General features: G+C 48.3%; 5 protein-coding genes across 27 annotated transcripts; 1 reads left to right on the top strand and 4 right to left on the bottom strand.

The window, feature by feature from the left end:
• Positions 1-44399: 44399 nt before the first annotated feature.
• On the bottom strand, positions 44400-47246 carry ZBTB9 (zinc finger and BTB domain containing 9). Its single transcript, XM_061397927.1, has 2 exons — positions 47159-47246; positions 44400-46902 (listed from the first exon to the last, which is right to left on the bottom strand). The coding sequence occupies exon 2, from the start codon at positions 46894-46896 to the stop codon at positions 45511-45513; it is 1386 nt and encodes a 461-aa protein (XP_061253911.1). The 5' UTR covers positions 46897-46902; positions 47159-47246; the 3' UTR covers positions 44400-45510.
• A 946-nt stretch (positions 47247-48192) lies between these two features.
• On the bottom strand, positions 48193-79746 carry SYNGAP1 (synaptic Ras GTPase activating protein 1). Of its 18 annotated transcripts, none has more exons than XR_009732732.1 (20): positions 77975-78208; positions 74708-74829; positions 72500-72605; positions 66390-66481; positions 65869-65990; positions 63985-64138; positions 63666-63764; positions 61677-62303; positions 61398-61542; positions 61039-61183; positions 59320-59556; positions 58995-59196; positions 58637-58815; positions 58055-58096; positions 56670-57747; positions 56151-56324; positions 54837-55048; positions 53683-53773; positions 51113-52821; positions 49997-50568 (listed from the first exon to the last, which is right to left on the bottom strand). XR_009732732.1 is itself a non-coding variant. In XM_061397911.1 (19 exons), exons 1-19 carry the CDS (start codon positions 79256-79258, stop codon positions 49941-49943), a joined length of 4002 nt encoding a protein of 1333 aa, XP_061253895.1. In that variant the 5' UTR covers positions 79259-79746; the 3' UTR covers positions 48193-49940. The 18 variants fall into 18 exon arrangements, 13 of the variants coding, with proteins under 13 accessions (XP_061253895.1, XP_061253894.1, XP_061253893.1 ...); XR_009732731.1 differs by having other exon boundaries at positions 49997-51215; positions 52742-52821; XR_009732734.1 differs by having other exon boundaries at positions 49999-50087; positions 52742-52821.
• Positions 79747-80165: 419 nt separating this feature from the next.
• On the top strand, positions 80166-81740 carry CUTA (cutA divalent cation tolerance homolog). Of its 3 annotated transcripts, XM_061397928.1 has the most exons (7): positions 80166-80261; positions 80343-80394; positions 80653-80861; positions 81013-81072; positions 81183-81228; positions 81353-81402; positions 81519-81740. In XM_061397928.1, the coding sequence occupies exons 2-7, from the start codon at positions 80353-80355 to the stop codon at positions 81643-81645; spliced, it is 534 nt and encodes a 177-aa protein (XP_061253912.1). In that variant the 5' UTR covers positions 80166-80261; positions 80343-80352; the 3' UTR covers positions 81646-81740. The 3 variants fall into 3 exon arrangements, with proteins under 3 accessions (XP_061253912.1, XP_061253914.1, XP_061253913.1); XM_061397930.1 differs by lacking the exon at positions 80343-80394 and having other exon boundaries at positions 80172-80261; XM_061397929.1 differs by lacking the exons at positions 80166-80261; positions 80343-80394 and adding an exon at positions 80401-80493.
• A 105-nt stretch (positions 81741-81845) lies between these two features.
• PHF1 (PHD finger protein 1) lies at positions 81846-87605 on the bottom strand. Of its 2 annotated transcripts, none has more exons than XM_061397925.1 (15): positions 87073-87605; positions 86162-86336; positions 85997-86078; positions 85803-85898; positions 84927-85027; positions 84684-84832; positions 84426-84521; positions 84179-84247; positions 83900-84023; positions 83726-83793; positions 83462-83566; positions 83164-83353; positions 82987-83081; positions 82636-82716; positions 81846-82481 (listed from the first exon to the last, which is right to left on the bottom strand). In XM_061397925.1, exons 2-15 carry the CDS (start codon positions 86318-86320, stop codon positions 82193-82195), a joined length of 1704 nt encoding a protein of 567 aa, XP_061253909.1. In that variant the 5' UTR covers positions 86321-86336; positions 87073-87605; the 3' UTR covers positions 81846-82192. The 2 variants fall into 2 exon arrangements, with proteins under 2 accessions (XP_061253909.1, XP_061253910.1); XM_061397926.1 differs by having other exon boundaries at positions 82636-82713; positions 87073-87604.
• A 716-nt stretch (positions 87606-88321) lies between these two features.
• KIFC1 (kinesin family member C1) lies at positions 88322-103232 on the bottom strand. 3 transcript variants are annotated; one of them, XM_061397924.1, is made up of 11 exons: positions 103032-103232; positions 95822-95959; positions 95640-95733; positions 95065-95118; positions 94899-94949; positions 94305-94702; positions 92861-93640; positions 91547-91837; positions 91379-91452; positions 91188-91263; positions 88322-88526 (listed from the first exon to the last, which is right to left on the bottom strand). In XM_061397924.1, exons 1-11 carry the CDS (start codon positions 103041-103043, stop codon positions 88482-88484), a joined length of 2013 nt encoding a protein of 670 aa, XP_061253908.1. In that variant the 5' UTR covers positions 103044-103232; the 3' UTR covers positions 88322-88481. The 3 variants fall into 3 exon arrangements, with proteins under 3 accessions (XP_061253908.1, XP_061253907.1, XP_061253906.1); XM_061397923.1 differs by having other exon boundaries at positions 95822-95962; positions 103032-103170; XM_061397922.1 differs by lacking the exon at positions 103032-103232 and adding an exon at positions 102749-102970.
• Between the last annotated feature and the right edge of the window lie 37946 nt (positions 103233-141178).

Here is a 141178-nt window from a genome sequence, read left to right as displayed (position 1 = left end):
CCTAGAAGAAATAAAAAAAGAGTCAATATATAATGAATAATGCAATAAATGAAATTAAAAACACTCTGGAGGCAACAAATTGTAGAATAACAGAGGCAGAAGATAGGATTAGTGAATTAGAAGATAGAATGGTAGAAATAAATGAATCAGAGAGGATCAAAGAAAAACGAATTAAAAGAAATGAGGACAATCTCAGAGACCTCCAGGACAATATTAAATGCTACAACATTCGAATCATAGGGGTCCCAGAAGAAGAAGACAAAAAGAGAGACCATGAGAAAATACTTGAGGAGATAATAGTTGAAAACTTCCCTAAAATGGGGAAGGAAATAATCACCCAAGTCCAAGAAACCCAGAGAGTCCCAAACAGGATAAACCCAAGGTGAAACACCCCAAGACACATATTAATCAAATTAACAAAGACCAAACACAAAGAACAAATATTAAAAGCAGCAAGGGAAAAACAACAAATAACACACAAGGGAATTCCCATAAGGATAACAGCTGATCTTTCAATAGAAACTCTTCAAGCTAGGAGGGAGTGGCAAGACATACTTAAAATGATGAAAGAAAATAACCTACAGCCCAGATTATTGTACCCAGCAAGGATCTCATTCAAATATGAAGGAGAAATCAAAAGCTTTTCAGACAAGCAAAAGCTGAGAGAATTCTGCACCACCAAACCAGCTCTCCAACAAATACTAAAGGATATTCTCTAGACAGGAAACACAAAAACGGTGTATAAATTTGAACCCAAAACAATAAAGTAAATGGCAACAGGATCATACTTATCAGTAATTACCTTAAACGTAAATGGGTTGAATGCCCCAACCAAAAGACAAAGACTGGCTGAATGGATACAAAAACAAGACCCCTACATATGTTGTCTACAAGAGACCCACCTCAAAACAGGGGACACATACAGACTGAAAGTGAAGGGCTGGAAAAAGATTTTCCATGCAAATAGGGACCAAAAGAAAGCAGGAGTAGCAATACACATATCAGATAAAATAGACTTTAAAACAAAGGCTGTGAAAAGAGACAAAGATGGTCACTACATAATGATCAAAGGATCAATCCAAGAAGAAGATATAACTATTATAAATATATATGTACCCAACACGGGAGCACCGCAATATGTAAGACAAATGCTAACAAGTATGAAAGGAGAAATTAACAATAACACAATAATAGTGGGAGACTTTAATACCCCACTCACACCTATGGATAGATCAACTAAACAGAAAATAACAAGGAAACACAAACTTTAAACGATACAATAGACCATTTAGACCTAATTGATATCTATAGGACATTTCATCCCAAAACAATGAATTTCACCTTTTTCTCAAGCGCACACGGAAACTTCTCCAGGATAGATCACATCCTGGGCCATAAATCTAGCCTGGGTAAATTCAAAAAAATAGAAATCATTCCAAGCATCTTTTCTGACCACAATGCAGTAAGATTAGATCTCAATTACAGGAGAAAAACTATTAAAAATTCCAACATACAGAGGCTGAACAACACGCTGCTGAATAACCAACAAATCACAAAAGAAATCAAAAAAGAAATCAAAATTTGCATAGAAACTAATGAAAATGAAAACACAACAACCCAAAACCTGTGGGACACTGTAAAAGCAGTCCTAAGGGGAAAGTTCATAGCAATACAGGCATACCTCAAGAAACAAGAAAAAAGTCAAATAAATAACCTAACTCTACACCTAAAGCAACTAGAAAAGGAAGAAATGAAGAACCCCAGGGTTAGTAGAAGGAAAGAAATCTTAAAAATTAGAGCAGAAATAAATGCAAAAGAAACAAAAGAGACCATAGCAAAAATCAACAAAGCCAAAAGCTGGTTATTTGAAAGGATAAATAAAATTGACAAACCATTAGCCAGACTCCTCAAGAAACAAAGGGAGAAAAATCAAATCAATAAAATTAGAAATGAAAATGGAGAGATCACAACAGACAACACAGAAATACAAAGGATCATAAGAGACTACTACCAACAATTATATGCCAATAAAATGGACAACGTGGAAGAAATGGACAAATTCTTAGAAAAGTACAACTTTCCAAAACTGGACCAGGAAGAAATAGAAAATCTTAACAGACACATCACAAGCACGGAAATTGAAACTGTAATCAAAAATCTTCCAGCAAACAAAAGCCCAGGTCCAGACGGCTTCAAAGCTGAATTCTACCAAAAATTTAGAGAAGAGCTAACACCTATCCTGCTCAAACTCTTCCAGAAAATTGCAGAGGAAAGTAAACTTCCAAACTCATTCTATGAGGCCACCATCACCCTAATACCAAAACCTGACAAAGATCCCACACAAAAAAGAAAACTACAGGCCAATATCACTGATGAACATAGATGCAAAAACCCTTAACAAAATTCTAGCAATCAGAATCCAACAACACATTAAAAAGATCATACACCATGACCAAGTGGGCTTTATCCCAGGGATGCAAGGATTCTTCAATATCCACAAATCAATCAATGTAATACACCACATTAACAAATTGAAAAATAAAAACCATATGATTATCTCAATAGATGCAGAGAAAGCCTTTGACAAAATTCAACATCCATTTATGATAAAAACTCTCCAGAAAGCAGGAATAGAAGGAACATACCTCAACATAATAAAAGCTATATATGACAAACCCACAGCAAACATTATCCTCAATGGTGAAAAATTGAAAGCATTTCCTCTAAAGTCAGGAACAAGACAAGGGTGCCCACTTTCACCATTACTATTCAACATAGTTTTGGAAGTTTTGGCCACAGCAATCAGAGCAGAAAAAGAAATAAAAGGAATCCAAATTGGAAAAGAAGAAGTAAAACTCTCACTATTTGCAGATGACATGATCCTCTACATAGAAAACCCTAAAGACTCCACCAGAAAATTACTAGAACTAATCAATGATTATAGTAAAGTTGCAGGATATAAAATCAACACACAAAAATCCCTTGCGTTCCTATACACTAATAATGAGAAAACAGAAAGAGAAATTAAGGAAACAATTCCATTCACCATTGCAATGGAAAGAATAAAATACTTAGGAATATATCTACCTAAAGAAACTAAAGACCTATATATAGAAAACTATAAAACACTGGTGAAAGAAATCAAAGAGGACACTAATAGATGGAGAAATATACCATGTTCATGGATTGGAAGAATCAATATAGTGAAAATGAGTATACTACCCAAAGCAATTTATAGATTCAATGCAATCCCTATCAAGCTACCAACGGTATTCTTCACAGAGCTAGAACAAATAATTTCACAATTTGTATGGAAATACAAAAAACCTCGAATAGCCAAAGCTATCTTGAGAAAGAAGAATGGAACTGGAGGAATCAACCTACCTGAGTTCAGGCTCTACTACAAAGCCACAGTTGTCAAGACAGTATGGTACTGGCACAAAGACAGAAATATAGATCAATGGAACAAAATAGAAAGCCCAGAGATAAATCCACGCACATATGGACACATTATCTTTGACAAAGGAGGCAAGAATATACAATGAATTAAAGACAATCTCTTTAACAAGTGGTGCTGGGAAATCTGGTCAACCACTTGTAAAAGAATGGAACTAGAACACTTTCTAACACCATACACAAAAATAAACTCAAAATGGATTAAAGATCTAAACCTAAGACCAGAAACTATAAAACTTTTAGAGGAGAACATAGGCAAAACACTCTCTGACATACATCACAGCAGGATCTTCTATGACCCACCTCCCAGAATATTGGAAATAAAAGCAAAAATAAACAAATGGGACCTAATTAAACTTAAAAGCTTCTGCACATCAAAGGAAACTATTAGCAAGGTGAAAATGAGCAAGCCTTCAGAATGGGAGAAAATAATAGCAAATGAAGCAACCGACAAACAACTAATCTCAAAAATATACAAGCAACTCCTACAGCTCAACTCCAGAAAAATAAACGACCCAATCAAAAAATGGGCCAAAGAACTAAATAGACATTTCTCCAAAGAAGACATCCAGATGGCTAACAAACACATGAAAAGATGCTCAACATCACACATTATCAGAGAAATGCAAATCAAAACCACTATGAGGTACCATTTCACGCCAGTCAGAATGGCTGCGATCCAAAAGTCTACAAGCAATAAATGCTGGAGAGGGTGTGGAGAAAAGGGAACCCTCCTACACTATTGGTGGGAATGCAAACTAGTACAGCCACTATGGAGAACAGTGTGGAGATTCCTTAAAAAACTGGAAATAGAACTGTCTTATGATCCAGCAATCCCACTGCTGGGCGTACACACTGAGGAAACCAGAATTGAAAGAGACACGTGTACCCCAATGTTCATCACAGCACTGTTTATAATAGCCAGGACATGGAAGCAACCTAGATGTCCATCAGCAGATGAATGGATAAGAAAGCTGTGGTACATATACACAATGCAGTATTACTCAGCCATTAAAAAGAATACATTTGAATCAGTTCTAATGAGGTGGATGAAACTGGAGCCTATTATACAGAGTGAAGTAAGCCAGAAAGAAAAACACCAATACAGTATACTAACGCATATATATGGAATTTAGAAAGATGGTAACAATAACCCTGTGTACGAGACAGCAAAAGAGACACTGATGTATAGAACAGGCTTATGGACTCTGTGGGAGAGGGAGAGGGTGGGAAGATTTGGGAGAATGGCATTGAAACATGTATAATATCATGAATGAAATGAGTTGCCAGTCCAGGTTCGATGCACCATACTGGATGCTTGAGGCTGGTGCACTGGGACGACCCAGAGGGATGGTATGGGGAGGGAGGAGGGAGGAGGGTTCAGGATGGGGAACACATGTATACCTGTGGCGGACCCATTTCGATATTTGGCAAAACTAATACAATATTGTAAAGTTTAAAAATAAAATTAAAAAAAAAAAGGAGTATCTTTTGTTAGCTTGAAGGAGCCCCTTTTGAGCACACTGGAGTTTATGCTAATGAGGTGACTTAGGGTGGGGCCCCTAGATGGCCTCAGGATGAGGCTAGACCCCAGAAAGACCAAGTGATTAGGTCACACCGCTGAGAAGGGGGTGGTGCTGGATCTTAGGCTTCATTAAAAACTCTTGGACAGTGAGATGTGATGAGCTCTTCAAAGCTGGTGAACAAGAATACACCCACGTGGCAGGAGGGCTGCTCGCCGAGGTCTACCCGGGGCAGAAGCGCCTGCGCTCTGCCTATGTGTCTTGTCTCTTATCTTTTAACGCCCTTTACTGTTCTTCTGAGTTCCAAGAACTGCTCTAGCAAATTAACCCAACATAAGGAAGGGTTCGTGGGAAGCTCAGGTTTATAGCTATTCAATCAGAAGTGCCGATGACAGACAGCCTGGACTTGAGACTGGTGTCGGAAGAGGAGGAGGTCTTCTGGGACAGAGCCCTTGACCTGTCCCAGGTAGAGGTAGTGTCAGAACTGAGATAACTGTGGGGTGAGAACTGCTTGCCGTAGGAACACCCCACTCCACCCAATCCTTCCCTCCCACACACACCTGGTGACCAGCGGTGTTGAGAATAGAGAAGGAAAACAGAATTTTTGCCTTGACCTTCCTTTGCTGGGACATTTGCTGAGCGCACAGACCTGACCGTGGCCCTCTCTGTGGAAGAGTCTTCCTAGACGTGAGCCCCGGCTTTTTGTAGCAGAGTTCTTGCTCATCAGACACAAACACGAGACTCAGTGCCGCTCCCTACTCTGCTGAATCTGGCTGTGCCCCTCAGGTTCTTCCCCCTGGTGCATTAGAAACCACGTGCTTCAGGATCATTTGAGGAAGTGGGGCCGTGGTTATAACCCTCCACGCATGAGGACGGGCACTGACCCCTCTGAGAAGAACCTCCATTAGGACGTGATGGAGACTCAGGGGAATGTGGTCTGACTCAGCTCATCCCTTGCTAACCAAGTCTTTACTGCCACCCATGTGCCAGTGATGTGGTCTGAAGTGTCCGTTTAGTTGGTTTCGTTTCTGACTCCTTGTAGGCGGCGTGGTCCCTTCTGATGAGGGCTGTTTCTGCTTCTCCCTCATGTTCTGCTCGGATGTTTTCCTCACTGGGGTGGGCAGCTCTCCTGTGCTCTGAGTCTGCCCTCACCTCCCTGGCACTTGCGTCATCAGCCTTTGTACTGAACACCCTGCCCCTGGGAGTCTTACTTCTGTTGGTTCCTCCAGCCACATCAGGTTCCTGTTGACAGAAGGGTTAAGGCTGGTCGTGATCCATTATCTCCCCTTTCTTGTTTCCAGTGCTATGAATGGAATTTCATTTTTTTCCCAACCTAAACTGATCATCCTCCTGGGAGAAGGGGAAGCATCCTGGGTGCTACACCTGCAGGCAGCTGAGGATGGAAAGCCTCACTCACAGGTGAGGGGGGTCTGCTAGACCCCCCACCTTGTGGCAGCTCCTTCCCTTGTGCCATTTACAATGTTGAGGAACCCATCGTAGAGAGCTAATTCAGATGAGTCTCTGTCTCTGCTTGGTCTTTAAGCCAGCAGATGGGAATCTGATGGACACCTCCACAGAAACACCTCACCATGTGTTCCCCTCCTCTGGGTTAGCTGCCTGCACAGAGGGGACAGTGGCCTGATGCCTGGTCAGTCTGCAGGTGGTGAAGACGCCAAGGACCTTTGGCTCCCAGCCAGTCTCCTTTCCTGCTGGCAGTGGACTTGATTTCTGCATATCTGCTAACATCCCTGTTTCTTCCCCATGCGTTTCATCCTGTCCTTTGTCTCCTCCCTCTTATTCTTCATGTAGCACCACTATACACTGTCTGTGGGTTGTTGGAGGTTTCTGTTTTTGGCCCCATCCCTTGTCCTTACTAGTCAGGGTTGTGAAGATACGTGCTGAAGCTGTCATTCTCTCTTGGTTGTACTTGATTATTCTGTTCTTCTCACATTGATTTTTGCTCAGGATCAGGATCAAGTCACGTGTTATTTGTCAGATGGTGAGAGCAGACCAGGAATCAACTTAATAAGGCAGGGTGTTTCTGAGGACACAAGGTCTGGAGGCAAGACATCAGGAGGACCCCTAGAAGCAAGGCCCCAGAGGGCTAATTTTGTAGAATCTCATGGGTCCCAAGAAACCACAAAAGGTCTTAGAAGAAAGGATTCTGCAAATACAGTGTGTACAGTAAGGGATCCACTAGGAAGTCACCACTTGCTGCCTGGCAGAGGAGCTTCACTGGAAAGAGGTTTGTTTGTACCTGTTCCTGCAGCCCAGAGGACTTCCACTGGCAAAGAGTCCTGTAGATGTGAGGGGTGTGAGAAAGTGCTGAGAAACAGACATGTGTTCTCACCATCCGTGTGCTCACGCCAGAGGGAAACCCCACACCAGCAGCCAGTGTGGGGAATGTTTCCAGGCTAGTGCTGTGATCGTCCCCTGCAGAGTGAAGGCCTGACAGTGTGAGTAATGTGGCAGAACTGTAGCCCTGGTCCCCAGCCTAAACCGTGTGGGGACAAGTCTGAGTGCTGAGGGTGTGGAGAAAGCATCAGAAGCCACCACTCAAGCTGCCCTTCCGTGCTTCATAATAGAGAATGCTCACTGGTGTCACAAGTGTGAAAGAACCTTCTGAGACATGAGGCCCTTTCTTCTCATCAACGAGCACACAGGATTATTATTCGGTCACTCAGTTGTGTTTGACTCTTTGCGACCCCATGGACTGCTTGCCAGGCTTCCCTGTCCTTCACTATCTCCCAGAGTTTGTTCAAACGTATATCCATTGAATCAATGATGCCATCCAACCATTTCATCCCCCTCTCCTCCTGCCTTCAATCTTTCCCAGCATCAGAGTCTTTTCCAATGTGTCGGCTCTTCACATCAGGTGGCCAAAGTATTGGAGCTTCAGCTTCAGCATCAGTCTTTCCAATGAAGATTCAGGATTAATTTCCTTTAGGATTGACTGGTTTGATCTAAGGAACTCTCAAGAGTCTTCTCCAGCACCCCAGTTCGAAAGCATCAGTTCTTCAGTGCTCAGCCTTCTGGGAAGGAATATATCTGCCAGGAGGAGGAGGTTACTCTAATTGTTGGTCAAACAGTTCACACAAGAGAGAAGCTGAACAGAACATAAAGACTGTAGGAGAGATTTCAGAGAGAGGGCACATCTCATCACACACCCATGTTCACACCCCAAGTAGGCCATGTGCATATCATAGGTGTGGAAGAGCTGTCATACATATCATATTAACCTCTGGTCACTGCAGAGTTCACAGGAGAGAGAAGCCCCATGAGTACAAAAGCTCCCAATGCTTGGTTTTTCTGAGTGTTCACTCTGAGGAAAGCCTTGCATGCATGGTGAGCAGGGAAAGCCCTTTGGGGATCGACCCCATGGCATTGCCCATCAGAGAATTTATACTATAAGGAAGTCTTAAGAATGGTGTAGAAAAGCCCTTAGCCAAAACTGGACTCTCGGGGCCCATCAAAGAGTCCCCCAGGAGAGAATCCCGGGAGAGCAGACGTGGACGGACACCCACCTGATGGATCATCAAAGATTCCACTCTGGGGAGAGGCATCGGCCAGGAGGGAGGAGGGTGCGAAGGTTGCCAGTAATCATGGAGACCTTCACTGACATGGCAGGATTCATGTCTCCCATGAGTTCAAATCCCACAAGGGTGATGAGCAGGGAAGGGGAAGAACGTTGAACCTTCCTCTAGCCAAGAAATGATGTCGGAGATGGAAGGACAGACAGAACAAGGAGTGGAAAGCCTCCACTGTGGCTCACCTGTCCCAGAGCAGGCCAGTGAGCTCAGTAAAGGGCCAGTGAGCGAGCATGCTAGACCTGTGGGCTCTGCCGTTGGAGCGTGGAAGCCGCCAGATGGTCAGTACACGGATGAGTGTGGCTGCGTTCCAGGAAAACTACAGAAACAGGCAGCCAGCCAGATGGCCCACAGGTCATACTTTGCCAACCCGTGTTGTAGAGAAAGCCTCTTAGAAGCCTTAATGATCCAAAGGTGGAGTCATGCTTGACTGGTTCCTTCTGCGGAGAAATCCTAGAAGAGCCTGATCAGCGGAGCAGAACCTTCCCAGAGGGGGTCCGGGTCAGCAGGCCACATGTGGACGATCCCACCACCTGGGTTCTACCACAAAATCGCTGAAGGGCTGGTGCCCAAGGGCTTGTCAGAGAAGAGAAAGACAGGATATCTAAAAGTGCTTTCAAAGTGAATGTGGTAAACACATAAAAATGGCGATTTATGTGAAAAGACCCAGTCTTCAAGGATTTTTCTTTTTTTTCAGCTTTATTTTTTGGATTTTCTTTATTTGGCTGCAATGTATACAGTCTTGCAGTCTTAGTTCCCTGGGCAGGGACTGAACCTGAGCAATGGTAGTGAAAACCCAGAACCCTAACCACTAAGCCACCAGGGAACCCCTCCAAGTAGTGCCCCTACTGTGTGCCAAGCTCCTGCTGAGGTAAGTTTGGAAGAGTCATCACGCAGATGGTTTAGAGTCAGGAACTGGGTGCTTTTACCAAGGGCATTTAAAAAAAATTATTTACACTATTTATTTGGCTGTACTGGATCTTTGTTGCGGCATGTGGGACCTAATTCCACAACCAAGCATCAAGCCCTGGCCTCCTGCATTGGGAGTAGAGTCTTAGCTACTGCAACACCAGGGAAGTCTCTCACCGAGGGGATGCATGAAAGCTGAGCTGGGGGCCTCCAACATTTAGAAATCAGGATGAGGAAATGAGGGATCCAGCGTGAAAGATTGTGAAAGTGTTCTGTGGAGTCGGGAAGCAGAGTGAAAGGAGTGTCTGAAGGGTGGGGCACTCACCCCCATGTGCTGCCATCGAGTGGCTCAGGGCAGGGCGTGGATTGGGACACCGGGTTTGTCGAAGGGTAGCATATTAGCTCCCTGGGGCCACCGTGACAGATCTCTACCAGCTGGTGTCTTAAAACAACGGGAATTTATCTTCACCATTCTGGAGGCCAGATGTCCAAGACCAAGGTGCCAGCAGGGCCAGGCTCCTGCCGAGGCTCTAGGGGGTCTCATTCTGCCTCCTTCAGCACCTGGAGGCTCCAGATGTCACTTGGTTTGTGGCTGTAGAGCTCCATTCTCCTCCTCCTTCACAAAGCCGTCTATTCTTTCTTTCTTTTTTTTTTAAATTTATTTTTGGCTGCGCTGGGCCTTCGTTTCTGTGTACCAGCTTTCTCTAGTTGGGGTGAGCAGGGGCTCCTCTTTAGTTACGGAACGCGGGCTCTAGGGTACTCAGGCTCAGTAGTTGTGGTGTGCAGGCTTAGTTGCCCTGAGGCACGTGAGATCCTCCCAGACCAGGGATGGAACCTGTGTCCCCTGCGTTGGCAGGGGGATTCGTAGCCACTGGACCCCCAGGGAAGTCCCAACAAGGCCCTTTCTTCTGCTTGTGTCTCTCGGGACACTCACCATTGGATTCAGAGATTACCCAATAATCCAGGACAATCTCAAGATTCTTAATTATATCTGCAAACACCTTTTTACCTCCAGATTAGTTAACATTCATAGGTTTCTGGGGTTGGGATGTGGAGGCATCTTTTGCAGGGCACCATTCAACCCACTCACTACAGGTTGTGTCAGTGCAAGGATGGTAGTGAAGCATGTGAGCTGTTCCAGAGAGAACGGGGGCAGAGGGAGTGCAGACGGTGAGCGTGTGTAGAGCTAGAGGCTAAGACTGAGTCACGCCTGCCTGATGAAAGCAAGGATCCTGTCTCACCCACCTCTCTGTGTCGGATGCGGCGCCCACACACACACACGTTCTCAGAAGGAGGAGAAGGAGGCGGCGGGGAGGCAGTTGTAGCACGGTATTCCTGTTGCACAGCCGTGGCCTTTCTGGAATCAGCCACTGCAGTGGGCGTCAGGTCTCTAGACACCTGGAAGCCACACGAGCTTGGCTGGGGGTTGGGGAGACAGCATTGGCAGGGCAGGTGGGCAGGAGCTAGAAAAGAACAAAGGTAAAATGTGCCGGAGCTCCTGTGAGCATCTCGGGAAGCCCTGAAGACTATGCTGAAGGCTTGCAGAGACTGCACTGCCTTTGGTACTGAGGTGGTCATCCATAAAATAGATTGCATGTCCTCCTGCAGCCAGAGACTTGTCCTCCCAGACTACACCCACTTCCCCAGCTTCCAGGAGAAAGAGATGGTCTTACCTGCAGGACACCTACACTAGGTTTGGCATTCAGGCCCGTGTCCAGATCTCCAATGGTAAAAGCCCACCCCAGGTCTTTGCACAGGATTGCTTAGACAGGGACTCAAACAGGGGTGCCCTTTGGGGAATGGTAGCGTGACTCTCAGCCTTGAACAGAAGAGAACAGCAGGTCTTAAGAAGGGGCCGTGGCCAGAGTAGGCCAGGTTGTGATGTGCAGACAAAGATGTTGATGCCAGGATAAAATGACTCACTGGAAAGGGATAGCACCTGGAGGAAAATGGCTTGTGGGGGAGGATGTATTTCAAGTTGGTTGAAATTTAATTTTTTCAAAAAGATTTTCTGAGGCACACCCCCAAGTAAGCTGCATACCTTGTTCTTTCAATCCACTTGTTTGGGGCCCATCATCAGGCTATGAAGGTAACTCCATGATGGCAAGGATCGGCCACCATCCTGTCTAACACAGCTGATGGAACAAACTGGAGGAGAAAGGAAGGGAGAAACAATCAGTTCTCTTCTGCATCTTTGTTCTGAGCAGTTGCTAGGTAATGTCTAGGAGAACCACTGCCACCAGCTAGCTACAGGAGCTGTCCTGTGAGCTCCGGCCCCTGCACAGCACTGGGCGGGGGTGGGGAGACGCAGACGGAGGGTTTCTGGCCTTATTTGACTCTCTGACAATGGACTGCATGCCACCTTCCTGCCATAGGTTTGTCTTGCCATTTTCTACCATCCCCAGCCATCGCTTGCCACCTCCCAGCTCTTCCCCTTCTCTGTCCTCATTCCCAGCCTGAAGGATGCCAAACTGAAGGGTGTCCTTTGAGTCCCCCTCCCCTCAGTTTTCTCTTCTGTCCCTTTCAGCCAGCCCGAGCTGAAGAAATGCTGCAGGGGCTGGTGGTATGTCACCTCCAGTACCAGCGCCAGCCCCGTGACCTCCTTCCATCCTCCCACCCTCAGATACACTTTAAGCCATGAAATGGATACAAACACTTCTACTTATTAAGAAACGGACTATTTCCTGCCATAGCAGTAAACAGGGATGTCACAGTCATCAGCGCTTCCAGCCCTCCAGGGCACTCAGGAAGGAGAAGAAGACCTGCGTGATCAGCAGCCATTAGCTGCAGCCACTCCCTACGGTGAGCACTGAGGAACTCAGGATGTGAAAAATCACAGGACACTGACCCCAGATAGCTGAGATGCATGTGAAAGGAATGATATCAGTGAGCCCAGACTCTTGCATCTTCCCATATATAGAAAAGTGCTAAATTCCTTAACTTGAGGTATCTGGTTTTCTTTAATTCATAAAAATGCTTTTGACGTTCAGACTACCTGCCCTTTGTAACAAACTTCTATATAACCTGATTCCTTCTCTCGTCTCCTGGGAGCAGTTCTCCCAGGGTTACTTGAAATGCGGTCTCCTGGGCTTGAAGTCATAAAAATCCCCACTGAATAAAATGTAACTCTTAACATTCAGGTTGTGACTATTTTTAAAGTCAACCTCATGTTATATACACTTCTTACTGAGGATAAGATAGGCCGGGGACTCAACTCTAATGTTTGAGCAGAGCATTAGGTCTCTGCTCAGCTGATCTTCCCATAATGAACATCAATTTCTTTTGGAACTGAATGTGACACACAAAGTCCACATGACTGGTAAAGCACAGATTTTTTTTAAACATAACCTATTTTTGGCTAAAGAAAGGTTGTAGAAAAATATCTATTTTTATTAGATAAATATCTAATCAAATAGTTACTTTATAAAGATCAAAGCCTAGCTCTAACCATGCCTTTTGAGAAGAAAAACAATGAGAGGAGAGTTGGCCTAAAGATATCAAGACTTTTCATGAAGCTACAAAATTCAGACAATGTTGAACTGGTACAGAGACAAATGGCCATAGAAACAGATCCACGCATATGAACGCCTGATATAAGAGGTGGTATTGCAGAGAAATTGAGGAAAGGTGAAGTTTTGGTAAACAGTGCAGGGAGGAATGGCATTCACATAAAAATAACTTAAAATGAATCCCTACCCCACACCAAACTCAGAATTAAAAATCTAAGAATTTTTAATCCAAGGATGAAAAGCAAACCTATAAGGGTTTTAGAAGACAATATAGGAGAATATGCTTATGATCTAGGAAGGAGTCATCTAAAAATTCACATAAAAGCATAAACCATACAGGGAAAAACTCATGAATTAGACTATGTTAAAGTAAAGAATTTCTACATGAAACCAAAAAGGAAATGAAAAGAGAAGCCACAAATGAGAAAAGACAATTGCAATTCATGTAATAAAGAACGGGAATCCATAATATGTAAAGAGCTCCAATAAGTTAAAGAGTAAATAATTTGTTGTTATTGTTGTTAAGTCACTAAGTCGCATCTGACTCTTGTGCCACCCCATGGACTGTAGCCCACCAGACTCCTCTGTTGATGGGATTTCCCAGACAAGAATACAGGAGTGGGTTGTCATTTCCTTCTCCAGGGGATCTTCCAGACCCAGGGATCAAACCCAGGTCTCCTGCATTGCAGGCAGATTCTTTACCAGCTGATACCAGGGAAGACTTCTTTACTGCTATTGCAGTAACAACACCTTGTTGTCGTTCAGTAACTTAGTCGTGTCCGACTCTTTGAGACCCACAGACTGCAGCACGCCAGGCTTTCCTGTCCTTCACCATCACCCTGAGCTTGCTCAAACCCATGTCCATTGAGTCAGAGATGCCATCCAACCATCTCATCCTCTGTTGCCCTCTTCTCCTCCTGCCTTCAATCTTTCCCAGCAACAGGGTCTTTTCCAAGGAGTTAGTTCTTTGCATCAAATAGCCAAAGTATTGGAGTTTCAGCTTCAGCATCAGTCCTTCCAATGAATATTCAGGACTGTCTTTAGGATTGACTGTTTGGATCTCCTTGCAGTCCTAGGGACTCTCAAGAGTCTTCTCCAAAACCACAGTTCAAAAGCATCAATTCTTTGGAGCTCAGCCTTCTTTATGGTCCAACTCGAAAAACCATGGCTTTGACTAGATGGACCTTTGTTGGAAAGTAATGTCTCTGCTTTTTAATATGCTGCCCAGGTTTGTCATAGCTTTTCTTTCAAGAAGCAAGTGTCTTTTAATTTCATGGCTCCAGTCACCAACCACAGTGATTTTGGAGCCCAAGAATATAAAATCTGTCACTGTTTCCATTGTTTCCTCATCTATGTGCCATGAAGTGCCAATACTGCCACCTGGGAAGCCCTAAAAAGACTTGATCAGATCTTTATATATAAAAAAGTGGCCAATAAACATAAAAAAGACACATGCTGAACTCTTTAGTAATCAAGGAAATACAAAGTAAAATCATGAGATACAAAAGCACATCCATCATTTAGCAAAAACTAAAAAGCCTTACAATACCTGTTGAATTAAAACTTTTATTATGGCATTTTTTTAAAGAAGGTGTATAGCCTTGGATTATTTGAGAAGTATACATTTCATTGCCAACTGATACACCAATTGCAAAGCTTTTTCTAAGTGATGCTCCTTTGCTAGTTGTGGAGAGAGGAGAAAGGCCCACAGTCACTTTTAGGGACCTATCTCCAGAAGTGGAGTGGACTTCTTTATAACGCAGGGTTTTGTTGGTATGATGTTGCATTCGGCATGGCCTCCAAGTGATGCCCCAGCATCCTGTGACCCTCTCAACACATGGTACCAAATATGTTATCTGAAAATAAAAATGAGGATAGTTCCTGTTTTATATACAACTTAAGAGGAAAACCCTTGAAACGGTACCAGTCCTTTTAAAAATCAAACTTTGCCCCTTAAATTTCTTGGATCCTGATTCTGTTCCTTACTTTATAAATGCTAACATATTTGATTTTTAACATTTTTAATTGAAATATATTTGATTTATAATGTTGCGTTAATTACTGTTGTATAGCAAAGTGACTCAGTTATATATACATTCTTTTTTAAAAAACATTATTATTATTATTTTTTAAATGTTTATTTATTTGGCTGTGTTGGGTCTTCGTAGTGGCATGCAGAATCTTTTGTTACGGTATGTGGGATCCAGTTCCCTGACCAGGGATGGAACCCAGGCCTCTGCATTAGGAATGAGAAGTCTCAGCCACCGGACCACCAAGGAAGTTCCTATATATTCTTTTTAAAAATATTATTTTCCGTTATGGTTTCTCGTGTTAGTCTCTCAGTCTTTGCCACCCCATGGACTGTGGCCCACCAGGCTCTTCTGTCCATGGAACTCTCCAGGCAGGAGTGCTGGAGTGAGTAACCATTCCCTTCTCCAGGGGATCTTCCCAACCCAGGGACAGAACCCACGTCTCCTGCATTGGCAGGCTGAGAAGCCTGTATCCACCACACCAGCTGCTTAAATATTTTGAGGGGCGGCATTAAAGACTGAGTTTTTTTAAAGCAGGGATCCATTCTTAATCACCTTGTATCCTCAGCACTTCATGTGAAGTCCCTGATTGAATGAGGGGCTGAGTTAGGCAGGAGCTTTCACGTGGGCCATAAAGCACCAACCAGGTGCCTGCTCCTGGGAGAAGGTGGGCTTGTAGTCAGACTTTCCTGCCCCGCAGGGCCGGGAGAGGGGTTACCGCTGGGCGCCCTCCAGCGCCCCCAGCCCCATAACAGTGAGGGCGGTGCCTGAATCGAGCTGGGGCGATGGGCTGAGCGCACCTCAGCCCGCCAGCCCGCGCCAGGGGGCTGGGATGCTGGGAGGAGGACAAAGAAGCACCTTGAACCCCAGGAGTCGGGAGAAAGCTTACAAGGATGGGAGGAAGGGCTTCCGTCAGAGGAAAAGGAAGGAGAAAACCTAGGTTTGAAACAAAGCAGTCATCATCACCCCTACCCACGTAACCAGAGGGGCCCCGGAAGGCTGAACTCCAACTGCAGACGGTGGGCCAGGCACGCCGGACCGCCCCTAAAGTGCAGGCGGCGCCAGCCTCGAGCCGCGGAAGAAGCAGGTTTACGAGCCTTGAAACCCTCTGAGATAAGATAACATCCATAAAATCCAGGATTGCTAGAAAGTCGCAGACTTTCTTCTCCAGACTGCCGAAAATAGAAGGTAGGAAGTGAATTAACAGCGCTGGGAATGAGAAACGAACAAGGCCAGGCGCGCTTGTCTTTAAAGCATCTTCTGTACACATTCCATTCCGGGTGCTGAACCAAGCAGTTTTCACTTCTTGTGTCATTTAATCCTCAGAACAACACAAGGAGATGGGTGCCCCAATCTTGTTTGACCGATGAGGAAATTCTGTTAGGTTGAGTAATTTGCCCAGAGTCCCCTGGCTGACTTGAGAGAACCGATTTAATCACTATGCCAGTAACTTTTAAACTTTTGGGGATGACCTTCAGTAAAAGAGATGTATTTTAGATCCAGAACACATAGGTATAACTGAAAGGAAATTTTATAAAACATGTACTCCTGCTAGCTACAGTGCTCTCTGATTCTTTCTATCCTTTGCATTTTATGTAAAAGGAAACACTGGTCCCGACCTGCTTAATGAGTTTCATAATTCATTAAAGGCGCAGGGACACCCCTCCTGCCCCCCACCCCTCCCACTGGAAAAACACTGTATTACTGCCTTCCAGAAGCAGAGAGGCTGGACTGGACTCTGAAGAGGGCTTTACCAGGCTAGTGATTGCTGGTGTGAAGGATAAATACCCTCCTCAGATAAACAGTGAAGGCTGCAAGTCTTCTTGAATCTCCTGGCCCTGATGAATTACATCCCAGCCGAGTGAGAGAACTGCCTCAGAGATCTTGGAGGAATTGCCACCAACAAAACTGGGAGTGGATTATGAACAAATCCTTAATAAGCACTTACAAAGGGGCACTGCATACATTCACAAGGAACAGGTCTCTGTCCCGGTGGAAATACTTCTGCTGTTACTGTAGACACCTGAACTTCAGCAGAGTGTTGGACTAATATCCTAACAGCCCTCAGGAGAACATGAGAAATGTGGGATGGCTGGATTCCTCTGGAGGTCTAGTTGCTAAGACTCTGTGCTCCTAATGCAGGGGCCTCGGGTTGGACCCTGGGTTGGGAAACTAGATCCCCCATGCTGCAACTAAAAGATCCTGAATGCTGCAATGAAGACCCGGCGCAGCCAAGTAAATAAATATATTCTTAAAAAATAAATAAAATCAGGCTTTTCTGGTGGCTCAGTGGTGGAGAATCCGCCTGCAGGAGACACAGCTTAGACTCCTGATCTAGGAAGATTCCACATGCCGCAGAGTAACTAAGCCCGTGCACCACGCCTACTGAGCCTGTCCTCTAGAGCCCGGGAGCCGCAACCACTGCAGCCGGCACGCCCCAGAGCCCGTGCTCCGCACCAAGAGAAGTCACTGTGGTGAGAGGCCCGGGCACAGCAACTAGAGGGTAGCCCCACCCACTGCAACCAGAGAAAAGCCTGTGCAGCAACGAAGACCCAGCACAGCCAGAAATACATGAATAAAGTTATATTTTAAAATAAAACAAAAAATTAAAAAAATAAAATCTTTTCATACATAAAGAAATGTATTCCCAGTTGGCTGCCTATCCTAAACAGGGCTCAAAAGAGATAGTCCTTGCAGGGAGTTCTATGTAAAATCAAAAGTACCAAACAAGTGTGTTAGAATTTATATTTTTTATTTTTTAAAAAAGTTTTATTTATGTATTTATTTCTGACTGTGCTGGGTCTTCGTCGTTACATGGGCTTTTCTCTAGTTGTGGCAAGTGGGGGGTTACTCTTTGTTGTGATGAGTGGGCTTCTCATTCTGGTGGCGTCTCTCTTTGAGGAGCACGGGTTCTAGGTGCGCAGGCTTCAGTAACTGTGGGCCAGTAGTTGCAGCTCCCGGGCTCTAGAGCACAGGCTCAGTAGTTGTGGCCCACAGGCTTAGCTGTTCTGCGGCATGTGGGATCTTCCCAGACCAGGCATCGAACCCAAGCCTCCTGCATTGGCAGGCGGATTCTTTACCACTGAGCCACCAGGGATGCCCAGAATTTATACCATATTTAAATGCATCTGTCTCCTCCACTAGAATGTGAACCCTCTGAGACTGGAGAACTTATTTCATTTGCCACCTTTGTATTCTCAGGGCTTAGCCCAGGCTCAGGCATTCATTTATTCATTTATATTAATTTTTAAAGTATAGTTGATTTACAATGTTGTGTTGGTTTCTGCTAGACAGCAAAGTGAGTTAGTTATACATATATATATATATCCATTCTTTTTTTTAAGAGCAGGCTCAGGCATTGAGATGCTTCTCAGTCATTCTTGGTGGAATGTGACCATCAATTGATCAATAGCTGCCTGAAAGAGAACTCCAGGGACATGGTCCAGGGCTCTGGCCTGAATCCTCTCATGTTCTACATTCTCACCAGTTACTTGGACGTGGGAATGGATGACATATTTATCAAAGTTTCAGGTGGCACAAAACTGGGACAGCCAAAGCACCGGATGACAGAATCAGGGCCCAAAAATAACTCAGCAGCCTGGAATGGTGGGCTGAATCAGGATGAAAAATAATAGAGATCTGTATCCTGCCTGAAGGTCTAAAACTTAACTTCCTAAACCCAGGATCTGGTTTAACAGCAACACATGTGAGGGACATGGGGGGTTTATGGGAAGCTAACAAATGAAGCACCAATGCAGTGAGGCTGCTGACACTGCAGACTCGGCTTGGTCACCACTACAGGGAAGGCAGCGCCCCTCTACATGGTGCAGGTCAAAGGAGGCTGGAAGAACCGGCTTGGTCTAAACAGTCATGAAGGATGAGACCGACACAACTCTAGAGGCGGACAGTACAGAAAATTTGCCCACATCAAAACCCAAGATTTTGTTTAGTGAAGGACACCATCAAGGTACTGACTAGATGGAGGGCAGATTAGAAAAACATATATTAAATGGAATGAATACCTAGAGTATTTAAGGAACACGTGTGAATCAACACGAGAAAGGCAGGAGGCCAAGAGAAAAGAGGGCATTTCACAGAAGAGGAAACTTGAACTGCTACCAGCTTCAGAAGAGATGCTGGGATGCACCACTAATCAAAGAAATGCAAATTAGAGCAACAGGATTTCTCTTTCTGGTAATAGCAGGATAACGCTCTCCAGCCATCTTCCTGCTGAAAACAACTAAGTAAGCTGGACAAGACGTTGAAAACATCCTCTGTAAAGAACTCACAAGGCGGACAGCTTCAGTCTGTAGGTCACCAGTACCAAGGTGGGAGGAGCCCAGAGGCTGCTGTCCTGCTAAGGAAGGGCCTTTGTCCACTAGGGGAGGGCTGACCTTCCCTTCTGATGACATCTGGAGAAGAATGGGTCTCCATCACAGCCCAGGGGCCTGCCCGGTGGGAAGTCAAACAGGAGACCCTTTCCCCCGAATAAGGCAGGATGAGGATAAACTATTTTATTTTATTTTATTTATTTATTTTTTTTTTAGGATAAACTATTTTAAAGTGGACCAACCTGCCAGAAAGACAGCCTGGTTCTGTTTACCTGGGTTACCCAGGATATCCCAAGCCTTGACTTTGTGTGGCTGAGTATGACAAGGTACCCAGGCTCCTGGAAGAAGCAAAAGAAATTCTCTATGGAAGAAATTACCTTCATCCTGGTGCTCAAATTATCCCTACAAACAATTTTTCCAATATAATGACTAGCATATAGTCAAAAATAACTTAGGGCACAAGGAAATCAGGCTCCAGCCTGTTGCCGTAGAAGCCCAAATTCTGCTAGACTCCAAACCAGACACCTCGGGGCACAGGTGGCACAGAGCGCTTGGCCATCAGCAAATGTGCCCAGAACCCAGGGACTGGGGAGGGGGTGACAGTGTGGGTGCGTGTGTATGCCACAGAGTGCAGGAAAGTTCTCCCTGGCAGAGCTGGTCAGGTTTTCTGATAATTTCCTCACTTTTCCAAAAGTGTGCTTGAAGAAACATGAAAGTGTTAGTCACTCAGTCGTGTTTGACTCTTTGCAACCCCATGGACTCTAGCCCACCAGGCTCCACTGTCCATGGAATTCTCCAGGCAAGAATACTGGAGTGGGTAGCCATTTCCTTCTTCAGGGGATCTTCCCGACCCAGGATTTGAGCCAGGGTCTCCTGAACTGCAGGCAGATTCTTTACCATCTGAGCCATGAGGACCACATGCTTGAAGAAGGGCCACTTTTTCTAATTTGCTTAAAGGTATCCTGTGGCCTAGGGGCAGCCCCATGCAAAGACTTTAGACATTGAAACTATCTTATACAGGCTGTAAAATAATGAAGTGTATGATCATAAAGAAATAGGTTGAACACATCTGCGAGAAATAGAAAATTAGAAAAAGAGATATGGTGGGTTTGAAAAAGAACCAAGTGGGACTTCTAGAAATGATAAATGCAGTAAATGAAATGAGAAATCATTCCAGTGAGATAACCACTATACCAATCAGAGAGACAAGTCAGACGGGAAGGAAATATTCAACACTGGCTAGGATTCGGGGAACTCAGATCCTTGGCCAGGGCTTGTGGATATGAGTAGAAAACTATCTTCTGGAGAGGCACCTGGAATACTTTGTGCAGTGGCACACATATGCCCTGTCACCTAACAGTACTAACCCTGGGGTCAGAGCTCAGAGAAACCCTTGCACGGGCCAGTGTGGAAATGACCTTGAGGGCCACCATCCCAGCCTCACACGGGCTGCAAGCAGCTGGGATGTGGCCCTCATGCAACTGGCGGTGGCTTTATTAAGGCAGATGTGGAAAGCAGTTTTCATTTGGGATAACTGATACTATAGCCTGTAGAAATTGAAAAAGGAAGAGGCTTTTTTTTTTTTTTTTTTTTGCCATGCCACATGGCATGTGGGATCTTAGTTCACAGACCAGGGATCAAACCCACACCGCTCGCCTTAGAAATGCGGTCTTAAGCACTGGATCACCAGGAAAGTCCCAAGAAGGCTTGTCTTTAAGGGGTTCCGACTAAATAGGAAGCCAAGGTGATTTTTTAAATTGAGATGATTACAAAATTCAATTTTAAAAATATTTTATTTGTATTGCTGTCATAGTATTAAAATCATCTAATTTGTTTTGTTAAAGTCAGTACACATTTGTTATAGAAAAAATAATCCAGATTATATGGCATGGCTGTTTTAGAAAAATAAAATAATGTCAGTATTTTTTTGGGGGGGAATGGTGGTTGATCTTCTCAGAGTCTGGCAAAAATAAACTCATAGCCAAAAAGGAAATCTGACCAATTAGTTCCAGAGAGTTAACCTCCCAGGACTCTACTTATTTGCATCATCTGTTTTTGCTAAATACGTTAACAAAATCATCTTTCCATTCTTCTGTGTATACTTTTGCAAAGTTAATGATTAACTTTAATTATTTAGTTAATTATTTAACAGCATTAAACATTTTAAAGTCCTTATAATAAAATGTAACCTACAGCCAAATCTGAGATGTGAAGATATTAAATTTTTTTAAACTCTTTTTTTTGGTTGCACAGCATATTGGATCTTAGTTCCTAAACCAGGGATTGAACCTGTGCCCCCTACAATGGAAGCACAGAATCTTAACCACTGGACCACCAGAGAAGTCTTGAATCAAGTTTATACCAAATGACAAGTACCAACTAGTGACAAATAGTCAGTTGGTGGATTGTTGATTAAATCAAGAGACCAAGACTAGTACCTTAAATAAACTCATACCATATATTTTAAATAGTGAATTGAGTCTACCTTATGAAAATCAAATCACCTAACTCCAAATGCTAGGTACAATTTATGTTGACAATATTTAAAACAGTTGGTAATTCCTGAACTTCCTGGCTCTTCCTTGGAAGATGATCCTGGAAAGAGCTTGACAGACAAGACGGGCAGACCCAGAACCTAACATTCCTAGTGGGCACATCCCATCAGCCTGTGTGGGGCTGGGTAACATACACTGAAATACATTGGCACCAGTCGGCTTTAATGCTGCCTGGCTTGTTGATGTAAAATAATATATGTTGAGGCTATGTTGGAAATTCCTTATTCAGGAATTAAATTCACACGTGTTTGCTTGGTTGGTTTTGGAATGCTCAGCTCAGATATCTTTTTATTAGATTCTCAGAGCTGTAGGTATTTCTCATAAGTAAGCTTCTTGTTGCCTTTTTTGTACATAAATGAAATCCCAAATTGGAAAAATGAAAACTAACTTTTTTCTATTTAAAATGCAATTCTTTTCTAGTTTTATGTGTTCTTTTCCCCTTTTCATTAATTATTTAACACATTTAATGATCCATGGGGGTAACTGGCCTGAACTGAAACTGGGGAAAAAAAATACATATGTACTACAAATGATTATTTTTTTCCCTAAAAATTGTTTTGAGAAATAATGGAGTGAATTTAAAAGAGCATGAACTTTACAATCATTCTGACCTGGGTCTTAACTGGGGTTCCCCAATCAGCTATAGATTAATGACCCTGTTGCTGTTTCTGTTCCATAAAATGGAATATCACCGTCCTCACAGTTGTTATAAAGTGTAAAGCTAATGTGAGTAAAGAGCTTGGTGTCTGGGAGAGAGTTTTTGATATTATTCCCTTGTGTGATTCTTGCCAGGGTTTGATGGCTTAAGCATGTAACTCTATTTTATTTTGTTTGTTTATTTTTACACAGCATGACCAGGTGGATCATTCTGGCCCTTCAATCTATTCTTTTCAACATGATTTAATTTTCACCTGTACTTGAGACATACCATCATATGAGTTAATTTATCCAGTCTTCACAATAGCCTATGAAGGTCTGTCTCAAGGCCATCAACATAAGCTCACAATCCAAAATTAGAAAACCCACAAGGAAATAATCCACAGTGAGTAAGAGTTTGCCTACGTAACAAATAGCAGGATTAGACTCCCAAAGCACAGACAATAGTTACAAGATTCAAACTATAAGTGTGATAAAAACGATTAGTCATAAAACAGAGAAATCAAATGCATGAAATAAACAGAATATTATAAAAAGATCAACTAGGTATCAATGATTACAAATAACTAATATAATTCAATATATAAATATAAACTCAATGGATGGGTTAAACAGGTTAGAAGTAGCTGAGGTTAGAATTGGGCACTAGAAGATAAATCTGACAAAAGTATCTAAAATGTAGACAAGAAAGATAAAGAGATGAAAAATGTGTAAAGGAGAGGAAGAGGCATGGTAGATAGAATGAAATGTTCTAACAAATATCTGAAAAAATTTTGAGCAGGAGAGAATAGAGAGAATGAGGGGGAGTGGAGAAAAATGCTCACTTATTTACAAATGCATTCAACAACTATTTATAAGCACCTAATACGTGCCAGCACTATTTTAGGCTCTTAAAACAGATAATGAGATGATGAGAACAGATCATGATTGATCATCATCCAGAACTGGTTTTGCACAAGAATTCTCTCTCAGTCTCAGGAAATAAGTCTCAAGATACACTAAATCCTCACCCAGATACATCAGAAAGAAACTAAAGAACTCAAAGACGGGGGGATGGGGGGATATTTTAAAAGAAACAAGAAAGAAAACGTGTGTTCCACAAGCAATGAATCCAGGACAAATAGCAAATTTCTCAACAGCAACTATAGAAACAAGAAGACAGGGCACTGCTGCCTTCCTAGGTCCTGGAGGGAATATCCGGCAACTTACACCATTACACCCAGGTAAACTATCATCTGAGAATAAAGGTGACTTGAACGAACCCCCAGGATACAGTCGACTCCTGTTCAGGTTTACCTAAATCCTTACTGATCTTTTTAGACAGTTGGAGAAATATGAATATAGATTTAGTATTAGATGGTGCAAAGAATTATTATTTTATTAGTGATAAGGAAGTTGTGGTTAAGTAGGAAATATCTATTTTTATAAGATAAATACTCAAGAATTTAGGGGCAAAATGTCATGATATGTGTAATAACTTAAAAAAAATCACAATGAGATCTTAGTTTACATAATGATATTGGCAAAAGTGAAAAAAAAAAAAAGAAAGAAAAATCTGCAAATACCAAGCACTGAGGAAAACAAATGTCTAGATGCTGGTGGTAGAGGAGTAAATGGGCTAGTTGGAGAGTAACTTGGTATCAAAGAAATTTGATAAAGCTGAAGATACAATTTCCTCCTACCCAGTCAGATTTGTATCATAGAAAAATTCTCCTACCTGTGCAGAAGCCTATTCCAAGTGGTCCCAACTCATGCTAGTTAGAAGTTAAATGTATATGCCCGCCATCTTTAGCATACATTTTTCCAACCCTCTTCACAGTCTCTTATTGTATCCTGACTGAAATCTATCACACAGAATATCTGTCTAGAAAAAGTCTAAAGCAAATTATTAACAACACAATCTTAGCATATAACTATGTACAGGAATACTTATATAACAGATGGCTGCTGCTAAGTCACTTAAGTCGTGTCTGACTCTGTGTGACCCCATAGACGGCAGCCCACCAGGCTCCCCCATCCCTGGGATTCTCCAGGCAAGAACACTGGAGTGGGTTGCCATTTCCTTCTCCAATGCATGAAAGTGAAAAGTGAAAGTGAAGTCGCTCAGTCGTGTCCGACCCTCAGCGACCCCATGGACTGCAGCCTACCAGGCTCCTCCGTCCATGGGATTTTCCAGGCAAGAGTACTGGAGTGGGGTGCCATTGCCTTCTCCACATAACAGATGGATAAGTAAGATATTATTGTTTTCTGATAGGAATATTGCATCACCTGTAATGTGATCTAGTCAATTAAGTTTGATTTAAATCTAAACAAGCCTTTGGATCTAACTTGCAGTTTAAAGGAAATCTAGAGGAAAGAGAAACATGCTAAACACCCCTGTATGGAAGCAATCAGACCCAGGAAGCGGGCTACGTCATAGGAAAGCCAGCCTTGTCAATTCAGTTAATCAGTGTTATGAAAAAAGGGACAGTTCAAAACTTAAAGAGGCTTAAGGGATCCAATAAAGAAACCAATGCAGTATGTGGTTCTCGATTGGATTTGATTGGAAAACCAGATATTATTGGGATAATTGAGAAAATCAGAATATGGAATGGATATTAGATGACACTAAGAAATCACTATTTTGTTAGATATGTTAACATTAATTTGGCTATGTAAGCAAAAGTTTTTAAAAATGTAGATACAAACATTTAAGATTAGAATATCAAGACACCTAAATTATGGATTTTTAAAATATAAAGTAAGTTAATTTTTTATTGAAGTATAGTTGATTTACAATATTTCAGGTGAACTGCAAAGTGATTCGGTTATATTTTTTTTAAATATTTTTCTCCATTATAGATTATTATAAGATTGAATATAGTTCCCTATGCTATATAGTAGGACCTTGTTTTTTATTTTATATACAATTGTGTGTATCGGTTAATCCCCAATTCCTCATTTATCCCTCCCCTTGCTTTTTGCCTTTAGTAACCATAAGTTTGTTTTCTATATTGGTGATTCTGTTTTGTAAATAAGTTCATTTGTATCTTAGATTTCATGGTAAATTAATTTTTTAGGTGAGGGTGAAATAAAGTCACTCTGAGAAAAACTCAATGTTTATCACTTACGCAGTCTCAGTGCAAGATTCCTAAGGGATATATTTCTGGATGAAGGAAACAGAACACTGAAATGCGAGAGAGAAGAGCTTACAAATAAGGACTTTACATTTAAACAGGTTTGACTGCATAAAGCGACAATTATAACATCAATATGGAGGATCTAAAAATAAGCCATATCTGAATGCTGGACATATTAATGTACCATATGGAAGGGAGAGGGTCAGTGTAGTAGCAATCAGAAGCCCCTTTACTGTTATGGAAAAAGGTACATAAATAACCTCCTTTAGACTATCAAGTATGCACATTAAAATAGAAAAGAACTTACTAAAAGAATAGAAGAAATAGGAAGTATAACTTCCAAATCATTACAGAAGTAATAAAGGAAAAAGAAAATACAATCATTTCAAATGCAAGCAGGAAAGCAGAAAGTAGCAATTTAGGAAAATCACAATATAAAATATTCATTATAAGATAGTAACAAATCCAGATATATAACTAATTGCAATAAATATAATTTTCCATTCCCCAAGGATTGTTGTATTTAATGATTTTTAAATATAGAGCTATATGCTATATATTAAAGATATCCTTTTCATCATAGGGGACTGGAATGCAAAAGTAGGAAGTCAAGAGATACCTGGAATAATAGGCAAGTTTGGCCTTGAAGTACAAAATGAAGCAGGACAAAGGCTAACAGAGTTTTGTTCTTTTAAAATTTATTTATCTGGCTGCACTAGATCTTAGTTGCTGTGTGGGATCTAGTTTCCTGATCATGGATTAAACCCAGGCCCCCTGAATTGGGAACATGGAGTCTCAGCCGCTGGATCACTAGGGAAGTCCCGCTAACAGGGTTTTGTCAAGAGAACACGCTGGGCATAGCAAACACCTTTCCACCCACCCAAGAGATGACTCTACACATGGACATCACCAGGTTAATACCAGAATCAGGTTGATTATGTTCTTTGCAGCCAAAGATGGAGAAGCTCTATACAGTCAGCAAAAACAAGACCGGGAGCTGACTGTGGCTCAGATCATGAGCTCCTTATTGCAAAATTCAGGCTTAAATTGAAGAAAGGAGGGAAAACCATTAGGCCATTCAGATATGACCTCCAATACCTTATGATTATACAGTAGAGGTGAAGAATAGATTCAAGAGATTAGATCTGGTAGACAGAGTGCCTAAAGAACTATGGAGAGAGGTTCATAACACTGTACAGGAGGCAGTGACCTAAACCGCCCCAAATAAAAAGAAATGTAAGAAGGCAAAGTGGTTGTCTGAGGAGGCTTTACAAATAGTTAAGAACGAAGAGAAACAAAAGGCAAAGGAGAAACAGAAAGATATACCCAATAGAAGGCAGAGTTCCAGAGAATAGCAGAGAGAGATAAGAAGGCCTTCCTAAAGGAACAATGCAAAGAAACAGAGAAAAACAATAGAATGGGAAAGACTAGAGATCTATTCAAGAAAATTAGAGATACAAAGGGAATATCCATGCAAGGATGGGCATGATAAAGGACAGAAATGGTAAGGACCTAAGAGAAACAGGAGATTAAGAAGAGGTAGCAAGAATACGCAGAAGAACTGTACAAAAAAGTTCTTAAATTTGGGATAACCATGATGGAGTGGTCACTCAACTATAGCTGGACATCCTAGAGTGTGAAGTCAAGTGGGCCTTAGGAAGCATGACTACGAACAAAGCTAGCAGAGGTGATGAAATTACATCTGAGCTATTTAAAATCCTAATGCTGTTAAAGTGCTGCACTCAATATGTCAGCAAATTTGGCAAAGTCAGCAGTGGCCACAGCACTAGAAAACGTCAATTTTCATTCCAATCCCAAAGAAGGATGATGCCAAAGAATGTTCAGACTACTGTACATGTGCACTCATTTCACATGCCAGCAAGGTTATACTCAAAATCCTCCAAGCTAGGCTTCAGAAGTACATGAACTGAGAACTTCCAGGTGTGCAAACTGAGTTTCAAAGAGGTAGAGCAACCAGAGATCAAATTGCCAACATTCACTGGATCAAGGAAAAAGCAAGAGAGTTCCAGAAAAACATCTATTTCTGCTTCATTGACTATGCTAAAGCCTTTGACTATATGGATCATAACAAACTGGAAAACTCTTAAAGAGATGGGAATACCAGACCACCTTACCTGTCTTCTGAGAAACCTGTATGTGGGTCAAGAAGCCACAATTAGAACCAGACACGGACCATCTGACTGGTTCCAAATTGGGAAAGGAATATGACAAGGCTGCATTTAACTTATATGTAGAGTATATCATGTGAAATGCCAGGCTGGACAAATCAAGATTGCTGGAATCAAGATTGCAGAGAGAAATATCAACAATCACAGATATGCAGATGATACCACTCTAATGGCAGAAAGTGAAGAGGAACTAAAGAGCCTCTTGATGAATGTGAAAGAGGAGAGTGAAAAAGGTGGCTTGAAATTCAACATTCAAAAAACTAAGATCATGGCATCTGGTCGGTCTCATCATGTCATGGCAAATAGAAGGGGAAAAAGTGGAAGCAATGACAGATTTTATTTTCTTGGGCTCCAAAATCACTGCAGACAGTGACTGCAGCCATGAAATTGAAAGACGCTTGCTCCTTCAAAGGAAAGTTACGACAAACCTCAATTCTGCTACCGCTAAGTCGCTTCAGTCGTGTCTGACTCTGTGCGACCCCATAGATGGCAGCCCACCAGGCTCCCCCATCCCTGGGATTCTCCAGGCAAGAACACTGGAGTGGGTTGCCATTTCCTTCTCCAATGCAGGAAAATGAAAAGTGAAAGTGAAGTTGCTCAGTTGTGTCCGACTCTTCGCGAACCAGGCTCCTCCGTCCATTGGATTTTCCAGGCAAGAGTACTGGAGTGGGGTACCATCGCCTTCTCCTTCTTCTTCTTCTGAACTGAACCTCAGTTCAGTTCAGTTCAATTGCTCAGTTGTGTCTGACTCTGCAACCCCATGGACTGCAGCACGCCAGGCTTTCCTGTCCATCACCAACTCCTGGAGCTTGCTCAAACTCATGTCCGTCAAGTCAGTGATGCCATCCAGCCACCTCATCCTCTGTCGTCCCCTTCTCCTCCTGCCTTCAATCTTTCCCAGCATCAGGGTCTTTTCCAAGGAGTCATTTTTTTGCATCAGGTGGCTAAAGTATTGAAGCTTCATCATCAGTCCTTCCAATGAATATCAGGACTGATTTCCTTTAGGATTGACTGGTTGGATCTCCTTGCAGTCCAAGGGACTCTCAGGAGTCTTCTCCAACACCACAGTTCAAAAGCATCAATTCTTCAGTGCTCAGCTTTCATTATGGTCCATTGGCTATATTCCTTGTGTTGTATAATATATCCTTTTAGCTTAGTTACTTTAGACATAGTACTTTGTACCACTTAGTCCCCTATCCCCATCTTGACCCTTCCCCCTTCCCCTTTGTCACTGGTAACCACTAGTTTGTCTTTGTATCTGTGAGTCTGTGTCTTTACTATAGTCATTAGTTTTATTTTTCAGATTCCACATTTAAGTGATATCATATAGTATTTGTCTTTACTATGTTGTAAACAAAAGTGCTGTCACCCAGGCTTTGTTATTCCATTCATAGAGCACAGGCAGAATAAATTTAGCACAATACTTAAGGGCCTTATGGTTTTTAGAAGGGCAAATGAGCACTGGCTTCAAATTAAAGTTACCAGTTGCACCAGCCCCTAACAAGAGTCACCCTGTCCTTTGAAACTTTGAAGCCAGGCACTGACTTCTCCTCTCCAGCTATAAAAGTCCTAGATGGATTTCTTCTTCCAGTGTAAGGCTATGCGTCTGCACTGAAAAGGCTATTTGTTTAGCACAGCCATTTCTATGAATTAGCTAGATCTTGTGCAGATCTTCCTTCGGCTTCTACATCAGCACTTGCTGCTTCACCTGGCACTTTTATGTCATGCAGATGGCTTCTTTTCTGAAACCTCATGAACCAACCTCTGCTGGCTTCAAACTTCAGCTTCCTCACCTCTCTCAGCTTTCACAGAACTGAAGAGAGTTAGGGCTTTGCTGATCAAACTATAGCTGATTTGATCTTTTGAGACCACTAAAGCTTTCTCCACATCAGCCATAATGTTTATCATGTCCAGAATTATTGGACTCATAATTGTGCACCAATATGAGATACCTTGAATCTGTATTTAGTTTATCTCTTCACTTCTGGTATACTTGTAACTTATGGCAGCATACAGGGTACTTCTTACTCCCTGGTGTAAGATGTTTTCAATTTAAAGGATCAGTATAATATTCTGGGGAATATCCAGATGATCAAGGTCATGTTAGCCTATATTGTGACAGAGAGAGCAAGAGAGGGTGCAAGGGAGTAGTCCTGGGAAGGACCATGACTGGATACCGAAGTCTATTCTGTGTGAATGTAAACTGTTTCTGATCTTCCTTCCTGATAGAGATAGAAAAAAATATAATTATCAGGTCAAAAGCCATATACCAGGGCTTCCCTGGTGGCTTAGTGGTGAAGAATCTGCCTGCCAGTGCAAGGGACACAGGATCAATCCCTGATTTGGGAAGACCCCCACACACCTCAAAGCAACTAAGCCTGTGTGCCTTAACTGTTGAGCCTGTGCTCTAGCGTCCAGTAGCCACAACTATTGAGCCCACGTGCTGCAACTACTGAAGCCCTTCCCCCCTAGAGCCTGTGCTCTGCAACAAGGGAAATCGCTGCAGTGAGGAGCCCGTGCACCACTAGGGAGTAGCCCCTGCTCTCTGCAACGAGACAAGCTCGCACAGCCAGACCCAGCGGAGTCAGAAGTAAATAAATACTTACAAATAAAGGCAATATACCAAGAGCCAGAGGCTATGTTGGATCATCAAACAGTCCACCACCATCCACCATAATCAATCTGGTTTTTACAGGAGCCATTAAAGTTACAATTCAGTTGCTCAGTCATGTCCAACTCTTTGTGACTCCCCAGACTGCAGCATGCCAGGCTTCCCTGTCCATCACCAACTCCCAGAGCTTGCTCAAACTCATGTCCATCGAGTCAGTGATGGCATCCAACCATCTCATCCTCTGTTGTTCCCGTCTCCTCCTGCCTTCACCCTTTCCCAGCATCAGGGTCTTTTCCAATGAGTCATTTCTTTGCATCAGGTGGCCAAAGTATTGGAATTTCAGCTTCAGCATCAGTGCTTCCTGTGAATAGGAACCATAGTAGTGAAAAAAAATAAAAGGAAATATAACCATATAACCACCACATTCTTTGAAGTATTTGAGGATGATATTAATGTCTGCCATTCTACATAGGATGCAAAACTACTTCTAATTGATCTTGGCTTGGTAGGGGTAGACGATACTGTTTTGGGAGCTTTTACTTGTCTTTTCCTACCATTATGGCTCTTACTCCATAGATCAGGGAACTCCTAGGAGGGTTCTACCAGAGTCTAAATAGATCCTTTCTAACTATGCTTTTGGGAATTACTGATATCATCAGAGGATTTTTCCATAGACCCATGAGACTTACTGTGAGAAATACTTAGGCCAGGACTCCATTTATCGCTCAGCTTCCCTATACCACTTACTACGGGTGCCATGATGTTGCTTTGGTACCCTAATACCACTGTCAGTTCACATTCTAAAACCCACATCTCTTAGAAGATCCTGTGTTCCTCCTTTTTCCTATGTACAGTTCCTTTAATAAATTAGAACAGGTCCCGTTAGGATTAGAGGAACTTCTAGGATGTTGTCATAGAGTTTTTCCTCAAGATAATTCTCTGGGTCTGAGAACTGGCTCTGATCTGTCAGTTGAGTGAGGGATCATGATTCTTCTCTTCAGTAGCAAACATCAGCCTTTGGCTCATTCACTCTTGATCTTTTTGTTTTGGCTATGTAGGTTGCATAATGTCCTACCTGGCTATCTACCTTGCAGCAGGAATACCCTGACCTATTAGCTGTTGACACAGACCTCTATCTGCCTCTTCCCTCTAGTTTCCATTATGCTTTGCTGCCTATCATGGTAATTACGCCTGCCTTGCCCCTGACAATTAAGTCAGGGCCTCTACTCTTTCAAAATTGTATCTCTCTATTGACACTGGGGACTCCAGTTCCACATCAGCCTCCTCTGAGATGAATCCTAGCTTTCAAAGAACAGCTACTACTGATAATCTCAACAATGTCAGTGTTCATCTCTAGCAGACTTATTGCTTTATTGAGGGGAGTTGCCTCTGGCCTCCAGGAAACACAGTCAACTGAGGAGTTTTTTTTTTTTATTTCCATTTCTGATTGTTGATAAAGCAGCGCTTTTTTGTTTAGTTATTTTTGACCATGCTCCATGGCATGCAGGATCAAAGTTCCCTGACCAGGGATCAAACCCTCCCCTGGCACTGGAAGCCCAAAATCTTAACCACTGGACTGCCAGGGAAGTCCTATGTTCTCTGACAGTAAAGCAAATTTAATCTAGCATGTCTACATTTTAACTTTTCCAAGGAAGTTCTAGCATCTCCTCCTCTCTCACTATGGGGTGTTGCCTTCCTGAGCCTTCAAGGAGCTTTCTCAGTGATGTACTAGGTTCAGTTCCAGGTGTCTTTGCCAGGATATTAAATCCTAAGTCAGAAGAGAGTGTCTTTTTATTAACATATGCTTCCTTATCCAGTCTTATATTCCAGTCTTGTTTCAGCACCCTTAAGATCCCCTTCCCTTGGTACATGCTCCCAATTTCTACTGGTACATATTAGCCAGGTTCTGCAACTCTTCTGGTGAATAATTTCCTTTCTTCCAAAGTAGAGTCAGTGTTTCCCCAGCTGGGCCATAATAAAAGATCCAAATTTTTAGCCTAGAAGTCATGTAGGAAGTTGCAGGCAAATCTTGAAGAGGGCAGGTGTCACTTACAAGGCGTCTGTCTCAGATGCTGAAAGTGAAAGCTAAGAAAGAGTTGTAAATGGCCTGGTTAAACACTGAAGTTTTCTCAAGCCAGAGCCAACCTAAAAAGACCTAGAGAGTAATTTTCATTTTCTGTTTTGTTGTTGTTGTTGTTGTTGTTGTTACCCGTAATTATCAAGGTATCCAGTTTTCAGAACTTCCCTGGAAGTCCAGTGGTTAAGACTCTGCACTTCCAAGGCAGGGTGCATGGATCCAGTCCCTGGTTAGGGAACTAAGATCTCGCCTGCCTTGCAGCATGGTCATGTGTCTTTAACGTATTATTTCACTGTTCATTTACATTACTGCAAACATTTGTTACAGTGAAAAGGAAAACATGATTTGTACCCTAAAGGTTACTGCACAAAGTCATTAATGAGTTAATTAAGTGTTGAACAATTAGAGAGCTGGTGTTTTAAAGGCTTTATTTTAAGCAGAAAACCTGGTTGATTGTTATATACATATATGTATTAGAGTGTTTCAAGTACTGAAAGAAATTGGTTGGGGCTTCTAGATGTGCTGGGAATATGTATGTTTTTCTATTTAGAACAATGATGTACAGACTCCCCTTCTTAAAAATTCACTATCTAACATGTTTTTAGGAATGGATTAAATCTCTGAGGGATGCCTGAACTAGAATATGAGATACTAAGAAGAATAAAATCATATTGTTATTATATTGTTGTGAATATTGCAGTCCATTAGAGACACATGCTCAGCCACTAGTGATGCTAACATTGATCATCTGATTACAATTAATGCTTTCCCTCTTGAGATTGGAAAGTTATCTCTGCGGTGGCTCTATATGAATGTTTACAACAATCAATCATCTGGTTTTAATACCAGTTGATAATCCTTAGCTGAATCAACAATTTCATTGGAGTTTGTTAAATTATGTTTTTCTGATTGTTTCCTTACACTGTTTACAAGAATTCTGTGAAGGTTTTCTTCATTAACTGGGACTATGTGGTTTTCCTAAAATAAACTTTTACTAGAAGAGCAAAATAATGCTTAATAGTCTCCCTTTGGACTTCCCACGTGTCTCAGAGGTAGAGAATCCACCTGCCAACCAAAAGATACAGGTTTGATCCCTGGGTTGGGAAGATCCCCAGAGAAGGAAATGGCAACCCACTCCAATATTCCTGCCTGGGAAATCCCATGGACAGAGGAGCCTGGTGATGGGGTTGCAAACAGTCAGACATGACTTAGCGACTAAACAATAACAACAATTTTCCCTTTAATTACCAATTTTCAAAGCAAATGTTTTAAAAGTTACCCCAAAGGGCAATGAGTGAAGAGTTCTTGATTTATTCTCATTTTGAGTATCATCATAAAATAATGAATTTCATTCAACCAATGTGTTCAATTTGATCATTATTCTTTTAGTTACTGAGATTGTGATAACTTTGTTCAGTGGGGACATTTTCATGTAGGCTTCTGGGTTCTTTTGACATGACAAACTTTTATCTTCTAAAGTTTTCTTGCTTCCTAACACAAAAAGGTATCTCAGGTGCACTTTGAAAAATGCCTACTTCTAGATGTGGAATCAGCAATTTCTTCAAGAAGCCATGCCTTCTTTTAGTAGGCACTAGGGTTGCTCATTGTTTCTAGTCCCTTGCAGTGGACAAGACCAGAAAATATATATTTGAAAACTCATAAGTTCCTCCTGATTTTTCGTTTTAAACATTATTTTCAGTGGGTTTCCTTGGTTATACAATTGTATATCTTTTCTCTTATGCTAAAAGCATTGACTCCTCAGGGGCTTCCCTGTGGTCCAGGGATTAAGAATGCACGTGCCAGTGCAGGTGACAGGGGTTCGATCCCTGAAGATTTCACACGTTGCAGGGCAACAAAGCCCAACTTCCCCAGCTACTGTGTGCCCACAGCCTGTGCTCTGCAACAAGAAGCTGCAGCAGTAAGAGTCCTGCACACTGCAAGGAAGAATAGCCCCTGCTTGAAGCAACTAGAGAAAACCCTCACACAGCAATGGAGACCATCATAGCCAAAAACAAACAAATAAAAACACCGATTGCTCCCACTTTTAATATAACCATGTCTTTTGACCTATTTATTGGAAAATACTTTATTTTTTAAATTCCTGTATTGGTAATACTTCAAACAACATAATTTCAGAGACAAGTTTAAAGCTTAAGAAAATTTCACATTTAAGGGCTTAAAAGTTTAAACTTTTAGTCAGGGATTTTTTTGTCCTTAAGAGTACATCCCATTAAGGATGGAAAGTCTTCAGAACTAACTCTCTTTGTGATTATATTGCCAAGTTGATATGGTTCAGTTCATTTGTTCTCAAATTGAAAGAATTTTAAAATTTTTATTTTTTGATTAGGTAATTAAATTACATAATTCAAAAACACACAGGCACTTCCCTGGTGGTCCAGTGGTTAAGACTCCATGTTCCCAAAGCAAGGGGTCCAGGTTCGATCCCTGGTCAGGGAAATAGATCCTGCATGCCAAAACTGAAAAAACAAAAGATCGATCCTGAATGCCACAACTAAAACTCCATACAGCAAAATAAAAGCAAAAAACCCCAAAGTACACCTACAGGAGTCTTAAAGCACATATGGTCATTTCTGTCCTTACCTCAACTTTTTTCCCCATTTTTACTGTTTTCTTATTTATCCTAGGAGTGCTTATTTTTACAAATGTAAGCAAATATTATACCTTTCTTATTTCCTCTCTACCTTTCAGTTCAGTTCAGTTCAGTCGTTCAGTCATGTCTGACTCTTTGCGACCCCATGAATCACAGCACGCCAGGCCTCCCTGTCCATCATCATCTCCCAGAGTTCACTCAAATTCATGTCCATTGAGTCGGGTGATGCCATCCAGCCATCTCATCCTCTGTCATCCCCTTCTCCTCCTGCCCCCAATTCCTCCCAGCATCAGAGTCTTTTCCAATGAGTCAACTCTTCGCACGAGGTAGCCAAAGTACTGGAGTTTCAGCTTTAGCATCAGTCCTTCCAATGAACACCCAGGACTGATCTCCTTTAGAATGCACTGGTTGGATCTCCTTCTCTTGAGAGAAGACTCTCAAGAGTCTTCTCCAACACCACAGTTCAAAAGCATCAATTCTTCGGCACTCAGCTTTCTTCACAGACCAACTCTCACATCCATACATGACCACTGGCAAAACCATAGCCTTGACTAGACGGACCTTTGTTGGCAAAATAATGTCTCTGTTTACTGTCTCTCATACAAAACATAGCATATTATGTATTAATATATCGTCCTGCACTTTGCTTTTTACACTCCGCAATATATGCTGGAGATCACTCTAAATCAATAAAGAGAGCAATGAATTATTTTAAGAGTCAAGTAGAAAGTTTTATTAACTTTGATCAGAACACCAACCAGAATGTGCTTGTAAAACAAGATTCTTGACTCAGTTCAGTTCAGTCACTCAGTCGTGTCCAACTCTTTGCAACCCCATAGACTGCAGCACGCCAGGCTTCCCTGCCCATCACCAACTCCCAGAGCTTGTTCAAACCCATGTCATCAAGTTGGTGATTGATTAGATGCTCTTAATGTGCATTAACTATTTCCAAATTTCTCACTCTTTTTAAAAAGTGACTATATATACAAAAATTATAATTAATACAATTCTCTAGAATGCATATGTGTATTTGGCATTTTTATTCAGTCTACATCTATGGATACACGCATTTTTCTGTAAATAACCAAAGAAAGGGCTCCCTATTTTTCTAAACTCACAATACCATTATCACAACTAAATTTTTAACAATAATTTCTGATATCTTCAAATGTCTAATCAGTTGTCTCATAAAGGTGATAATATATTTTTTTAAATCTTAAAAATAAAAAACTATGATCCAAACAAGGCCCACACATTATGATTACTTAGTCTTTTAAAATCTTTTAAACTGCAGGTTTCCTTCCATCCCTTTTTTCCCCTTACAATTTTTAAAGAATAGTGGTTGTCTAATCCCCAATTTCATACAGTCTCAATTTTGCTGACTGCATCACTGTGGTATGGCTTAACATGTTTCCCTGCCTTCTGCATCATCTGTGAATTGGTAGTTGTATCTTGAGATTTGATCACATTCAGGTTCCATACTTTCGGTTAGACTAATAGGTGGTGACAGTGTTCTCCAAAAGCAACATATTACACAGACATATGGAATTTAGAAAGATGGTAACGATAACCCTATAGGCGAGACAGCAAAAGAGACACAGATGTATAGAACAGTCTTTTGAAAGTGAAAGAGGAGAATAAAAAAGTTGGCTTAAAGCTCAACATTCAGAAAACTAAGATCATGGCATCTGGTCCCTTCACTTCATGGGAAATACAGGGGGAAACAGTGGAAACAGTGTCAGACTTTATTTTGGGGGACTCCAAAATCACTGCAGATGGTGACTGCAGCCATGAAATTAAAAGATGCTTACTCCATGGAAGAAAAGTTATGACCAACCTAGATAGCATATTGAAAAGCAGAGACATTACTTTGCCAACAAAGGTCCATCTAGTCAAGGCTATGGTTTTTCCTGTGGTCATGCATGGATATGAGAGTTGGACTGTGAAGAAAGCTGAGCGCCGAAGAATTGATGCTTTTGAACTGGGGTGTTGGAGAAGACTCTTGAGAGTCCCTTGGACTGCAAGGAGATCCAACCAGTCCATTCTTATGGAGATTAGCCCTGGGTGTTCTTTGGAAGGAATGATGCTAAATCTGAAACTCTGGCACTTTGGCCACCTCATGCGAAGAGTTGACTCATTAGAAAAGAGTCTGATGCTGGGAGGGATTGGGGGCAGGAGGAAAAGGGGACGACAGAGGATGAGATGGCTGGATGGCATCACCAACTCAATGGACGTGAGTTTGAGTGAACTCCGGGAGTTGGTGATGGACAGGGAGGCCTGGCGTGCTGTGATTCATGGGGTCGCAAAGAGTCAGACACAACTGAGTGACTGAACTGAACTTGGACTCTGTGGGAGAGGGCAAGGGCGGGATATGAGAATACCATTGAAACATGTATATTATCATACATGAAACAGATCGCCAGTCCAGGTTTGATGCATGAGACAGTGTGCTCAGGGCTGGTGCACTGGGATGACCCAGAGGGATGGGATGGGAGGGAGGCGGGAGGGGCACTCAGGATGGGGAACACATGTACACCCGTGGCGGATTCACGTCAATGTATGGCAAAACCACTACAATATTGTAAAGTAATTAGCCTCCAACTAAAATAAATTTTTAAAAAAACCAACATATTTTTATTGTCTGGTTGTTTCTTTTTTTATGGTGTTAGCCACCACTGATGCTCAATGTCTAGATCCATTAGCTCACTAAGGGTTCATTTACTTTTTACTGTGGCTAATATACCTAACAAAATTTACAATTTAAGCCATTTTTAAGTGTACAGTGGCATTAAATAATTCATGTTGTTGTGAAACCATCACCACTATCAATCTGAAGAACATTTCTCATCTATCCAAACTGAAACTAGGTACCCATTTAACAATAATTCCCCTTTCCTGCTCTCCCCAGCCTCTAGCAACCACCATTATACTTTCTCTATGAACTTGACTGCTCTAAGTCCCTTATATAAGTGGAATCATAACAGTTTTTTTCGTTTTGTTCCTGGCTTATTTCACTTAGCATAGTGTCTTCAAGGTTCACCTATTTTGGAGCATGTGTCAGAATTTTCTTCCTTTTTTAAGGTCAAGTAACATTCCATTGTATATAAATACCACTTTTTGATCATCCACACATCAATCAGTGGACAGGCTGTAGATGTGGTACCATTTCTTAAAAGGCAAAAAGAGCTTATATGGAAACATATCAATAAACCTCAGCAAAATCATTAAAGTTGTCTGAATTACAGGTAGAGTCAAGAACAAGAAGCAAGATCTCCATCCCCACACAAATTTGCAACAGATACATATTCTGAACTCAAACTGTGGTTCCAGCAATAGTTTTCAGACCTCAGTGCAAGTGCAAAGGAAATTCCTATATTTCATTTAACTGTGCAGTTGGAGAGCCTCCACCTATCCTTCAACTGGATGTGCTTAATTGACAATGTGGAAAACAGTGAAAAATTCTTAAAGAGATGGGAATATCAGACCACCTTACCTGTCTCCTAAGAAATCTGTATGCAGGTCAGGAAGCAACAGTTAGAACTGGACATGGAACAACAGACTGGTTCCAAATTGGGAAAGGAGTATGTCAAGGCTGTATATTGTAACCTTGCTTATTTAACTTACATGCAGAGTACATCATACGAAATGCCAGACTGGATGAAGTACAAGCTGGAATCAAGATTGCTGGGAGAAATATCAATAACCTCAGATATGTAGATGACAGGACCCTTATGGCAGAAAGCAAAGAGGAACTAAAGAGCCTCTTGATGAAAGTGAAAGAGGAGAGTGAAATAGCTGGCTTAAAACTCACCATTCAAAAAACTAAGATCATGGCATCCAGTTCCATCACTTAATGGCAAATATATGAGGAAACAATGGAAACAGTGACAGACTTTATTTTCTTGAGCCCCAAAATCACTTCAGATAGTGACTGCAGCCGTGAAATTAAAAGACGCTTGCTTCTTGGAAGAAAAGCTATGACAAACCTAGATAGCATACTAAAAAACAGACATTACTTTGCCAACAAAGGTCCATATAGTCAAAGTGATGGTTGTTCCAGTAGTCATGTATAGCTGTGAGAGTTGGGCCATAAAGAAGGCTGAGTGCCGAAGAACTGATGCTTTTGAACTGTGCTGTTGGAAAAGACTCGAGTCTCTTGGACTGCAAGGAGGTCCAACCAGTCAATCCTAAAGGAAATCAGTCCTGATTATTCATTGGAAGGACTGATGCTGAAGCTGAAACTCCAATACTTTGGCGACCTGATGAGAAGAACTGACTTACTGGAAAAGACCCTGATGCTGGGAAAGATTGAAGGCAGGAGAAGAGACAACAGAGGAAGAGATGGTTGGATGGCATCACCAACTCAATGGACATGAGTTTGAGCAAGCTCCAGCAGTTAGTTATGGACAGGGAAGCCTGTCGTGCTGCAGTCCATGGGGCTGTAAACAGTTGGACATGACTTGAGTGACTAAACTGAACTGACAATGTAATGATATGATAAAAGGCAAGTTATCAAGAGAATATAAATGATAGAAGTCTATAAATGCCTTTCAAGTGATGAATATGCTCAATTAAAATCACATGCTCTTAGACTGATACCAGTTCTGGCAGTATTACCTGTGTGAAGACATTTTCAAAGATCAAATATAAAAAATCTCACTATAGATCAGCACTAACAGATGAATGCTTGCAGTTGATTATAATGATAGGAAACACTGCTTCTAATTTTTTTTTTTAGCTGCACCATGCAGCACATGGGACCTTAGTTCCCCAACCAGGGGTTGAATCCATGTCCTCTGCACTGGAAGCACAGTCTTAACCACCGGATCACCCCGGAATGTCCTAGGAAACAGTAACTTTGATCCCCAATTAAGCAGCTGACTTGTACAACAAAAATTTGTACTCAATTATTATTTTGAATTTTGTTAATAATACAAAGAAATTGTGGAAATTTGTTTTCCTTAATTTATGTACCTATATATCCTTGATTTTGCTTCTTGGCATGTAAAGCCTGATATTTACTATGTGATCCCTTATAGAATAAGTTTGCCACCCCCTGGTCTAGAAGAACACTTGTCAATACATCCAGCTGCTTGTGATCTCTCCCAAGTTCTATTCCTGTCTCCCACTCATTAAATGGCCTCTAATTCAAGCCAAAACTCTAGAAATCTTGGTATTTTACTTTCCCACAATCTCTACATTAAGCTGTTAAAATGTTGTGTGTCAGTCCTGCCTCGAAAAATTGTAACTTTAATGCATCTCCTTCTCTCCATATCTGCTTTTACTCACTTCTTGTCTGCACTAATGAAATAGTCTAATTGGTCTCCCTGCTCCCGCTCTTGCCCTCTGTATAAAATTTATTTTTGGCTTCATTGAGTCTTTGTTGTTGCGTCCTGGCTTTCTCTGAGGTGCACGGTCTTCTCATCGCCGTGGCTTCTCTTGCTGCCGAGCACGGGCTCTCAAGCGCAGGCTCAGTAGCCGCACACAGGCTTAGCTACCCCAAGGCCTGTGGGATCTTCCTGGACCAGGGGCAGAAGCCACGGCCACTGCATTGGCAGATGGTCTTTACCACTGGACCACCAGGGAAGTCCAGTGAAAGTGTGAAGTTACTCACTCATGTCCAACTCTGCAACCCCATGGACTGAAGCCCACAAGGCTTCTCTGTCCATGGAATTCTCCAGGCAAGAATACTGGAGTGGGTACTCAGTCCCTTCTCCAGGGGATCTTCCTGACCCAGGGATCGAACCCGAGTCTCTTGCATTGCAGGCAGATTCTTTACCATCTGAGCCAACAGGGAAGCCCCGGAATCTCTTTAGAATGTGAAAAGATTATTATTTCCCTAAACCCCTTATTGCTTTCTCAATGCATTTAGGATCAAATCCAAATTCCTTATCATAATCAAGGCTTCATATAGTCCAGTCCACCTCTTCAATCACATCTGCAATGAACTGAATGTTTATGTTCCCCAAAATTCATGTTAAAATCCTATCCCCAAAGTGGTGTTATTAGAAGGCTGGGCATTGGTGAGATTAGGTCATGAAGGTGAAGACCTCATGAATGGGATTAGTGCCCTTATAAAAAAGGGACTTCAGAGAGAGCTCCCTTTCTGTTTCCACTGTGTAAAAATAGAGCAAGATATATAAGTCAGGAAGCAGGTCCTCATGACACCAAATCTTCTGGCACTTGATCTTAGACTCCAGCCTCCAGAAGTGGGAGAAATAATTCTTTTGTTTATAAGTCACCACATCTGTGGTGCTGTTAGAGATGCCACAATGGACTAAGACAACATCTCTTTCCTCTCCAGGTTCCCACTCTCATCAAATACACCTCCTATCTCTTCCTTGGCCTTTACATCTGCTAAATACTTAACTGGAACCACTTTCCTTGCCCTGTTTTGCACGTCTGGTGTAGTGGGAATTCCTAATAATGTACTTTCACAGCCTTCAGAAATTTCACAGAAATAGTACCTGGAAAAACAGCATGTATTAAGAAACTATATTGATGATTATTTTTCATGTCTTTCTTAGAATTACAGCCTTGTTACAAACCCCAGGGTCAGACCCAGAAGGGGTTATGACTGGGATCATGAAAGCGTGGACCTTGGAACACCCAGTCTGTGTCAGGCATGAATGCTGCCCATGCACTTGCTAACAGCTCCCGAGACCAGCCCAGAAGGGAATGGCCTGGGGTAAACACACGGAGATCTGGACTGTGTCAGCGTAGTCCATGATGTTTAGGAGTATGTGATTGATATGGCCTGTGTGTTGAGAAAGATAAGATCTGAGAAAGTCTTGAGGTCTGCAGTTATGAATAAAAGCTGGACTCAGAGTAGACTCTGCACCTCAGTCCAATAGAGGCCACAGGTCCCCTGACCCCTTGCACCAGGTTTCATGTTCTGTCTTTCTTCTTGTCACTCGCTCCCGGACCATTAGAGCAACAGTCTGGGTCTTTCTTTTGCTTTGGATACTAGGTAAATATGTACAGTATACCTTCCTTTCCCGTTACTCTCCATCTTATTGCCTGTTGTATTTTCTTTCCATCTATGAAGTGTGTACATAATGGTTTAAACATCTGTCTCTTAAAGCGAAAATCCAGGCCCAAGTCCTTGTGATACTTTCTGCTTTCTTCATCAGTGCCCGGTATACAGTAGACGCTTATTGTTGAAGGAATAAAGAGGGAAGAATCTAAGTGGTTTGGGGGTTAGGAAAACTGGATATATAAAACTAAGGGTCACCAGTATTTAAGTGCTTTAACTCAGAAAAGTGGATAAAATCATCTAGGAGTGTATCAAGTTAGAAGACAGGGGAAGAGCCCTGAAAAACTAGCATTTATGAGAAAGGCAGTAATTAAAATGGTAACATCTAATCCTTACTGAGTGCTGTATGCTTCATTTCCCTTTTAGTTGAAAACATTTTCCCTTTATGGATGTGAATGCTCCCTGAGAGAACTGATCCCTGAGTGTGGGGAACTGATGCTCTCACTCTATAATAAGAGCTGACATTTATTGAATTTACTGAGTACAAGGCACTGTTTTAAGCATTTTACATGTATTAATTCTCACAATACCATGAACATATTAACTGTTAATGAGAAACTAGAGACAGAAGAGTGAAGATACAGGATAGAGAGGATAATTAAGAGAGCAAAGGCTCTGGCAAGGGGCCTAGCCGTGCACAGTAGAAGGGATATTTCCTCCACTATAAAAAGGAAAAGACAGAGGCAGAGAAGTGCACGTTTACGTGAGTTTAAACCACAACCTTTCATCATGGAACTCGATTTCTCTATAATTCTAATAACTTGATAAAAAAAAAAAACTTCTAACATGGAGTTTTAATGGGCTTCATAGGAAGTAATAAAGAGCTGGGGGGAATAAGGAGCGGAAGGAGGCAATTCTGCTGTATGTCTAGACATCTATCAAGTGCTAGGTATACCTGAAGCTTTACAGATCCCGAGATGGGAAACATGTGGAGACTGTATGGGTGGACCTCTGTTTTTGGATGGGCCTCCTTCCCCACTCTTCTGTCCCAGAACTTCAATTTACCCTTGAGGATTCCAGGACTTGTTGCCTCAGTGAAATGCATGGTCACCGTGCTCTGGCCAGAGGGCGGCCCTGAGGCAGAGTCCACTCCTGGGAAATTTCATCATAAGACGGGAGACACGAGACATAAGACTGACTGGGTCTTCCCAAAACATACGACCTCAAGAAATCCCCAGTTTCTGCTCCCTGAAGCCCTGGAGCTGACCCAGGTCTCATCCTCCCAAAGGCTGGTCTTTTAGCCCTTCCTTCCGTTCCAGGAGCCACCCCACCCTTCAGATTCCTGTTTTGATAAGGCTAGTCAGAGCCAGTGTCCGTTGCTTGCAATCCAAGGATCCTAGCCAACAGATACACTCACTCACAGAATGTGCGCCGAAGAATGACAGGTGGGTGGCATGGCAGTAGATCCAAGGGCGGCAGCCTCCAGCCCTGACCCTGTACCCAGTGTGGTCACAGTCCTTATAGTGGGGATGGTTCTAGAAAGACTGACAGATCCCAGCTAGAACTCACCTTCTCAGCCACGGTCATAGTTTTAGCCCCTTTAGGCTCCATACCTAATAACTTCCGAGGTACCTGCTTTGGCAAAGGCTGTCAGTCTTGGCTCTACAGTTCTCATGCTCACCATTTCCACATCAATTCGGCCACCTATCCCCACTGCCACACTCTGGCAATGTGGTCTTTGTGAAACCTCTGGTGATCTATAATAGGTTCTTTACTCAGCTTCCTTTGTGCCACTACAGTAGCTTGTACTGTCCCCCATCATGGACTTACTATACCACATTGTCATTATGTCTAGCTTTGGTAGTAGCTGCAAACTCTTCAAGGCTAAGAGTGTAAGTCAGGGTTGAATACAGTGCTTTGCAATAAATGTTGAACAAACCAAACAATACACATAATATATGCAGTCAGGAGGCAACATTATAAAATCATGTGAAAAATCCCTAAAGAAACAACAAAAAACCAAAGAATCAGTTAGAAGGAACATAACACCCCACACCTCAAAAAAAAAAAAAAAAAAGGCAGGTGAGGACTGAGAATCTGGCCCACCAATGTTCAGGATTGTGTTCTCTGCATCAGTGTGAAACTATCTGATTCTTCCCACTGACATAACCCAGCTGCATAAGGAATACATCCAGGTCTTTGCAACTGTTTTCACATGTTCTCTCCCATATAAATGACTCAATTCAGTTCACAGTTAGCTTAGATTTCATGGCAAAGTTTATTTGAAGAAATAAAGAGAACTACGACAATCTCCCCATTCCAACATCTACCCTTCTATGTGTGGACCAAGGGGCTGTAATGTGGGTGAGGATGGACAGGGAGGAGGTATGGTCCCACTGTGCAGTTATTTCTCTAGTTTTCAGCATGTGCCACCTCAGCCCTGAGTCCCTCTAACCTTGGCCTCTTGTTCAGAGCAGTGGCACTACCCTGAGAGTATATTAGGTCAGTGGCCATCTCCTGAGTTCACTGATCACATTTCAGTCCCTGTGATCAATGTGAGTGATCAGTGGTGGTCAAAGGTAGACAAGAGGCACAGACTGTGGAGGGAATACCTCTATTAAAGAGGGTTCTAAGTGACTCATGGAATTCTCAATTTGTTAAAGTGCTCAACTACAACATACAAAATAAAGGTGTTGAAAAAGTACCTACTGGTGAGAAAGTAATTTATAGACTGAAGGGTTTCCAGAAAATCATAACAAAAAAAAAGTATACAAGACGACCTTTACTCGTAAAATTTCAGCAATGATGAGAGAAAAGTAAAGCTTAGAGCTTAGTCTCTGGATTACTAGAACTCTGAATCAAACACATCTCTAGATGGAGACCAGCTCCCTTAACTTCTCATACAGACTGAATTAAACATTTATCATAATTTTTCTTGCTCTAACTCCTCTCTCATCAAATACCTTCTAATTGGAAATTTAATCCAGTTTCCTGTACGAAAAGATCTATTACAGGCAACTGATCAGTATATCTACAGCCTGTAAACCAGTTCCCGTAGGACAGTTAGCAAAAACTTGCAAATATGTCAGGTTGAGGCCCACACCCAAGAAGAGATCCGTAATATATCTATCCTTGTGGAATAATTAACAAGATATGGGACGTTGCTGCTAGTCCTGTGGTTAGGACTCTGCACTGTCCACTGCTGGGGTGCAGTTCAATCCCTGGTGGCATGCTACGAGGTATGGCCAAGAAAAACCACCAACACCAACATCAAGATACAGGATCACGGTACTGTGGTAGTGAGGGGTAATAAGTATCCATCAGCAGCAGTGGCTCCCTTGTCCTGAAAGTTAGCATATGGCCTCAGCAATCACTTGTAAGTCCAATGAGCAGTGGCCCAGCCCTGACCCTTGCAGAGGTCCCTATGGCGAAGGAAACAAGCATGGACTCTGAACCGGCGACCACAGTGAGGACAGGCATGTAGGGCTCCAGCATGCGTCTTCATATGCTCTGTCAGATGGTGCTTCAGCTTGAAACGCTTGTTGCAGATGCCACAGCCAAAGGGTCGAAGGCTGAAGGTCAGCATGATGTGTCGGTCGCGCTTTGGCTTCACTGCAAAGCGCTTCCCACACAAACAACCAAAGCGTTTTCCATCTGCAGGGGGTGCGCCACCTAGCTTCACAGGCCCATGCACAGCCTGCCCTGCTCCTCCAGGTCCCCCACCCCCTGACAGGATTTCATTCCCATGAAGATCCACTGGTTTCCAGGATGGACCACCTCCTCCAGATGTTGTCCCTGCTCCTGAGGGCAGTAGGAACCCTAGTTCTCCATTCTCTTCAGTGTTCCCTGCTGGAAACACTTTGGTCTCCTCCTTTGCTCCTACAAACTGACTTCCGCCTCCTGCTATCTCCTCCTTGGACTCAAAGGGTTCCTGCTTGATGTAGAAGACTTTGGGGGGCAATGCAGTATGAGGAGCAGGAGGCTCAGGTGGGGCACTCTCACCCTCTGGAAACCTGCAAGGAGTAGTGGATGTGGGCAGGGGGTGGGATACAGGAGGGCGAGGAAAACTCCCTGATCCTCTCTGAGGCTGAGGAGTCTGAGAGGGTGCTGCTGACCCTTGGTCCTCCTCATCTTCCTCCTCTTCCTCTTCAACCTGAAGCTGTAACACATCTCCCAGTTCACTCCCCTCCCCTCCAATCGGGCTCTGGGTAGAAGGAGAAGACTGTGCCGGGGTCTGGAAAGGGGAAGAGCGGATGCACCAGCCTCCTGTGGTGGAAAGAAGTGTGTGGAAAGGGGTCGCTCCTCGGGATGAAATCCCACCACCGGTGTTTTCCAGTTCTCTAAGGATCTCTGAGCACTGATCTACCACTTGCCACATCTGCAGGCCACTGGCCACAAGAAGGTGCGCAGGGAGAGCATCCAGGGGCAGACGGAGGTGCCCCGAATAAATGAGCTGGAGCAGCCCCTCGAAGGCATCGGCTTCGATAACGTTGGGTAGGGTGAGACGCGGTGCATCCCCCAGAAGTAGTTTGTCGTGGAAGTAAGGAGAAGCGGCAGCCAACACTGCTTTGTGGGCCCTCAGTTCGCGGCCCTGCACCAGGAGAGAGACGTCACAGAACTTTCCCTCCAGCCTGTGGCGGTTCAGGGCCTCCAGCAGCAAAGAGCTGTGCTGAGGGAACTCGATCTGGATCGTCCGTGGGGCTGGGTTGCAGGCTGGGGAGGGGGCTACGGGAGGCAAAGGCGTCGAGGTATCCATGGCCTCCTGAGGAAGAAAAAGACCCCAGAGGGTCGGGTACAGGAGGTGAGGGGGCGGAGGAGAGCCCCTGCGCGACGAGGGCTGTGGAGGAAAGAGGGGGTCACAGAAGCTCTGGATAAGGAAAATCGTATCTCCCCAAGCAACGTCCGCCTCCGCTACACCCCAACGTGTGGGAACTTTTCGGTCGCCGGTGGTTCGGGCAGAACAGTCCCACACACTCCCCCGCCGAGAAAACTAAAACAAACCACAACAAAACACCAACCGGGGCTTGAACTTGCAGGGCCTGTGGCGAGGAGGAGGTCCTTCAGCCGTGAGCCGGATCCCGCCGGCCCGGTCGGCTTCTTCCCGCCGTTCTGCTTCCCAACTCACGTGCCCGCAGAGTCCAACTCCCTGGCAGGCACCCGGGGACCGCAAGAGCCAGCCGCTTGGCCCTTCCTGCCGCCACGCCCCCACGGATACACACGCGGTCCTGCGTCCAGAGCGGCTCTGCAGCAACCGCGCCGCCTCGGCCGGAAGCCACCTCCTCCCCGCCGGAAGCGGGCCCCGGGGAGTTGGGCGGGGCCAGGAAGGCAGCCAATAGGAAGGCGCCGGCCTACAAGCCTCACGTCGATTGGTCACGCCGGCTAGAAGGCGGTGCGGGCGGGAGGCAGTAGACCGGGCCCAGGCCACAGAAGGGATGAGAAGGCGCAGCCGGTACCGAGGGCGCGACCAATGAGCCATGCCAGTGATTAAATGTAACGCCTGCCCCCGATAGGTGCTGAGATTAAGAGGGCACCTAGCATATGGGCTAGGTATTGTTCGCATCTCCTTCTATCCCACGCCCCCTCCCCCGACCTGCCACCCGCGAGGTAGGAGTTCCCATCCTTTCCTCAGGGAAAGCCGAGACGGCAAGTGCTGGCCCAGAGGCCGACTCCACAAGGCTGAGGCACCAAGTTCTTTCCTCCGTTCCGTACGGGAGCACTTTAACCAACAATGAAATAATCTTCACTTCTAGGTAATTATTTTTAAGGGACATGTAGATGTACACTTGTGTTTTATCAGATACTGCTGCTGTTCCTTGACCTCTTTATTCTTGGGGTTAAGTGGCGCAGCGGTGAGACACATGGGGGAAATTTGGCCTGTGCAAAACCCCTACTCTACAGTGCTGGCTGGGAGAGCGATATTCTAGGGCCAAGATTATGGCGGCACACCAGGATACAGAATTTCTCCCAAGCTGTCAGCTTCCTCTCAGAAAGCAGTTCCTGTCACCATGCTGATCCTCCCGGAGGTCCGAGACTAGGAAAGTCAGCACCGCGATAAAAGAACAATCTCCGTTTATTAAACATGATTTTTCTGTTTCACCACACACTCCAGAAAAAAAGGAAATGGGGCTGGGAGTGGAAGAAAAGGGGCAGTGGTGGGGGAAGAGAGTAGGCTGGGGGTGGGGTGGGGTGGGGAGGGAGAACGAGAAAACAAAATAAAACAGGTAGGAAGAACATCTCCCTACCCTTATGAGGGGAGAGAGAATCGTGGTGGGGAGGGGGCCAGGAAGCGCTGTACAGAGGGGTTGCCCCCAGCCCACACACACACACCCCGGATATGTACAGTACAAATCCCAGATAATTACAACAGCCAAAGAACAGAAGAGGAAAGGGGGTCCAGGGGTAGGGTCTGAGGTTGGGAAAGCAAGGAAGGGCACAGGGATAAAATTTCACATATTTACAACTTTTATATAAGTATAAATTTGGCCCCGGCTGGGTGTCTGTGTGTAGGGGGATGGGACTGAAGGGGAACTGTCCATACAAAAGAAAGAAGGGTGGAGTCCGAGAAGTCTCAATACCAAACGCAAGAAGGGATGAGGGGGCAAGGCTGGGTAGAGGACAGCAGTCAGGGAAGAGGGGGTGCCAAGGAGGGCCTTCTCTCCTCCTATGACCGACCCACCCCAAACCCCATCCATCCTACCTCCCCTATCCCGCCAGAGAGCTATGTACAGAGAAACACCGAAAAATTGTGGAGCTGGCGGGAGGGAGAGATGTGGAGGGAGATTGGGGGGGGAGGATGAGAGGGAAGCCCAGCCCTGTCCTACCTCCCCCAGGGGACAGAGTCATGGAAGGGGGCCCCCAACACCCCTCCTCCAACACAGGTCCCCCTTCCCTGGGGGAGAGAGACATGGCTTTTCCTAGAGTAAGTTCCCCCCTCCCCCTGGGAGTAGAGACCAAGGGTGGGGGGCAGGGGGGCTGTGTGTGTCAGGGTAGGGCAGATCAGCTAGTCTGTCCTCCCCAACATACACCCCCCTCCTAAACCCTAATCCCTCCCCTGAACCTCAGTTCCACCCCACCCAACACACTGGGGGAGGGGGGGGCCTGAGCCCCCTCACCCCGCTCTGGGACCAGCCAAGAGCAGATCAGGTATGGGAAGAAAGGGAGACAAGTCCCATTCCCCCTTTGCCGCCCCCTCCCTGCCCCGGTGGCCCCTCCACCCCATCTGGGTTCTGGGTGGGGAGGGAGAGTATTTGAGAGTGGTAGGAGGAGAAGGAGTTTGTGCGTGCTGAGCCCCCCCAGACGCTCCTGAGAAATCAAGGGGTAATAGGACCCCCTCACCTGGGGTCCCCTCCCCATAACAAGGGGGACAGGGGAGGCCAAAATGGGGCGGTGGAGGGGAGTTAGATTGTCAGCTCTGGTTACTGCTAAAAAATCACCCTGAAGTTGAAAGTTTGGAGGTGCCGCACCCCCAGGGTGGGGGTGAGGGTCTGTCCCCCAGTGCTCAGGGGAACGATGAGGCAGAGGATGGGGATAGCACCCCGGAGTGAAGGGGTCTGTGTCCTGGGGCAAGGGTCCTTGGGGTCACAGGGGACAGCACCCCAGCAGGAAGGAAAAGGGGGCAGCTGAGGGTCCCCACTCTCCCTCCCAGAAATGGTGCAGTGGGGGTGGGGGACTGGTGCCCCGCAAGGAGGCGTTCAAGGAGGCGATCCCGCTGTCCCTCGGCGACGTCCAGTCCTGGTGGTTGGTGCCGTTCCAGGGTGGGGTGCACAGGGAGGGAGGAGGAGGTCTGAGATGCTGGGTGGGCTAGTGGTCTGCGGTGTTTCGGAACTCGCCGTTCTCAGTGATCTGCAGCCGGGGTGGGGGAGGTGGGGCTGGGGGGGCCAGGCCGTTCCAAGGTGGGGCCAGCGTCACACGCGGGTTTGTTGGACCCAAGGGGGGAAGCTGCCTCTCCTGCAAGATACCAAAGAGGAGAGCGCGGACTTATTGAGACGCTTCGCGGGGGCCTGGCTGCCAGCCCCCAAGCAGTGGCCTCCCCCAGAGCCGGCCCCCTCCACCAACTGTCCCACCCCCTTCCCCAGGGAGACCCCTCCCACCCACATCCTCCTCGTTTGTTCTCACCTGCAGGAGAAGGTACATCATCTGGAATCAGGGAGAAGAGACTCTCACCCCGACTCCTAACTGGGGCCTTCAACCCCAGGAGTCACACCAGGAACCCATTTCAAAAGAGGTCAGTTTCCTATCTCACCCCCAAGCTAACCCTGGCACCTTCCACTGCCCAGGGCCCCCTCCCAGGCCACCACCAACCTGAGGTGGGAACTTAGTGCAGAGGGAACAAGGAAAGGCAGTACAGCAAAACCTCATTAATCCAAACCCCCATGGACTGGAATTTTTTCATAATTTGAACAAAAACTGGGCTTGAGTTTTCCTTTATCTGTGAAGAAAGAGTGTGCTAAGCAAATTAATAGTAGAAACATGTCTGTGGGAGGGAATATTTAATCTATATCAGAAAATAGGCTTTTCAATCCTATCCATTCATTAACACATGCTCCCTGAGGGCCTCGAGTGGAAAAGCCTCGTTCATGGAGTTCTACTTACTGTATATATTCTGAAGACATGCATTTCATTAAACAGATACTGTCATTCAGTTTTGTCACTTATTCAGAGTGGCCATCTCCTCAAATACAACATTCTAAATTAGAGAGGTTTAACTGTACTGGGGTGAAGGAACAGGATTCAGGGAAGTAATGTGGGAAGGGAAAAATACTGTGGGAGGGCTGCCTCTCTCTCATGCTGATGTCAGAAAGGAAGGACCAGGAGCTCCTGCAGAGACGCAGCATGCCCCAAGCTCTGCGTCCCCAGGAAGCAGAAGGACTTCGTTCCTCTCCACCCCCACGTTCCTTTCGTCCCTCACCCTGGGCTCCCAGGTACAGGGTGAGCGGGACTCCCACCCCTGGTCCTGTTCTGCCGCTTCCTACCCTTCCTGGACCAACTCCTGTCTCCTCCCCTCAGCTCTGGCTTCTGTTCCTCTGCTGGAAGCGGAGAACACCATGTATTCTATGCTTCAGGTCGCTCATTTGGCTTTTAAAAATACAGACATAAAATTAATTTTTATGTTAATGGTTGAGTTGCAGAGGGACCAAAACCTGAAGGGGGTTTATAAAAAGTGTCCAAGTTATTTCCTGGGATATACAGCACTGAAGCCTAGCAACCGAGCTGTGTCTGACCGAATCGCTAAAGACGTTAACAACATTCCAGGCAGAAGCTCCCGGATTAGTCTTCTTCACCTCTCAGAAGGTCACCCAAACCCAAGATTTAAGCAAAGCTGCCCTCTTAGCTACGGAGTATCTCCCACACTTTCCAGGAGTCAGCGAGAGAGGAAGTCACGTGCAGTAGGGCATCCTGAGTGTGGCGGGAGAGCAGGGGAAGGAAACCTCAGACTCCCTTCCCTCTGCTTGTCTGCATGCCCCCTACACCCTCAGGGACCCAAATTTAGAAAGGAGATAAATTAGGGTGCCATTATTCATTTTACAAAAGAATTCGCCACAGGAGTCCTTTAAATGGTGAGGGCCCCTGGTGCCTGGCAGCATCTGTTTTCAGCTCACTAACTACTTTGACAGAGAGGCTGGGCAGGCAGAGAGTTAAAATTACAGAGTGAGGAGCCACTGCCCACTGCAGATCCATCCTGCAGAAAATAAAGCCTCTCAGAAGTGATGTCGCTGGTTGACAGTTCCCATTTACTGGCTTTTCAGGTAGGGTTCTGTGTCTGGCAAGGCCACTGCGGAGCAGGAGACGGGGAGTGGATGGCATCAGCAGCCAACCTAGCATCTCTGCCTGAAATCAGCACGGCTCCCAGCCCATGATTTTATCTAGGAAGACATCTCCTGCCACTGCCAACTCCCACACCACGTGGGCAGGTCCACATCCTAACATCCATCAGGGTCTCCTTTCTTGATCCTTCTCCTTGCTCCACTCACCCTTACTGTCTTGACATCCGAATGGCACCCTTTCCAAGCCCCCCAAAGTCTCCCTGCATTAACTACACAGTCTTAACTCCCACCCAGCAGGGCCGAATAGGAGCCCCAGATGCTGTCTACCTCACAGATGTAGGGAAGGAAAAAGAGAAACAGGTGAGGGGTGGAAGGAGGGCTCTCCACAGAACCAGAGGAAGGGAGAAGGAAGAGGAAACCCCAGGCTACCTGCTGCAGCCTCACAGCCCCTTTAGCCAGCGCCCCCCCAACCCAGCATCACCACCCCTCCTTAACAAACCCTACCCCAACGTCCCAACCCCCAAGAACGCTTTGGTGAAATGGGGGGTGACAGACATACACTGGAGAGGTTAGAGGAGGAGGCAGGGTCGGGGGAGGTGTGGGGAGGCACTGTGATCTAGGGGTGTGCAGGCATCTAGGGTAAAGTGCTTGGTAGGGGGCAGGGATCCCTGAACAGTTGTAGGAGGCGGCAGGGAAGTGCTCTGGGGCAGTGCCTGGGAAGATGGGTCTGTGCAGGTGTCCGGAGGGTCGCATCTGGGGAGGTCCTCAGGTGTGGGGAGCAGCCGTGAACCGGGGAGGGGCTCTGGAGAGTCAGAGGGAGTGGGCTTCACGACCAACCTGTAGTGGTCCGGAGTCACCTCCCCCTGTGTCCTCCGCCCGTGGTCAAAGCGGAACCAGGAGAATTACCTGATGAGGAGCTGCAGGGGGAGAGAGTGGGGTCAAGGGGTCAGGAGCCTTGGTGGTTCTAGGGGGGAGCCTGGAGGTCAGAGCAGAGGAGAGAGAAGCACGGGTGGGCAAGTGAGCCGAACTGGGGGGAGGGAAACAAGGGGTTAGAGGACGGGAGGGAAGTCCTAAAAGCTGGCTGCGGGGAGAGAGGGCGGATGGCGGGAGCTGGGGCAGTTGGGCAGGTATGAGGACCAGAGGGGGTGCAGGGCCGAAGAAGGCGGGCTGGGCTTTAAACACAGGCAGGAGGGGAGGGCTCAGAGTGTGGGGCCGGGGGGTGGGCTTCAAGATCCCAGGAGCTGGGAAGAGGCCTAGCGAGCTGTCAAAGACAAGGAGAACTGAGGGGCCCAGGAAGCAGTGGTGACGAGCACGCCCAGGGCACCGGCTGGAGCCCAGGACACAAGCACCCCTAGCACCTGGGGCTCTGCGCTGGTGAAGCACCGCTTCCGGCCCCCTGGCCTGAGAGGCGCGCGGGGAGACTGTGCCCCCTGACTTTTTCGGGGGCCAGCCCAGAAGGGGCCGGGGCCAGGACTCAGGTCTGGGGGCAGAGAGGCTGAGGTTCTGGCTGGAGGTCCTGAAATGCGGCTGAGTAGGGGAGGCAGGGTGGGGAGGCACAGGGTGGGGTGGGGGCTGACACTGCCGGGAGTGACGAAGGCACAGACGATGGGATGAAGATGGGGTCGCGGGGACGGCCGGGAGCAGCCGCTGGATGAACGGAGGACGACGGGAGAGACGGCGGCAATGGGCCCGGGGTGGCTGGCGCAGTGACCGCACGAAGGACAGTGGGATGGATGGGGATGGGACACGGAGAAGATAAATGACATTGTAATTTCCACCTGAGCGTCGAGCAGCCTCTTCTTGGGTTCGGGCAGCGGCTCAGCCATGGTGGGGTGGTCCCGGCGCAGCTCCTCCTCCACCAGCATCAGCCTGAAGGGACGGGCTTCAGTGGGGTTAGTGGCGGGCACAGGCGGGGAGCCTGCCCAGGGAGATCCCGACCCTGGGAGCCCTGCCACTCTCTCGAGAAGCTTTGGCATTTTTCTCCCCTGCACTTAGAATCCCTCCATTCCTCCGATCCGCTTTCGGGAATGCTTGCATCTCTCTGCTAAGGAGGACCTCTGTGCCCTGGGAGCACCCCCCGGACCAGGCACACAGCACTCAGCACTCTATCCATGAGCAGGCCCTTCCGCAGACACTGCAGCTGAAGATCTGGCTCCTCCATCCCCTACGCCACCTCACGGAACCGAGACTGTCTCCAGAGCAGCCCCTGGACACCGTTGGCCCAACAGGGTCTCTACAATCATCATTCCCAGCTTCTCTCTACCTTCAAAGAAGGTTCTCAAGGTGATTTCTCATAAAGGATATCACAGTAGTGGTTTGCAAAAAAGTTTCAAGTCAAGCTTTTCTAATTAATCTTCCTGAAAAATACACTGAGAATAGATGGCAATGGAACTGGTCCTGGTTGGAGTGGGGTGTGGGGTCCTACCCAGCTCTCAAGCTAACTGACCCCTTATTGAGACACTTCCTCTGGAGCTCAGGGCTTGGCAGAGCGCAAGGGAGAGCGAGCATCGTTCACTCCAGGATGGAACACCTCTCCAGGATGGGAAGGTCAGGGGCCACTGTGGCTAAGGGACCTCTGCTTAGATTTGGGGTGAGCATCATAGGCTGGCTTGAGAATAACCAGTGGGGAGTCCCAGCCTAGGCCAGTCCAGACACACAGAGATGGCTGGACAGTAAGAGGTACATTTCTAAGGGCTTCAGACATTACTCTACTAGGAGAGCGAGCAACGTTTAGTAAAGGGACATTTAATGCACTAAGCATGAGATTTCTCTTGATCTGGTAAATGGTGGAGGAGGTGGCATCCCTAGGAGGGCCCTGGGCTTTCCTCCAGGTGTCCTGAGCTGGGGGAGTGGGTGGGACTGGAGGCGGGGTTCGCTGACCCTCTTCAGCCTCAGGCTTTTCCTTACCAGCCCTCCCCGGGCCGCTCCTCACCTGCCGATGATACTCTTGATCTGGGAGTCCTTCTCCACCTGCTGCTGCCGTAGCCTCTTCTCGCTCTGCTCCAGCCGGGCCTGATACTGCATCAGGATTTTGCTGGTCTGCTCTTCCTGGGACAGCAATCTCCGCTCATACTCCTCCAGCTTCCGGTTGGACATGTGCAGCCGCTCCTTCAGCGAGTGGATCTCCTCCTCATACTCCTTCACCTGCCCGCCGGGCACACGACCCCGCACTGTGAGGGGGGCTGGGCCTGACCGTGCACCCAGCCTCTACCCTGCCTGCTAAGCACAGCACCGTGTGGTGAGGGATCCTCACCAGTCTCCTCCAGCTGTTCCCTGGCTCTTGATCTGCCCCCCTACCTCTCTCTCACACACACACTTTTAAGAAAGTCCTCACATGGGGCTGAGGCTCTGTCAAGACGTAACAAGACCGTGGACTCCCCCATCCTAGAGGTATACACATGCCCTCACGCATGCACCTGGACACAGGAAAACCAACACCGAAGCCTAGACAGACTCACGGACACAGGCGGAAGGCACTTTGCCCTTGGTTTGTTAAATGGTGCTGGAAATAGTTTATAATAGGCCTAAAGATATTCTCTTAGCGCAAGTCTATCTACATCAGTCCCAACGTTTTTCTTTGCTCAGACTACTTCTCCCCAAAAACCTCTCTGCTCCCCAGGTTGGAATCATGTGTCCTGTATGTACAATCTAACCCTGCAGTCACCCTCTTCTTCAGGGTCCTTGAAGCAATGGCTCCCAAGCAGCTTTCTGCTAAGCGAGTAAAGGCCAGAGCTTCGGCTAACTTTTGCTTGGGGCCACCGGCAGCTGAGAGTCTGGACAGTCTTCCCCACGTGCGCCACTTTCCTGCACGAGACCTCTGATGGCTACCCGTCACCAGAGCCTGTGGGACAGTGATGGGGGAAGCCGTGCATGGCTCGTGGTGTAACTGCCCTGCCCTCGCCCAGTGGCTCAGCTCCCACTGCTGCTGCAGTGACTCCGCTCCTGAGAAGTCACAGAACCCAGGGCTTATGCTCTCCCTGGTGAGGAACACAGAGGCGGTCTAATACAGAGCATGCTTCCCCCGACAATCTACCATGTGTGGAACCCACAAAACAGAGCTGAACAGGGCTTTTCAATGGACTGATTGTATCTTGCATCCCCTGAAAGAATGAGGGCTTCTCAGAAGGGATCGGGTCTTTGTCCTTTCTTCTCATAACTACTTGGCCCCAGGTGTTGCCCTTGGAAGGGACTAGAAGCCTGCCCTGTGGGTAATGACAGGGCTCAGGGTGGGGAGGGCCCCCCGTACCCTGTCCAGTCGGCTCTCGTCCATAGACTTGGAATACTCCTTGAGTTTGTACTCTTCCCGCTCGATGTGGGCACTCTCAATGTCAGCCGACAGGTGAGGCATGTTGGAGACCCAGGCCACAGTCCGCTCGGAGGCCGGCATCGTGGGGTTCAGCGTGGACGGCGTCTGGGAATGCTGGGGCAGGGGAGAGGGAAGGCGGAAGGAGGTGGGCGCTTTGAAAGGCAGGGAGCACAGCCCAAGGAAATGGGAGTCCCCCGACTGATCCCCTCATGAATGCTGTTCTCATCAAATCTGCCCTGGGAGCCCCAAGAGGGCAGGGAGGCCTGTCTGTTAACTGACAAGCACACAGTGCCCAGAACAGCACGTGGAGCAAAGCAGGCCCTCTGTGCACTTTGCTTAATGAACGAAAGGAGGTGAGAAAACTGTGACTTCAGACCACAGAATGTTGTGCTCCCCTCGACCCGTCTCCTCCTCCTCCCCTCCCGCTCACTGCCCCGCCAGCCCTCCCGCCCGTCCTACCTGCTTGGTGATGGAGGGCTTGAGCCCCCCGCCGCCTCCACCACCACCGCTGCCCCCGCCGCCCCCGATGCTGCCCTCCTTGCTGAGGCTCTGCTGCCGTGGGCGGGCAGGGCCATAACTCGGCTCTGGCGACTGCAGCAGGTTCCCACTGGACGGCCGAGGTTTCTGGGCAGCGCTGACTGTCAACTGCTGAGACTTGCCCCTCTGCAACGGGGGCGGCTGGCCCCCGCCGCCCCCACCACTGCCCCCACCACCGCTCCCGCCTGCAGGCCCTGAGGGGACAGGCCTCTGGGGACCAATGGTGATCTGGGGAGGGGACAGCATGTGCTGCAGGTTGTCCTGGAGTGAGAGCTGCCGACGGGTGAAGTCAGTGCCAGAGGGTCCAAACTCATCACTGTAGCTGTGGCTGTGAAGGATGGAAGCGGCAGGGGGCTTAGGGACCCCTGAGGAGAGGTCCTCGCTCTTGCTGTAGCCGTGGAATGGGGCAAAGGTGTCCCCTGGGGGCTCTCCGCCTCGGTGGTGGTGGTGGTGGTGGTGGTGGTGGTGGGAGGAGGGTGGGGCGTGGCCGCCGCCCCCTGCGTGGCCCCCTGGGGGGCCTGGCCCATCAGCGGCCATGTGGAAGAGAGGATTCTGGAAGGAGAGGGGGATGCGCAGTTGCTGGGCAGGGACACCGTCTGTGGTGACGCCCATCTGGCTGAGGCGCATGCCGGCCGCGGTGATGGACGAGCCGCTCCCCTGGGAGAGGCGGCCAGCAGGTGCAGGCCGCAGCCCCAAAGCCGCAGTCAGGGAGGCCTGGCTCGAGTGCAGCAGGTCCCCAACAGCTGCCAGGTTGGACACGCTGCTGCTGTTGAGGCGGCCGCCGGGCCCGTCGCCCTGCAGGTCCAGCATGGAGACACTCTTGTTGACACTCAGCATCTTCTGCTCCGGCTCTGTGATGTCCGAGCTGCTCGTGCAGTAGGCGGGGGAGGACCGGGCCAGGGGTGGGCGACTGACATAGAACAGGTCTTTCCCCCCACCAGGCGGTGGTGGCGGGGGCTTCTCCTTTGTTGGGGAGGGGAGGCGAGCCATGTCCATAGAGCTGTGGGAAGGGAAGGGAGCACACGAGTGGGAGGTCAGAGCGGGCCACCGGCAGGTGAGCCTCTGTGGTCAGTGAAGGCCTGGGGTGAAGAGGGGGCCACAGGGCAGGAAGAGAGGGCGGCGGGCGGGGGGCAGAGGTGCGAGAGGAACAGGGTGGGACGGGCCTCCGGCAGCAGGGGCAGATGGGGCAGCAGGAGGAGGGATGAGGCCGGGTCTGGGCAGACGCTGGGGAGATGAGGGATGGAGAAGGCTGGGAGCAGGCGGCAGACAGCAGAGAGAAGAGGGCGGGGGAGCGCAGAGCCCCTCACCTGTTGAGGCCTCGAGCCATGAAGGACTGAAGGTCGATGGAGCTGGAGAAAGATGCAAGAGGGGCGAGCACAGGCAGAGAAGGAGAGAGGGGGCGGAGGTCGGACGCGTGGAGGTGGGCGGGGTGGCGGATGGGAATGGTGTCATGGAGAGGAGGGGCAGGGCGGGCAGTGCCCGGCGGTGCAGGGGAGGCCCTGCGAGGCAGGGCCAGAGCGGGCAGGGTCTGCGGGGTCCCAGAGGGCACTAGGACAGAGCCATCTGCACGTCCTGACACCAGGTGGCTGGTCCCAGTGTCCTGGCTGAGCCCCGACCCGGGGCAGGCCCGGGCAGGCTGAAGGCCCCCAGGCTCCTAGCACGTGGAGCTGGAGGGATGCTTTCGGCAGGGGATGCTCTGTGCTGCTTGCTTCCTCTGACTTAAACAGGCTCTCAACCTAACCACTGGACCTGTCTCCTTACGGTTTTCTCTAAGAAAACGCTTCTCTTTCCTTTCTTTCAAGTCCTTGACAGAGGCACACGGACCCAGGAGTGTATCCAGGACAGACGTGTGGGCTCTTAGGGCACAGCCGGGGGCTCCCGGGGCTCACCTGTTGAGGTCCCGCATCATGTAGCCCTGCATCTCGGCCGAAGGGCCCCGCAGCACCATGGGCTGAGGCCGGGGCCGCTCGCTCTGCCGGCTCGGCTGCCTCTGGATGTTGGGGTTCCTCAGAGCCGTGCTGATGTCATTGAGGAGCCGGGGCAGCGGGCCCAGCTTCAGGAGGGCTTCCTGGAAGAGGGAGGCTGTTACCTGGGGGCCTCAGAGTTCAGAAAGGGAAAGGTGTCTGAGCCCAGAAGTGGCTGTGACGTGTCCGGGATCAGACAGGCAGCAGAATCTGCTCAGGGGATGGTCTCTGGGCCACAGGAGCCTCTGGAGACCTAAGGATCCGCCAAGGGGCCCATGCTGACCTTGCTGAGCTGGGGCAGCACCTCCCACAGCAGGGCGTGCAGCGTGGAGAGCTCTCGGCCCAGGTCGATATAACCCTCAAAGCTACTGCTGTTAGTCAGCGTGTCCAGGTTGGAGATCTCGTACAGGAACTGCTGCATGGAACCCCACTCCAGCTCCAGAAACTCGTTCATGAAGCCCAGAAAGTCCTCCTTTGAGGTAAACCTGGCCAAAGTATCCAGAAGGTACAGGTCACACCCAGAAGGCCCCAACCCACGCCTGACTCTAGGGACTCAGGAGACTCTTCCTGCCAGCCCCACCCGACCCCCAGCCTGAGGCTTCCCTCACTTGGAAAAGTTGGCCAGGTTCTGGATGACCTTGGCGATGAGCGTGAGGGTTCTCGAAGTTTGCTCATCTGGGTACTCCTGCATGAGCCCGAAGAGGCTGGGCGACATGATGGCCGGGCAGAGGAAGCGCAGGAAGAGCGAGGCGCTGATCAGCCGGTCCGCAATGTCCTCTCGGCCCCGCTCTGCACAGCGCAGTCGCCAGGACGCAAACACCTCCTTCAGCTCCCTCGGGAACACGCTGGCGGGGAGGGGCGGGGAGACAGAGAGAAAGAGAGAGAGAGAGAGAGACCGGGACTGAGCCCCAGAGACCCTCAGCTTCCAGGGAACATGCTGAGGGGGGTGTTAGGAGGCGAGGGTGCAGAGGCAGAGGTGAGAGTGACAGGGCGTGAGGGAGGGCGTGGGGGGAGGATGGGGGCTGAGGAGGAAAAGGGCTGCGGCGGGGACAGACGGCGGAAAGCGGGCCGGAGGGGGAGGCGGGGGACAGGGACACACAGGGAGACAGCGCGTGTGCCAGAGAGACGAGGAGAGCAGGAGAAGAGAAGAAGACACCGGGAGAGACAGAGATGGGAGAGAGATGGAGGGTCACTTGAGGTACAGGGAGCTCGGACCCCCCAACTCTTCTGGATTCCAGGGAAATGGGGATGGAGGCACCCCAGGCATGGCCCCAATCCCTGGAACAGCTCAGAGTTCAAACCCCCCCACTCTCAGGCCCTCCTCTGCAATGTCCCATTGACACCTTAAACTTCGAACCATGGAGAGTAGAGCTGAGCATTGCTCCCACACCTCCAACCTCCGCTGAGTTCCCCCTCTTGACTCCCTGGTTCTGTCAGTGAGGCCACTGGTCGCCCAGCCACCAGCCTCACGGCCTCAGGACCCCCACAGACACAGCCCTTCCTTTCCAATTAGCTGAGGACACCCGGTGATCCTCTCTGCAGAGGGTCCTTACAGCGGCCCCTTTCTACTTTTCCTGCCAGATCCTGACTCAGGATCTGATTTCCATGCCTGACACAGTAACAACAGCCCCCAACTAGCCTGGACTTCATCTCCCTATCCAACCGCCTCTGCGCCCATTTCTACTAAAGGCCTAACCTTCACGGTCACGATATTGCACACCGTCACAGGCGTCCCCTGACCTACTGAGAACTCAGGCTCCCTTACTGGGCAGTGAGGCCTTCACACGCTAACTTTCCTCACCCCGTCCCACCACGTGGCCCTCCATTCCCCACTGAAGTGAGCCACACACTCCACTAAACCACTTCTGCCTGCTGCCCCAGGACCTCTCGCCCTCACGCATAGGTCTGCTCCACAGCCTTCTCCGGAGGCAGCTTCTCAACCCACCATGTTCTATAGGTCAGAACCTGGCCCAATCTTCTAAGCCCATCCCAGGAGCACCTCTCCCATGAAGCTGTCTCTGCTCATCTCCAAGCTCTGCCTTCTCTGACCTTATGTGTGGAGACGGGATGGAGGGTCCCCTTCTTGGAACTTAACAATACTACACTGCCCCTTGGCTTTCTGCATCTCTGATATCCCGCCCCCTCTGGTGCAGGGCCTCTGAGGGCAGAGGCCAAGCCTCGCAGCTCTCTGTCTGCTCTATACCACTGAGCACAGCACTCTGCCCACAACTGGTTCTTGGGTCTCTTTGAAGATGGACAGATGGATGAACAGATGAACACACGACTCCCCCAACCCTGGCCCCCCAACCCAGAGTTCCCAGTCTCACCAATGGGAGTTGACCACCTTGCACAGGGCCAACTCACAGCACATCCGCAGGTTGGCCTGGTGCTCAGCCAAACTGGATGCCGTGCACTTGATGGGGTCCACCTCACAGTTCTCCTCAGATTCATACAGAGCACGGATGAATTCCCCTGTGGGGTTGGAGGCACAGTGGGGGTCAGTCACACTTTCAAAGGGCAGAGACAACTGGGGTTTGGGGATTCTCAGAATCAGGCTGGAGGCTGGGGACTCTGGGTCTGGAAGCACCGAGCTGAGGCAAGGTGGACTTGGGGTCTGGAGGAGCTGTGTTTGGGGCTGGACCGGGTGTCTGTAGGTTTGGGGAGAAGGCCTGCAGGAGGGCTGTACCGATGGCATCCTTGAGGTATTTCTGACCAATCAGTCTCATGTACTCTTCTATGGCTTTAGTGGCGAGCGTGTTCTCGCGGAATATGAGGTGTTCTCGTTCCATGAACCGGTCCACCTCGGACATGGCCATGTCTGAAAGGAAGTCCTGGAGTCCAGGAAGAGCCAGGGGTCAGCCTCTGTTCAACCCAAGCTCATGAAGACACACATGCCCTCCCCTTACTGTCCCCACAAGCGAGTGCCCATGCCCAGGTCACCTTGTCCTGAGGGCCCAGCACTCACCTTGGCCTTGCCTGTACTCTGCAGGATGTGAACCAGAGCGCTGGCGACCTCCTCCTTGCCCTTGACGTTCAGGGCGGGCTCCAATACCGCACAGAGCATCCGATAATGGTTGGTGACGTACTCAGCGAACTCCTTATACAGCTCCATGGGCAGGATGCTCATCGTCTGGTAACGCGCTTTCAGCCGCACCGCTGGGCAACCTCCTTTGCCCTTGCCCCCTGAGCCACCCCCAGAGCCCCCTCCCCCACCCGAGCCCCCCATACCCCCAGAGCCCCCGCTGCCCGTCGGCAGGGTCACAGGGTACCACTGCTCTGTGAAGTGGCGCCCGGCCAGGGTGGCCACAGGCACAGTCACCAGGCCGACATAGCCTGCCTTGTCCTTCTTGCGCTTTTTGTCCGAGTCACGGTATAGGTGCAGCCGCAGGGCCCGGACGGCTGGCAGGTTGTTGAACTCGAAGTGCTCACCCCAGAAAACGGTGTCCCCTGAGGCTGAGCGGGGCTTAGAGGTGGTGCGTGCATACAGCATGTCATCCAGGCAGAGCTCACAGTAGTACCGCTTCTTGGGAGGCAGCTCCCGGGCCTCTATGATCCACAGCTTCAATACGTTGTCTACCCGGCGGCTGTTGTCCTGGCAGGGTAGGGTGGGTGAAGGGGAAGGGCCAGAGAGCCAGAGACACCAAAAGAGGAGAGACAGTCAAAAACCCAGTCTCTGAGACCAGCAATCACAGAGTTGAGAAGGTGTGTATGGAACTGGACCTTGTCTCCCTCAAATTCGGTCTACTCGGAACCTGGGAATGTGACCTGTTTTGGAAATATGGTCCTTGCAGATAAAATCACATTGACATGTGGTCAATACTGGATTAGGATGGACCCTAAATCCCATGACTGGGGTCTATGTGGAGAGGGAAATTTTGAGACCAGATACACACGGAAAGGAGAAGACCCAGTGAAGATGGAAGTAAAAATTTTGCAGATAGAGCTATAAGTTAAGGGATGCTGGAGACTGCTGGCAATCCCCAGACAGTATGAAGGGGAAGGGGAGGATTCTTCCTAGAGCTTCCAGAGGAGCAAGGCCTTGCCGACACCTTAATTTTTGACTTCTGGTCTCCTGACTACCAGAGAATAAATTTCTGTTATTTGAAGTAGCCTAGTTAGTGGGAGTTTGTTATAGCAGCCAGAGCAAATAGATATAGACTGAGCTCATACATCAGTTGATAGAATTCGTATTGGGAAAAGATTTTAAGTTATAATAATAAACCCAAAATATTAAGGTGGGATTTGAACAGGAGAACTGAGGAGTCTTTCAAAGACAATCAGAAGTTAATTGGAAAAAAAAAAAAAGGCATAAATGCAAAAGGTGAGAATCTACAGTTAATGCAAAAAGGGCCTGGAGGCTGACAATGACCAGTGAGGTTTCAGTGTGAAAAGAGCCTGGTATCTGGACTCTGCAGCAGGGAAGACTGCAGCATCTTGGGTCTAGGTTTTAAGGAGGACACTGACAAACAAGGGTCTCCAGAGAGGAGCTCACTGGAAGCTGGGACACAGAGAACAGCAGACGGAACTGGGAGCGTTTCTCCTGGGAAGAACACAGACTCACAGAATTTTTGAGCCAGAGGAACTTTAGAGATATTCTACTTCAACCCCACTCCTACCAGTTGTACAGAGAAGAAACCATGGTTTCGAGATTCAGCTATGTGACCAATCTGTGTGTGCTACAGAAACACTGCAAGCGGGGCTGGGCGCCCACCTGTCAGGGTATTAGGGGGACATCCCTGCTTGCAGGGAAGATGCACTGGAGGAAATTCCAGAGCCCTGTCAGCTCTCTATCTATGATTTCTATGGAAAGGAAACATCATAAGGCAGAAGAAAACAAAAAGAAACGGGGGGTCTCCTTCTACTCCTCCACCTGCCCCCCTCCCCTCTCGCCAAGGACCCCGGCCCCCTGGACATCACCCTGCCCATGCCATCTGGAGCCCCAGACACGCAGTACCTTGTTGGGCTTCACTGCCCGCTGCAGGTTCTCGATCCATTTGTCCCTTTCAGCGGCAGAACGACAGGCAAAGCATTTTGTTCCTGATGATGTTGTTACCTGAAGAGGGGTGCAGGGTCAGAGGGGCTCTAGAAGAGAGAGGACTCCCAGGGCTGGGATCACCCCACCATCTCTTCCTCCCGGCCCATTCCACCTTCCTCCCAGCCCCAGAGGCTTCTGTTTGCCTGACATCCCACCTCTGCCACCTTCTCCAGGCCTCTCTGCCTCTCCCTCCTGGACCCCGACCCTTGGGCCTGCCCCAGCCCCACACAGCCAGTACCTCAAAACAGAACTCCTGGCCCAGAATGGAGCTGTGCACTGGCTTGATAATGGAGTCTTCATCCAAGTTGAGCTCCAAGGCCTCGGCCGCGCTACTAGGACTCAGCAGGGACTCGTGAGAGTGCGACTCCTTAAAGCTCTGCATCAGCCGGGCCCTGGCAGGGTGGGGGTCCAGGAGGGGGGATCAGGGCCCAGCCTGCTTACAAACCCAGACGGCTGCATCACCAAGCAGGCTCTAGGAGGGACAGAGACCTGGGGAAAGCGCTCCTACACCCACTTCCCACAGACACAGAAACCCAGCCCGTACAGGGAAGGACACAAGGGGTGTGAGACAAAGCCCCTCCCCTCAGTCCACCACCTAAGGGGTTCTGAATACTGGGGACACCCAGAAGTATCTCAAGCCAGAAATGAAAAAAGTAAACAGGTGGGCTTTGGACAGTTCTAGATGGGACTTCTAGGTGATCACCCCCCTAAAAAACCCCACAGCTATGGGAGTCTTGATTCTTGGGAGTCAACAATTACAAGTACGAAGATGTTGGTCTGGGCCTGCCACATAGGTATGACCTAAAAACCACTTAATAAATCCAAGAATGAATGAGGTAAGAGAACACATTTTAGCAAAACTGAGGGAACGAATGAGGGAAAATAGTAAGAAACGCGAGAAGGCTGTGGGCAGAAAACTGAGAGCAGGAGCATGGGTCTGGAAACGAGGACTAGGGAGGAAGAGATGGGGAAAGGAGAAGACGAAGAGGGAAAGGGAAGAGTGGAGACAGGGCGGCAGGAGGTGAGCAGGGGCCCTGCAGCTCGGGCTGAGGGCACAGAGGGCAAGCAGGGGGGAACTTGGGAGCACCCCTCAGGAGAGCAGAGGCCCACGCGCTGAGGGGAGTGGAGGCCGGAGCCACAGGACCCAAGCTCTGGGAGCCAGCGAGGGGCTGAGGAGTAGAGAGCAGTGGGGAAGGGAGGGGGAGCTCGGGTGTGGGAGCCTCCGTGGAGCTATTTATAGCAGCCCCGTCATCTTGGGCTCCATTGCCGTCAGCGCGACGCTCCCCCGGCCCCCCGCCCCCGCGGCCAGGAATACCAGGCCCTCACCCCCTGCCGGCCCCAAATCCAGCTCCGGGGACACGGAGGGGGAGGGGAAGGTGTGACTCACCTAGCCCAACTCCCTACCTGCCCTGCCTCGGGGGCGGCCAGACGGGGGGAAGGAAGGACAGGTTTCTCCCCTGGGAGGAACCTGGTGAGGGGGGATCCCAAAGAGGGACCCCAAGAAGCAGACCCCAGGAGCCCAGGAGCAAACGACGTTTCCTTCCAGCCCAGCCCTGGCGACGGTGCCCTCTGGCCTGTCTGCGGCCTTCCTCCTCAGGCTCAGTCCGTGATGAACCCTCCAGCCTCCCCCCCCCCCCCCGCCCCCCCCACTCCCCGGGCTGTGGACCTGCACACCTGTGCTGCCTGCCCTCCTCCACACGCTCCACATGCACCTGCCGCCCCGCCCCACCCCGCCCCCCCTTCCCTGGGACCCTCCACCCAGATCCCCCAGTCCCTCCCAGCCCACCACCCCTTCCCTGTCCTCTCCCGGGCTGTCACTCCATCTCTGTCCTTCTGTGCAGCTCCGTCCATCCCAGCCTGGAGACCATCCTTCCCCAGCCAGGAGAGCCCCTCCTTGGCTTCACCTTCATCCCCTTTCGGCCCGCTCCTGTTCCCCGCCCCCACTCCCCACCTCCTGCTGCCCCTCCATTCTGGCTTCTGCCCCATAACACCTCTCAGTCAATCTGAGGCCATCAAGCTCTGCACTCTGATAGCCCCCACAGAATGGGCAGTGGGCACTCCAGAGCCCCTACTCTGCATCCAAATCATCCCACCCTGGTCCAGCCCACTTCAGACCCCATACCGGTCATGGTCAGCACTTCGGAAGCGAGGCAGGATCTGGCGGAAGCTGCTGGTCCGGTCAAGTTTGGGTTGTGACTTCGTGCGTTTGATGGAGCTTTTTAGCCTCCGGCTCAGGAAGCCTTGCTGGGTGGGGGGAAATGGGGATAGGGGTGGGCTGGGGTAGGGTCAGTTCCACCTGCTCAGTGCTCAGCTGGTAAAGAGCCCCTGGATGAAGGCGGGATGGGGGGAAAGGGAAGTCTCCAGGGTGAGAAAAAGGGCACAGGAGCCCTGCTACCAGTTTGTCTTCCTTTGCTCCCACGGGTGCGAGTGCACACACAAACACACACACACACCAGCCTAGAGAAGGTGGGAGGGCTGGTCTGAGAAGCAGGGGGGGCAGAGCCAGGAAGGGGGGAACCAAAGAGGTGGGGGGACACACGCACAGATTCTCTCTCCTGCCCCCTTTCTCACAGTCCAGGGGCTCCAGCTGGGACTGGCGGGGAGGGGACCAGCTGAGCCACATCTGGCAGGGCCTTCACTCACCGAGGGCCGGAAGGGTGCGGCGGGGGCGGCCTCCATGCTGTACTGCTTCCCCCCTGGGACACTCTTCCTCCTCGAGCGACCCAAGTGGTATTCTGGAGGGGAGGAGAGGGCCAGCAGGGACGTGGGAGGGGGTCACTGGAGCCCCGGGTCCACCCTGGCCCCAGCATATCAGCCCCCTCCCTCTGCCCCTCAGCTCCAGCCTCACCTACCCCCCGGGAAGCAGCAGGAAGAGCAGCGGCGGCTGAGAGGCTGGCGGCGGGAAGGAGGGGGCAAGGAACCTGAGCCGGAGCCCCCAGAGGGGGACGGGGTGGGGGGCCTCAGGCCCATGACTGGGGTTGGGGCTGGCAGTCAGCAAAGGGGCATGGCTGAGAGCATCAGTTAAACTCCAGGAATAAAGGACACCGAAGAGCCACAGCACCTAGGTTCTTGGTGCCCACACCCCCAGGAAGGGGTCAGCTGGGGGGGAAGTCGGGTTAAAGGTCATGGGCCAGAGGCAGGCTTTCCTCCTCTTTCAACTGGGCACATCTTCCCCCGCGACCCCACTCATGGAAGCCCTGTCTGTCTGGAGGGCCAGGACTGCCTCCCATGACCCCCTCCCTGGCCTGGAGGGGGAGGTCCTGGAAGGGACCTGTGCGGAGTGGAAGCGGAAGCAGCCTGGGGACAGCAAAGGGCAGGGGGGAGGGGAGAAGGGGCTGGCTCCACGTGCACTGCAGATGCAGGGAGTCAGAAGGGAAGGGGGAAGAGGAAGGGGAAAAACGCAGGGGAGCGGGGAGAATGGGCAGTGGGCACTCGGGAGACTCCCAAGTGAGGGCAGGGCGAAGAGGAGGAGGGGAGGTGAACGCGGAGGAAGCTCGGATGGCTCTGAGTCTGGAGGGGTGGCAGCTCGGAGGAGGGAAGCTGAGGCTCTGCTGCCAGGGAATTGAGAGGGGCTGAGGAGCTAGAGGAGAATGAAAGTGGGGGGATGCCAAGCTCGGGCTCCAGCTCCAGAATGGCTGCCCAGGCCTGGGCTCCCCCCTCAGCCCCACAGTCACCACTGCAGCCAATGGGGGGGCAGGTGCTGCATCAGGGGCGGGGCTACCATCTCCACAGCAACAAGAAGCTACAGGCTGGTGGGGGGGACCGGAAGAGCCGCCTGTTAACCCTCTAGCGTCCAAAACAAGGGAGGGCCAGGGCCACAGCCATAGCTTCACTGTCAGCTTCCTGAACTGCAAATCGCCTGCAAATTGCCCAGCTTCCCTATGCCTCTAAAACCCAGGTGTTAGAAGATCTACACACAAAAATGTGGATCCCATGACATGGAAACCCTTGTCAGTCCCTCAGCAACACATGTGTAGAGCACAGAAACATACACTGAGCTATGTCGGGAGGGGGACATATATACATGATAACCACAATACGAAAAATAAAGAGGAATCTAGGTGCTTATGAGACATGCAGAGAATGGTGAGGTGGCGGTGCCACAGGTCCACATCCTGAGGCCCTGGGGCCCACATACCCCACAGGACACATGCTTAGACATATGTGAGCACTGCAGCAGGGGAGTGCATACTTGACCCTGACACTCATGAGAGCTGCTGGTGTGGACCTGGGGCAGTTATGTAGGCAGCACATTACAGAAAAGGACATTTAACCCAGAGACCCACACAGGGCCCCCACACAGAGGGGGCCACTTTAACCTCTAAGACACATGCTTAAGTAAACCAAAATTCTGACTGCATCAAGGTACCCTCATACCCCCAAAGCACAAGCATCCTTCATTCACAGGAAAAGTACAACCACAACCATTCTATCTCAGGACAACCCCTTCTTCCCCAGCCCTTTCCTGACTCCAACACAGGAGTCCCTGTGTTGCTACCAGAATAAAGAAAAATCAAGGAACAAATGTATTAACTACCCTTCTGTTACACACTCAACAGTGCATCTAAGGGTTCAGGGTATTTCCTTCCTAAGTCTTTGCTTTTCTCAGGTCTGCTCGCCTCATTCTATGCCAAATAATGCAGTTCAGCCATTATGTTCATATAAAAGATCCTGTAATAAAGGCAGAAAGTCTAACTTCAAATCCACTAAAATTCTGCTTTAGAACTAAAGAATTAACAGAAGGAGAATGGATTTGCTAATTGGTTTGCTTGATTCTTGGAAGTAATATAATCTTACACATATAACTAAGTACTAAGAGGCACAAACTCATTTAAGTCAGACGTACACAGAGACCACATACGCATATGCTTACAAAGACCCTCACTGCCACAATGAAAAAAAACCAGAAACACAGGATATACTGTTCTTAGTGCTGCATGCAGTGACATGTTCAGAACACATGCCACAGGCCCATGTCCACGCAGAGAGCAAACCTGAAAAGCACACACCGAGATCCTGGGCCTCCGTGTCCCATCCCTGCACGATGTATACACGCATGCACACGCATAACAGCCACCTACACAGACCCGTAACACAGGCATTGTGCACACACCCACACATGTACACACCCTGTATACACACACAATTGCACTCACTCACACACACAGCAAGGGCTTGCACTCCCACCTCTCCAACCTCTCTAATCTTGCCATCACCCACAGAATCTCCCCATATCCTCCAATCGCCCAAACCGCTAACCTTCCCTTTGGCCTTTCTTCCCCGTCACACCCCGCTGGCAGCTCTCAAGGGGAGCCCCGGAGGAAGGCTGCCAAAGCAGGTGGAGGAACAGAGCTGGAGAGGAACGGGCACCTCTACCAGCAGGTCCTGCTGTGCCAGGCCTCACTGGGAGCCGGCCTCTAGGATGGCCTCTCCTGAGCCAGCCAAGCCCGATCCTACAGGCCCACACAAGCCCCAGGCCTAGCCGCCACTCTCCTCTCAGCGACCGCTTCATGGGAAGGCCTGACTCTCTTGCCCCTGCGCTGCCCCCCCACTCCCAGGCCCCTTCTCCACCAGCTCCAGCCAGTTCCCCACCTTCTCTCTCCTCTCTTCTCAACCTGACACCACCAAGTCCCACCTGCCCAAATCCTCTTCAGCCATTCCCTCTCCTCGCCAAGCCTCTCTCAGTCCTCCTCTCCCCCAACTCCCCGCTTTTCGTCTTTACCCCACTCTTTCCCTTTTCAGCTAGCTTTCCTGTCCTCACTCCCTAACGGAGCAGGGGCTCACACCTGCTAGCCCAAAGGTGTTTCATACATGGTAGGATTCCAAAGAATACACTCACACACACTTACTCTCTCCCCCCACTTGCATACCACCCACATCCAGACACACCCTGGACACCCATGCTGGGACTGACACAGATCCCCAGGCCAATGATGGAACACACATGCAAAGACACACACCTGCCACCAGGGACACACAAATCCTCCTCATGCAGCCACACATCCCCACACACAGGAGACTGACAGAAGGCGAGCCCCAGCCAGGGACATGCATTCTCAGGGTCAGAGGTGACAGGGACCAGTACGGCCAAGGGCTGCCCCCCAAGCCGGGGCAGCCAGCAAAGCCTGAGGTGGGAAGCAAGCCGAGGGCAGGACAGGTTGCAAAAGGCTGGCTGCACATGTGCACGCGAGGAATGGGCCCCGTGTGCACATGGCACTAACACACAGGAGACACAAGCCTGGACACCGACACACACGCGGACACCAGGGCTACCGCCTCCACCGAGGGGCTCCAAGACCACCCTACACCGGCCGCCCCCGCGCGCTCCGGAGACTGGTCCTACGAGGCCAGTTTCCGACCCCCCGCCTCCGCTGCCCCCCGCCAGTTACCATAACTCCCCCCACTCGGCAGATGCAGCGAGAACATGCGGAGGGAGCAGCCGCCGCCGCCGCCGCCGCGGCCTCCCCACCCCCGCCCCGCGCCCACGCACACGCGCGCCCCCTCGAGCGCGGCGCCCCCCCACGCGCTCCTCGTCCGCCCGGCCCCGCCCTTACCTCGCACCGCCCCCCGGAGGGTCGGGAGGGGGGCTCCCCGGCGGGGGAGGGGCGGGTGCGGCAGGAGAGGGGGCGGCGCGGCCCGGCTCGCGCCGCCCGGCGCGGTGGGGGCGGCGGCGGGGCCCGGGACGGCCGGGACGGCCGCGCGGTGACGGCCGCGGGAACGGCTCCCTCCGCCGCCGCTCCCGCCGCTGCCGCCGTTGCCCGGGCCCCGCCGCCGTTGCTAGGCGACCGCTGCTGCCGTGGCCGCCTCTGTCACGAGCCCCGTCGCCCGGAGACAGAGCGAGAGAGATGCGGGAGGGGGGCGAAGGGACCCCCAAAACCAACCGGGCCTCCCACCATCCCTTCCTGAGCTGGACCCCCCATCGAAACCACGGAGGGAATGAGGGGCGGCGGCTCCACCCAGGAGAGGAGGAGCCCTGAATGCCGATGCCCCTTGAAGGTCCGGCGACCTCTCCTGGGCTCGAGAGTCCACAGCCTCTACACAGACCTTCTCCTCGGACCCAGGCCCCCAGGGTCCCAAAACTTCTAGGTTCCTTGCACATTCTCCACTCCCTTTACACACTCCACGTCCCCCTGAGAACCCCAAACGTTCACCAGCCAGAAACTCTTTCACTAAGCACTCCCCCCAAATATATATATCCCTGGACCCCCTCCCAGCCCTTACTGAACTTCAAACACAAACTCCTCCACACACCATCCCCAGTTCCAAACATACATGAGTGCCCTCCTCCCTAACACACAAGAGACCCACACGAGAGACCCCAGACCCTGAGGAGTGACAGTAAGAAGATAGAAGGGGAATATGTGGGCAGAGACGCCCACCACCAGATATATAACAAACATGCTCCATGAGCATGTGACCATTCTGGCCTGGACACACAGGTATGCACACATGGACACAAACCTTTCCCAGGCATGGACATGACTGACTCTCTCTTTCACACACACACACACAGATGTGACAGACATCACACACATTCTCTATACACATTCCACCACCACCAGCAGCACCACCTGGCTTTGCCTCACAGAAATGTGCTACCCACACGCCCCCATGGTCACAAGTTTCCATGACAATGACACACACCCCTGGCCAGCGATCCACCCAGGGTCCCAGAACTGGCCCCCAAGAGCAGTAAGGCCTGAGCCTATCAGAGAGGGCTGAAGGGAGCCAAAGGACAGGCCACTAGCTCTACGGAAGAGAAACTGGAAGCCTGGATCCCTGAGGGGAGGGGGGATGCTGGTAGAATAAAGGGGTCACCAGGGATTGAGGGGATGAAGGACCTGGACCCTTGGTCCTGGAAGGGGGACACAGTGGTAGGGGGCAGTGACAAGGGGGTTTCTGGGGGCTGAGGGCGTCTCTCTGCACCTTGGCTGCAGATCTCTGTTCTCTGCCTTCATCTCCCCTCACTGTTCCCATGGAAACCTTTTAAGCGAACTTCTCAGGAAGACAAAAATCTTTTTTTAAATGACTAAAGAGGGGGGTGGATGGGGGGGGGGCAGAAAGAGGGAGGGAGGGGAAGAGACAGATGGAGAGAGGGAGAGTTGGAGAGACAGACTGAGCACATAGCTCCACAGACAGACAGAAAGGAGATGAGATGGGGGTCTGACGGAGTTCCACCGAGAACACAGGGGAGAGGCAGACGACCCAAGAGCGACAGAGAAAATAAGAGAAATCAGGGAGGAAAGCAGAAGAGGGTGACAGAATTGCCGAAAAATAAAAACAGCTGATGAGAAAAAGAAAAGGGGGCAAGAGGGAGGGTCCCCAGGCCAGAAGGTCTGGGAGAAGAATCAGGAGCGTGGGGGGTGGGGCAGAGGTCTGGGGGCAGGGCGGGAACTAGGTCATTCTCTCCAAGATCCCAGACCCAGGCCAGGGAGGGGCAGGGGCAGCCACACTCGGACAGGAAGCGAAAGATCTAAGCAGACTATTTTTACAAGCACCGGGGAAACAGTCAAACTTCGCTGCTGGAGAGGAAAAAGAGAGCGAAACAGCGAGGACCGCTGAGGCCTCTCACCCACAGCCTGCGTCCCGCTCAGACCCCAGACGAGGGCGCCGGCTCTGCCCGGGCTCCCACACGGTGCGAGACTTCGTCTCCGCCCCCTCCCGGCCCCGGACGCCCCCTCCCCTGCACCCAGGCCCCCGCAGCCCCCTCCCCGCGCCTGTTCGGGGTACGAGAGCCTGCTCGGCCGCCGTACCATGCTCGCCGTGGGGCCGCCCCTCCACCGGCACGGAGACCGTGCGTCTCAGCAGTTTGTTGCGACTGGATTCGCTCCTCCGGTCCCGGATCAGAAGGGGGTGTATCTAGGGGATGCGGTGGAGGGGGGGCGTCAGACCTCGCGGGCCCAGGCCGTCCCTCTTCTTTCTCTTCCCCACCAGAGGAGGCTGAGCCTCCCTTCCCACCAGTCTGACCACCTGCCCCCGCCCCTCCGTACTCTTTTTAGGTGTCTCGGGGTGAGTGGATTTCTCATTGCTTTCTCTCTCCGAGTCTGCTTATCCCCTCCCGTCCCACCCTCCTCTTTTCTTCCACCATGTCTTTTGAAACACCCTCCAGGGAATCCCCGCAACCACTCTGGTCTTTGCTGCTCCCCAAATCCACTTTCCCCTTGACCTTCAGTTCCTCCATTCTCCCTGTTCTCCTCCCAACCTCCCACCGCCCTCACCCCCTTCCCTCCCTCCGTGGCTGTCACGGGGGTAGCAGAAGCTGCATTTATAATCAGGATCCACAGCTTGTCTCCCTCCCACGGCCAGGCTTGCGGCCAGAATGGGACCCAATCTCCCCACCCCCTTGAGGGCCTGGTCACCTCCCCCCCACCTTTCATCGCCTTCCATGGCCACCCCTTCAGCCTAGCTCACCTCACTTTAGCCATTACCTCTCCCTAAGCCTCATCCCCAAGTCTCCCTGGCCACCTCCTTCCTAACCTTCCCCTCTCCACCCCGCCAATCTCCACCCCTTCAAGAACCACCCACCCCACTAGTCCCAGCCTGGGCTCCACAACCCAGCCAATTCCAGTTCCCTGTGGCCCTGCACACTGCCATTCCAGGCCCCCCTCCACACCCTTCCTACCTCAGTTTCTAGCCACCAGTCCTCTGGACCTGTCTGTCCCCATCTCTCTCATTCCTTCATTCTCCCACCCACTGTCCAACCTCTTCATTCTCACACAGTCTCCAGTTTCCCCCATTCATCCTACAGACCCCAAACGCTTGGCCACGACTAGTGACCATTCAAATTGGCCCCCAGTGCCTAACACTTGGACTCCCCAAAGCACCCTTCCCTTGAGTCACCATGTCCTCCCTGGACGAGGCTTCAACTTGACTCTGTGCCTGGGAAGCTCTCTACCCAGGCCTCTCTCCACACTCACTTGCCCCCCAGATTCCTCGAAACTCTGGTAAACCTCAACTCCAGTTCTAACCCTGCCTGACTACACCCTTCCCGACAGCTTTTGGGACATATCTCTCACCACCTCTCTGGTGTTGCAGGTTATCCTATCACTCTCTAAAGCTTACCTAAGTCACCCCCACCGCCTGAATCACACCTCTGGGGATCCATTCTTCAGAGTCACATCTTCTGTTTCCTCCGATGGATGCTCTACTGCTGACCTGACTCCAAAACCAGAACCCACACTCCCCTGGATCTCTAATCATACTGCATGGCTGCCACCTCCAAGGATGCTCTGTTCATTTCACATCTTCCAATTGGGCTGGTCCTTGCCTCTATCCCACTCTGACTCCTTTAGACAACTTCCCATATTCCCAGTTCCCCTCACCCCCCAGGTATCTCTTCCCTCATATTCCTTCCCCGTGTCCCTGGCGAAAGCCCTCTCAGCATCTCTCTAAACCCTGATCTCAGGCTTCCCTGTCTTCACCACCATCGAGGCCCAGACCTACTGCTCTCCATCATCTCTCCTTGTACCCTGCAGCCCCTTCCCAGTTCCCTCAGAGACCCCACTCTGAGTCCATGCACTCTGCCCCATGCCAGGGAAAGGATGGGGAGTGGTCAGTGATGAGGCTTGCTCAGTATGGAGAGAGGAGAGGGAGCTGTTCCCTCCAAAGTGATCCGTGTCTTCACCCTCCTCCAAGCCCTTTTGTTTCCATTTCTTAGCCTAACCTATCCCACAATAGGAGCAGGGTGAAAACAGAAGGCACCCCCAAATCTTTAGAACCATAGCTCCTCCCCATCACTGCACATGGCCCTCAAAGACCCCCCTGGCCAAGGGAAAGAACCCCTGCCCCTTCTGACGTCTCAACCAAGTCTCAAGGCCACCCTCCTCCCACCACTTGCCAGTATCTTTCCCTTTGCCATCTCTGTGTCTCACGTCCCTTTGCAAATGAGGATTCTCCCATCCTTCTCTCACATTTTCCCATGCGACCCAGAGGTCTCTTCCCAGCCTTCCCACCCTGCTCACCTCGTCCTCATCCAGCATGAGAAGCTGGTTCCCCGAGATGATGCAGAACCGAGGGTTCCAACCAGGACGATCATACGGGGAGTGAACGTATTGGGTTCGGTGCATAGGGGGTCCCCGTACATCTAGGGGGCAGAGATACACAGAAACCGTAAGGGAAGCTCTATGCGTTCAGGGGACAGAAGAGTCCATAAAGGGGAACAAGGGGCCCCCACCCACCTTAAGGAGATCATAGAAGGGGGTGAGGCCCCTGAAAACTATAGAGGAACAGAAGATAAGCTTCTCTGGCTGGGGCGGTGGGAGCTGAGGGGCTCAGTAGACTTGGCAGAAGAAAATACAGAGGAGTGGTTCAGAGGGGAATGATATCCTGACAGAGTGTGAGTTTGGAGGCAGAGAAAGGGGAAGGAGCTCTCCATCCACTTCTGAAAAATCAAAAGGCTGAGGGTCCAGCAAAACTGGTGGAAGAAAAACACAAGAGGGTTGGTGGCAAGTGTCTGGGAAGAGGAAGGGCAACCACATAGCTGCAGAAGACGAGGATTTGGAAGGTGGCCCCACCCATCTGCAAGAGAGTAAGGAAGCCTACAGAGCTGTGGGAAGAAGGATGGGGATGTAGGAACATTTGGGTCATGAGACTAAAAGCTAAATGTCTAGAAAAGAAAGGGAGTGAGGAACTGACTTATTCCCAGGGTCAGAATCCTGAGAAGGCCTCCTCTCCTGCCTCTCTGCTTTCCTTCACTCCCTCCTCCCCAGCCCAACTCTGCTTTATCCTTCAGGGAAAGAGCTGCTTCTGCTGGTGGGAGAGGAAGGATGGGTCTTGTTGGTATCTGGCTGTGGAAGGGTTGGGGACTGAGGAGGCAGGAAATATGCCCTTGTTTGCATGAATACTGAGTTGATCTCTTCCCCTACTCCATGCCCAGAGGTCAAAGATTCAATACTGTCCCCTATCCCACCTCCCCAGTCTCCATGGACAGGATGGAAGCCAACTCCTCAAGTAGGAACCTCCCCAAGGCACCGTGAGAAGCCTGAGGAAGGAAGAGGGGAGGGAAGAATGAAAGACCCAGGCCTGTGACATAGAGGCTGGGGATGGGGACAAAACTTCCACAAGTAGTAGACTAAGGGTCGCCCCTCCCCTGATTCTGCTGTTCTTCCACACCCCTGTGCGTGCAAAGTGCCTCTCCTTTAAACCCCAGTGCTACACACCATCACGGCGGCATAGTGGGCAGGCCCTCTAGATGTCAGAGAGATCAAATTGATGACATCAGCGTGATAGAAAAGAAGCTTAAGGAATGAGGGTGACAGAGAGTTTAGAGGAAAAAAGATCAAATCCCCTTACCTTTCCAGGATAATTAATCATGGGAATATTGCAGGAAAAGAACTGGCCAGTGAACTTCATTCCAACTAAAAGCTATGAGTAGCAGAGTGTTAAAAAATCTAGCCCCTGTCTGTAAACATGGTTCAAATTTACCCAATCTGCAGGTCAGAGACAGAGGTGAACTCCCTGAACACAGGTATGTAAAAACCCCAATCCTCTTGAAACTCTGTCAGTGCCACCTCAGAGACATACCCTTTAGATAAAGAGATCACCAAAACTCTGAGACTCTGAGACTGCAGATACTGCAGGAAACATGCCCACTGCAGTCAGACCCCGAGGACTCCCAGAGGGGACATCTGTTGATTCACATCATCATTATAGGAGGGACTGGGTCAGACAGCAGCCACAGGGAGGACAGTTAGACTTCAGGGGACACCCTCCTCCTGGGAGTGGGGAAGGACACGGGGAACTTCACTTAGGAGCAACTCTGGAATACACACATACACAAACACTGCCTGGACGCAGGATGATTCTGGGAGGCAGATGCAAGAGACAGAAGGACGCAGTTAAGAAAGGGGAAAGGTTTGCTAGGATGAACACTTCCATGGGGCTCAGATGGGGATCTCTTGTAGGTCCTGTTCCAACTGTCAAAACTGGTGTCTTTGCTCCCCCAAATCTCCAACAGCCCAGGAAGGAGAGGAGACGAGAGAAGAGGAATGGGTGATAAGAGATGGGGTCTTAGGGGAAAGTAAGTAGGCACAGACTTGTGATAAGATAGGGAATGGGGTGGGGAAGAAGGGATGGGGTGGAGAAGAAATAACAAGAATGGATCTAAGGGAGTAAGAGTCAGAGATGATGGTAAATCTTTAGGGACAAGGGAATACACCAGAAGGGCCCAAAGGAAGTGAGGGGGACATAATAGGGACATTAAGACGAGGGGGCCAAGAAGGAGGGGGTGGAGAGGTGGTAGAGATATAAAGGACTACCAGGCGGAAGAGAGGGAGAGAGAGAAGGGGCACCAGAGCAGGGACTGATACAGGGGAAGGACAGAAGGGGGACTCATATAAGGAACGGACACCATATGTGGGGAAAGATATAGGTGGTGGACACCAGAGGGAGGGGGAATGGAAATAAGGACTGGAGGTGGGGGAGGGGTGAAAGTGGTGAAGTGAAGGAAGTGGATAAGCCCCCAGGGATTACGTTTCAATGCTCAAGGGCCTTAATGAGGGCCTGAGTCTGGGGCCGGGTCTTAATCTGCCCCTACTACCAGCACTCAGTTTTACTTGTATTGCCCCCCTCCCCACCAATAAACACATACCTAATTTGGCCCTCCCCCTGCCCTGGTCTCTCCTCCCCCAAACCCATTCCCCATTCTCTCTCCTCTCTTCCCTCCATCTGGACCCTCCATTCCCCGCCACCCCCCCTACTGCCTCCCTCTCTCTCCATCTGGCCCCCTCTCTTCTCCCTCCATCTCCTGTCTTTTTCTACCCCCTACCATACTCTGAGACCCCACCAGATCCTAGCCCTCATCTTCTTGGCTGCTATTTTCACCCCTATGTTTTAATTTTCTTCATTTTCCCCTCCTAGTCCCTCTCCTAAGACTCTGTCATTCTATTTCCTTGATATTTTCCTCATCTCTCAGCTCCCACCTCCAAATTATTTCTGCAGCTCTTCCCCCAACCCTACCCTTCTATCTTCCCACCTTCTCTGGCGATCTCTTTTCCCTTCATCGTTTCCCCCTCAGCCCCCTTCAAGGCCTGTTTCTTGGCCCCTCCGGTCCCTATTTACCCCTATCCTCCAATCCCTCCTTCCCCATTGCTCCCATCCCTGCCTTCCGAGTCCTCCTCTCTCCTTCCATTTCAGCTGCTCCCCTCCCTGGCCCCAGTTCTGCCCAGCCCCCCCCGCCCCTCCCCCCTTCTCCCCCCCAAGTGGTCCTCCCCCTCCCCTCACCACCGTACCTCTGAAGGGGGCATAGGACATCGCGGGGATGCTCCCCCGATGGATGGAGGCGCGAGACCTGCTCATCAGGCCTGGGGGGGAGGGGGCGGGGGGGCCGGGGGAGAAAGAGAAGAGAGAAAGAGGGGGAGAGAGAGGGGGAGAAGGAGGAGGAGGTGGAGGAGGAGGAGGAGAGAGGAGGAGAGAGGAGCGGAGAGAGGCAGAGAGGTGGAGAGAGAGGAGGAGGAGGAGAAGAGGAGCCAACGGCAGCAGCGGCAGCCGGGAGAGAGAGAGAGAGAGAGGGGGGCGGGGGAGCGAGCGAGAGGAGAGCAGGAGGAGGAGGAGAGAGAGTCCCTGCAGCCCCCACCCCTACTCAGTGAGAGCCAAGGAGGGAGAGACCCCGACTCAAAAACTCTCCCGACAGAAAGAGAACGGTTCTAAAGATGCAGACCCCAGACCCTGATATAGGGAGGCTCCAGACCCACAAAGATACCTTGCCACCTGGGGGTGGGGGGGGGGGTGGCGCAGGGGATAATCTGAGGCACAAACCCTAAGCCTAGAGGAAAAGAGGCCCCAATCTCAGAAAACAGACCCCAGACCACCCCCCCAGATGGGTCAAAGGTCAAAATCTGAGCATTCAGTCTCAAAAAGCTTCTTCATAGCTACAGAAATCTTAAGACACCAGACTTAAACAGTGATTTCAGGGATTGAGATCTAAGACCTAGACTCAAAGGAAAAGATGAGACCAGATTCAGAAAGAATCCAGACCTGAAATTAGGTCTTTGAGAACTCAGACCCACTGAGAGATATCAGAGACCCCAGACTTAGATCTCAGAGAAAAGAAACTGCAGACTCAGAGGCTGATAACTCAAAGACACAGAAACTCCAGACCTTGGTTGGCGGGGTGGGGGGCAAAAGAGACACTCTGCTAGCCCAGAGATGAACTCAGAGACCCCAAACACATAAAAAAGAAATTTTAATACTTCAGAGAGAGGGTGATTGCAGACCCAGAAACCTCCCCCCGCAAACAAAAAACAAGGACATTCAGTCCCATAAAAGATACGGATACTAAAAGACCCCATAGAGATCCCTCAGAGACAAACTCCAGAGACAGAGATCTCAGGGAGACCTCCAACCCAGAGTGGTAGGTATGAGAGAACTCAGCCTGGGAAATGCCCAGTTATACCCATCCAGCAGGCCAGAGACCCCAGACCCAGGAAGGAGGGGGAATACTAGGTAGGGAAAGTGGCAGAGCCTTTTTCTCCCTGCCTCCTCTCACCTATTTCTCCTCTCATTGGCCCCTCCATTTTTGGGTCACAGGATGTGCTTGGGCCCCAGGGAGGTTATGTAGGGCAGGTCCTGGCTCCTAGGGGGATGGGTTAAGCGAAGGAGACCCAAGGCTGAGAGGTAGACCAGACCCAGAGAGTGAAATAGGAAGGGGTAAGGGATAAAAGGACCATCACTACTTCCTGGTGTCTTCTTCATACCCGCAACCTGCAACCCTCCTCTCCCCCACCCCCTCTATCGATTCACAAGTCTGCCTTCAGTTTTGGGGCTTCAGTTAAGGCTGAGGCGCCCCATTTTAATCACTGTCTATCCCACTTACAGGGTCCTACTCCGTTCTTTTAAAATGCATCTTTCCACCTAGCCGTGGTCTTGCCATGCCCTGCCTGCCTAATCACTTCCTCCTATAACCAGAGACAGATGGTTTCTCAGATTATACTTGTGCATTCCCCAACTCAAGAATCTGTCAGTCCTAACCAAAATGGCAGGGGGCGCTCTCTTCACCACCCACCCCCCCGGCCCTGAGGTTCAATCTAAGACCCTGGCATTCCTTAAGGCCTCAGGAACAGGGCTGTTACTAGGCACATTCCGGGGTTTAAGGATGAGCCCCGACTCCACAACCTGACGCATAGATTCTGCGGGGTCTCCAGCCCCCCTTTCCCAGCGCTAGGGCTCTCATCATGTGGCCTGCGGGGCTGCCCCGCGATTGGTCTCTTCGCGTAGTTCATTGAGGTACCGCTGCCTGAGGCGACCCGCCCCCTCACGTGACAGTGGAACGCCGCTGCGGCTCGCCTCAGCCTGCAATTGGCCGTTTCCGGTTTACACGGAAATGGGCGCTCCATTTCCGTGCACGTCTGCAGATCCAGGTGTTGATTGGTTGGATCCTTCTTCGCCCCTCCCGCCCCCGGAGGCGGGACAAACCGGGCCACGTGGGAGCAAGGATTGGCTGGCTTTGGAGGTTAGGGTTGTCCGGCTTCTACTGTCACGTGGTCTGCGCTGTTTTCTTATCACGTGGCTGCTGCCCAGGTAAGAAGAGGCCGCTCTTCCTGGCTTTGGGGTTCTTTCTCCGCGTAACGTGTGGTCTCTGATATTCAACCCTCCTCCCAGCATAGGCTGCATGAGGCGGGGGCGGGCTCCCACATTACTGCTCGGCGGAGGGGTGAGTGACCGGCCCCGCCCCTTCCGGTCCTCGAAGCTTTGCCCATGACCCGTACCCCAAAACCCAGATGTTGGCCTCCGAGGAGAGAGTGAAAACTGAGTATTTTGCCTTAAATTTTCCAAGCTTCTCTTGGTTTCAGGAATATTTTCCTTCGGGATGCAGAAGAGGGAGGGCCTGAGTGTTTATGCAAGCTAAGTGTTCCGGGGTGCAGTTTTGCTGGGGTGTTTATACGACCCCGAATCCACCCCCTGCCCTTAGGCCGCTCTGCTCCTGTCGCTGTTTTGGATGCCGACACTGCTGCCTGCAGCCTCTCGCCTTCTGTTGCTACCCCGAGCCCTGCTGTCCATGGCTTCAGGAAGTCCCCCGGCCCAGCCCTCGTCGGCCTCGGGCTCCGCTTATGTCCCCGGCTCGGTCTCTGCGGCCTTTGTCACCTGCCCCAACGAGAAGGTCGCCAAGGAGATCGCCAGGTGGGGACTTCAGTGTGAAGCGAGGAAAGGTGCTTATGAAGGGAGAGTTGGGGGAGCGCCTCCCGCTGCTTCCCGCCTGTCTCTGGGAATTTTTGCCAGTGCAAAAATCGGGTCATGGGGCCTTTAAACGGTGCTCTCTCTTCACCTTCAGGGCTGTGGTGGAGAAGCGCCTAGCAGCCTGCGTCAACCTTGTCCCTCAGATTACATCCATGTGAGTCAATTAGGGGTTGGAGGGTTAACCTAACTCAAAGGGCTGACTGGTAGTCTTTTACCTTGAGGGAAATCTTTGCTCCCACAACACTCTCTCCCTGACCTTTTCAGCTATGAGTGGAAAGGAAAGATTGAAGAGGACAGTGAAGTGCTGATGGTGAGAAATGTTTCCTACCTGACAAAAACTTAATTCCCTGACCACTTTGACCCCTTATCCCTCATCCCAGATCCTGGAATCAAGTTCACCCCCTGATTCAGCCATGTTTATCTTCACCCCTCAGATGATCAAAACCCAAAGTTCCTTGGTTCCAGCTCTGACGGATTTTGTTCGGTGAGAACTTTGACGTGGGTAGAGGTGAAGGTGTAAACTGTGGGGTGAGCTTTCCTGGGCAGTCTGAGGGGATGGACTCCTTTGGGTAAGGCTTTGATCCCCTATCGTTTCCACAGGTCTGTGCACCCTTACGAAGTGGCTGAGGTGATTGCATTGCCTGTGGAGCAGGGGAACTTCCCGTACCTGCAGTGGGTGCGCCAGGTTACAGAGTCGGTTCCTGACTCCAGTACAGCCCCGCTGTGATGAACCTTTGTTCTTGCCATGGTTTCCCTCATAAATATCAACACTCCTACCTTGTGATGACTGGACTCTTAATAAATCCCATTTTTAGTTCTCTCTTCCATTTTCTTTTTTCTTTGTCAAAAAGTGAATTTGGTTGGGAAGATCAGAAGTGCTTCTAGTCCCTTTCTTCTCGTTTTTTGGAATGACTCAGGGCTGCTTAGTTTGTTTATTTATCTTTATTTCAATGATACAGAGCCCAGGATCTGTTCTCCTCCCCTCCTCAGTCTCCGTCCCCAGGGGTTAAATAATTTTAAAAAATATTTAAAAAGCTGTAACAAAATAACATCAAAGGAAATGAGGGAATGGTTGGGGGGAAGGGTCAGGAACCGTGAAGGGAGTAGAGGAGAGTGAGCCTCTTCCCCAACCCCCAACCTGGATTCCAGCCTGGACAGTAGGGGGACATACCCCTCCTAGTGCCCCAGGTACATCCCAGCTGTAGGTGAGGTCAGAGGTCAGGGTATGAAAGTGCCGGTGTGTGTCAATGGGCAGTTGGGCAGAGGCAGGCTGTTCAGAAGATGCCCCCACCTCCCCACTCAACCAGGTACTGCACAGAGCCATCAGGCCGCACTCTCCGAGCAAGGACCCGGACAGGATCCCCACGGGACAGGTAGCCGACCCCACCTCGGACTCCACCCCCAGCCCCAGGAGACAAACTACGGCACAGGGGAGAAGGGGGTGCTGAGCGTCTGGGAACACCTGGGGAGGGGGCTGGGACTGAGGAAGATGAGGCAGTCATCGAGTGGGGGGCACTTTTAGGGAGGTCTGTGGGGAAACCAATGTGAAGTTCCAGGGGTGACCTAGGTAAAGAAAGCAACTGTCAGTCCAGATGGAGATAAAGACTGACCAGAAACGGAGGCCATGTGGGGATCAGAGGAACAACAACAAAAATGTTTAAGAGACCAAGGAAGTTAAGAGTACAGAAGTATCACAGGTAAAGGAGTAAAATCTCACCTGTCTGGGGGTTCACCATCCCCAGAGGTCCCTGCGGTGCTGGCAGAGGGGTGGAAGGAAGCGAACATCCGGATGGGACTGCTGGGTTGGGAAGGAAGAAAGTCAGGACCCAAAGCAGGGGAATAGGACCCTCTCCCCCTGGGAAGGGCAGAGCGCAAACACTATCCTCAGGGAACCCGGCTCTAGAATACTGGGGAGCAGACACTGGTTCTCGAAGTCTCTAGGTAAAGAAGTGGGCAGCCAAAGGGGAGAGGGAAAAGAATATTGGGTGAGGAAATCCAGAAGCTTGTAGGCAACTGGAAGAGAGGTTCCAAGGGAGTGTGTCTGGTTGGAGGGAGGAGGCGCACCGACCTGGGCAGGCAGCGGGCATCTGTGGGCCGGAAGTTGTAGCCGCTGCTGCCCTGGTAACTCTGGTTAGGGCTGGAGGGTGGTGGAGACACTGAGGCCTAGAAGGAGCAAAGGACTGAGAGATCATCCTTGATTCCTTCCCACACCACCATCTGCCCACGGGTGCCCCTGCCCCTGTACCTGCAGTGCCCTTTGCAGACGAGCCCGCTCCCTCTGCTCCTGGGGCTCGGGCTGGTTGCGCACTGCTGAGGGTGGCCCCAGCTCCTCCATTTTCCCCTTCTGCCTCCTCCTCAGGGGCTCTGGCTCCGGCCTCCGGCGCTTCCCCAGGGGACGTGAGACCCCTCCCCCAGGGCCCTGCCCTGAAGGGAAGCTGTAAGAGGCCTCCTTATCCCCCCAGCCCCCTCCCGGACACCCCAGAGACCTCCCTGTCTCCATACATGCACCCTGAGAACTTCCCCATGCCCCCTGGACCAGTGACCTGGTGGGGGCTCCGTCTCCAGGAGGGGGCTCCACAGGGGGAGGGATCCGAGCATGGAGACCAAACAAGCATTTCCTCTTCTTAATCTCCCTCCCTGAAATGAAACTGGGATGAGGAGAGAAATGATACAGGGTCAGTGCTGGAGAAAAGGGACCCTCCTGTGCTGTCAGTCCTCAGAGGGCATCTTCCAGGTGGGCTGCAGCCCCTCCCTCTCAGGCTGCGTCTCCACATCTCCATCTCCTCCTGAGCCTCCCTCCGACTCACCGGTCCTTGTGGCTGTTGAGAGCGGAGAGGAGCTTGGAAGACCGTTCTCCCTTGGGGGTTTCTGAGAGCTAGGGGAGGGGATAGGAAATGGGGTCAGGAGAGCAGTGATTCCCTCCCCCATTTTTCCACATCTCCCTGGCCCACCCTGACCCCCAGAGGTTCACCACCCCTTACCTCTCCAAGGAGCAAACTGTCCCAATTCTCAGAGGTGAAGGGGAGGATCTCACGGTCAAAATCAAAGTATTTTTTCTTACAGCAAACACTGAGATGGTACAAGACAAGATGTGCCACATCCACCCTGGAGAAACACTGACTTGTCAAGGTGGTGGAAGCATTACAAGACAGGGGGCAGGCAGGGGTGTCCCCCAGGTAGGGGGCTGGGGCCTGTAAAGTGAAAAACTAGGGGTACGGAAAGAGGAGTGATGCTGAGGTCGTGCCCCATATCCAGCTCACCAGCGAAGCTGTAGCCTCCGGACCTTCTCAGGGCCCCCCCGACACACACAGCACTCAAACTCATAGAACCTGGACATAGACAAGAGGAAGAGAATACACCTTTTACAGGAAACTACACCTGCACACGGGGGAGGGAGGGGTGTTCCGAGCAAGGATGGAGCTAACCGGTAAGCAAGGCTTCAGAGGTCAGGAAGACACCTGGTCTGGGATGGGGGGCAGAGCTCCTGGAGGGTCTGCCCAGGCTCACCTGTCCCCGTAAAGGAGGGGCTTGCTCAGACACTGGGTGCAGGCCTCATGGAACCACTGCAGGCAGCTCCGGCACTGCAGCATCTTCAGGTTCCACCTGAAGGGAAACGGGACCAGTGACCCCCAGACACGCCCTCCTTAACTGCCCCAAACCCTGCTCACCACTCTCCCGCCCCTTCAGCACTCCCGCCACCCTGCCAATTCTCCTTTGTTCCCACCCCCATCACTTGTTCCCTAACCCCCGCCCCTCACTACTCACTCCCCAGGGCCACCACAGTAACAGTAGCTCTGCTGCCGGTTGCTCAGATGCCCAGCGTCCCAGTCCAACCCCTTCAGTCCATACGGCAGGGAGAGCTTCATGCCCAGCATGGCCCGGGCATAGGGGCCCTTCTTCAGCGCACCCCCCCTCTGCAGGTGGAACAGACAGGTGGCCTCAGAGGTGGGGGAAGGAAGGGTTCAGGAGAGGCTGGGGGTGGGAGGTCCCACAGGAAGGGGCCCTTACCTTGGTGGCGATGGCAAAAACGCACTGGCGGCAGACCCAGGATGCGCCCTCTCCCTCTCCAGGGGCTGGGGCCCTTGGAACGTGGCAGTCCTGGTGATAAGCTAAATAATGAGAATATTGACAGTAGACCACTTATTGCATTGCATACCTGTGTGCGCTACATATTGGGACAAAAGTCTTACCCCATCTCATTTTGTTCTTGACCATGGTCCTGCTGGGTGGGCGTATTACCTTTATTTTAAAAGCAGGTGAGGCAGCTGTGATTCTTAGAAGTTTAGGGACTTGCCCAAGGTCAAATGGTTAGAAAAAGCCGTACTGGAACTACCCTCTGCCTGCATTTGGGGCTTCCTTGATAGCTCAGTTGGTAAAGAACACCTGCAATGCAGGAGACCCCGGTTCGATTCCTGGGTCAGGAAGTTCCCCTGGAGAAGGGATAGGCTACCCACTCCAGTATTCGTGGGCTTCCCTTGTGGCTCAGCTAGTAAAGATTCCGCCTGCAATGTGGGGAACCTGGGTTTGATCCCTGGGTGGGGAAGATTCCCTGGAAAAGGGAAAGAGTACCCATTCTAGTATCCTGGCCTGGAGAATTCCATGGACTGTACGGTTCATGAGGTCACAAAGAGTCAGACACAACTGAGAGACTTTTGCTCATTCACACCCTCTGCCCGCAGAGCTCATACATCCTATCCCAAGGCCGCCTCTCCCTGTGCTGGAAGGGAGTGAGGTTACAGGCTTGTGGAGACTGGCCAGAGCAGTAGCTTGGGGACTCAGACCAGGACAGACAGTATCAGGACCAGTGCTGGAGGGAAGGGTCAGAGGCACCCTGGCAGACCTAGGGCAAGCTAGGCCATTCAGGTGTCCTGCCCTCTCACCCACCATGGCGACACTTCTCACAGCTGACCAGCCGGTTCCCAGGGACCACAGTCTCAGAGCGACATACACAGCAGAGGAGTTCCTCCCCAGGGAGCGCCGCTGTGAGAGAACAGAGTGTCAGAGGGCCTGGCCTCCAGCCCCTTTCTGTCCCCCATGCCAGGCTTGTTTTCCACTGGATCCAATCTCAGGCTTCTCACCAGGGCTAATATCTTTCCATAGAACCAGAAACTGGGAATCATCCTCAAACTGAACCAGACACACCTCCCGAGCACTGTCCACCTGGAATGGGTGAGCACAGAAGATGGAACAGAAATCAGACTAGATAAGGGGAATGAGAAAATGTGACAGGTCAGAGGTCTTACCTTTTTGATGGTCCCCAAGTATAGCAGCCCATCTGTCCATCTGGCCAGCACATCTTGACCCTCCCAAAGTCGAGGCCGGGGGCCTGAGGTGGGAGCAGGGGAAGCTGGGTCCCAAAGCGGGGGGGCACCAGAGCGGCTCAGCCGGGGGGGCTGTGCCATTGCATCCTGGGGGGGCCTAGTTAGAGGTGAGACGGTAGGAGAAAGTTACGAATATTGAGGAACCAGCCCCCATTTTCTTTGCCTGTTTTTCTGTCAAAGACTTGAGCAGGTGTGCCCAACCTCCATTTCCCTGAGACACCTGGGTAGGAAACCCCTGGGCACCCCTTCCGGCCTTCCTGACTCCAGCTCTCCCAACAGTCACCACTGGTTCTTTTCTCCCCACCGTCCCCCCACCCCACCAACCTAGTTCTCTAGTTTCCCAGCTGCCAGAGCTCCCCTGGGACGTTGTATCCCGGCCTTGAGATTTTAGCAGAAACGATGGTTGCAGAGGCAAAGGTTGCCACTCAGTTTCTGCTGTCACCTTCTACCGCTGTTTACAGACGGATTACAATTGGGGTGCTGTTTCCCAGAGATGTGTTTCGGGAGCTTTTTCTGGAGATGTTTTCGAGTGGAAAAGGTTGCCTCCTGGGCCCCCGTGTCTCATTCAGAACAATCATCTTGGTGCTAGGTTATGTCAGGTCACCCTCAAATTCGGGGCTCCCTGCCCCCGGGTTAGATAACTTCCCTGAGTGCCCCGGGAGGGGGGCGTGTCCCAGTCCGGGTCTCTTCTCCCCAGGACCGCGAGTCCGAGAGGGGACTTGAGTCGGCCCAGCCCGACCCGCCGCCTGGGCGGCGCGGCTCTCCCGCCCGCGCCCTGCGCGCCGACCCCCGGCTCCCTGCCCCCCCACGGGCGCCTCCCGCCGCCTCCTTACCAGTGACAGCTGGGGCCGCCGGGAGCCGGGCAGAGGCAGACGTGGGAGACTGAGGTGAAACCCCCGCGCGGGGAGGGCACGGCTGGGCGTCGGGGGGGCGTGCAGGCAGAGACCGGGGGGTCCCCAGGCCCAGCCCCTCCGTCCCGGCGGCTCTGGGGCGTATGACGCAGCAGCCAAAGCAGCGGCAGCGGCAGGAGGAGGCGGCGGGGGGAAGGAGGGGAGGGGAGGGGAGGGACAAACCGGCTCGGGGGGAGGGGGAGGGAGGGGAGGGCCGGGGGGAAGGAGGAGCCGGGGGGGGCGGGCACCTCCTCACCCCACCTCCCTCACGGCCAGCGGGCCTGGAGGGCGCGGAGCGAGGGGGAGCGTCTCCGCGGATGGGGCGGGCGGGCTCTCGGACCCGGCGGGAGAGGGAATCCCCGCAGCCCCTTCCTCCGGAGGGAGGCCTGCCCTCGGGGCAGGAGGGAATCCCCCGCTAGGCCGCCGGCCGGGCCGCCGCCCCGCGCCACCTCCGTTAACTGCCCCGGGCCCCGCAGGGTCACTCCGGGCCCCGCCCCGCGCTCTAGTTCACGACCCCGCCCTCCATTCACCCGTCCCATGGCCCCCGCCCCGCGGGCCCCGCCCCCTCCCGCCTTTGCCCCGGCCCCGCCCTCCCCGGAGCTAGTTGCCCCAACCCCCGCCCACTGTCGCCGCGCCTCTGCGCACGCGCGACCCCTCCCGCGCGCGCGGCACCTGGGAAGACCCAGCCCTCCTCTGACGGGGCGGCGGCCCTCGGCGGTTGGCGCGAGGGAGTTAGCCCATGCGCCCCGCCCCGCGCGGCCAAGGCGGGTGCACCGACTAGGAGAGCTCGGACCGAGGCGGTGACGCCGCCGAGAGCCAGCCAATGGCGGCGGGCGGAGCTAGCCCCAGCGGTTCGAAAGGGAAGGAAGAGAAAGAGCGGGAGGAGAGAGCCCGCAGCTTGTGGGCGGGCGCGCCGGCCCCACCCCGGACTCGGGCTCCCACCTTCCCGCACTCACCGAGTTCCTGCCCCGGGCGAGGGTGGCCTGTGGCGGAGGAAGCGGAACTAGTGACTGAAGACCTGGTGCGCACACCCCCCAGAAAGTGGATAGGGACGGGAGAGGGGCAGGGGGCTACCCTGACTCTGGAGTGACCCGTTAGAAAAGCTGAAGCCCTGTCTCCGTGAAACAGACGTCTGGCAGAATGGAAGAGCCACAGCTCCCATCTTCATGGATATGACAAATATCCCCCTTATTGGACAACCGCTAATAAAACCTTTATTTAAAAACAACAAAAAAATTCTCTTCTTTATTTGATAGGCCCAGGTATCAGCGTCCACTCCCAATAAAGCACACCCACCCACTCCCACCCCGCCGTGTGTCTCACACACACACACACACAATCTAGATCCATCTTCATTTCTTGTTGGCCTGGGCAGTGCCAATAACACACTGGTTCACCTGCGGGCAGGGGATTTAGACAAACAGGATAAAAAATTTTCAGAGCAACCAAAAGAACAGTTTCCCCAAAACCACCTCTGAACCCTCAGTGTTAGGGCTGCCCTTAGAGTCCTGAAATAAGGGCTCTGAAAGCAGGTTCAGGCTGGTCCCAGTTCTCCCGCGCCCACTGGGCACACTAGATCTGGAAGAGGAGGAAAGGCCAGAGAAGGGACAGAAGCCCCTCACAGGAGCAGAGAGAGGCACTTCTCCTTCTAGACACCCCTAAAGCCCTCCCATGACTAGTGCTCAATAAGCTAGATAACACGTCAACATAAACATAGGAACCAAAGTTCCTTAGAAAATTAATGATCTTCAGTCTATGGCAGGAAATGTACAAGATGAAAATGTACAAGGAGAAAGGACTACTGGGAACTTGTCTAAAGGGCACAGGAGCCAAGTTGGAGCTTCCACTGGCCAAAGGCGGGCAATTTGGCATCAGAAAGAATGATTTCAAAGGGTATATATCAAAAGTACAGATAAGATGTTACCTCCTGGATAAAAACTCACTAGTCACCTTTGGAAGTTGCCAGGATACCAACTTGGAAATTGATGAAGAATATAGCATTTCTGAATTTCAGAATAACCAAATAGATGACAAGGGAGAGTTCTCAAGAATTGTGATTAATAAATGTAGAACAGCTGAGAAAATTAGAAAATCACCATTTTAAAACTCCCTAATGATGGACGTTTGAGTGAACTCCGGGAGTTGGTGATGGACAGGGAGGCCTGGCGTGCTGCAATTCACGGGGTCGAAAAGAGTCGGACACGACTGAGCGACTGAATAATAGATCTAGGGCTCCCATGGTGGCTCAGTGGCAAAGAACTGCCTGCCAATGCAGGAGAGGTGGGATCAATCACTGAATCGGGAAGATCCCCTGAGAAGGACATGGCAACCCACTTCAATATTCTTGTCTGGAAAATCCCATGGACAGAGGAGCCAGGTGGACTACAGAGTTGGACATGACTTAGTGACTAAACAACAACAAACAATAGATCTAGATAGCATCGCTGATAAAATCATTAGTGGAGAAAGTTGAAGGGAGTTTCTAAATGGATAGATTGGGCTGACAATACCCAAGTGCAATGATCAATTTTTATATCATTAAAGGTGAAACAACTAGCAGGAGGGGGAAAAAATGGAACAACTCAATACTAGGTGCTTCCTGATATGATGCAATAAAATGTATCATGCCATTTTCTTGCTAAGAAATTTGAATCTGATTCAAATCAAGCCTCCAAACCTAATTACAAGAAAACAAAAATTGTGGAGGAAAGAGGAAGCAACCAGCCAAAATATAGAATATGATATGTTCTATAGGACAAATCACCCCACTTCAACAAATAAATGTGGGGGTGAGACTATTACAGATTAAAAGAAACTCAAAAGACCATTTCAACTAAAAAGGGTGGTCCTTGCTTTGATCCTGAATGGAACAAATCCTAATGTATAAAAGGCATTTGAGACAATCAGGGAAAATTTAATATAAACTGGGTATTAGAGGATATCAAAGAGTTCATGTTTTTGGGTATTAATGATGTTGGTAGAACTTTAACTGAACTTGTAAGGTAGCAAGGGAAATCCTGATTAAAGCAGAAGACCACGGCAGGGCGCTAAGGTGGTCGATTACTTCCACAGCAGCAAGAGTGCAGAAGAACATCTGCAATCTGAGGCCCTGAGCAAAGCCAGAAAGTATCTCAAGGCTATATCCTCAAGAAAATGAATTATCAGAAGACTCCATTACTCTCCAAGGCAGTCTGTAAAGAAACTTCCTGACTTAACTCTTGTGGAGGGAGCTTAAATTTCTTAGAGAATTCATAGCCTGAACACAGCTGACCCTTGTGGGGACTGGAGCCTGAATTCACGCTGTGTATTTGGAATAGCCTGAAAAACCTGTATGTCTTTGATCCAGGAATCCCATTTCAAACAATCTCTCTCTGGATAGTTAGATGTAACCAAGCAAATATAGAATGATATGTATAAGGTTAGTCAACATAGGCTTGTTTGTACTAGCAAAAGGGTGGAAAGAATCCAAGTGTCCAGTAGAGGGAACTGGTGGATAAACTTTGGTGCATCCACACAGTGGAGTCCTAGAAATGTAAAAATAATGGGATGATCTCTGTGTGCTGGTGGGGAATCATCCTGGGGCTGTCTGATTTTCTTCTTTTCCCCCACTCTCCCTGGCCACCGCCCTGTCCTTAAGGTTGTCTTGTTAATCAAAAACAAAAAAAAAGGCAGGACAACATATAACACATGAGAGAGAGGGGAAGAGATGTCTTCTGTAAGAAAGAGGGAATCCCATGCATATTGCTTGTATTTGCAAAAAGAAACACTGAGAAGAGAAGTAAAAGGATAAAGGATGAGAACAACTACTAGGAGAGGGAGAACGCGGTGGGCGGGGCAGAGGCTAAAGCTCACTTGTATACAGCTTTCTACGTAGGTTTGACCTTTCAACCACCTAGTTTTAAAAACTTAATTCACACCCCCCCCCAGAAGTCAATAGTTAAATGCCTGGCAAATGTACATCCTTTCAGGATGCACGTGCCACTGGCCCCAAGGACCAGGGTGCAGAAGTCTACAGTCAGCAGGAAGCCTGACGGGGACGGGGCTGCTAGTGACCGCACCTTGGAGGCGAAGCGTAGGGAGTTGAGGGACTCGGAGACGTTCTCTTCTAGGGGAGAAATGTTCACAAACATGAGCCTGTGGACAGAGGAGAGGGGGAGCAAACCCCAGAATCAGTGTCCAGGTCTCCAGTACGTCGCTGCCCCCACCCTGACCCTGACACAGTGGCTCCCAGCCCACCCCTTCTGCTCACATCTTGGCACTGCCACCCAGAGAGTTCTGCAGCAGGTAGGTGAGCTTGCTGTTCCGGTAAGGCACATGGGACTCCTACAGGATAGAGGGACAGGCAATTAGGACAGGGCTGGGGACAGCCAGCCTCAGCTGCTTCCCAGGGCCCACCTGCCCCCACCCCCATTCCTACCTTGTTGCTCAAGGCCATGATGACCAGCCCCAGTGTGGACAGGCTGCTGTTAATGGCCTGTGTTTCCCGAAGGCGTTCCCGCTCCCCAGGGCCGAGTGCTAAGCCGGGGTCTAGCCGCTCACTCCCAGCCAAGTCCACCAGGCTGAGGGGGGCCGCACACTGCAGGCCTCGGCTAGCGTGCTCCCCAGAGATCTGCAGCTGGAACACGCTGTGACTACGCGACGAGCGCTCATTCTGGGCTGTGCGGGCCACAGCGCGGTTCTGGCGGGCTAGATGGAGCAGGGCTTCCACCTGGGGCAGCAAGAGGTGCAGTCAGGCAGTGGTGAGCACGTAGCCAGGTCAGGCATGCATGGTCGCTTCAGTCTAGTCCGACCCTTTGCAACCTGTGGACTGTAGCCTGCCAGGCTCCTCTGTCCATGGGATTCTCCAGGCAAGAACACTGGAGTGGGTTGCCATGCCCTCCTCCATGGGATCTTCCCAGCCCAAGGATCAAACCCCCGTATCCTATATCTTCTGCACTGCAGGCAGATTCTTTACCCACTGAACCACTTGGGAACCCACAGGTCAGATATGGCAATAAGCAAGACCCAGCACCTGCCTTCTTGGTGCTTTTTTTCTAGCCAGTGAAAGACTAAATAATTAAAATACACAGTGTATCTGAGAGTATCAAGGAATTAAAAATAGAAAAGCAGTGTGCGATGGTGAGGGTTTCAATTTTAGAAAGGATAACCAGCAGTAATTTCCTGACTGTCTGGTGGTTAGGACTCAGAGCTTTCACTGCCAGGGCACAGGTTCAATCCCTGGTTGGGGAACTGAGATCCCATAAGTCATGCAGTGCAGCCAAAAGATAAAAAAAAAAAAAAGATGGTCAGGGATGGCCTCAACACCTTAAAATCTTTAAGGTGGTGAGGGAGCAATCTAACCCTGCTGGGAAAGGAACGTAAGACCACATGTCAGGCAATGGAGAGGAGGTACAAAGCCCTGATTCAAGGGTGTGATGAGCAGGCTGAGGAAAAGTCCAGAGGCCAGTAAGGGTGTCGTGAACCGAACAAGCAGCGTGGGCGGAGATGAGACCGAGCTCACCGTGCGGGGCCCAGGGTCACCTGCGTATGAGGCACGCCACTGCTCTCCACGCCTTGGTTCCATGAAGGTGGATGCACCTCACAGCCCGCCAGCCAAAGCCAAACATCTGATCTACCGTCGCCACTCGCCCTTCCTCATCCTGGCCCGCTCCCCCACCTGCGTCCTGTGTCGCTCTGCCTGCGCCCCAGCCCTCCAACCCCATATCCAGGCCTAGTGGCCCTCAGCGCTTACCTCCCTCTCACAGGAGACCGGAACATAGCGCGCGTTGGTGACAGTGAGCTCCTCGCTGCCTGGCCCTGCCCGGCGAATCTCACACTCACCCCCCTGGCCCTTCCGGGTCCCAGTGGCCAGCAGGTCTCGGACAGTCTCGTTGTAGATCTCTACGTAACTTGCCACAAAGCTGTAGGTCCAGCCCTGGCCACTTAGCTCCTGGGCCACAGAAAAGAGGTGTCGCAGGGCACGAGGGATCAGCCCCTCCATCTGGGGGTCTCCCCCAGGCCCACCCTCCATGGTGAAGGTCTTGCCACTGCCTGTCTGGCCATAAGCAAAGATGCACACTGGATAGCCATCCAGGGCTGACTGGACAAGCATGGAAATCTCCTCAAACACTTCATCCTGTCCACTCCCTGGTGGGAACACCCGGTCAAAGGAGAACTCATGGCGGGTAGGGCCAGCTGGCGCCCCACTCAGGGTCCCACGCCGCTCGTCAGACCGCGAGAGGCTGAGGCGGGTTGGAGGGTCAGAGGGTCCACAGGGGCCAGAGGGAAACTGGAGGAAGCCAGGGGATGGGGTGGACTCCCCTGGAAGGACGGGGCGGACCCGGCAGAACACACGGATGTTGCCTTTGAGTTCCTGCAGCTGGTTGTGTAACCGCCTGCGCTCCATCTCGAGCCCGTGGAGACGGTCTTCCCGCTCAGCCAGTACGGCCTCCCGGGCTGCAGCCTCCTGGCGCAGAGATGCCACCTCTTCCTGGCTGTCCGACAGAGAAGCTTCTGAGGTCTGCAGCCTCCGCTGTCCAGAACAGAACAGACATGCATGGTGAGACGCGGCAACCAAGAGTAAGAAGTTTCACGATAGGACTAGGGGTGAGAGGTAGGCTGGCCCCTGACCCCAAGGACTTCAGAGTCTGGTAAAGAAGAGATAAGTGAATGTAAATCGTAGTATTAGAATAAGGAGTACATGGAGCACCAGAAAGGGCACAAGGACGAGGATATCTAGGCTGACACCCCAAAGCGTGGGAGTAAACCAAGAAAGGATGGGGTGCAGAGAGAATATTCCACAAAGAGGGATGTGCACACGCCAAACGCCCTGAATTGAGAATCGAGTCATTTGACAGACTGCAAGTAACTCATTCTTAGCTGGTGCTCACCAAGGAGCCAAATGGATGACAAGCAGAAGAGAGAATGCATGGGGACCTTTATCAGTGAAGACGGACAGAAAGAAAAGAGGTGGAAAAGTAGAGGAGACGCAGATGGGAGAGGGGTGGGTTATGGAAACAGAATGGGATAAAGTGGGGCAGGAAGCAAGACAGTCAGAAGTGCGCAGAGCGGGGGCGAGCAGTGAGCAGGGTTGGGGACGGTGCTGCCGGACAGAGGCGCTCAGGACTTCAAAGCCCCAAGCGACTTCTGGGCCACCTAGAGAGAAGGGTGGCGTTAGACGAGAAGCCAGCCCTCACCTCCTGCTCTCCCAGCCGGGCAGCCAGTCCCCTGCGTTCCTCCTGCAATCTCAGCTGTTCCTTCTGGAGCTCTTGCACTAAGCCCTCCTGTGTGCCCAGCCGCTCTTCCAGCTCCAGGACACGGGCACTCAGGTTCCCCAGCTCCCGCTGGCCCTGCTCAGCCTGGGCCCGCACCCTGGTCAACTCCTCTTCCAGGGTCTTACGCTCTGCCCCCAGGGCCAAGGCCTGTTGCTGGGCCTCCTGGAGCTGGTCCCGCAGCTGTTGGTTCTCCTGGTCCAGCACCTGCTTCCTCTCACGGTAGCATTTCAGCTCTGCATTGAGGTCACATAACTGCCCCTTTAAGTCCCAGGCCGGACGTTTGGGTTTCTTCCCTCCCACCATGGGAGGTGCGGCTGTCGCTAAGATGGACACAGAGAAGACAAACGTCAGGGCAGCCCCAGTTCTGTCTCCCTCCTCCCTCCTCGCCTTAGGGCTCCACACCTGAGGCTCCGGCTCCTCCTTCAGGCAGGGAAAGGACCAAAAGGACTTTTCTGGGCACTCACCACCTCCTCTCCCCAGCCCAGCCTCTCACCCAAGATCTTATTTGTTACCTACTTCCAGGCTTCTGGACGGGAACAACAGGACCTGGCTTCTGAGTCTTCAGCACTAGAGAACCAGGAAGGTGGCATCAGGGGTGATAACACCAGAGTCCCTCCACCTCTACCCACCTCCCTTCACCCCCAACCCCTTCTCAGCCCTGGCTCTCACACACTATTATTACCTGGGGCAACAGCCGTGGAACATCGGGGTGCTGGCTTCCTGGGAGCTTTGGGCACTGTTGGGAGACAGGGGAGAGGAAAAGCAGAGTCATGACTCTCAAGGATGGGAGTGCGTCCAAAGACAGAGGAGTTGCTTTTTAAGAAGATTATAAATAAGATAACCTTCCTCTTCCTCTAAATCTGACCAACTCCTAAAGATATCCTTCCTAGGACCAACATGCCAAGAAACAAGCTGGACCAAGACAAGCGAAAAGAGCAGGACGGGGGGTGGTGAACGACGTGTGAAGTATGTTAGAATGTGTGTAAAACACACTGGGGAGCATGCCCATATCTGCTTGCAGACCCACGGAGCACCCCTGGCAGGATTCGCAGCTGCCCCCAGGGAGGGGGCTGGCTGGCTGGGGAACAGAGGCAGGAGGGAGGCTCTCACTGCATAAGAACTCCTGTGCCTTTGGGACTTTGAAACCCGTGAAGCGTGTTACCTATTCAAAATCAGCTACGACTGAAAGAAAAGACAAAGACAGACGTGAGCTCAAGAGAGCTGTGGACCGGCTCTCTCTCCAGCCCTGTAGCCCACCTGCGGTCTGGCCTTGTGTCTGTGGCACGGAGCTGAGGGCTGCTGCTCTGGGGTGGGTCGTGGTCACTCTGGTGCCCAGGCCTCGTGTTCTTTTCTGGGGAAAGACAAGGGTTGGGTGGGGTCCACAGCTCCATCCGTGATGGTTTCACACACACATCCATGGATCTCCAAACCCAGCTCACCTTCTCCGGCTCCAAGGCCTCCTCCATCTGGTCAGGCCCCCTCTTCAGCCTGCGTCCCGAGAGAGGCAGCCGGGAAGCAGCCTTGGCCAGGGGTCTCTTCAGCTCTACGTTCCCCTTCACTTCCAACAACGGGGACCTCTGCTGGGAAGAGAGAGGCCCTTCAGACCACACCCCGAGGCCCAATGTCCCAGAGTTCCCCTTTATGGCCCCTGAGCCTGACTGTCAACATCATCTCCAACACGCATTAAGTCAGTACCCCTGGGGCCACACCCTGGGGCTCTCAGATGAAGTGCTAGCCAAAAACCACGGAGGGAGGTGGGACATGACACAGTCCCTAAGGGACAGGACAGACAGACACATGCTGGACTTCAGCTAACTTTAAGGGGAGGACCTAAACAAGCAGTGAAGGAACCCTCCTTTTGGAAGGCAAAAACTCGGCCTGCACATGGCATGGCTGAGAAACCGATAAACTCTTTAGTGAGAGCTGAGAATCATAAACAAGGGAGTGACTTAGAAAATAGACCAGGCTGAGGCTGGGTGGGAGGAGTAGGTAACATTTATTAGGAACAGTTTCAAACGTTTTATCTGTATCAACTGACTTAAACCTCACAGCAGCCCACCCAGGAGATGCTATTATTAGCCCCATCTTGCAGATGAGGGAAGGAAGGCTCTGGGAAGTAAAAGAGCTGGTCTAAGGTCATTGATGAATAAAAGGCAGAGCTGGGGTTAGAAGCCAGACAGTCTGGTTCTGGAGGCTGTGTGTTTAACCACTGGACCACACCGTCTCATAGGGCACTGATGCCACATTAAGGAGTTTAGGTTTGGGCCCTGCGTGCATGGAGAGTCAGATACAGTTTCTGATAAGGCATGTGAAAAAATATACAAAAGAGGTTGTTATAAATAATAATAATGAGGTGGAAGTAGGCTGACTGGCAAGGGGAAGATAAGAAAGTAGCAGCATGACCAGTTTGGAGAGTACCAAGGACAGGGATGCAGTGGGGGTAAGGGAAAGGAAGAGCCTCTCCTCTGAGCAGCCCAGCTCAGGGTCTGGGGATCGTGCCCAACCTCTGCTTACTCCTGCCTTGGGAGACCAACCATCCTGGTTCGCCAAGGACTGAGGGGTTTCTTGGGACACAGGACTCTCAATGCTAAAACCAGGTCACTCCTATGCAAACTGGGACACGTGGTCACCCTTCTCCTATCCCCTCAGGAAAGCACCACGGATAGATCAATTTCTGATTTTCACTATGGATAACTATTAATTCCAAGGCCAGTTTCTCTCTGCCCTTCAGTTTCCTTCATTCATTCAATATTTACAAAATACCTATTCAGTTCAGTTCAGTCGCTCAGTCCTGTCGGACTCTGAGACCCCATGAATCACAGCATGCCAGGCCTCCCTGTGTATCACCAACTCCCGGAGTTCACCCAGACTCATATCCATTGAGTCAGTGATGCCATCCAGCCATCTCATCCTCTGTCATCCCCTTCTCCTCCTGCCCCCAATCCCTCCCAGCATCAGACTCTTTTCCAATGAGTCAACTCTTCGCATGAGGTGGCCAAAGTACTGGAGTTTCAGCTTTAGCATCATTCCTTTCAAAGAACACCCAGGGGTGATCTCCTTTAGAATGGACTGGTTGGATCTCCTTGCAGTCCAAGGGACTCTCAAGAGTCTTCTCCAACACCACAGTTCAAAAGCATCAATTCTTCGGCACTCAGCCTTCTTCACAGTCCAACTCTCAAATCCATACATGACCACTGGAAAAACCACAGCCTTGACTAGATGGACCTTTGTTGGCAAAGTAATGTCTGTGCTTTTCAATATGCTGTCTAGGTTGGTCCTAACTTTTCTTCCAAGGAGTAAGTGTCTTTTAATTTCATGGCTGCAGTCACCATCTGCAGTGATTTTGGAGCCCCCAAAATTAAAGTCTGACACTGTTTCCCCATCTATTTCCCATGAAGTGATGGGACCAGATGCCATGATCTTCATTTTCTGAATGTTGAGCTTTAAGCCAACTTTTTCACTCTCACTTTCATCAATTTTTAGTTCCTCTTCACTTTCTGCCATAAGGGTAGTGTCATCTGCATATCTGAGGTTATTGATATTAAAATGCCTATTACATGCCAGGAAATGATCTGGATTCTGGAGTAACAGTGGTCCCTGTCCTCAGGATGGCCACAGGAAGGTAGGCAAGTAAAACATAAAGAGATGATTAAATCTTACTAAGTGCTATCAGAAAAGGACCCCAAAGGAGGGAGTGGGCATCCAGTTTAGATGGGGAGAGAGCGTTAGACACAATCCTACAAAGTATTTTTAGGCTAAGCCTTGAGGATGAGAAAGAGTTGGCTTGATGGGCTTGGGCCAAGGAGGAGCATTCCAGGCAGAAAGCAAGGAGAGGGATGTGCAAAGAACGACAGATTATTCTTTTCAGCTGAACACAGGGATGTGCAGAGAAAGTGGGGAGAGGAGGGTAGAGGCAGGAGGGAAAGACTGCAGCAGCTGGGATGCCAGCATGGAGTCTGGGGTCTACTGAAAGCAAGAGGACTCTGACATTTTTAGTCAGGAGAACAGTATGATTCAATTTGTACTGAAAAAGTGAACTGTGGACTTCCCTGGTGGTCCAGTGGTTAAGATTCCGTGCTGCCACTGCAGGGGGCTCAGGTTCGATCCCTGGTCAGGGAACTATGATGCTGCATACTGCACAGTGCAGCCAAAGAATAAAAACATTAAAAAGGTTTAGGGGCTTCCCTGGTGGCTCAGTAGTGAAGAGCCCGCCTGCCAGTGTGCAGGACACAGGTTCCATCCCTGGTCTGGCAGCTATTGAGCCTGCGCTCTAGAGCCCGAGCTCCACAAGAGAAGCCACCACAATGAGAGCCCACACAGCAACTAGAGAGTGGCCCCCACACACCACTCGAGAAAAAACCCGAGCAGCAACAAAGACCCAGCATGGCCAAAAATAAATAAATAAACACAATTATACAAAAAAAGATAAACTAAGGCATATTTTTAAAGTTTTTTTTTTTTTTTAAAGCAAACCGTGTCCAGTGCAAAGAATGAATGGAAATAGAAGATGAGGGTTATCACAGCAGAGGGATGGCATCATTCCCTCATCCATCCATTCATCATGGGTCTGTCCTACTAGGTTTGTTGAACGATGCTCTGGACCAGATGCTGTTGTAGGCCCTGGGGCAAGAGTAACGAATGTAAAGTCCCTGCCTGCCCATAGCTTACTTTCCAGGGCAGTCTTTCCAAACTGGAGTACAAGAGAAAGCTCTACAGAAAATGAACTGTCCCCACTCCAGTATTCTTGCCTGGAAATCCCATGGACAGAGGAACCTGGTGGGCTACAGTCCAAGGGGTTGCAAAGAGTCGGACACGACTAAGTAACTTCACTTTCACTTTCAAGAAATAAATAAATGTATTTATGTTGAAAAAAAAAAAAGAAAGAAAATGAACTGTCTTCTCAGTTCTCCCAAGAATGTAAACAGCTCTCACCATTCTAACAGCTCAAGAGAAAAGTTAATTCATTAGATACAAAGATGCCTGAGGGCATTAGAGCTTACTTCCCCAGAACTCAGTAGAGAGGGGATATTCTAAGAGTCTGAGGGCTAAGCAGAGGTAGCATGGGGCCGGGGAGCAGAGGGCAGGCAATGAAGGAGACCAAGTCTGGCTGACTCTAAGAAGCCTGCCCTGCTTCCCAAGATCACAGGAGGAAAAGCTGTGTTTGTTTTTCAGTAAAACTTCTCGTTTTTAAATATTGTTGATTCACATGCAGTTGTGAGAAGTAACACGAAGAGATCTGAGAGTACATGAAGGCTAATTTTTAAGAAATGCTAAGTTGAACTTCAGGGAAGTGAGGCTGAACTACTTGTGATACAAAGAGGTTCAGGGATGCTCACAGAGAAAACTCTGAAACAATCTGATATCCTGTTTTGTTTTTGTTTTTGTTTGAAGTTTATTGGTTTATTATCTTTCCTTACATTAGACTGTGAGCATCACAAGAATATGTCTGCTCTGTTTACAGCTACAGAACCAGAGTGTCTAGCACAATGTCTGCTGTACGGTAGGACTCAATACAGTTTTAAAGGAATGAAATTAGATAGCCACCAGCAGTGAAAGTGAAAGTGGCTCAGTCGTGTCCAATTCTCTGTGACCCCATGGAGTATATAGTCCGTGGAATTCTCTAGGCCAGAATACTTGAGTGGGTAGCCTTTCCCTTCTCCAGGGGATCTTCCCAACCCAGGGATCTAACCCAGGTCTCCTGCATCGCAGGCGGATTCTTTACCAGCGGAGCCACAACAGAAGCCCAAGAATACTGGAGTGGGTAGCCTATCCCTTCTCCAGCGGATCTTCCTGACCCAGGAATCGAATCAGGGTCTCCTGCAATGCAGGTGGATTCTTACCAACTGAGCTACGAGGGAAGCCCATCTACCAGCAGAGATTCAAACTACTGGCTCATATACAAATAAAAACGGAAAAAAAAAAAAAAAGAGGTTGCATTCTTTTTTTCCTGCCACTTGCAGAATTTTGCACAAAGAATACTGATTTTAATTTTTAATTAAATGTAACATGAAAATTAAATTTTTCTTTTCAGTATTTCAAAGTCAAACATTCAATTTCTTAATCAGCCGTGCCCATTGTTCTCCCTATGCTAATATAGTGGATCACCGAAAGACCTATCTCCTGGGAATTTGTGTGGGTTCAGAAAATGTGTTCAAAGGTTTGTTTACTCAGGACAACTCCAAAGAGCACAGTATTTAATTTTCTCCCATCTATAAAGCTGGACAGGACAACTCCCAACTTTCCACATAAGCTCCTTCCATAACATCACCTTCCATAACATAAAAGCAGATTTTCATTGACCCCTCCTATACCACTTCCCAGGTTCGGGGATGGGCACCCTACTGCTAACTTATCCATGTGCACATCTGCTCCCACCCCTCATCCACTCAAGAAGAGCACCCAGTCAATCCTTCCTTCTCTGCACCATCACTTCCCCTTTCTCCCGGATCCTTCCAGTCAGTATACAACACATGCTGTTACTGCTTCCGACCAAAAAGAGTTTTTCTCTCCTAAACCCTATCAGGATTTCAATCCCACCATTCCACCAAAACTGCTCTCAAGGCCACAAGTCACCCTGTGTTGATCAGTCCCTCTTACTAAGTTCACTTAGCTCCTGGGAGACCATCCTCTCCTGGTTTTCCTACCTCTCTGGTAGATCCTCTTCATCTCCCCAAATTTTAACAGTGGTCTTTCTAATCTCTATGTTCTAGGCCACTCCTATGGCTTTGCACACTCATATGCTGCCACCTCCCAAACTTACCTTGACTTTACACCTTCAGCCCAGACTGACTCTGAAGTCATACTGCCTTCTCAATGTCACCACTTGGAATCCTAGTAAACACGCCAAACTCTGACCGCCTGACATCTAATCCTTTCAACCTTGCAGATTCCTCCATCTGTTGATATAACTCCCTCTTTCAGCTGCTCAAGCAAATACATCTAAAGTCCTCTCATTCTCTTAAATACCACAAAGTCCAATGTCAGCAAATGTGGCCAACTCTATCATCCAAATAGATCCAGAATCGGACCACTTGTTACCACTTCCCCTGCCACTCCCATGACTCAAATCGCCATCATCTCTCACCTGGATTATCACACTCCACTGGTTCTCAGCTAGGGATGACTTCATCCCCAGGAGATGTGTGACAGTGTCTGGAGACACTTTGGCATGGTTAGGTGGGGGTTGCAACTGTCACCTAATGGGTAGAAGCCAGGAATGCTGCTAATCAGCCAATGAATAGGACAGCCCTCCACCCCCAATAAAATGTCAATAATGTTGAAAGCTGAGAAAACCTGCCCCATTCCTAACAGCTCTCCTTGTTTCTATCCTTGCTCCTTTACAGGCTAATCTCAATGCAGCTGCTAGAATGGTCCTCTTAAAATGTAAGACAGATCTTGTCTCTCTTTGCTTAAAACCATCCAGTGATTCACCACCTCACTCAGAGAAAAAAACCAAAGTCTTCACAGTGGCCTGTGCAAGAAGTCTGTTATCTGACTTCCCTTACCATAACATTCCCTCTTGCTCATTTCAATCCGGCTTTGCTATACAACTCTAGGGACTTTGCTCTAGGGGATTCCCTCTGTCTGGAATGATCTTAATAACCCCTTGCCTGTTTCCCTCACTTCCTCCAAGTCTTGATTCACCTCTCACCTTCTGCATTGGGAGCTTACTAAGACCACCCAGCTTACTAAGACTTGCCAGCTAGCTTCCCCTCTTCCCCTCCTAATCTGCTCAAACTTTTCCTTTTCTGGATAGCCCTTAAAACCTTAACAGCATTAGATGATTTACTTATCATATATTGTCTGTCTCCCCAAAGAATGGCAGCTCCATGACGACAGGGATCTCTGCTGCCTCCCAAGCACATCGTTAGGTGCCTGGTAAATATGTGATGAATAAATATGAGAAGGCTTCTATTCTTTTTCATTGTCACAACACACTGCTCCACTGTCTGGCTGGCAGGATACAAAAACTATCTCTTTGTAGCAACTTGACTTTGGGTAAATCTGAATGCCAAACACTAGTAAACAGAGGATTCTGGCAGGAGCCCTTTTCTGGCACCAGACGTCAATCCACTCTGTCACAAACACACTTCTCTCCGCAGGAGGGAAGAGGCTGCAGGAGGTCCTGGGGTGCCGCAGGGTACTGATGAGAGAAGACATTAAGTTAACCAGTCCCACTGAGCAGAGATCTCTGCAAAACCTGGGGAAGGAGAGATAATGCAAAGTCCTCAGTTCAGAGTAGTACTCCATCCCTCTTCCCTTCCGATGCCCCCAAGCGGCTGCAAAAAGGAGAGAAAGGACACGAAAAGGCATTAGCAAGGATTCGGCTTCAGTCACCGTTTCCCCAGGGCCATCTCGGAACTCACACTGAATGAACGGGAGGGAACGTGTTCAGACAAGCCTGAGGATTCGAAACGGGAAATCCTGGATACATGAAAGTGAGGAAGGGTGCGGGGGCTCCCTGAAGCTGCAAGAAGGCAGGCCGACGTGCCCCTGCCCTCCGGGGCCGCTGCCTGCCTTCTCCGCTCTCCACTCCGCATCCCTCCCACGGAGCGGATCTGGGCCCCGCCGGCCGGACCGAGGCCTCCGGCCGGTCAGCGCTGAGGGGTGCGGCAGCCGGCTGTCGTCCCCGCGCCGCCCGCCACTCACCTGCGGCTCCATGTCCGGCTCGGGGCCACGCACGCCGGGCAAGCGCGGTGAAGAGGACACCGAGCCGGGGCTCTGGGGACCCGCGTTCTCTCGCGCGCTCGCGACACAGGGTACGCGCGCTCCGGGTCCCTGCGTTGCGGGCCCCTGCGCTGCCACACCCGCCACTTTTGAATTTCAACGGCCGCCACCCGGGCTCACCTCGCTCGGCCCGCTGGGGCCAATCGTCGCCGTCGCCACAACCCACGGCCAATCGCAGCGCCCGCCGCCTCCCGAGGCCACACCCCGCCTGGCCGCCACCGCCTCCCTCCTTCTCCCCCCTCCCGCCGCGGCAGGAGACTGAGCCCCACTTCCGGCACCCTTCTTCTTCCCTCACCCCACCCCTCCTTCAGCGGGAGGCGCGCGGCGCTTCCGCTCGGCTCCCGGCCGCCGCTCGCAGCGTCAGAAATGGCCGGGAACGCGCCGCCCGAGCGTAACTCGTGTGGGGGCGGGGACGCCGGCTCCGAGGAGGCGCGCCTGCGCAGAAGTACCTGTGCGGGGCGCGGGACCGGACTAGCGCCTCCTAACGGCGGCGGCAGTAGGCAACGCGTTCGCGAGCCAAAAACTGGACCAGTGGGGTTGCGGCTGTTGCGCGACGTCCCCGCGCCGCTGAGAACTGATCCCCGAAGCTGGATCCCGCTTGCTGTTGTCAGAGTGAATGATTCTGCTCATTTCCCCGGTCTCTTTGGCGTTTCTCACCACATTTCAGGACCTTGAGTACTGCTGGCCGCTGCATGGAAGCTCGACGGTGGGGATTCGAGGTACAGAGGAAGGGGATTTTTCTCTGCGGTCACCCTTTACGCTTTACCTCCTCTGTGTACCTGGGCGCTGTTACTGGTGCTGGAGAACTGACTTGAGTGTTTCCGAGGCTAGAACGCACGGAGGATTTACTGCTTCCGTTTATGGAATATTTTAATGCTTTTCAGATAAATGGCTCCATTTACTGGGCTCTTAATATGTGTCAGGAGAAGGCAATGGCGACCCACTCCAGTACTCCTGCCTGGAAAATCCCATGGACCGAGGAGCCTGGTAGGCTGCAGTCCCTGGGGTCGCTGAGGGTCGGACACGGCTGAGCGACTTCACTTTCACTTTTCACTTACATGCATTGGAGAAGGAAATGGCAACCCACTCCAGTGTTCTTGCCTGGAGAATCCCATGGACGGGGGAGCCTGGTGGGCTGCCGTCTATGGGGTTGCACAGAGTCGGACACGACTGAAGTGACTTAGCAGTAGCAGTAATATGTGTCAAGTGCTTTCCATTTCTTATCCGCAAACCAGAAAAAGGAGACAGGTTCAGAAAGGTTAAGTTAACAAGTGCACAAGTAAGGAACCACACTGCTGATTGGAAGTGTGATTGAATCTAGATTCCACTAGCTTCAAAAATGCAAGGTATATCGGTTATCTCACAATACTTCTAATATTCTTAGTAACAGCAACAACCCCCTGACCTGTGAATAATTTGTAGAGTGTTTCTACCACCCCCTAGTCACCAACCAATCCTGGGGGTAGGCAGGGCAGGGATTTTATTTATTAGACTGAAAGCGGATTCTTAAGGGTTTTGTCTTATGCATAATTGGAGACACAGTTCAGTTCATTCCCCTTGTTGTGTCTGACTCTTTGCGACCCCATGGACTGCAACAGCCAGGCTTCCCTGTCCATCACCAACTCCCAGAGCTTACCCCAACTCATGTCCATCGAGTGGGTGATGCCATCCAACCATCTTATCCTCTGTCGTCCCCTTCTCCTCCCACCTTCAATCTTTCCCAGCACCAGTCTTTTCCAATGAGTCAGTTCTTCGCATCAGGTGACCAAAGTATTGGAGTTTCCACTTCAGCATCACTCCTCCCAATGAATATTCAGGACTAATTTCCTTTAGGATGGACTGGTTGGATCTCCTTGCAGTCCAAGGGACTCTCAAGAGTCTTCTCCAACACCACAGTTCAAAAGCAATTCTTTAGCACTCAGCTTTCTTTAGAGTCCAACTCTTATATCCATACATGACTACTGGAAAAACCATAGCTTTTGACTAGATGGACCTTTGTTGGCAAAGTAATGTCTCTGCTTTTTAATATGCTGTCTAGGTTGGTCATAGCTTTTCTTCCAAGGATCAAGTGTCTTTTAATTTCATGGCTGCAGTCAGCATCTGCGGTGATTTTGGAGCCCCAAAAAATAAAGTCTCTCACTGTTTCCATTGTTTCCCCATCTATTTCCCATGAAGTAATGGGACCAGATGCCATGATTTTAGTTGTCCAAATGTTAAGTTTTAAGCCAGGTTTTTCACTCTCCTCTTTCACTTTCATCAAGAGGCTCTTTAGTTCTTCTTCACTTTCTGCCATAAGGGTGGTGTCACCTGCATATCTGAGGTTATTGATATTTCTCCTGGCAATCTTGATTCCAGCTTGTGCTTCATCCAGCCCAGCGTTTTGCTTGATGTACTCTGCATATGAGTTAAATAAACAGGGTGACAATATACAGCCTTGACGTACTCCTTTCTCAATTTGGAACCAGTCTGTTGTTCCATGTCCAGCTCTAACTGTTCTTGCCTTGAGAGTCCCATAAACAGTATGAAAAGGCAATTGGAGACACACCAAACTGGAATTCAAGCCACCTATCTTCTAATTCAGTGCTTTGACTGGAATTCAAACTTGTGCTTGTGGAGGGGAGCAGACTGTGTGGAAACACAGTGCCTCAAAAACCCTGTCAACATCCCCCAACCTTTGAAATCCTAGGAAACCTACAAGGAGAAGGAGCCTGAAGAGTGAGCAGTGATGAAGGAAACCAGAAAAAACCAACAGTGGATAGGTAAAGAGGATAGGATGCCTGATGAACTATGGACTGAGATTCGTGACATTGTACAGGATACAGGGATCAAGACCATCCCCAAGAAAAGCAAATGCAAAAAAGTAAAGTGGCTGTCTGAGGAGCCCTTACAAATAGCTGTGAAAACAAGAGAAGTGAAAAACAAAGGAGAAAAGGAAAGATACACCCATCTGAATGCAGAGTTCCAAAGAATAGCAAAGAGAGATAAGAAAGCCTTCCACAGTGATCAGTGCAAAGAAATAGAGGAAAACAATAGAACGGGAAAGACTAGAGATCTCTTCAAGAAAATTAGAGATACCAAGGGAACATTTCATGCAAAGATGGGCATAATAAAGGACAGAAATGGTATGGACCTAACAGAAGCAGAAGATATTAAGAAGAGTTGGCAATACACAGAAGAACTGTACAAAAAAGATCTTCATGACCCAGATAATCACAATGGTGTAATCACTCACCTAGAGCCAGACATCCTGGAATGTGAAGTCAAGTGGGCCTTAGGAAGCATCACTATGAACAAAGCTAGTGGAGGTGATGGAATTCCAGTTGAGCTATTCCAAATCCTAAAAGATGATACTGTGAAAGTGCTGCACTCAATATGCCAGCAAATTTGGAAAACTCAGCAGTGGCCACAGGACTGGAAAAGGTCAGTTTTCATTCCAATCCCAAAGAAAGGCAATGCCAAAGAATGCTCAAACTACCACACAGTTGCACTCATCTCACATGCTAGTAAAGTAATGCTCAAAATTCTCCAAGCCAGGCTTCAGCAACACGTGAACCATGAACTTCCAGATGTTCAAGCTGGTTTTAGAAAAGGCAGAGGAACCAGAGATCAAATTGCCAACATCCGCTATATCATTGAAAAAGCAAGAGAGTTCCAGAAACAACATCTATTTCTGCTTTGTTTACTATGACAAAGCCTTTGACTGTGTGGATTACAACAAATTGGAAAATTCTGAAAGAGATGGGAATACCAGACTACCTGACCTGCCTCTTGAGAAATCTGTATGCAGGTCAGGAAGCAACAGTTAGAACTGGACATGGAACAACAGACTGGTTCCAAATAGGAAAAAGAGTTCGTCGAGGCTGTATATTGTCACCCTGCTTACTTAACTTATATGCAGCGTACATCATGCAAAACGCTGGGCTGGATGAGGCACAAGTTGGAATCAAGATTGCCAGGAGGAATATCAATAACCTCAGATATGCAGGTAACACCACCCTTATGGCAGAAAGTGAAGAAGAACTAAAGAGCCTCTTGATGAAAGTGAAAGAGGAGAGTGAAAAATTGGCTTAAAGCTCAACATTCAGAAAATAAAGATCATGGCATCCACTCCTGTCACTTCATGGCAAATAGATGGGGAAACAGTGAGAGACTTTATTTTGGGGGGGTCTCCAAAATCACTGCAGATGGTGGCTGCAGCCATGAAATTAAAAGACACTTTTCCTTGGAAGAAAAGCTATGACCAAACTAGACAGCATATTAAAAAGCAGAGACATTACTTTGCCAACAAATGTCCGTCTAGTCAAAGCTATGGTTTTTCTAGTAGTCATGTATGGTTGTAAGAGTTGGACTATAAAGAAAGCTGAGTGCTGAAGAATTGATGCTTTTGAACTGTGGTGTTGGAGAAGACTCTTGAGAGTCCCTTGGACTGCAAGGAGATCAAACCAGTCAGTCCTGAAGGAAATCAGTCCTCAGTTCATTGGAAGGACTGATGTTGAAGCTGAAACTTCAATACTTTGGCCACCTGATGCAAAAAGCTGACTCATTGGAAAAGACTCTGATGCTGGGAAAGATTGAAGGTGGGAGGAGAAGAGGACGACAGAGGATGAGATTGTTGGATGGCATCACCGACTCAATGGACATGAGTTTGGGTGGACTCTGGGAGTTGGTGATGGACAGGGAGGCCTGTCGTGCTGTGGTCCATGGGGTTGCAAAGAGTTGGACATGACTGAGCGACTGAACTGAACTGAAAGAGGACTGAGAAGGGAAAACTGGGAAGATATTTGTATCAAAAGGCATTTATCAAAGTTAAAAAACAAAATGTTAGAGTGGGAGAGATATGGACATTAAAGAGGAAAAAGTTTACTTATCTTAATTGATGGAGAAAGACTGCTCAAAATATTCAACATCCATTGATATTGAAGAAAAGACCATAACTTGATAAAAATCTTCAAAAATCCAACAGCACACATCACGATAATAATAAAATATTGAAAGCCTTCCTTTTAAGATGAGAAAAAAGGCAAGTAAAACTGCTCTCAATAATCCTAGTCAATATAATAATGAAAGTTTTAGCTAGTCCAATAAACAGTGACAGCAAATATATAGGGATTGGAAAGGAACAAGAACATCAGTATTTACAGATGAAATTTTTTGTGTGTAACAACCCCAAAAGAAATTTCATGTAGAATTGGCAAGTGAGTTTAGTAAGATTTCTAATTCAAAAAAAATACAGAAAAAATATATACATAAAATTTTTGCATTTCTCATCAGCAACCATCAGTTATAAAGTGTAACTTTTAAAACACACTGTTTGGTTACATGACTATATACATATATAAAAGTCAAGCTCTGCACTTGACTTTGCATTTTATGTTATACTGCAATAAAAATTTTAATTAAAAATATACCATTTGCAATAGGAACAAAAATACAAAGAACTTAGGAATAAATTTAACAATAGGAATGCAAACCCTTTGTGGAGAAAATGATAAAACCTATTGGAAGATGTTCTAAATTAATGAAAAGATACACAGTGTACTTACAGAGAAAGACTTGATATTATAAAGATGTCAGTTCTCTCCAAGGCCTTGGTGTTGGGCTAAGGGGGATGATGAAGCCTGTGATACCTGGTGCTGCTAGAGCCTGTCGCATCTGCGTACCGCAGGAGCAGGCTGAGTGGGACAGCCCTTGGTGGTTCTTTCCCCCTCCTCAGAGATCCTTCTTGCAAGCTGAGGAGGATTTCTTGTTTTGGAAATCACATTCCTGAACTCCACATCCCCTCCTCCCCCTGCTTCTTTTCCTTGCTTCTCCAAGGGATTTCCTTCCACCTGCCCAATGCTTTGCAGACCTCTTTGCAGATGGCAAGGTGTGCAGTGAAGTTACCTTATGGTTACCAAAGGCGAAAGGTGGGGAGAATAAGTTAGGAATTTGGGAGCAACATATCCACTCTATCTCAAGTAGATAAACAACATATCCACTCTATTATATATAAAGTAGATAAACAACAAGGTCCTACTGTATAGGGAACCATATTCAATAAGCTATGATAAGCCATAATGGAAAATAATACACAAAAAAACTATATATATGTAATAACTGAATCACTTTGCTCGACAACAGTAACTAACAAAACATTTTAAATCAACTATACTGAGCGACTGATCTGATCTGATCTGATACTTAAAAAAGGAAAGAAAAGAAAATTTAGAGGAAAAGAAATCATTCTTCTAGCCACGGAAGCCACTGTGTACTGCCTTGCAGCCTTTTTTCCGTATGTGTTGTTGCCTAGTTGAAATCCCAAAGATAAGAACAAAACAGAGAAGCAAACCAAACAATGCTGAAGACTCTTCAGATAAAATGTAGTGTATCTATAAAATGGGCTGTCCTTCAGCCATAAAAAGAAATAAAGTACTCATACATGCTACAACGTGGATGAACCGTGAAAACATGCAGAATGAAAGGAGCAGGAGCAGACACAAAAGGCTGCATATTGAACGATTCCATTTATATGAAATGTCCACAAGAGGAAAATCCATAGAGACAGAAAGTAGATCACTGGCTCCAGAGACCCAGGGAGGAGGAATGGTGGTTGGCTAATGGGTTTCTTTTTGTGATGATGAAAGTTGTTCCAAAATCATATAATGGTGATGGTTGACCAGCTCTGTGAATATATTAATACTAAAAACCAATGAATTATACATTTTAAAAGGATGAATTTTATTTCTCAAAATTGTTATAAGAGGGCCACTCAGTTTTCAAGTACAGTTCATCATTTCTTTTTTTTTTTTTTTTTAATATTTCTTTCTATGCTTGTTTGGCTGCACTAGATCTTCACTGCAGCACTTGAGATCTTCAGTCTTTGTTGCAACATGGGCTTCCCTTGTGGCTCAGCTGGTTAAGAATCCGCCTGCAATTATATCGCAGGAGACCTGGGTTCGATCCCTGGGTTGGGAAGATTCCCTGGAGAAGGGAATGGCTACCCACTCTAGTATTCTGGTTTGGAGAATTCTATGGATTGTATAGCCCATGGGGTCACAAAGAGTCGGACACAACTGAGTGACTTTCACTGGTCACTGGTGGGATCTTTAGTTGCAGCATGTGGTGTCTAGTTTCCTGATCAGGGATTAAACCCTGGTCCCCTGCATTGGGAGCACGGAATCTGAGGCACTGGACCACCAGGAAGTCCCCAGTTCATCATTTCTTAAGTGCCCACTTTGTCATACATTGTGCTAGGCTCTTGGGCAACACTGATGAAGGAAATAAATATCATTTCTTTCCTCCCAGAGCTTCCAGTTTGGGAGTGAGGGAGACACAGACAATAAAATGTTACCTACCATATGGTAGAAAAAAGACAGGTGCTGGAATCAGATCACCTTGCTCAGAAGTGAGGAGGTGAAGAGAGATTTCCAGGGGAAGTCCTCATCTCAGGTGGGAGCAGCAAGATAAGTAAGAGTAAAGGGGAAAAGCAGCTTCCATTTTGCAGGAGAGGAGATGTGGGTACAGATCAGGGGCTGAGGTCCCCAAGGCAGGTCTAGCTGTATGAGCCAGAGAGGAAGCTTTTTGGGTCTGAAAGGACTCAGCCAGAGGTGGTTGACCCCACTTCCTCCCGCCCCCAGATTTTTGTCTCTCCCAGATAACCAAGTCATAGGTAGATACTAGTCCTATGATGGGGAAGCCGTCTCCCCCTACAGATAGTTAAGGAGAACAGTGGGCCTTGTGATATATTCTGGAGAGGAAGACAACCGCCTCTGGTCTGCAGACCCAGTTGCCAAGGAGGCCTCATTCACCACCACCACATCCTCCATCTTTGTGGACCGGCCTCCCAGGATGCCGGTGCCAGCCGGCAAAGTCGATCAGGTCCCGAGAACGTGCACGGCGGGACTGAGAAAAGAAACTAAAGCAAGAGACTACAACAAAGATGGGGTCGAGAGGTTCAGACACGTCTCCACGAAGGGACGCAGTCTGACACCAACTTTATTCAGCATCTTATATTTATACAGAAAATCGTGAGAAAGACAAGACAGTTGACATTTTTTCTTGGTTGACCTATACATCTTACAAACAGTCACAAGAAATCTTGAGAGTATGGGAATGGCACCCTGTTATTATTTCTTACACCAGATAACATTTCTCTGTGCGTGAGAAGTTTGCACAGAACTCCAGGTGTCTGCAGTAAATAAGCGCCTAATCTCTGGGGTGGCGGGACAGAGAGTTTTGTTTGCAAGCAAACCCTCAAGGACTGAGGCAGCTCCCAGAGCTAGTGTCCTTCGGACAGAGGACCCCATTCTCACGGGCAGCTCCCCGCACCAGGACCTTCCCAAAAGTTGAAAGTCTAGGGAAAACATGCCCTTTAAAGTATGTGCAGGGAGAAGGCAGTGGCAACCCACTCCAGTACTCTTGCCTGGAAAATCCCATGGACAGAGGAGCCTGGTAGGCTGCAGTCCATGGGGTTGCTAAGAGTCGTGCACGACTGAGGGACTTCACTTTCACTTTTCACTTTCATGCATTGGAGAAGGAAATGGCAACCCACCCCAGTATTCTTGCCTGGAGAATCCCAGGGACAGAGGAGCCTAGTGGGCTGCCGTCTATGGGGTCGCACAGAGTCGGACACAACTGAGGTGACTTAGCCGCTTAGCAGCAGGGAGCCATCTTCCTTTGTTGGGTCTAATGCTCCTAAAAAAAACTGAGTTATAATACAAAAGAAAAATCAGTTCATTGCTTCATTTTTTTTTTTTTTTTGCAAGATGCAGATTCAGTGTAAAAAAAGCTTATCATGGCCAGTAGCATGGAGCCCGGGGCTCCTGCAGCATGCCACACTGCTGGGTGCTGAGAATACAGCAGTGAATGGGACAGACAAGGTCCCTCCCTTTTCTGAAGTTCTTCCCCAGTGAGAAGCACAGTAAGTCCCCTACATACAAACGAGCTCTGTTCCAAGGGCACGTTGATAAGTCCAATTTGTTTGTTAAGTCCGACAAAGTTAGCCTAGGTACCCAACTAAGACAGTCTGCTATGTAGCACTCTGCTGTAATAGGTTTATGATACTTTTCACACAAATAATACATAAAAACAAATATGCATAAAGAATCAAGCATTTTTAATCTTAAAGTACAGTACCTTAAAAGGCATGGGTAGTACAGTACAACAGCTGGCATACAGGGACACGTTGGTGTCTTTGAAAGTTCACAACTTGAAGGTTCGTATGTCGCGGACTTACTGTTACAGACAGATGAGCAGACAGAGAGGCAATGATAAAACTAAAAGATGAATGTGAGCTCCTTAGCACAGCATGTACAGCAGTATGAGTTACTGCATCACTCCAGGCAGGGAAGGCCACAGCCAGGCTCTTCAAGTGCCTGGGACTGAAAAGGGCTGGAACAGAGAACAGTCTGGCGAGATGAGGCTGGAAAGGGTGGCAGGAGGCCTTCACCCTGCATGTCCCTGGCTGCTGGCATTGCTCCATGGGCCCTACTGGCACCGAGGAAAGTCACCCACCTGCCTTACGGTCTGCGCTTTATGCCAGGTTGTCCCCTGGGGTGGCTCTGCCTGCCTCCTCCTCAGACTTTCAAGACCTCAGCTCTGCAAGCCAGCCAGCCGTTCTCTTCAGCTGATGTGGCCGCCTCCCAGGTTAGCCTCTAGTCACACACGCAGCTCAAAGGATGGCCTTGTGCTTAGTCGCTCAGTCGTGTCCGACCAAGAGCACACGGGCTGTAGCCCACCAGGCTCCTCTGTTCATGGGATTCCCCAGGCAAGAATATTGTAGTGGGTTGCCATTCACTTCTCCAGAGGATCTTCCCAACGGAGGGAGCTAACCCAGGTATGGTGCAATGCAAGCAGATTCTTTAGCGTGTAAGCTACAGGGAAGTTACTCAAAGGATGGACAGACCTCGTATTCTCGCTGCCTCCTGCTGGTGACTGTGTGTAAAAAGCAAGGGTGCCATAGCCTTGGGGAAAAAAAAGATCACATTCCAAGAAGGCAGTGATTATGTCCTAGACAGCCCAAGAGAATATATGGCTGAAACATGGGTTGATGTATGTGCACATTATCAAATTTCAAGTGATCAACGTAACATGACCAGAAAACAAATGACCCTTTACTTTTCCTGTATATTCTGAGTAAGGCTTCATTTGTGGTTGTCATCTGTAAAGCTCTGTATCACTCTTCAGAGAGTCATCAGAAGCCAGGATTCAAACATGACACTGCACCCTGAGTAACGATGTACCAGCTTTCAGTACAGGGGATCTGAAAGAAAAGAGATCTATGTTGTTCCAAATCAAAGACATCCCAAAGAGCCATGACTGTATTTCCTTGCAGTGGTGGGAAGTATAAAATTATCCAGGAGCCTCGGTTTCCCTGGTGATCCAGTGGTTAAGACTCAGTGCTTCCAAGGCAGGGATGAAGGGGGTTTTGATCCTTGGTCCGGGAACTAAGATCCCACATGCTGTGTAGGGTGGGCAAAAAACTTATCTAGGAAGAGCACATTGGACAATGCAAACCAAGAAACAACGATTCCTGGACGGAATGGGAAGAGATGATGTCTGGAAACCACAAGAGAAATCTTCACCTGTACAGGTTGGACAGTTAAAAAAAATACATAAGTACATTTTTTTTACCCATTAATATAAATTCTCATCAGTATGTCACTATGCTTCACTTGGGCTTAGGTATTTTGTGGGTGTACGCTCAATCTCTCAGTCATGTTGACTCTCTGCGACCCCATGGACTGCAGCCCTCCAGGCTACTCTGTGCATGGGATTTTCCAGGCAAGAATACTGGAGTGGGTTGCCATTTCTCCTCCAGGGGATTTTCCCCACACAGGGATCGAACCTGAGTCTCTTGCATCTCCTGCATTTGCTGGGCAGGGGGCGGGGCCGGGGGAGAGTCTTTACCACTGAGCCACCTGGGAAGCCATGTATTTCATAGCAGTTTTAGAAGTCAATTTGTTTATAGATTTTGCCCTCACACCTTAGGCATGACCCTGCCTTGATATGTCCAACCGCAGCTTAACCACCTCCCCAGCACCTGCTACTCATTTTGCCCCTGTCTCCCACCTCCATCAGCCTTGCCAGAAATCTAACATTCTCCCTCCAACCACCCTCTCCCCACCACTGCTGCCTGCCTCCCATCTCTTCCACCTCCCTGTCCTGCAGATTCTACCTGCTGCTCATCCTTCCTCACCTTCGACCTCTCACCTCTCACGGGGACGACTACAACCGCATCCAGCTGCCTCTCCCATCCTCTCCTTTTTCCTGCTGACTTTTCACTTGGCAGCCAGTGTGATCTTTCAAAAGTGCAAATACCAGGACTTCCCCAGTGGCCAAGTGGTTAAGGCTACAAACTCCCAAAGCAGGGGGCAAGGGTTCCATCCTCGATCAGGGAACTAAGATCACATATGCTGCACAGTATGGCAGAACAAAACCAAAACGACAATAAAAGTCAATTTAAAAATAAAATGAAGTGCAAACTCCTCAATAATGACATGAAAAAGTCAGGATTTCTCTGGTGGTCCAGTGATTAAGAATCTGCCTGCCAGTGCAGGGGACATGGGTTGTATTCCTGGTTAGGGAAGATTCTACATGCTCTGCAACAAGAGAAGCCACCCAATGAGAAGCCTGCAGGCCACAACTAGAGAAAGCCCACACGCAGCAGCAAACACTCAGCACAGCCAAAAATAAATAAATACAAATTTTTGAAAAAGAAAGTCAAAGCAACAGCATTGTTCTGTGTTTGAGTATGGGGAGGGAACTTTAAGAATCCACTTGATTTAACATGTTATGGGATAACTCTTTTAACACCATAATCACAAATTGGTATTTTTGTTGTTGAATAAACTGCCCCTTTGGGAAAAGTTTCGTAAGCTCACAGATGCCCTATTTATCTCAACTGATACGAATTTTGAACCATCATTAAATTTCACAGTGAAAATTGTAATTTGTCTAAACAATGTGTTGTAAGAATTTGGAACAACTAATCACATAATAAAAGCTCTTCACAAATTTACTGGCCCTAAGAGAATTCCTATTTTCTTCCCTTTGATGCCAGAATATTGAGAGCAATTTACATGCAAAGTCAAGATGCATTCACTTTGAGAACTGTACTTAGCTTTCCAAAGGTTTCCAAATCTAGTTAGTGAACCCTTTCCTGGTTAAAAATGACTTCCATTCTTCAAAGAAAAATCCATATATCTGATCTTACATTTTCTTTAAAAAGACCCTGCGTATTTTTTGCTTTCAACATGGCTTAACTGGTCCAGTGCACCGGCTCATAATGCCCACCTGGACAGACTTCTCCGGGGCAAACCCACCCTCACTGTAGAATCCCACCACGTAGATTTTTTGGCCACTCCAGATCCATGCAGGATCTTAGTTCCCCAGCCATGGATTGAACCTGGGCCCTTTGCAATGGTAGCACTGAGTCCTACCCGCTGGACCACCGGGAATTCCCAGAAGCTTTTTTTAATTCCTCACTCAAACGTCACATTCTCTCTCACATCTCGGTCTTCATATTTAAAGCTTCCAACAGTGTTCTCCCTTCTCTTTCCTTCTTTTTCAAAGTGATGAAATAAGTACAAAACTGCAGAGCATAGTCATAATGAACATCACAGAATTACCACCACCTTCTTCAACACTATTCATCCGCTCTATTTTTTAATGAGTAAAACATTAAAGACTCGGTGGAATACCCTGCATATGCCTTCCTGATCCCCTTCCTCTTCCCGCAGAGGGAACCTCTAGCTTCAATGCAATGATTATCATGCCCATGAATGTTTTCGTACTGTGTCTACATATCTGTGAAAACATTGGAAATTTTAATCGGTTCAAACTGGACTTATTAGACAACGAATTGCAGTTTAGTTTCAAGTTCACACTATGTTTCTCTGTTGCCTTTTCCTTTATAAGTTATCTCAGAACTTTTTGCTCACACTTAAAGGCTTTCTCTTTTTCTGCCATGCTACACAGCTTACAGGAGCTCAGTTCCCTCAAAAGACTTTCGTTCCCAAATGAAACAAAATCAGAGAAGTGAGCAAGATCTTGCTGTAGAAGTTTCAGTACAAACAGTCAAATTTTGCATTCTGCAGAATCTGTAAAATACCATAGAGAGGAAACACAAGGTTACTTTTTAAAAAAGATAATCTGGTAGGCAGGTTTCAATAGATAACCAAGAAGTATGATTTTGTGAAGCCCAAACAAACTTCATCTGCATTGGGCCTTTTACTTGAATTGATTGAGGCCAGGAGAATTAACTTTATGGTATTTCAACTGATGACACAATAGCCTGTTTCGAAACTGAAAAGATGCAAAAGAGCATCTGTGAAGTCTTTCAGCCACTTCATCCCTCACCACATGCTTCCTGTCTCTAAAGGCAGTGCAATCAATCTCTTCCAAACTATTTAAACGGGACGATACTCTAGGTGTTCTTCGGCAACTTGCTTGGTTTCTCCAAACTTATATTTTTGAGACTTCTATATTTTGAAACACTTTGAAAATGAGATAGCTCCTTTTATCTGCTCTATAGCAGTGCTGTCCAGTGGAACTTTCTGCAGTTTTGGAATGTTCTCTATCTGCACTGTCCAATACTATAGTACCCAACAGCCACATGTGGCTACTGAACATTTGAAATGGGGCTAAATTTGATAGAGGAACTTAATTTAAAATTTAAAACATAGAATTAATTAATTTTGGGGGGTAGGGGGCAACGCCTTGCAGCGTGTGGGGTCTTAGTTCCCTGACCAGGAACTAACCTGTGTCCCCTGCACTGGAAGCATGGAGTTCTAACCACTGGATGGCTAGGGAATTCCCCTAAAATTAATTTTATTTTAAAAATTTTCCTCTAGAATTAATTTTTCCCCTAGAATTAATTTTAATAAATTTAAATTTAAATAGGCACATTTGGGGCTTCCCTGGTGGTCCACTGGTTGAACCCACCCTGCAGTGTGGGGCTCATGGGTTTGATCCCTGGTCTGGGAAGCTCCCACATGCTGCGGAGCAACTAAGGCCCTCACCACAGCTACTGAGCCCACACTCGCAGCCTGAGAGCTGAAAGCACTAAGCCCATGCACCACAACCCCGAAGCACAAGTGCCCGAGAGCCTGTGCTCCGCAACAAGAGAATTCACTGAAATGAGAAATCGAAACACGGAAACAAAGAGTAGCCCTTGCTCGCGGCAACTCGAGAAAGCTCCCGCACAGCAGCGAAGACCAGCACAGCCAAAAGGACTGAATAAATAAAAATGATATTAAAAAAGACACGTGGCTAGTGGTCACCATATTGGACAGCACAGCTCTGTAACCTGCAGTTACATAAATAGACCATGAATCATTTTTCCCTTCTTTCCTTTACGGATGTTATTTCCAACTTCTTCCTTTTTTTTTTTTACATTTACATTGAGATATCTGACCAGTTATTTTGGGACAATTATGTCATAGTCCGTGTTCGGGTTGGAAAGAATATCCAGACATGAGACAGAATGAGAGGGAAATAAAGTTTATTAGAGTTGACAGACACTGTTAGAAGACGAGGCTGGTTCGAGGGAGAGCTGACCCCAACTTATTTCTATATAAGAAAATGCTGCAATGAACATACTTTTCTATGTCTTCTTATGCAAATATGGGAGAATTTGGATATAAGTTTATAAGTGGAGTTATACTGTCAACTCTACTAGGCTAGGCTAGGCTAAGTCACTTCAGTCGTGTCCGATTCTGTGTGACCCCATAGACAGCAGCCTCCCAGGCTCCCCTGTCCCTGGGATTCTCCAGGCAAGAACACTGGAGTGGGTTGCCATTTCCTTCTCCAATGCATGAAAGTGAAAAGTGAAAAGTCAAAGTGAAGTCGCTCAGTCGTGTCCGACCCTCAGCGACCCCGTCAACTCTACTAGATATTGCCAAATGATTTCCACAGTGGTTTTTCCAGGTTACACTCTTATACAATGTAAGAGGGTCCCTATTGCCCCATAACCTCAGAAAGGCTTGATATTACCAGGCTTATCTTTGCCAATATGATGGATGGGAAATGTTATATCACTGTCGTTGTTTTTGTGGGCGGTGGGTGGGAGTATATTTTGGCTGTGCTATGTGACTTGTGGGATCTTATTTCCCAGACCAGGGATCGAACCCATGCTCCCTGCAGTGAGGGTGCAGAGTCTAATCACTGGACTGCCAGGGAATTCTTTCCCGTTATTTTATTTTTCAATAGTTTATTCATTATATTTCTAGGTTAGACATATAACACAAACAAAATGTTAAAATTGTATTTCTTCAAAGTGCAGTGGGGGGAAAAAGGTAGTGGGCAGATGAACACAGTCTTTGAATATTAAATCTTTGCTTTCGTGGAGAAAGCAGCTGCTCTAGAGGCAATGAAGTTGGTTCATCTTAAAGTCCAAGGTATTGCTCTTGAAGGGCTTTTTCTCGCTGAAGTTATCATTGACTTTTTTCACAAGGAGACACTGCTGTGGTTCAAATGGATCTTTCAGTTACACTTGATAGCTGAATTCTTAATATCCCTCTGGAAGTTCAGTAATGCAGCTTCCATTTTATTTTGCATTTTCACGGAACCTACCTTTAGTCTGCAGTAGTCGCCTCAGCTCCCCTTTAGAGAAGCCAGCCCAAACCTTTGCCGAGGGCCTCGGCTTGCCAGCACAGCTAGAGCATCCAAAGCTCAGAGCCCCAGCTGCCAAGAGGACCACCCATGTACACTGGGGTTCTTCCCCTCACTGTTACTTTAAATTCCATTTTCTCTTTCTTCTTTGAGAAATTGTCTTCATCCTGTCTTCATTGTTCTCTTTGGTTGACTGTCTTTTTCATACTGCTTTGTTGTTCTTCATACATTCTAGACTGTAATTCTTTCTTGGTTATATGCCTATATATGGTGTCTATTATAATATGCTTTTGATTATTCATTTAATTTTTGGAATAGTAATATATTCACAAGTATTCCAAAAGGTACACAAAGATAAGCAGGCAGATTACCATGAAGGTGTGGTCACTCACCTAAGCCAGACATCCTGGAGTGTGAAGTCAAGTGGGCCTTAGGAAGCATCACTATGAACAAAGCTAGTGGAGGTGATGGAATTGCAGTTGAGCTATTTCAAATCCTAAAAGATAATGCTGCTAAAGCGCTGCACTCAATATGCCAGCAAATTTGGAAAACTCAGCAGTGGCCACAGGACTGGAAAAGGTCAGTTTCCATTTCAATCCCCAAGAGGGGCAATGTCAAAGAATGTTCAAACTACCGCACGATTGCGCATTTCATATGCTATCAAGGTACATGCTATCAAGGTAATGCTCAAAATCCTTCAAGCTAGACTTCAACAGTACATGAACTGAGAACTTCCAGATGTTCAAGCTGGATTTAGAAAAGGCAGAGGAACCAGAGATCAAATTGCCAACATCCGTTGGATCACAGAAAAAGCTAGAGAGTTCCAGAAAAACATCTACTTCTGCTTTACTGACTACACCAACGCCTTTGACTGTGTGGATCACAACAAACTGAAAAGTTCTTCAAGAGATGGAAATACCAGACCACCTTTTCTACCTCCTGAGAAACCTGTATGCAGGTAAAAAAGCAACAGTTAGAACCGGACATGAAACAATGGACTTGTTCAAAATTGGGAAAGGAGTAAGACAAGGCTGTATATTGTCACCCTGCTTATTTAACTTTTGTGCAGAGTACATCATGTGAAATGCCGGGCTGGATGAAGCACAAGTTGGAATCAAGATTGCCAGGAGAAATATCAATAACCTCAGATATGCAGATGACACCACCCTAACGGCAGAAATTGAAGAGGAACTAAAGAGCCTCTTGATGAAGGTGAAAGAGGAGAGTGAAAAAGCTGGCTTAATACTCAACATTCAAAAAACTAAAATCATCACATCCAGTCCCATCACTTCATGGCAAATAGATGGAAAAAATGGAAACCGTGACAGACTTTATTTTCCTGGGCTCCAAAATCACTGTGGACAGTGACTGCAGCCTTGAAATTAAAAGATGTTTGCTCCTTGGAAGGAAAGCTATGACAAATCTGGACAGCATATTAAAAAGCAGAGACATCATTTTATCAACAAAGGTCTGTCTAGTCAAAGTTATGGTTTTTCAGTAGTAATGTACAGATGTGAGAGTTGGACCATGAAGGCTAAGCGCCAAAGAACTGATGCTTTTGAACTGTGGTGTTAGAGAAGACTCTTGAGAGTCCCTTAGACTGCAAGGAGATCAAATCAGTCAATCCTAAAATCAACTCTGAATATTCATTGGAAGGACTGATGCTTAAACTGAAGCTCCAATATTTTGGCCACCTGATGTGAAGAACCGACTCATTAGAAAAGACCCTGGACCGGCGGGAACGTGAGCGGCGGCGGTTAAAAAAAAAAAAAAATAGAAAAGACCCTGATGCTGGGAAAGATTGAGGGCAAGAAGAGAAGGGAGAAGCAGAGGATGAGAGGGTTGGATGGCATCACCAACTCAACAGACATGAGTTTGAGCAAGCTTCAGGAGATAGTGAAGGACAGGGAAGCCTGGTGTGCTGCAGTCCATTTGATGGCATAGAGTCCGATACAACTTAGCAACTGAACAACAACTCTTATGGCTGGATCTGATCTCACTCATACTCCCCGGCTATTGCAACCTCTCTGTGGCTCTGGAGAACCCAGTGGACTCCCTGAATATCTACTATATCCCCCACCTAGCCCTCGACCCAAGCTGTCTGAATGTTACACCTCTGTCACCCATTCACCATCTTGCTTGCACTCCACGCCCATGGCAGGCCCATGGCTCTCAACTCAATACCCACCTAGGAAAAAACTAAAAGTGCAAACTACTCTCTGTCTCCCTCCTGGTTCACCTTGATTTGCCCATGTATCTACACTGGACACCAGTTTGTACCGACTTCAATGACTTCTTCTATTTTCTGGCTGTTTTGAAGCCATTTCCCCACTCCCACGGTCAGCCTCTTTGATGTCTATCTCACTGTCACCTCCTGGCTTTCTTCTTCAATCCCTAAGACTAGAAGGGGTGGCTTCTCTTGCATTCCTTTCATATCATACCCTTGATTTCCTGGCTCTGGTTGCCACTTCAGAAGACAGGAGACCCTTTTGGAAGCCATCCTTTGAGGTAGATGTTATGATTGTCATCGTGAACAGGTGACGAAATCAGAAACGAGAGATTAAATTACCTCTCCCTTTTGTAGAAACTTGGACCTAGAGCTCGATCTTGATTATGTTAAATAGGAGCTAAATGAATACAGAAAATGATTTCTCTGTGCGTGCAATTGCAAGTCTATTGTCTTGCTGCAAAATCCTATTTTGAATTTCAACACATTAGCTCTTTTCTCCTCTTTCTGTTCTTTCTGAAACAATCTTAATCTTCTCACAAGCAGGATAATGCCACAACCAAAGAAGGAGGAGGCCACTTAGTTGCTGAGGGCAAAGAGAAGAGCACATGAATGGTTTCTTCACACAGTCCGCATCCCAGCTCCCCGTTTCCATCTGACTTCCCATCTGCAGAGTCTAGTGAATTTTTATATAATCCTTTGATTTTCTGCACATACACGCGTGTCAATATGTGTGTATGTATGTGAGTGTGTATCATGTGTGGGGCAACACTGAGAAAAATGAATTCTCTAATTATTCTTCTAAAACTTTTTTTTTTGAGACTTTGGTTTTTAAACCCCAAAGTCAAAAACTGAATAAATGATAATCTGCATTCTACTCTATTTCCTTTCCTGAGATACTAAAGGCAGGACCTTTGTTTTTGTGATGGGAGTAGGGATACACATAACAGAAAATATGACAATAGGGTCATGTATTTAAAATCTTCCGTCTCCGGGATCTAAGTCAATGGCAAGAGGCTTGGAAAAGAGAACAGTGGTGGTGACCCAACCCAGCTCCCACAAGCTGTGCATCCTGCTGTTTTCTCCTTCATCTTCTTTGAGTCATCACCTGGGCTTCAGTGACCTCTGAATGCAGCAAAATGCAGCCAAGATATTTTTGAGTCTCAGCCATATGCCTGGAAATGTTTTATGTACTTTCATGTACCTTACCTCATTTTTTCCTTGAATCAATCCTTCAAGGTACAGTTACCAAACCAAACTTAGGTCCATTTGCCCAAAGCACAGCAAAGTCAATCTACCGACTCGGGGTTGTGATGAAGGAAAGGACAGCATTTGTTGCAAGACTCCAAGCAAGGAGTATGGACAGCTCATGCTCAAAAAAACCAGACTTTCCCTTGGCTTTCAAGGAAGGGCTTTTAAAGGCAAGGGGAGCAAGAGGGTTGTGGGGTGCATGATCAGCTTGTGTACAGTCCTCTGACTGGTCAGCGGTAAGGTAACAGGGTCAACTTTCAAGAATCTCAAACATCAACCTTCTGGTTCCAACTGTTCTGGGATCTATGCACTGGTGGTCAGTGAACAGTTAACTTCTGCCTGGTGGGGCTTTAGTATCTGCAAAACAACTCAAGAGTATGGCTCAGGATAGGATTTATAGCTCCTGAAGAGGAACTAAATGTCCTTGCTGTTGTATTATGGATAAAGTTTTTATTACCTTGTCTTGCTCTACTGCTTTCCTTTGTTTCTGATTTTTTTTTTTTTTTTAATTTCTCTGATGAAATCTGCTGTCTGAGATTTGGGGAAGGTCTAGGACACGACTGAGCGACTTCACTTTCACTTTTCATTTTCATGCATTGGAGAAGGAAATGGCAACCCACTCCAGTGTTCTTGCCTGGAGAATCCCAGGGATGGGGGAGCCTGGTGGGTTGCCGTCTATGGGTCGCACAGAGTTGGACACAACTGAAGCGACTTAGCAGCAGCAGCAGCAGGATGAACAATGAGGCCTGGTGTGCTGTGGTTCATGGGGTCGCAAAGAGTCAAACACAACTGAGCGACTGAACTGAACTGAACTGAACTAGGAGGTTAAGCCTTTTTTTTTTTTTCCCCATTTATTTATTTTTTAATATTTTATTATATTTTATTTTAACTTTACAATATTGTATTGGTTTTGCCATATATCAAAATGAATCCGCCACAGGTATACATATGTTCCCCATCCTGAACCCTCCTCCCTCCTCCCTCCCCATACCATCCCTCTGGGTCGTCCCAGTGCATCAGCCCCAAGAGGCAAGGGACACAGGGAGAGGTAGGGGGTGGTATATCCCCAGGAAGGCCCTCCAGGGTCCTGCTTGGTTTCAGTAGATATTACTAGTCTTACTTTTTAATGATGAGGGAGCCTGTGCTCAGCCTGAAAGATGTTGAATAACTTCTCCAGAGCATCACAGCTTTGAGGTGGGGAAGGAAGTGGGGATTCAAACCCCATCCTCTGTGACGACAGACCTCACCATTCTTTCCCTACATTAGGGTGCCTCTTCAGAGAATGGGCTGACACCACATGGGGAGAACTCCATAGAGATGAGTAATTTCTTCCTTGCAGAACTTCTTTTAAATTTTACTTTCATTTATTTTTTATGGCCGTGCTGGGTCCTCGTTGCTGCGTGTGGGCTACTCTTTTGTTGTGGGGCTCGGGCTGCTCATTGCAGAGCGTGAGCTCCAGGGTGCACGGGCTTCGGCAGCTGAGGCACGTGGGTTCTAGAGCTCGGGCTCAGTAGTTTTGACCCACGGGCTTCGTTGCCTTGTGGCATGTGGAATCCTCCTGGACCAGGGATGGAACCTGTGTCCCCTGCATTGGCAGGCACATTCTCAACCACTGGACAACCAGAGAAGTCCAAAACTTTATTTTTCAAACAAGCATAAAAGTGAGTTTATTTAATCTGATTGTAAACTAAAGGGATCAGATTTCAGCTCCTGGAAAAAAAAAATGAGGCCCCAGCTCCCTTGCCGTTTGTTAGAAGGAGCTCATACTAGGATGGGTCCAGAAGTCACCCAGCCTGGAGGTACTTTGGGGAGCATTTCCTATTCTTCTCTTCAAACTTAGGTTTTCGAAGCATATCAGTAAAGAAAACAGTCCTTATTACAGATTTTTAAAAACTCTAACATGTATGTTTCCTCCAGACCAGCACATGATTTTAACTGCCTTGTAGGTTTCGCTCTTTTCAAGTGCAGTCTCAATGCTGTCAGACCTTACTGGTCTGGAGAGGAAGTCTCTCAAACATCAAGAACTCAAAGTTCCTCTTTTGGTTCAGTTTTGGTTTTCTGTTGATAGATACCAAACTGTCCCAAAACATGATGCCTTAAAACAGTGACCATTTGATTGCTTCTCACAATTCAGTGGGTCAGGAGTTCTGGCGGGTCACAGGTCCCCTGCCATCCCTGTGGTGTCCACTGGGCTGGAAGGTCCATCAGGGCATCACCCTCCTGTGCTCAGAGTCTCAGCTCGAGGGCTTCAGTGGCCGGGGGTGACTGGAACCGCCCGCCTGTGGTCACACCTCTGAGGCCTCAGTCCTCAGTGCCTTGTTGTGACCTCATCATGCAGTCGCTCCAACAGGGTAGACAGGCTTTTTACCTGGAGACCCAAAGCTCCCAGAACAGGGACTTCCCTGATGGTTCAATGGCTAAGACTCTGTGCTCCCAATGCAGGGGGCCCAGGTTTGAAGCTTGCTCAGGAAACTAGATCCCATGTGCTGCAACTGACTCCTGACGCAGCCAAATAAATAAATAGCAACGTTCCCAGAAGAGGAAAAATAGTAACTGCTGGGTTTCTTAAGGCTTAGGCTCAGAACTGGCACACAGCCAAGGCCACGGTGCTCTATTAAATCAGGTGGCAGGACCAGCACAGGCCAGCACTGTGCTCTGTGAAATCGAGGAGAGGGGCCATCGTGAGGTCGTGAATGCTGGGAGGCGTCCACTGGGGGTCACTGATGTCGCAGGCCTCCACCTGCATCAGCCAGTCCTGCAGACCAGTCTTCCCCTGACATCTCCGGATGAGCCCACAAGAGGCCTCATTCGTGTCCATAAACATCAGCTGTGGCCACCATGAAGTACCTACTGTGTTCTTCCTCTTCCCTTCTGCATCTCTGCCCACAGTTCTCAAAGCCACTCAAGGAAGTTTTGTTTTCTGGTCCTCATATCATACTAACATCCATTCCCACTGGAAGTAAAGTCTCTACTATAATTGATTTATGCAATGCATTCTTTAGAATTCTGGTTGATGAACTAGCCAATGCCTTTCTCCCTTCACTTGGGAAGAAAAATAATTCACTTGAACAGTAGTGCCTCGGGGTTTTACTGAGAGTCCTTCTATTTATCATAAATCTTGAAGGCTGATCTGGGTGACATAAAGTTCCCTAAAGCTTCTACTTTGTTGCATACATGGATGACTTGTTTCTTTGCGCTCTTTCTCAAGGCTCCTCACAGGAAGACAGCATCCAGTTTGCTAAAGCACTCAGCCCTAAAAGAATAGAAAGTTACCAAAGAAAAAGTGCAGTTTGCCCAAATCTGGATTCACTATCTGGGCGTCTGCTCTTAGAACCAGGACTACACCTAGATCCAAATAGACTTCATGGTCTCCTAAGTTTCCCCAAACCCAAAACTAAGTGCCTACTGTTTTTCTCTGGATAGCTGGTTATTGTCAAAATTGGATTTCAATTTCTCTTATGGCCAAACCTCTGTAAGTTTTACTCAACAATAATGACCCCAACCCAATTTTATGGAAACAACTGGAGGACATAGATTTAAGACTTTAAAAGGGAGTCTGATGAACCCACACGCCATTAGGCATCCCAATTATCGGATTCTCTTTCTCCTTTTTGTATATGAAAACTAAGGAATGCCCTTGGAGTATTCACCCCAAAACAGGGGGACCACTGTTGACCCAGAGGGTATTACAGCCAGCAACTGACCACCTTGCCCTAGAGCCATTATGGTCAATGCCCTTTTAGTCAAAGCCACTGAGAAAATGATTATGAATCTCCTTTAACCTCATGCAAGAGAAACCCTCCTGAATTCTCATTACACTGAACTTTTCTCGGCCAGACACCTCACCTCCTATGAAGTCCTTCTGCTACCTCATCTCATGTAACCCGTTTTTGGTATAGTCATCTTAACCCTGTCACCTACAGAATCCCTCGTGATTGCTTAATGCTGATGGATCACCTCCTGATTCCTCTTGGTGATCTTGAAATTCCTCTGGGTAACACTAATTTCTTATGGTTTACTGATGGTTTTTGTTCAAAAGGTGACAACCATAAATATTATGCTGGGCTGCTCTCACAGTTCCTTTTGATGTTGAGGCAGCATGTTTACCTATGGCCAACAGGCTGAATGGTATAGTTTTACATGGGCTTGTTCTTCACACAAGGACAATATTTATATGGATAGTTGATATGTTTTCAGAGTAGTTCATGATTTTAGAATGCTGTGGAAGCAATGTGGCTTCCTTACTTCAGAGGAAATAAATTTTTAAATGGCTTCTATGTTCAGAAATTATTAGGTCCAGTACTTTTACCTGCTGCTTTAGCTATTGGTAAGATTCTAGGGTATTGTGAACTTGACCCTTTGGAAGTTAAGGGAAATCACCTTACTGGTATTTCCACAAGAAATACTGCCCTTAAAGGGACTACCAGCTACTAAACTTGTGTCATAAGCCAAAGGGATATTTCTCCCAAATGATAACTTAGAAACACTGGCTAGAGAAGTCCAACCAACTGGCCTCAGATACGGAAAAACAAGATTTGGAATTCAAAAATTGTTGATTTGGTTCTGAAATTCCCACTCCTCACTACAATACATGGATTAACCCATTGATTTACTGACAAAATGATAGCATTCATGACTCAATATTGGTGATGAAGCGTTAACAACACCACAGAAAGTGCCCACCTCACGTACCCCATTTGTCAGAAGTATAACCCAGAGAAGTCTATTCAACTATTCCTACATTTGAACTGCCTAATGGACCGTTCAAATTCTGGCAAATGGGTTCCATACAGCTTCCTCCATCTTCTGGATATACGTTTTGGTCGTGGTCTGTATGTTTTCATGTTGGACCAGGGCCTTGCCTTGCAGATGGGCTACTGCCTCTTTTGTGGCTGAAGTCTTTTTGGAAAAGATTATCCCTACTTAGGGCCTCCTCTCAAACTTCATTAGTGATCAAGGAACCCACTTTATTGGCCAGATACTTCAACAACTCGCCTGCACTTTGGCCAGTTCTACAGCAATTTCACTGTGGTTACCACCCTCAATTCTCTGGTTTAGTCAGATGCGCTAATGGCATCATTAAGATTCAACTGGCAAAATTTGTAGAGTCCCTCCAAATACCTTGGAAAGACCCTCCAAAGCATCGTCATTGGTCCTTCCAAGCCTCAGATCCGCCACTTTCGGAACTCATAAGTGCTCACCCTTTGAGACAGTTTCAGGATGCCCAATGCACTTGGCTTCTGCTTCTTTTGACCCACAACTGATCAAAGGAGAGGCATTCCAGGATTGCAAAGGCCTAACTGCTTCTATTAAAAATAACTGTGCTTTGGTAGAGCAATCTTTCCACAGTTTGTTTTCAAAAGAGGAAAACCTTATGCATCACACCTTGCAATCTGGAGATTTTCTCTCTTGAAAAAGACAGCCTTCAGAGGAAGGCTCTTCAACGTTGCTGGAAAGGCTTTTATCAGGTTTTTCTAACCAAACTTTGTCCTGCAAGACTCTGAGGAATAGGCCTTTGGATTTACCTGGAATACGTAAAGAAAGTACTGAGCCCTGACCGGGCCTGCCCGTCACTTGGCGACCTGAACTGACGCAGATGAGATCCAACGAAACGGTTTTCCCAAAATATCTGGACGAGGCCTGTTGAAAACTTTTCACCAAACCTTTTTGATGACATAATACCTCAGAAGATTTCCAGTGTCTACGATCTTGATAACATATGGACTTGTGATAAAAGGTACATTTCTCTCTCCTGACCCTCCTCATTGCTTGAATGTGATCTTGATAGGCTTTCAATCTGTGCATTTTCCCTCTCACATAAGACACTACACCCAGGAAAGGTACTTTCTGATATTGAGGGACAAAAAGCTGTTGAAGTTAGAAAATCTGTTCCTTGATCAGCAGTGCTTTCAGAGAATGACCTTGATCAAAAGGGAGAAATGGTAAAAAAAAAAAAAAAATTTAATAAATAGAAAGTGAAAGTGAAGTCGCTCTTTGTGACCCCATGGACTGTAGCCTACCAGGCTCCCCCATCCATGGGATTTTCCAGGCAACAGTACTGGAGTAGAAACCTCAATAGTCAGGAGACCAGCAGGGGGAGCTCTCACATGCTGCAACAATGCTGCTGCTGCTGCTAAGTCGCTTCAGTCGTGTCCGACTCTGTGCAACCTCATAGACGGCGGCCCACCAGGCTCCCCCTTCCCTGGGATTCTCCAGGCAAGAACACTGGAGTGGGTTGCCATTTCCTTCTCCAATATGCATGAGAGTGAAAAGTGAAAGTGAAGTCGCTCAGTCGTGTCCGACTCCTAGCGACCCCATGGACTGCAGCCCGCCAGGCTCCTCCGTCCATGGGATTTTCCAGGCAAGAGTACTGGAGTGGGGTGCCATCGCCTTCTCTGACAATAGCAGTCTACCAGGAAGAAGAAAGACTCCTCTTCCTTCCTGGCAAGGCGTCGGTCAATGAAAAGTCATAGATTCTCTGTTTTTTATAGCTGTTCCAACTTCCTTTTCTGCTCTATAGGAGAGTTCCGAGATGTGTGTTTTTCATTTTCCCCAAGGTTTTCCATAGCATTAAGCCTCAGTTACAGTTAGCCTTACAGCTGTTTTCTCTTCCCTGTCTCACTTTCCTACTCCTCTATGCTTCCAGTGAGTACTTCCACTTGAATACTTGGTTTTAGGGTCTCTTTTGGGAGAACTGAAACCAAGACATTCATGTTAAATTTGAAAAGCCCCACTCAAAGAGAAGAGATTGCCTAATCAGCTTTTTAGTGTCCCATTCTTAAATATAGGCAGATAGCCAAGGATCATCAGAAGTTTTAAGAAAAATCTCTAACTTGAAATACAGAGATTAGTCAAAACAAGAATAAGAGACTGCCTCAGAGGCGCGCGTTCATGCTCACTTGCTCTGGCATGTCCACCTCTTTGTGGCCCTATGGACTGTAGACTGCCAGGTTCCTCTGTCCATGGGATTTTCCAGGCAAGAATTCTGGAGTGGGTTGCCATTTCCTCCTCCAAGGCATCTTCCTGACCCAGGGGTGGAACCATGTCTCCTGTGTCACCTGCATTGGTGGGCAGATTCTTTAGCACTGAGCCACCTGGGAAGCCCCTACCTCAGAGGAAACAGAGACTAAAAGGGGGGAAGAAAACTTGCCAAAGTATCTATTATGAATTTCTTCAAGAGAGTCAAGAAATTATAAATTTATGAAACAATCACAGAATACTATAAAAAATAATACTCAAAGAACACAGCAGAGCTCTTGAAAATAAAATATATGATAGTAGAAATGAAAAACACAGAGACTTGGAGTTGCTGAAGTCTCTCAGAAAGTAGAGAAAAGAAAAACAGTATGAAAAATGAGGAGTGGGAGAAAGGACTTAAAATATTTAGGAAATCAGTCCAAGAAGTCCAGTATCTGCTTCTGGGAGTTATATAAAGAGAAAATAAAGAAAACAGCTGAGGCTTCCCAGGTGATCCAGTGGTTGAGAATCTGCCTGCCAATGGAGGGGACATGGATTTGGTCCCCAGTCCAGGAAGATCTCACATGTCACCAGGCAGCAAGGCCCGTGTGTCCCCAACTACTAAAACCCGCACACTCTAGAGCCCATGCTCCTCAACAAGAGACTCGACCACAATGAGAAGCCTGCACATCTCAACTAGAGAGCAGCCCTTGCTCACCGCAGCTAAAGAAAGCTCTCGTGCAGCAATGAAGACCTTCAGTTCAGTCCAGTCACTCAGTCGTGTCCGGCTCTTTGCGAGCCCCATGGACTGCTGCACACCGAGCTTCCCTGTCCATCACCAACTCCCAGAGCTTGCTCAAACTCATGTCCATCGAGTTGGTGATGCCATCCAACCATCTCATCCTCTGTCGTCCCCTTCTCCTTCTGCCTTCAATCTTTCCCAGCATCAGGGTCTTTTCCAGTGACTCAGTTCTAGAGCTGATAAAAGTAAATAATTTTTTAAAAAGAAAAGAAAACATTTGGAAGGATATAACCAAAGAAATAATTTAAGAAAATTTCCAAAACTGGTGGATGAGTTTCTAGAAAGACGAGGCCCAGTACATTAAACAAAATTAGTTCTAGAGTTATATTGGGCTTCCCAGGTGGTGCTAGTGGTGAAGTACCTGTTGCCAATGCAGAAGACATAAGAAAAGTGGGTGCGATCCCTGGGTCGGGAAGATCCCTTGAAGGAGGGGATAGCGACCCACTCCAGTATTCTTGCCTGGAGAATCCCAGGGACAGGGGAGCCTGGTGGGCTATAGTCCATGAGGTTGCAAACAGCTGGACATGACTGAAGCTACTTAGCATGCATGCAGAGATAGATCATTTTGAATTCACCACTGTGAAAAAAGAGACCTTATCAACTTCTAGAGAGGCTAAAACAGTTTTGTTTTTTGTTTTTTTTTGGCTGCGCCACTCAGCATGCGGGATTCTAGTTTCCCTGCTGCTGCTGCTAAGTTGCTTCAGTCATGTCCAACTCTGTGTGACCCCGTAGACGGCAGCCTACCAGGCTCCCCTGTCCATGGGATTTTCCAGGCAAGAGTACTGGAGTGGGGTGCCATTGCCTTCTCTAGTTTCCCTGCTGCTGCTAAGTCGCTTCAGTCGTGTCCGACTCTGTGCAACCCCATAGACAGCAGCCCACCAGGCTCCCCTGTCCCTGGGAGTCTCAGGCAAGAACACTGGAGTGGGTTGCCATTTCCTTCTCCAATGCATGAAAGTGAAAAGTGAAAGTGAAGTCGCTCAGCCGTGTCTGACTCTTAGGGACCCCATGGACTGCAGCCCACCAGGCTCCTCTGTCAAAGGGATTTTCCAGGCAAGAGTACTGGAGTGGGGTGCCATCCCTACCAGGGATCAAACCTGCATCTGCAGTGGGAACACAAGGTCTCAACCACTGGACTGCCAGGCAAGTTCCCTAAAACAGGTTTTACACAAAGTATCAAGAGCAAGAATTCCATCCATTGAAATAAAAAACACAGCGGAACAACGCCTCCAAATTTTCTAGGAAATTTTTTCCAATCTAAGATTCAATACCAAACCAAACTATTAATTGGTTCATGAGGAGGATAAGTACACTTCCAGATGTACAAAGTCTCAAAGCATTTGCTTCTCACGTATCTCTGCTCTGGAAACTTACAGGATGTGCTCTACCACAACTAGGAGACAAACAAAAAAGAATTCTTGATATGCGTGAAGCAGGAGATGGAACACAAGAGAAGACGAAGAGGATTCCCAGAAAGACAGTGAAGGGAGACTCCAAAGACCACAGCTGTTCAGCAGGCCTGGAGGGCAGCCAGTTCCCATAGGAGACGGTCAGAGGCTTCAAGAGGAAATTTCACTCAGAAAATGTGATAGATGACTTGATGTGTTTGAACAAATGGAAGAGAAATACATACTAGGAGATATTTGGAAGTTGAATTAATGGTAAGAATATAGAAACAATACACACAAAGGCAATTCTTAGGTAGAGGGGAAGGAGAGTTTATTTAGTGAGTAACCGGATGCCATGATCTTCGTTTTCTGAATGTTGAGCTTTAAGCCAACTTTTTCACTCTCCACTTTCACTTTCATCAAGAGGCTTCTGAGTTCCTCTTTACTTTCTGCCATAAGGGTGGTGTCATCTGCATATCTGAGGTTATTGATATTTCTCCCGGCAATCTTGATTCCAGCTTGTGTTTCTTCCAGTCCAGCGTTTCTCATGATGTACACTGCATAGAAGTTAAATAAGCAGGGTGACAATATACAGCCTTGACGTACTCCTTTTCCTATTTGGAACCAGTCTGTTGTTCCATGTCCAGTTCTAATTGTTGCTTCCTGACCTGCACACAGATTTCTCAAGAGGCAGGTCAGGTGGTCTGGTATTCCCATCTCTTTCACTTCATGGGAAATAAATGGGGAAACAGTGTCAGACTTTATTTTTGGGGGCTCCAAAATCACTGCAGATGGTGACTGCAGCCATGAAATTAAAAGACGTTTACTCCTTGGAAGGAAAGTTATGTCCAACCTAGATAGCATGTTCAAAAGCTGAGACATTACTTTGCCAACAAAGGTCCGTCTAGTCAAAGCTATGGTTTTTCCTGTGGTCATGTATGGATGTGAGAGTTGGACTGTGAAGAAGGCTGAGCGCCAAAGAATTGATGCTTTTGAACTGTGGTGTTGGAGAAGACTCTTGAGAGTCCCTTGGTCTGCAAGGAGATCCAACCAGTCCATTCTGAAGGAGATCAGCCCTGGGATTTCTTTGGAAGGAATGATGCTAAAGCTGAAACTCCAGTACTTTGGCCACCTCATGCAAAGAGTTGACTCATTGGAAAAGAGTCTGATGCTGGGAGGGATTGAGGGCAGGAGGAGAAGGGGACGACAGAGGATGAGATGGCTGGATGGCATCACTGACTGGATGGACGTGAGTCTGAGTGAACTCCGGGAGTTGGTGGTGGACAGGGAGGCCTGGCGTGCTGCAATTCATGGGGTCGAAAAGAGTTGGACACGACTGAGCGACTGAACTGAACTGAACAGAACACTTGTGCACTCATAATATGTTAATGATGAATATCCATTTAAGCAAAATGAACTATATAGTACTAACTCTGTGTGATGACAAGTGGTAATTAGACTTGTGGTAATCATTTCGTAATATAAAAAATATCAAATCACTATGTTCTATGCCTGAAACCAATATAATATATTGTATGTCAATTATAATTCAATAAATAGTTTTTTAAAATGAGCTATGTTGCACTGGAGAAGTGGATAGATGGGTGGGAGTAAGCGTTTGAATCCTAACCATTTGAATCTTTAGACTAAGTACATGAATAATTGATTAAAAATGACAATGTTGATTAAAAATATAAAAGTATGAAATTAATACCAAAATAAACAGCTAAGCAAAATAAGATTGGGACTTCTAAACCGAAAATGAGGTACCAGTAGGGATCAGCCGTCTACTGATTTTTTTAAAAAGTCTCATAAAATTATATGACATTGTTTTTCAGTTTCTTCACTGAAAATTTTTTAAAAATTATTTATTTTTGGCTGTGCCACCCAGCATGTTGGATTCTGGTGCCCTGACCAGGGATCAAACCTGCACCCTTTGCAGTGGAACCATGGAGTCTTAACCACTGGACCGCCAGGGATGTCCCTGAAATTTTTTATTGAAGTATAACATGCCTACCCAAAGTGTACATGTCATAAATATACAACTTGTTTTTTATTTTTACACCTATTTTTATATTGGTCTATTGTTGTCAAGATGTATTGTGACTATTTTCTGTTACTTTATGAGTTACCTAATTTACTTTTAACTATGTTACACAAATAAAAAAAAGACCAAAATTATATGTTTTGTACAAAAAACACATCAAATACAAAGCTATATTTAGGTTAAGGATGCAAAAAGATACACTATGAAACTCTAATCAAAAGAAAGCAGAGGGGCTACATTAATATGTGACAAATAGAGTTCACAGTAAGGAATGTTACCTGGAATAAAGAGGAATCAACTCATGAAGAACATAACAGTCCTAAATATTCATGCATTGAACACAGCTCCAGAATATGAATAGTAAAACTTACAGAACTGAAAATCAAAATAGACAAACCCATAATTATAGCTGGAGGTTTCAACACTCCTGTCTCAGGAATCAATGAAACAAGTAGACCAAAACTCAGCAAAGATAAAAAGACCTGAACACCCTAAACAAACTTGACCTAATTGACATTTATAGAACTTTCCACCAAACAGAAAAACAACATTCTTTCCAAGAGCACATGAAGGGTTCAGCAAGATCAATCATAGTCTGGGCCATAAAACAGCCTCAACAAATTTTAAACAACTAAAATCATAAAAAGTATGTTCTCTGACCACAACTGAATTAAATTAGAACAATATCTGGAAAATCTTTCAAATATTTGTAAGTTAAACAACACACTTCTAAATATTAACCCATGTGTCAAAGAGGAAGTCACAAGGGAAAGTAGAAAATATTTTGAATTGAATAAAAATAGAAACACAATATATCAAAATGTGTGGGGTATAGCCAAAGTGGTGCCTAAATGGAAATTTAAATATTAAACTAGAAAATAAGAAAAGTTTCAAATTATTAATCTATGTCCCTTAAGAGGCCAAAAAAAAAAAGAGAGAGCAAATTAAATTCAAAGTGAACTGAACAAGTAGGAAATAAGGAAGATTGGAGAGGGAATCAATAAAACTGAGAACAGAAACAACAAATGAGAAAAATCAGTGATACCAAAAGCAATTTATTTGAAAAGACCATTAAAATCATACAAACCTATAAATAGACACATCAAGAAAAACTATGTTTAAAAATCTGTAGGAGCAGAAATCAAATCAGTGCTGGCCCCTGGCTTCACGTTAGGGGAGGGGACTGAGTGCAAAGGAGCGGGAGGCAGTTCTGAGAGGTCTGGAGATGTGCCACGTGTTGGTCGTGGTGGTTCTGTGATTGTACACATTTATCAAGATACATGGAACTGTACACATAACAAGGGTGATTTTACTGTATGTAAATCATATCTCAGTGAACCTGAAGTAAAAGAAAATACAAGAGTGCATTTTAGTATTTTATGTAGAAGGAGAATTTCATGAAATTTTTGCTTTGGATGCATGTGTGTTCTGGATTGCAGTAAGAAAATGCTTTTTATCCGATAAAATTGGAGTTAGAAAAAGCAAGTCATTGTCTGAGAATGTGCCAAGGTCCTCCCTATCCTGGGACTTGACACGAGTCGGTCCCTCTGCCTGAATCACTGAGATAGTTCATTCTCCAACTTCAAGTCACCTCAGGGAGCCTTTTCCAGGCCACTCTGTCACGAAACCCAATGCCTCCCCGCCCTCTGAAGCAATAATTCTCTCATGCTCTTTATTTCCTTTATATCATTTACTAAAATCTATGCTTATTATTTCTATAGCAGTATACTGAGTCTGTGGGCTTAGAGGTTGTAATCAGATAACAGCTTTATCCTTTGCCACCACTGTTCCCGAGAACCTGCCCTGTGGAGCTACTCCTTTCTCTGCCTCTGAACAACTCAGGAAGGCCACAGAACATATCTACCCACTATCTCTATAAAAAGCCCTTTACACTTCATCTTAAATTACATTTCATCTCTAGGCCAGCTATCACTGGCTTTGAGACAGGCGATACGTGGACCCCTGGGCTGGACAGCTGGTGTTTGTCAAGTAGAGTAAAATTCAAGCTTTGTTCTCACCCAGACACTCCGAGGACAAAGCTAGTGGCAGAAGCTGAGCTCTGCAGAAGTAACGAGATTAGGTGCCCTCCCTTGAGGTCAAGGAAAACCCTGTCTGCACACGGACAGGAAGGCTTCTTTCGAGTCAAAAAGGGGGGGCCCAACTCCATAATAGGTGTGGACATGCACCCACATGCCGCTGTGGTAGAATCCATCTTAGCGGAAAATTGCACGCCCCTCTTGCGGAGGGTCCAAGGACCAGTCAGTTGTGAAAACAGAAACATGTAAAATTGGCCACACATGAACAAAGACCACAGCTTCCCAGGGGCTCAGTGGTAAAGAATTTGCCTGCAGATGCAGGAGACAAAAGAGACGGGGGTTCAATCCCGGGGTGGGGAAGATCCCCTGGAGGAGGGCATAGCAACCCTCTCCAGTACTCTTGCCTGGAAAATGCCATGGACAGAGGAGCCTGGTGGGCTACAGTCCATAGAGTCGCCAAGAGTCAGACGTGACTGAGCAGCCGTGCAACGCATGCTCGCAAAGACCTGGAAAGACTGCCCTGCATAAGAGATTTAAATTACCTCTTTGCTGTGCTCCTCATTCAGGACACCTCCACTCCTCTCTGGGTGTGTATTTCTGCCTTGCTTCTGTCTTAAATAAACAAACAGTTTCTCTGTGTGCTTTCCCACATGTTATTATGCTGTCTCTCTAATAATAAACTTAGTTTCTAATAATAAACTTTTCCCTGTTTTCACAGTTTTTGCCTCCTTGAAACATTCTTACTTTCAAAAGGAGGCAGGGGTAGGGGTGGGGTGGGGGAGCCTAAGGAGGAAGCCAGGATGACTTTGCTCCTATCCTCAAGCCCTGGCGGTCCAGTGGCTAGGATTCTTGGTTTTCATCCAGGCTACCCGGGCTTCCCAGCTGGCTCATAGGTAAAGAATTTGCCTGCCAATGCAGGAGACATAAGAGACACTGGTTTGATCCCTGGGTCAGGAAGATCCTCTGGAGGAGGAAATGGCAACCCACTGAAGAATTGATGCTTTTGAACTGTGGTGCTGGAGAAGACTCTTGAGAGTCCCTTGGACTGTAAGGAGATCCAACCAGTCCATCCTAAAGGAAATCAACACTGAATATTCATTGGAAGGACGGATGCTGAAGCTGAAGCTCCAGTACTTTGGCTGCCTGATGTGAAGAGCTGTCTCATTGACCCTGATGCTGGGAAAGATTGAAGGCAAAAGGAGAAGGGGGCAGCAGAGGATGAGATGGTTGGATAGCATCACTGACTCAATGGACATGAATTTGAGCAAACTTCAAGAGATAGTGGAGGACAGAGGAGCCTAGTGTGCTGTAGTCCATGAGGTTGCAAAGAGTCAGACATGACTTAGCGACTGAACAACAGCAAGAATAACCCAATTCCTGGGCAGGGAACTGAGATGTCTCTTCAGAACTGCTCACTGCTCTCTCTCCCAGATAAGCTTGACTTGGAAAATTGTGCTGAGGAACAAAGACAGCGCAGCTGGCGTCTTTGTGTGTTTCTTTCCAGCCTCACTCAGCATCCCACCGTACCCATCAAAGCCAGAGACAGGGAGGAAAGGGGAGGAAATGCTTTACTTAATAACCAGCTCAGACCAGCAGTGGTTTTGGTTTCCTCTGGCTGTGGCAGATGTTCGGATTGACTTCTGCTCTGTGGGATGTTTGTGGGTTTGTATAGCCCCGTGATTGCTAGCTACCTCCTACCTACACTCTATATCCCAAGCTTTGAATTTACATAGGTGTTGAATTGGCTGCAATTCTCCTCACTTCCTATTTTCTGGGCCCTTTGCAACATGCTCTTGGCAGCTACTCCATCAAAAGGTGGAGCTTTCTTGCCACACTCCTGCAATCTGGATTGGCCTTATAACTGGCTTTGGTCAATAAAACGAGGTGGAAGCAACCTTATGCCAGCTCTGAGCCAAGGCCTCAGAAAGCTCTGTACACTTCTGCTGTCAATCCTAAAACACACTCAGGCTAGTCTTCTGGATCACTGGCCCTGTGGCCCCGGCACCTCTTATCAGTGCATCCACGCCCAGGCAACCTTCAGAAGCAGAGCTGTCCAGGAGTGAGCTTTGCTGAGATTACAAGAATTTCATGCAGGAGCCCAGCTCATACTGCTGACTCACAGAAGGGTGACCTAACTGTATGGTTGTTTCAAGACACTAAATTTTGGGGTAGTTAGATACACAGTGTTAAATAAAACAAAGTGGACTGAGAAAATTTGAAGATCTAATTGGCGTTATTCAATGATTCATGAAATGGACAGCACCCTATCTAACAAAGAGGAGTGTGCTCAGGGAATTCCCTGGTGGTCCAGGGGTTAAGGGGGCTTCCCTGGTGGTGCTAGTGGTAAAGAACCTGCCTGCCAAAAAAATGCAGGAAACACGAGAGTCGTGAGTTTGATCCCTGGGTCAGGAAGATTCCCTGGAGTAAGACCCTGCACTTTCACCTCCATGGGCCCCGGTTTGACCCCTGGTCGGGAAACTAAGATCCCACAAGTCCCACAGCATGCCCACCCCAAACAAACAAACAAAACAAACAGAAGTGTGCTCTGAGGAGATGCACAAGATGGAAAGATTTTACAGGCAGAAGGAGGCAGAAGGAGGGTGAGACAAGGAAGTTAAAAGTGAATTTTCCAGGGATGATCCCCTTGCCTTATGGGAAGGCAGTGGGTCTTATCAAGCTGATTGCTTCACAAGGGTTGCTCAGGTAATTTCAGAGTAATTGGTTTAAAAGTCCACTCTAGGGAGAAGCTGAAACTGCTATATCATCTCATGGAAAAATCTGAACAAAGTTTTTAGCCATCCCAATACTAAGTCTTGGTGGGACTTAGCATTCACTGTGCTAAGTCGTGTCCGACTTAGTCAGTCGTGTCCGACTCTTTGCAACCCCATGGACTGTAGCCCGCCAGGATCCTCTGTCCATGGGAATTCTCCAGGCAAGAATACTGGAGTGGGTCACCATGCCCTCCTCCAGGGGATCTTCCCCACCCAGGGATCAAACCCAGGTCTCCTGCATTGCAGGCGAATTCTTTACTGTCTGAGCCACCAGGGAAGCCTATGAATACTGGAGTGGGTAGCCTATCCCTTCTCCAGGGGATCTTCCCAACCCAGGAAACGAACCAGGGTCTCCTGCCTTGCAGGCGGATTCTTCACCAGCTGAGCAACCAGGGAGGTCCAGGACTTAGCATAAGTGACTCCATTTGAGGCTTGGGGTTTTTTTTTTTTTGAAAACAGCAATTAGCTAACTGATACAGTCTGTTAAGAAGTTATCTGTGCCGGGTGGATTCTAGTTAAAAATTTGCATGGCATATTCTTATCTTGCTTTAATTTGTGTGTGTGTGTCCTTTTGAGTCTTTCTTTTTAAACTTTATTTATTTATGGCTGTGCTGAGTCTTTGTTGCTGTACTTGGGCTTTCTCTAATTGTGGCAAGTGGGGGCTGCTCTTTAGTTGCGGTGCGTGGGCAATGCATGCAGTGCAGTGCATTGCAACGGCCTCTCTTGTTGGGGTGCACGGGCTTCATTAGCTGTGACATGTGGGCTCAGCAGTTACAGCATGCAGGCTCCAGAGGGTGGGCCCAGTACTTCAGCACACGGGCTCAGTTCCTCCACAGCAAGTGGAATCTTCCAGGACCAGGGATCAAAGCAGAGTCCCCTGCACTGCAAGGCGGATCCTTAACCACTGGACCACTAGGAAAGCTCCTTATGATTCTTTTCTTAAAAAAATCCAAATAACAGGATGAGAATTATTGTTTATTTTGGTTTTCCAAGCCAACTTTTCTTGGCATAGGCTCTTTGACTCCCATCTTGTGAAGTAGAGATTATTATCTACTTTATGAATAGCTAATTGAGTCCATGAAACTTAAAAGATGAGTCCAAAGTTACTTAGCAAGATGTAGAGCTAGAATATGAACCTAGGCAGTCTGGCTCCAGAGCTGATGCTATTAAACATCATCTACTCTGTTCCCTGTCACACTGAGAAGCATTTCCTGGTGTGTGTGTAAACCAGTTTGAGAAGCACGGGCTTAAAATAACCTTTATCTGTACACTGTGACCTCTAGCCTTCACTTTCCCAAAGTTATTTCTAAATTACAGGCAGCACTCCCCAAAACATAAACATCTCTTTCAAATCAATAAGAAAAATATTGACAACCAATAGAAAAACGGGCAAAGGATATAGATTATTTATGGGAAAGGAAATTCAAATGGTTTTTAATTTGATTGAAATCAAAATAGTTAATTTCACTCCTAACTTTAAAAATAACCGTTGATCTATTTAATTTATTTCGGCTGCACTAGGTCTTGTTGCTGCGCCCGGGCTGTCTCTGGCTGCAGCGAGCAGGGCTACTCTTTGTTGTGGTATGCAGGCTTCCCGTCGCAGCGGCTTCTCTTGCTGCAGACGATGGGTTCTGGGTGTGCATAAGCTTTAGCGGTTGTGACACACGGGCTTAGTTGCCCCGGGGCACATGGGATCTTTCTGGACTAGGGATAGAACCCACATCCCCTGCACTGGCAGGTGGACTCTTAACCACCCTTGTAGGGACCACAAGGGAAGTCTCTACTCCCAACTTTTAAAATGTAAATTAAAATAACAGTGACACACTTTTTTGCCATGAGATAGACACAGGTAAAGAAGCTTGATAACAAGCTCAGTTGGCAGGAGCCAGGGAAGGAAATTAGTACCGTTCATACTGTCCACACATTGTTGGTTTTTTTTCCTTGTCCATTCCAGCCGGCAATGAAAGCAAAGAGTCTTAACTACTGGCCCTCTTAACTACTGGAATTTCCTGTCCACCTATTGTTGATGGAAGGGTACAATGCAACCTCTATAGATGGCAATCTTAAAATATCCGTTATTTAATATGAAATTAAATATCCTGGTAGCTCAGATGGTAAAGCGTCTGCCTACAATGCAGGAGACCTGGGTTCAATCCCTGGGTCGGGAAGATCCCCTGGAGAAGGAAATGGCAACCCACTTCAGTATTCTTGCCTGGAGAATTCCATGGACCAAGGAGCCTGATAGGCTACAGTCCATGGGGTCGCAAAGAGTCGGACATGGCTGAATGACTTCACTCACATATTCTTTGACCAAGCAATTCTGCTTCAAAGAATATACATCTACGCTGGACTTTTTGACACTCAAAGGGAGTGCTATTACAAGCAAGAACTACCCCAGATATCTGCAGGTACAGTCACCCTGACCATGAATTACACACAAGGACCTTCATTGCAGCACCGTGTGTGTTGGTAAAATACTAGAAATAACTCAATTATGTCTCAATAGATGAACTGTTAAATAAAAGGACCCTTATCCCTACAATAGAATGTAACACAATGGTTAAAAATGAGACAACTCTGTAAATATTGATTTCAAGATATGAAATGTAAAAAACGAAGGCAAAGAACACTGAGCATGATATACTAGTATTTATGTATTTATACAGAATATATGTAAATCCACAGTTGTATGAGAAGGCAGACAGACCCAGGAAGCTGACAGACCCAGGTCTGGGGGCTCTGAAATTGTACAATTCTGGTGGCCCTTTCTAAGAAAAAGAATGCCAAAAGTACAAATATAAAATTAGGTACAATGCCCAGGAAGGGCCCAAGCAAGCAAGAGACCCTGGTGTGTTAGTCGCTCAGATGTGTGCAACTCTCTGCAGCCCCGTGGACTGAAGCCCGCCAGGCTCCTCTGTCCTTGGAATTCTCCAGGCAAGAATACTGGAGTGGGTTGCCATTCCCTTCTCCAGTCTCCTGGAGACTGGAGAACCCCGGTCTCC

This window comes from Bos javanicus, chromosome 23 (genome assembly GCF_032452875.1).
Source record: "Bos javanicus breed banteng chromosome 23, ARS-OSU_banteng_1.0, whole genome shotgun sequence".
Lineage (NCBI taxonomy): Eukaryota > Metazoa > Chordata > Mammalia > Artiodactyla > Bovidae > Bos > Bos javanicus.
This window is presented reverse-complemented; position numbering and strand designations above follow the sequence as displayed.

Excerpts from the sequence above, each read along its gene's own strand:
- ZBTB9 (XM_061397927.1), bottom strand. The coding sequence starts at position 46,896 with ATGGATACCTCGACGCCTTTGCCTCCCGTAGCCCCCTCCCCAGCCTGC.
- KIFC1 (XM_061397922.1), bottom strand. The coding sequence starts at position 102,922 with ATGCGGAGTGGAGAGCGGAGAAGGCAGGCAGCGGCCCCGGAGGGCAGG. Across the intron at positions 95,960-102,748 it reads TTCCCTCCCGTTCATTCAGT|AGGTCCCCGTTGTTGGAAGT; the intron begins GTGAGTTCCGAG and ends TCTTCCCAGCAG. Across the intron at positions 88,527-91,187 it reads CCCTACGCTTCGCCTCCAAG|GTGAACCAGTGTGTTATTGG; the intron begins GTGCGGTCACTA and ends CCCTGCCCGCAG.
- CUTA (XM_061397928.1), top strand. The coding sequence starts at position 80,353 with ATGAGGCGGGGGCGGGCTCCCACATTACTGCTCGGCGGAGGG. Across the intron at positions 80,862-81,012 it reads GTCGCCAAGGAGATCGCCAG|GGCTGTGGTGGAGAAGCGCC; the intron begins GTGGGGACTTCA and ends CTTCACCTTCAG. Across the intron at positions 81,403-81,518 it reads GCTCTGACGGATTTTGTTCG|GTCTGTGCACCCTTACGAAG; the intron begins GTGAGAACTTTG and ends TCGTTTCCACAG.
- SYNGAP1 (XM_061397909.1), bottom strand. The coding sequence starts at position 78,041 with ATGAGCAGGTCTCGCGCCTCCATCCATCGGGGGAGCATCCCCGCGATG. Across the intron at positions 66,482-72,499 it reads GCGGCCCCACGGCGAGCATG|AATACCACTTGGGTCGCTCG; the intron begins GTACGGCGGCCG and ends CCTCCCCTCCAG. Across the intron at positions 59,197-59,319 it reads AACCTGGCCAACTTTTCCAA|GTTTACCTCAAAGGAGGACT; the intron begins GTGAGGGAAGCC and ends TACTTTGGCCAG.
- PHF1 (XM_061397925.1), bottom strand. The coding sequence starts at position 86,320 with ATGGCACAGCCCCCCCGGCTGAGCCGCTCTGGTGCCCCCCCGCTTTGG. Across the intron at positions 84,024-84,178 it reads CGGAGGCTACAGCTTCGCTG|GGTGGATGTGGCACATCTTG; the intron begins GTGAGCTGGATA and ends GTGTTTCTCCAG. Across the intron at positions 83,567-83,725 it reads CTCAACAGCCACAAGGACCG|TTTCATTTCAGGGAGGGAGA; the intron begins GTGAGTCGGAGG and ends TCCTCATCCCAG.